This window comes from Ovis canadensis, chromosome 13 (genome assembly GCF_042477335.2).
Source record: "Ovis canadensis isolate MfBH-ARS-UI-01 breed Bighorn chromosome 13, ARS-UI_OviCan_v2, whole genome shotgun sequence".
NCBI lineage: Eukaryota > Metazoa > Chordata > Mammalia > Artiodactyla > Bovidae > Ovis > Ovis canadensis.
In genome coordinates this window covers 84,631,043-84,775,221 of record NC_091257.1, presented here as the reverse complement: position 1 = coordinate 84,775,221, position 144,179 = coordinate 84,631,043, and the positions used below count along the sequence as shown (strand labels likewise).

General features: G+C 47.7%; 1 protein-coding gene across 1 annotated transcript; it reads left to right on the top strand.

Moving 5' to 3' along the window:
* The first annotated feature begins 23,977 nt into the window (after nt 1–23,977).
* On the top strand, nt 23,978–27,389 carry MAFB (MAF bZIP transcription factor B). The gene has a single exon (XM_069546976.1). It carries the CDS (start codon nt 24,415–24,417, stop codon nt 25,384–25,386), a length of 972 nt encoding a protein of 323 aa, XP_069403077.1. The 5' UTR covers nt 23,978–24,414; the 3' UTR covers nt 25,387–27,389.
* The last annotated feature ends 116,790 nt before the right edge of the window (nt 27,390–144,179 follow it).

Here is a 144,179-nt window from a genome sequence, read left to right as displayed (position 1 = left end):
TTACTTTTATTATCTTTTTAATCCCTCAAAATTATTAGGAACTGACTAATATTTGGCATCACCCTGTTAATGTTTAAACAGAAATTGATACTTTAATTCTTCTAATAAACGATGGGGCACTCTGAGTGGAAACAAAAGCCTGATGGGGTTTATCTCGATCAGACCCAGAGACTTTTAAGTGGGACTCAGGGGTTTGAGAGCAATTATTTCCAGGCAGGGTATCTTCATCAAGTACTCAGGAAGGATAGAAGAGCAGAGATGGAGACAGCGACAGAGAAACCCAGACGGAGGGCGACGGAAACCAGGCGGAAAAGTGAGAGGGAGAAAAATTCCACTCACATGTCCAGGTTCTAATTGTGATTCATAAAAAGCTCCGATTTGGGCTGATAACCACGCTAGCGGACACTTTGTCTTTTCCTTCTTTCCTTCGCCCTCCCCTCCTTCTCAGATTAAAAAGATTTTTCTTTCCAACCATTCCTGTGTTAGTAATCAGCTTTATGGCTAAGAATTCTCAAGTGCTCTAGAGTCCGCGCGTTGCCGAGACAAATGATTGGGTCGCATTCTCCTAGCAAGGAGAAAAGGAGACCCTGCTTGCTCCTTGGAAAGGAAGACGGGCTGCTCCATTTGCAAATGACCAAATCTCACGGTGAGATGGGAGGGGTGGGATGGGGGAGCAACTGATATATCTCTTCCAGAAGTGGCTGGGTGATGTGCATACCGTCTGGAACTCCCCAAACCATTTTCTGCCAGGAAGGGTGACAGATGGGATTTAGGAGGAATTGATCTTTTGCACTTTCTAGTTTTTACAAGGTACAATCACATAAATTAAAAAAAAAAAATCTGTTAGTTTCAACAGGGCCGAGAGGCCCTAAGTACTTCCCTTTCTGGTTTGGTAATAAAAGATGAAGGGAGATAACGTCTGGGAGAAGAAAAGCTGGCATTTTGCGTCACTCCAGAGCAAGGGTGTGTTTTCTAACAAAGAAAGCTTCCCGTTAGCAAAGTCACTAATTAGCGCAGAGAAGCTCATTAGAATTTAAAGCTGCTTTGCTGTGTAACATGGCATTGCTGTCTCTAAATGCCCCGAGTTTCCAGAGCAAGCAAAGTATTGATGAAATTGACTCAGCATGAAACGTGTCTGGTTTTTGCCAACTGGTGAGGCGGTGGCTTCCCAGCTCTCCTGGCAGCCGAGGTTACCAGGTGGCCCATGAGCTGGGCCCACACAGGTGGGCTGGAGACAGCATCTTGCCTGCTTGCCCACTGTAGCTGAGTCCAAGGGACTGGCTGCTCATCATTGGGCTAAAATCAGTTTTAATCAGCAGAGGGGAAACTGGCCTTTAACTAAGTTTGCTCCTGATGCCTTATAAATCGTGTTGGCTGCTTTTGTCAACGCTGAGTTGACAAGGGCTACACATCGTTTGGGGCTTGATAAAGAGACGAGGAGACAGCTTCTCAGCATGTTTATTTTTAATAGACATAAAAAATGAAAACAGAGGCTTCTTGCTCTTCTGAATCCTCATTGACAGAAAAATTCTGGAGTAGGAGGGGTATCTTTTTTAATTTGTTTTGTTTAACCAAAATATTCTTGTGGACTTGAGGACAGCTTCAGAACTAAGAATGGCTGAGCTCCAGAAAGCTCCATGGTTTCCTTCCTCGACATAAAGTGCCAAGTGCCGTGTTTAGGTATCAACACGTCACAGCTGTAGCAACATTCTCTGGGCACTTGGCTCTGGCTCTGTCTTGTGGGTACCATAAACCCCCTCTATTCCTACCTCATCTATTAAAAATGCAGCATTGATAATTGGAGCTATGTATTTTGAGATACATTGCTGGAAATCAATCTCCATTCTTATTTCTAAATCTTTTAATAGAAATAACTTCTCCCTGCTGTTTTACTAGATATGGGTGGTGCTAAGATCATTTCAGAGAACATCAGCAAGGATATACCTTTAAGAGCCAATTAAAAAACAGCCACAATAAATATGACAATTTTACATGTCTTTCATATAAAAAGAGCTCTTTCAAATTAAAAGATGTTGGGAGAAAAATGAAAGTGTATGAGAAAGAGTTTACAAAAGAAAAACTCAAGTAGCTTTTATTTAATGAACATCTACCAGGTGTAATTTACACGGGATCTCTCATTCATTGTCTATAAAGACTCCATGAAATAGGTGTTATTGTGCTCATCCCAACTGAAAAATGGAGAACAGGGACTTCTCTGGGGGTCCAGTGGTTAAGACTTCACCTTCTGTTGCAGAGGGTGTGGGTTCGATCCCGGGTCAGGAAACTAAGATCCCACATGCCTGGTGGCCCAAAGAACAAAAAGTGTAGACAGAAACAATGCTGTAATAAATTCAAAAAAGACTTTAAAAAAAATGAACAATAAAGGTTTGAAAAGTTAGTCAGCCCCAGATCATGCAGATTATGGGTAGGCATCCAGAATTCAAGAGCAGGCAGCTTGATCTAGCCTGGGCTCTTAACTGCTCTTCTATAATCCCATAAATTCACAGATATAATCATGTAAAAAAGTTGGGAAAAAAAGTTCACATTTACCAGTCAACACAATATGTTAATTTAAAACAATAAAAATTTTATTTATGAGATTAACAGAGAATTTAAAAAATGTTAATAGTCAATGCTGGCAAGGATGGGTTGAAACAGTCATTTTAAAATATGAACTGCAATTTGACAATCTCTATTAAAAAACTCAAAAAATTATAAGTCATCTGACCTTGCAAAGACATTGTAAGTAAAATATTCCAAGGAAATTAAAATGTAAGCAAAGTTTTAGACACAAGTCTCCACTGAGGCTGCTGCTGCTAAGTCGCTTCACAAGTTCGACTCTGTGCGACCCCAGAGACGGCAGCCCTCCAGGCTCCCCCGTCCCTGGGTTTCTCCAGGCAAGAACACTGGAGTGGGTTGCCATTTCCTTCTCCAATGCATGAAAGTGAAGTCGCCCAGTCATGTCCGACTCAAGCGACCCCATGGACTGCACCCTACCAGGCTCCTCCATCCGTGGGATTTTCCAGGCAAAAGTACTGGAGTGGGGTGCCATTACCTTCTAGAGCGTTGAAAACTGGCTAACTCTCCCACATGAGGGATAAGTAGATAATGGTTCATCCATTCAATAAAATATTGAAAGCAACAAAGGTGATGTTGTGAAAGAATTTCTAAGAATATGGGGAAATGCTTATGCAGAGTGAAAAAAAAGCAGGGCATAAAATTGCAGGTATAATATCAGTCATGTAAAAATACATGATTCAGGGAGTGTTCTCTTTGTAATGGGATTTTGTACGGTCATATCTTTTTGTTATAAAGTATTTTCCAAGTTTTCTAAATTGAACATGTTTTACTTGTCTTCAGTCACGGGGACACCAGTGATTGCTTAAAAAAAAATCAACTTCTTCACTTAAATTGCAGACCTAATGAACGCTGAGTCCCGGCATGCGGTTAACCTAAGACACTGGGTGTGTGGCTCCCTGCATAGACCTGGGACAACTGAAAGCAACCCTGTGTGTGTCCTTCAGCTCTCTGAATCTCCCCATCACTGATAACATACCCACTCATGGGGTTACTGTGAAGATAAAAATATGTTTAAAGTGTTAGAACAGTGCCGGCACTGTTCTCAATAAATGGAAACAGTGATAATGGTAGTAGCACATTACGATGGTTCTTCCAGGGATCATGTATGGATGTGAGAGTTGGACTGTGAAGAAGGCTGAGCGCCGAAGAATTGATGCTTTTGAACTGTGGTGTTGGAGAAGACTCTTGAGAGTCCCTTGGACTGCAAGGAGATCCAACCAGTCCATTCTGAAGATCAACCCTGGGATTTCTTTGGAAGGAATGATGCTAAAGCTGAAACTCCAGTACTTTGGCCACCTCATGCAAAGAGTTGACTCATTGGAAAAGACTCTGATGCTGGGAGGGATCGGGGGCAGGAGGAGAAGGGGACGACAGAGGATAAGATGGCTGGATGGTATCACTGACTCAATGGATGTGAGTGTGAGTGAACTCCAGGAGTTGGTGATGGACAGGGAGGCCTGGCATGCTGTGATTCGTGGGGTCGCAAAGAGTCGGACACAACTGAGCAACTGAACTGAACTGAACTGACTGAATACATTACTGATGTGGTTCTTGGTTTGTAAGCAGGAAGGACAAACTGAGCATCTACCAGGTCTTAGAGGTGTACATAGACTGACGTCTCGGGATACAGCAAAAAGCATCTTTTATTGGTGCCCACTGTCCCAGTCCTAGATCTGGCTTCTGGTGCAGCCCATGCCTTTGGCAGCTGCTGCAGAATTGAAGGAGATGCCTCTGGATTTCTCATGGACTTGTATGGCGAACCTCATTTAATCCCCGATTCTTGGGGTCAAGTACTGTGCTTTTCATCTAAAGAAAATTTTCCCCTACAAATAGGAGAAGCAGGTTTCATCATCATCTCTGCATGAAATTGTTCTTCTGGGTCATGAAGCCAGTCAGTGACAGAGCTGGAATTTGAACCTGTGTTGGTCTGGCTCTGGAGATGGCTGAGATGTGTAGCAATTGTGGCTGACAACACAGGCTCTGGAATCAGGACAATCTGGGGTTTTGACTCTCTATGTGGCTTTGAGCAAGTCATAAAGGGGCCTGCACCTCAGTTTGCTCATCTGTAAGATGGGACGATACTGTATGTCTCTTAGTCCAAGTAGTCAGTGATTGTATGTTGCACTATTGCTTTATGTCACACCTGGAAAAACAGAATTGTTGCTAATTAAACTATGATATAATAACTCTCTTATCCCTTAGAACTATAATTTTATACTTAGGGAAAAAGCTCTTGGGTTTATTTAGACATAGATTTTTGTAAGGCCATTGTACATACATAAAAAGGAAAATACAAATGAAAAAGTTTGTTTAAGGTATTCCTAAAGCTTCTTCATATTCTAAAAATTGACTCAGAATCATTGCGGTCCATGTTTTTCTACACACTAGCATCTTCTGTAACATCACAGACATCGCTGGTAGCATTTCTTTAGAAACCACTCGTCTATTTTCTGCGGGATTTTAAACCATAGAAACCTATACTGGAAGTTTTGATGTGTGTTCCCAGATATGACAGTGACATCAAGATTGCTGCCAGGCTCACAGTGATTGTAAGAAGCATCTCAATCTCATAGATGCTAAAACAGGGGAAAGAAAGTGTCCATCTTAGAGCAGATGGTATGTAGAAGCTACCTTATAGAGTCGTTAGGAGAATTAAATGAGGCTGTGTTTGTAAAGAACATAAACCAAAGGCAGGACACAGGGAATGCTCAACAGCATCACCAGCACCAGCATCATCAGCATCAGCATCATCAGCATGGTTATGGTGTTCTATTCTAGTCTCTGAGAAGTACCGGATATGCACACGGCTCAGCTGAATACTCCTGCAGACTCTGAGCCAAGGTGCGGTGCTGATGAACTACAATGTGCTTGCGTAAAGCCCCATATCCTTCTCTATCTCTTTCTCTCCCTACGTGCTTTCTGAACCTTTTCTCTCTCCCCCTTACCTCACCCTATCCCATCTCTCCTTTTATCTCTCTTCCTTCTTCTCCTCTCTGCCTCTCCTTTCCACCCCTATCCAGCTCTTCTACAAATAAATGGCTCTGTAACTCCATCTCTCATGTAGGTTTAGAGTGAATGGAAATGTCTTTTTGAAAAGCTTGTTTTAATATCCTTGACTGGCCCAGCAGCAGGGTCTTGTGCTCCCCTCCCTTCTGTTAGAAGATCAGCTCCTGTGGTTAATGATTTCCAGGACCGCCCTGGGCCTTGAGTGCTCCACTCACAGCAGAGGCTCCTGGGCTGTGCTGTGCCCTGCCCTTCAGAGGAGGCTGCTGGCTGTCTTGGAGGCTGCGTTGGTCCTGACTCTGGTGGCCGTAGGCAGACAGGCGCAGGGTCTGCCTAAAAAGAAACCATTTATTCTCCTTTATGATTCTTTAAAACAGAAGTTCACGGCTTTTATGATGAGCCTTATACATGCATTTAGTGACATTACAGTATTTGATTATGTGCATTAAGAAGAGGTCTGAGAGCTCTCTGGTGTCCTTAGTTTTAAGTGTATTTTAACTGCCTACAATGAAAGGAACAAGACAAAAAACGAGCTGTGGCAGCATCTTCATAAATTCTGAGCTGTAACTGACACACGTTTCCTGGCACCAGGAGCAGTCCAGGCAGGTGGGAACAAGGAAGAGAATCAGTGGGATCTCTATTTTCTCATGGATCTGGGGCCAAAGGAAAGCAAGATCAGCCATCCCTATGAAGCTTTCTCTCTGGCCAACATCCAGCTCAGGAATGTGCCTGGGCTGAGACTAACATCACCCTGGACCCAGCACTCTGCTAGGTTCTTGACACATATCGCTGTGTTTGGTCTCGGCAGACAAGTGCTATTTGCCCCATTTTCCAGACAAAGAAACTGAGCCTTAGCCAAGTGAGATGACTTGCTCCAAATTTGCACACGTCTGAGCCATTATCTGAAACCAAATCTTTCCAAGCCTTTGCATGGCCGCTGAGGGCAGAGCTCAGGGTGGCTCTCATCTGGAGAAGTTACTGGAGAAAGAGGAAGGAGTAGGTGTCGAGGCTACAGTAGCAAAGGCCTTCAGAGAGAAGCTTCTTTCTCCCGCCCATGGAGGCATGCACGCATCGAGATGGAAACAGAATCAGTACAGAAAAACTCACTTGAAATGAACTGCTCCCAGACAGGCCGCCATGGTGGCGTGATTGATACTGGAGCATGTAGGTGTAATGAAAGTGATGCCGGCTCCTCTGCACCTGTGATTTATTGAGGACAAATTTAAGATGAGAAAGGGCCCCATACCAGGAGCTGCATCTTCCCCTCGAAGGGAGGGTGGTCATCCATCACCAGCCATTACAAGGGCCCATTGCTAGCGGCTCATCAGATGAGCCAATAGTCTCTTTGTTGGGGTTCCTAACAAGTGTTGGATCAGCAAAAGTCTATTTATGCTGGTGGACCTTTCAGGACCAATTTGTAGTGGGTCACTGATTCTGCTGGGGTATTATCTTCTTTACTACTCGGGCCAGTTGGGGAACGCGGCAAAGATTAATGGTTTTGGCTGCCGAGTTGCCGCCGCAATCTACTGCTTCTGGACCAAAGATTAAGTTTTTTTGTGTTTTACCAGAAAGGGCCCACCTTGCGTGCTTTGATTTACTGACTTGCTTGTGGGGAAAGGAGTCGTGGAAATGTACTTGGTTGTGGTGAGGTTTGGCAGATGGCTGTGAGACCTGGCATCTACAACCTCCATCTCTAGGCCCTGGGGAGGGAACCCTGAGCTTCTGATCCCATGGCTTGGGTCCTGCCAGTACAAGGGGGAACTCTTTCTTGAGCTCCCAAGATATTAAAGCCTTGTCCGGCACTCAGCTGCTGACTCTGGGTCCAGAGAGGCAGCCAGTGTCCTAAACTTTATGATTTAAAACTACAGTACTAAAAAAAAAGAAAATAGTTATGGCTTTTTCTTATTATTTGGAGAATTGCCTGTGTTCCTTTAATACATGTAGGAAAAAAAAAAAGTTAAAAGCAAATAGAACTAAGCCTGAACCAGATGCGCAGTGATGTGACTATTAATATTTTGGTTTGCATTTTCATCCAGGGTTTTTGCTAGGTGCAAAAATAACATGTGTGTTATTTTACACAAGTAGAATCATACTGGATTTATGTGGGCTTTTTAAAAAATTTATATGGCTTTGCATTCTGCTTTTTATAATGAACATTTTACCGTAAGCATTTTCCCCATCTCTTCGTCATTTTCATAAACCCCATTTTTTTTTCTTTCTCAGGTTTTGGGTTTGTTGCAATGTCTCCAGGGCCAAAGGTCCATTCTTTGATGAAGTGAACGTTTGTTGTGGGCTTTCTCTGGGTCAGATCGTGTTGTGCCGGGATTGTATTGTGGATCAGATACAGCGCTCCTGAAGCAGAGGTGCCGAGGTCAGCTCACAGGGCTGTGCTTGTGCCCTGCAGGGGGCTGACTGCAGCACTCAGATCTCCCGCAATGGACCGGAGCACTACAGATGGTTTGGAGGCTGGAGACTGTTACTCCCAGGTCCTTGTAGAGTCAGCGCGCCAAAGGAACACTGCTTCTGCAGGAGAGAAGGCTGCTGTTGGCTTTGGATAGCTCAGCTTGGCGTTTTTTTTTTAAGGTGAATTGGGAGCTGGGAGCCAAAACCTCCTGCCTGAGTAATAGCAGCCCAATCTCGGAAAAATGGAAAAAAAGCCCTGTAGGCCCCAAGGGAGCGGCCACCCTAGGCAGCTGCAGAAACTACCCGGGGAGGCAGTAAGGTATGACAAAAAGAAGTGTGGCCTTCAATGGGACTCCAGGGGTCTGAATTTGGGTCTCCTAGCTGGTGGCCTTGAGCAAGTCATCTTTCCCAGCATCATTTTCCTCATCTGAAAAGTGGGACTTTTATCTCTCAGCTCCTAGACTTTTGTGCTGGTTCACTACGTTGGAAGTTCTGGGTGAAGAGCTGGCACTCCGCCAATGCCAACCCTGCCCCAGACCCGTTTTCTGATACTGTGCTGACTCAATAGATAGATGGGCTCTAATTGTTCCAACAACATGTCTGAGGTTCACAGAACCTTTCCTTGGGAGCCTTTGTCTCAGGACCATAAATCACCAGACATCTGTCCCCACAGTTGCCTTGGCTGGGACTTCCTTCCCCTGGTGGGGTGGCTGAGGAGGGGCTGTTGGGGCTGTTGGGAGGCGTGGCCACCTCTCCATCGCTGGCTTTTAAATCTCTAATTGGGAGTCTTACTTACTCAGCGATTCCAACATTCCCTTTGTGGAGGCCTCTTCTCCGCCCCAGGGCAGGCTCCCTCCCTTCCTTACCACCCTGCTTCTAGACTAGCATTCTTGAAGTAAGCAGAGCATTTTTCGCTGGATGATGCTTACACAAACTTTCCCAAAGCTTGTCTCAATAACTTGCAGGAAGCTTTGTCTGACAGCTCAAGGCCTATGCCTCTACAGGACTTGTTCTGTTTCTGGGGAGAAACTTCTCTTGGTTCAAGAGCAGCAGTGAATACCCCAGACATTCCCAGCCTCCAGGCTCTCCTCTGGTCTAAGCTCCTTGTTCCAGCCTTCAGTTCCAGCCACCCTCACATTCCCGATCATCCCTCCTACCCCTGAACACTTGCTCTTGCTGTTCCCTTGGCCTGAACATCCTTCCCCCGCCCAGACTCTTCACACAGCCATTCCCTCTCAGTCTTCAAGTCTCAGCTGAAAGGTTACAGAAGCTCCTTCCCTGACTCTCCCTCACCCCAGACCACGTCATGTCCCCCCAAGTTAAACGCCCTGAAAACACACTTTGTTCCTCAGACTTTCCATGGTTTATATGGATATATTTGTGTGATGGCAGATTTAACAAGTTGAATCCCTTCCTCGCTTCCCACTGTCAAATGACCACCTTTGTTTCAATGTTGATTTCAGTGTCTGACACGTTATGGACTCTTGACAAATAGGGGTGTTGACTCAAGAAATGAATGAATAAATAGATAGATGGATGGATAGATGGAGGCATGAATTAGACAGTGGATGAATGAATGACCTGTTGAATGAATGAATGAGTGAATTTCAGGGCCGCATACAGAGGCTCATTTTAAGAGACATGTCACGTCCTTGAAGTCCAAGGGGCTGAGGAGTCTCTCCTGTCCCTCTCGTACTTAAGCCTCACTTAAAGCCAATGTTTCCGACATCTGTGTGTGCATTTCTTCCTGTATGGTGATCTGTCTTCCTCCTCTGCTCTTCTTTTCCTTTTAAATATTTCATTATGAAAATTCCCGAACAGACACAAAAGTAGAGAGAATTATAATAAACCTTCCTGTGCTCCTTATCCCACCCGTCACTGGAATACTTAAAATAAATCCAGTTATCTCATTTTATGCATAAATATTTCAGGGCGCATTGCTAATAGACATGACTTAAAGAATTAGCCATAATCCTATGATCACATCTAATGAAAAGATTTTCTAAAACACCCATCTCTTTTAATATCTAGTATTTGTATGATGTTCAGATATTCCCAGCTGTCTCAAAGATCTCTATTTTACATTTAGGTTGTTCAGATTTGGCCTACAAATGTTGCTTTTGGTGGATACATCTCTTAAGTTGCTTTTGGTCAATAACATTTTCCCTCTTCTCCCCACATTAAAAAATGTCACTTATTTCTTTTCTTTTCTTTTTTTAAATGCCATTTGTTTTTTGATGAGCCTGGGTCATTCATCCTGCAGAATGGTCCACATTCTAGCTGATTGCCTCTTGGTGGTGTGATCTAACGTGTTCCTCTGTCCCCTGTGTTTCCTGGAAACTCAGATTCAGAGGCTGGATCACAGTCACATTTGATTTTTGGCCAGAAGTCTTCATGGATGGTGGTGCAACCTCTGTTGTATCAGATCCTAATGTCTACACGTTTCTCCTTTAAAGATGTTACAATTGATCAGTGGCTTGCCCCGCCGTTCTTAATGAACTCCCTGCTCCCATCTCTATTTCCGTGGCATGAGAACTTATTTTGCAAAACAAGTCAGTAGAGAACATTGATCCTATCAAGCAGGTGTGGGAGCAGCAAGGTCTGATGACAAACATACTGATTTATAGCAGCCAGCCCAGAGAAGAGGTTTTATTTCTCTGCGTCTCGATTTTCTTGACTGTAAAGTGGGGCTAAGAATATCTTTGAGAACTAACAGATGGGGGAATGTCTGATAGATAATGTCAACACACAGTATTAAGTGCTAACTGTGGATTAACCTGCTTAATCTTCCCAACAATTCTATTCTATGAGTTCTGTTCTGCGTATGGGGGAGAGGAGACGCAGAGTGTTTAGGTAACTTGCTTGCCCAAGGACAACACAGCTCAGTAGAGCTGGGATTTGAACCCAGGCAGTCGGGCTTCAGAGCTTGGGTTTCCACGCAGGATGCTTGTTGAGCCATTGCAGGGAACGGGCAGCTGTTAGTTTCTACCCTGTGAGGTATGCAGGGGCGGAGTAAGGCAGCCTTCCATGGCCAAAGGTGGGTTGCTCTTTCAGTTACACAAATTTATTATTTCTGTCCCTCACTGCTTTAAAGTGGGTCAGAACCAGCTTGACAAAGCCACCCCCTAGGGAGGGGACCAGAGGTATAAGGCCCCACTGACATTCGAATGAGATTTGACTTCCCCAGAAAAATTCTTTGGAAGCCCAGAGAGGTTAAGTGGCTTGCCCAAGATCACATAGCAAGTTTGCCTCTGAGCTAGGATTAGAACCTCAGACTCTCTCCAGCCTGGGGCCACTGTGTCTGGACCGTCCATGCCTGTGTAGAGGGGCTCTCTCTCTCTTTACTGCCCACCTCCATACCCACGAGTCATGTTCATGTGGGACAGAACTGCTCTGGGAAAATGGACAAACACCCCTGTCAAAGTCACTGTAGCCATTTAACACCTTCCTGGCACATCACAGACCTTCCTTTCTCGGTCACTATTGTAGAAGTCTAGGCCTGCTAACCTTGTCCTCCCAAAAGCATTCTGAGAACCAACCTTTCTTCTCCCTTGACCTCCATCGTGAAGCAAAAGCAAATTAAAGTACTGAGACAGAGATTGAACCTGGTCCTCCTGGCTCAAAGTTCACGGAGGGCTGGAAGTGATGCCAGCACATCCGCCATGACTGTAACCCTATCTTCCAGATGAAGGAAGAGAGGCTCAGAGAGGGGTGGTAACCCAAGGAGCTCACACAGCCTTGCCTACAGCTTGGGCTGCAGTACAGGCTGGGTCTGTTCCTCCTGCAACCTAAGAGGAGGTCCCCAGGGTGGTCTCCTGTTGGGCTGATAACGAAGGCCAAGACAATGATGAAATGTGCTTCTGGCGCCAGTGTTGGTCGCTCCCCTGCTGCCTCGAGCCCTGGGCACTCGCTCAGTAATGGACTATGGCTGATCCCAGGACTGACTGGCAGCCAGCCTGGAGATCCTCAGAGGAAACCTGGAAATTGTGGCCTCCAGCCTGGAGACAATGTCCCTTTTGGGCACCTGTGGGTGGGGAGGGGGCTTCTGGTTGTCCCAAGGTGGGAGTGCCTCTGAGCCCATGGGATGAGGGGAGATGAACCCCAACCACTGGGATGGAACACTAGATGAGCCTTCCAGACTGCAAAATACAGAAAACTGTCAAAATGCCAGCTCCTCATTTCCTTTCCCTGCTGTCTCCCTGTCCTGCGCTCCTGGCTGGCCAGCATGATAATCTGCACCCTTGCCAGGGTGGTATTGAAACCACTAAGAGGGTTAAAAGGTACCCTCAAATACCAGGCTGTGATCCCAAAGTGAGCCAGGCCACCATCACTCCCAAGACAGAAGAGACGTCCCTGAAAGCAGCCTGCACACAGCACAGGCAAGGGCACAGAGGCACGAGCCAGCTGAGAGCTGCACAGGGGAGAGGAAGAGAGAGCTTCAGGGCAGTGCTGCTGGGAGGGCAGACCTCGAAAGCGAGGCAAAAAGCTCAGACTTTACCTGGTTGGCCACAGAGATCCACTGAGGGCCTCCAAGGGGAGGCAGAAGAGAGAAACCTGGGGACCACCCAGAGTCCTGGATCTTTCTTAAATATGCCGAGCCAGGTGACAGGCAAATAGAAAACGGGAGCATCTGACCTTTTTCTAGGACACCCAATATTTATGCGCTTTGCTCATCACCCAAATTTTATTCATTTACCCAAAGAGTGCAAAAAAGGCGCTTGAGGAAACTGCTATAAATCTAGTGCAAGTCACCATGGTAACCTGATTAGCAGCTAAATTAAGTTCATGATTAAGAAGAAATAAATAAAAATAACTCTCCTCCTTGGCTGGGGCTACCCACTGGGCTACTGACGGCTGAGCAGATGCTGAGGTCTTGGAGGGCCAGAGCCTGGGCCCTCAGAGATGATTGGGCCTCAGTGGGAGGGATAGATTTACTGCAGAGAAGAAGCTGGGAGCTCACATGAGGGTTGATGAGGCCCCTGGTGGCCAGGCTGGGGAGTGCAGACTGTACCCCTCAAGGCTAAAGCTATGGGTCTCAGGAAAAGGGGCCCATATCCTCCAAGACAGTCTTCTTGATGCCCTGGACCAGCCTTCATGTATCAGAGCATCCTTTCTACGTGTTGTCATCTCTCCAGTTCTCGGTCCCCATGTTCTGGTTGTTAGGGACCCCAGTATGCCTTAGACCTGGTTTGGGTCCTGGGCAAGCCCGGTTTAGATGGTAGAAACATATAAAATAGGAACTTTGGACACAGTGTGATAAACGCAAGGGTGGAGGTCAATAAAAGGTACTATAGAATAATGGACCAGTTGGGGGACTTCCTGGAGGAAGAGAGTGGTGGAAAAAAACACATATGTAGCTGCTGGAGAGTGCCTACTTCAGGTGAGCATTCTGGGTTTTCTGTTTGGAGCTGATTGGCAGGATGTTGGTACCCCAGCACCAACATGGAATGGGCTGGTATTGCCCCTGATGAGACGTGAGGGGTTTTCTTGGGGGCTGGTGTGGTTAACACAGCTCAAGGATCAGCAGAAAGAGAGAGATGGGCTTCCCATTTACCCTTTCCAAGTCTCCTTCTGGCCAAAGCAGCCTAGCGTAGTGGTTAGTCAAATAGACTTTGAATCTTCTTCCTGTCTCTTGCTAGCTATAGCCTCTGGCGAGTGATTTTGTTTACTTGAGCTTCAGTCTCCTGGTCTATAAAATGGATGGAAAGTGAAAGTCACTCAGTTGTGTCCAACTCTTTGTGACCCCATGGGCTACACAGTCCATGGAATTTTCTCCAGGTCAGAATGCTGGAGTGGGTAAGTTGTTCCCTTCTCCAGGGGATCTTCCCAGCCCAGGGATGAACCTAGGTCTCCTGCATTGCAGGCTGATTCTTTACCAGCTGAGCCACCAGGGAAGCCCAGGAACACTGGGGTAGGGGTGATGAAAGTTTCTATCTCACAAGGTTACCTTGAATCACTGAGACGATGCAAGCTAGATGTGGTCCGGGCCTTCACAGGTGGAAAACAGTAGGGTGCTTGCTGCTGTGAGCTTCCTGCCCTGGGGAGGCCTTGCCCTGATTGGGGTTGGGGGAGAAATGCTCCCTTCGCCTCCTTCAGGAGAGACTGCTGCAGGGAGCAGGGGTGACTGACAGCCCCAGCCTCCGCCCCTCTGGCTCCCCCAGTGTGTTCAAGCTGAGGTTACATTTCCTCTCCATTGCTCTCAGCCAGTGACGGAGCACAGGGGTGATGCCGAGGTGATCCCTTTCCTACATGATGTGAGGCACTGTCCCAGGAATGCCTCACCAGCCTGGTCGAACCTTTTCTAGAATAGGGCTGTGGTCTGCACGCCTCTCCCCTCCTGCCCTCCTTCCTTGCCCCTCCCCTCTCCTCTGTGTCAGGTCTGCCTCCGTCGGAAGCTCCTCCTGCTCCCTCATCCCTCATCCTTCACAGCTGTGTCTCCAGTAAACCTCTCGTGTGTCTAATCTGACAGCTGTCCATCAGGAGAGCCCCAAAGGACACAGAGGGTCAGGGGACATGTCCCTCCCAGAAGTGGATGTGATGGAGATAAATAGGAGACCCAACAACAGGTCACAGGGGTGCCTATAGGTGGGGGGGTCAGGGCCTTCAGGGACGCCATGTCTTGTCTCTCCATGTCTTGCTTTCAAGCCTGTGTGTGTGCGTGTGTATGTGTGTGTGTGTGTATGTATGTGTGAATGTGTGTATGTGTATACGTGTGTGCACAGTCCATGCTTCCATCACTGCATCGACCATAGCGTAGTGACAAAAAATGTTTTCACCAGAAGAAGATGAGTTCCCGTCTGTCCCCCGACTTAGTCCTGCAGAAGACTTTGTGCACGGTAGATGCTCAGTTAAAATAATCCGAGTTTCTACGGGAGCTCTATCTAGCCTACATTTTTCTTTGAACCAATGTTATTTTCATTTTCAGGTATTTTGAATCCCATCGCGTTAGCTTATTTAAGCTCTCTTATCCTTTGTTTTTGTGACAAAGTATGTATGCATTTGTTGTTTAGTTGCTAAGTCATGTCCGACTCGTGATCCCATGGACTGGAGCCCACAAGGCTCCTCTATGGGATTTCCCAGGCAAGAATACTGCAGCGGGTTGCCATTTTCCTTTCCAGGGCATCTTCCAGACCCAGGGATTGAACCCATGTCTCCCCCATTGGCAGGTGGATTCTTTACCACGGAGCTACCGGAGAAGTCCATCTCTCTGTGTGTGTGTGTGTGTGTGTGTGTGTGTGTGTGTGTGTTAGTCCCTCCGTCGTGTCTGACTCTTTGTGACCCCATGGACTGTAGCCAGCCAGGCTCCTCTGTTCATGGGATTCTCCAGGCAAGAATACTGGAGTGGGTTGCCATTCCATTTTCCAGGGTATCTTCCCAACCCAGGGGTCGACCCTGGGTCTCCTGAATTGAAGGCAGATTCTCTACCTCTGAGCCACAGGGAAGCCCAGGACAGCCACACAGAAGGGTGACAGCAGTCTTGCCAGCAGAGCCTTTAAGCCGCCCCTCAGTCTCTGCTGAGCCCTCGGCCATTCCCCTTTCCAGAAAGGAGCCAAAGGAGCTTGGTGTCTCTCAGCTCAGCTGGACAGGATGAATCTTCTTTGGGTCCCCTCCTCTCCTCCCAGGCTCAGCCACCATCTCTCCCTCCCTGCTCAGCAAGATCAGGGAAGCTGCAAACCCAACCCTTACATCAAAAGGGAACTTGAAAAATACTTGGAGCAAAAACTGCTAACTGTGCATCCTTGCTCCATGCTGCCTCTGATATTAAATCAGGAAATGGCACTGAACAGTCGCTCCAAACACAGAAACAGGGTTGTCAACACAGAAACCAAAAGCAATCTCTAATGGGCAGAGGTGAAAGGGACCTGGCGTGGGGCTGGGATGAGGGGCTGAGACCGAGGAAGGGATCCCTGAGCCGGGCTTGTCCGTGCCGTTTCTCCAGCGTCTAGAATAGAGCCAGACTCCCAGTCCTGGGCACGGAGAGCACCTTGTCTCCATGAGAGAGAAATAAGAAATCGAGCATGTTATTTAAACCTTTGGGATACTCCTTTTAATTTCTACAGATATTTACTGAGTGCCTATGATGTGTCCAACAATGAAACAAACGAAAAAAAAAAAAAAGCCTCCCCATTTGGATGATTTAGCTATGACTGGGGTCTGACTCTGGCATGGCAATGTTGGCTCCTGAAATAGCCTTTCTGAAATAGCCCACCAAATGCCTGAGATGGTACCTCTGTTCTGTGTCTTTGTTTGGGCTAAGCCTAACCCTGGATCTCCCTGTACATCTATGATACATTTCTGCTCAGCCTTCAAAGCCTTAGTTAAGTGCAGCCTTACCAGCCAACCCTTCCCCTAATCCCCTCCAACAGAACCAAGAGCTCATTTGTTGAGGATCTGGCTGCATTATAGATGCATCGTCACCACACTTCTCCATCTGCAATGGCAGGGTTTGCAGCTCCCTGGAGGGGAAGAAAGAAGCCATGCCCATTCCTTTGCCTCATCTCCCAGTACTAGTCACAGAATGGACTGTGACTAAAGCAGAACTGAGCAGAACTGAGACAAAAAAATGAGAAACTGTGATAAAACCCGTTGGTGGTGTGGCTGTGGGGAAACAGGTTACTTTCATATATTTTTGGTGGAAAATTCCAAAGGGCCAATCTTCTTAGAGGCTAATTTGCATGTTAACATTACAAATGTGGTCATCTTTCTTTCCATCCAGCAATTTCATTCCTTACTATCTATTGCAGAGACACACTTGCACACATGCAGAGAGGAGCATGTAAAAGCAATTTGTTGCAACATTGTTTGCAACTGTGAAAGATGGAACAGAGCTTAAATGTCCATAAATATAAGACTGGATAAAAAACTACAGAGCATCCATTGGACAAATTGTTGTGCATTAGTTAAAAAGAAAGAAGTAGATCTCGCTGTATTGACACAGAAGTTGCTGAGTAAAAATAAAAAGTGAGTGGTAGCTCTAGACATAGATGTTAAAACTACATTGTTGCATTTTTTACAATGAGAAAGTAGGCTTGTATATCTTGTATAATTCATTTTTGAAAGAAGAAAGGGAAGAAAGAGATGGAGCAACCACTGTCACTCCTGGCTGAAATAAGCACGGGCTCAGGATGCAGTCGAACAATATTATTCCTTTCATCAGCCCTCGACAGCAGTTTCAAGCCACGAGAAGGTCCCACACAACTTCCCCTGTGCCCAGAAGCTTACTCTCTGAGCTGTGATGAGAATGTGGTGGGAAGCTGGAGTCCTGGACCCCTGAAGAACATCCAGGTAGAGGAGATGGGAAGAGGGGAGCTCGGTGGGATGGAATCACTCACATCAACCAGATTTCTCCCGACTTGGTCCTTGCTCTAAAGAGGAAGGGTAAGGATTGGTTTAGGAATGATTGTTAACCATGGGAGAGGAGGGCATTCAGGAAAAGCCCGAGGGTTCTGAGACATCATATTGCAAGGAAGCATCTGTGTTTGTCTACTTGTTAATCCCCTCCTTCTTCCTTCCCTCCCTACCCCCTTTCCTCATTCTGCCTTCCTTCCTTTTTCTCTCTCTTTCTTTCGGTCTCTATCTCTTCCTTCTTTCTTTCTTTTTTCCCTTTCTTCCACAACTGTAATCCTGTCCCTCCTGGTACGAGACACAGAGATAACTCCATCACAGCATTTTTCTCTAGGATCTCATGGTCCAGTTCTACACAATTTCTCAAAGCGTGTTTCTTGGACCCCAAACATCAGAACCACCTAGGGAACTTATGAAAATGCAAATGCCTGGGCTTCACGTAGACCCATAAAGCTGGACTGTAGTCAGGAATCTGGGTTTGCAACATGTTTTCTCAAGCGAAAGACATTGGGTTGAGTTGACCGAAGCCTCTCCTTGACCTTCCTGGTATTATCTCTTAAGGCTTAGCTCAAACTTGACAACCACATTGTGAGGTCAACCCTGATTCAGCTAGGAGAGGGAAGGAATCGAGGGGGGCCCTGCCACGTGACTCTAGTGTGTCTATTTCCGCCAGAGTGACCACAATCTTGCTTTGGCTGCTGGACTCGTCTTTCCACCTCCATTCCCAGCTGCATCACAAGTCCCTCTAAGGTTGAGAAGAGCCACAACAGACTACCTCGTCTAAGGCCTTCAGAACCAAGGGACTGGCTCGTTTTGGGCAAGGGAATGGCAGGTGCACACGCCTGGTGGAAGACAGAGCTTGGGTTATGGCAGGGCTTACAGAAGTGTACTTGGAGCATTTGTGGGGCAGTGGGGGGGGGGGACAGGTCCAGAGAGGGATGAGGTGGGAGAAGTTGGCAAGAGCAGATAAATCATTCATGGCTTGAAGCCCATGCTAAGGAGTTTAGCTCTTTGTCCAAATGTCGAAGGAATCTGTAATTAAACCCGGGGGAGGGGTGAAGTTAGAATAATCAGATTCACATGAAAACTGGTTCTACTATACTGTGGAGAAAATGAAAGTCTGAGCCAAGACCTCTGTAGTTATCTAAGCAAAAGATGAGGAAGGCTTGGATGAGGGTGAAGGCATTGGACAGAGAAACTGAGGTCTTAAGTGATGGCTGGGAAGTAAGGGAGGAAAGACCCAGCCCTGGAGAGCAATGATGAGGCTCTAGAATCTCTAATGCTGTCCTTCCAGGTCTTGGGGAGGGAGTGGTCAGGGAGGAGCCCTCCTGGTCCTCCTCACTGGCCTTGAGTGACAGTGAACTTCTCATCAGCTTCAAGCCATCTCCGCCCATTTCACCACCACCATAGGGATGGATGGATGGGGGCTGAAGGTCAAACAGGCTGATGGTACAATGTAGGACAGAGGTAGGATGAAGGATCAAGGCCATGATTAGAGGTCAGGCTGTCCTTTACCAAAGGATGGGACCTTGGAGAAGACTCTGCAAACTCTCTCCCCTTTGGCTTGTATCCTGCCCCAGTTTCTAACTTCCATTCTCCAGCCCCATCCCTCAGGGAAGAGGAAAGAGAGCAAGAGTGAGCTCAAGGATGTTTGAGTGCCATTGGCCAGAGGACCGACATGTTCATCACTGCCTGGATAATTGAGCTCTCGGCAGAGACTTGGCAAGCTCTAGAGACTCAGCCGTGACCTGAAAGGAACCACCAGGTCTCTGGAAAGCTGGAAAACCTGACCCAGAGAGCAGCTGAAGTACTGTGTTGACACTGGGTCCCGGGGTTGCCACCCAGTTGAGGTCAAGACCACAGGCTTCATAGTGTTCAGGGTACTGGACTCAGGGCCTGAAGCTCCAGCTGGTCACTGCTGTGTTGCTAAAGAAAGCACTTACCTCTCTGAGCCTCCTTTGTGTAGGGTGGTGATAATCCTCCCCATCTCCAAGGGCAGTTGTGGGGACTGAACAAGTTGATAAAACTCTTTGGACACTACTATACATCTGTATTTACTTACCTGCCTACCTATTTCTGTAAAACAAGGATAATCATAGTCCCTACCTTATAGAGTTGTGAGGACTGAAGGAAAAAGTGAAGGATAAAGGCTTTCAGAATCTCTGTACAGATGGGTGTGGATATTATGATTAAATATCCCATCTATATTGGAAGCTAGCGGGGCTTCCCTGATGTCTCAGTGGGTAAAAAATCTGCCTGCAATGCAGGTGACACAGGAGACGTGGGTTTGATCCCGGGGTTGGGAAGATCCCCTGGAGGAGAAAATGGCAACCCACTCCAATATTCTTGCCTGAAAAATCCCATGGACAGAGGAGCCTGGTGGGCTACAGTCCAAGGAGCTGCAAAGAGTCAGACATCACTGAGCAACTAAGCCGACACTGGAAACCATACTGCCCAGTGGTCTTCTAACACAGTGCTGTCCAACAAGAAGAGAATATAAGCCACAGATGCAATTAAAATCTTCTAGAATTCACATTAAAACGAAGTAAAAAGAAGCAGGTAAAACAGTTTAAGTGATAAATTTCCATTCCCAGCATGAGTCTGGGTCGTGGGGGAGTGGGGGAGTCCCTGCCCCTAGGGAAGGAAGCTAGGGGTATCGGAATCCACTAAGTCCTTTGGATGCATAAGGCCACCAAGACCCAGAAACCCAAGAATGGCTTTTAGGAAGCATTGGGTTGGAATTCGATGGCCACTGTATGCAGCCAGGAACAGTGGAAATGACAGCTGCCTTTGGGAAAGAGGAGGAGGAAGGGAGAATTATCTGCTACCTCTTCTTGGAAGCCAAAAACCTGGGGAAACTCAGAGGGAGTGCGAGTGAAGGAATCTCCTCTTCCCAATGGGCTTCGCAAAACGTAGGGGAGATTTCAGGGCTCCTTGGAGGAGACAGGTGATCCGATATCTGGGAGATGCAAACGCATACGGCAGAAGCCTGGGGGGGGGTCCCCTGACTCAGGTGCGCCTGCCGGGCACAGCGCACCCTGGGGCCCTTGGAAACACTGGCTTCCGATTGGCGACCGGGGATAGTACAATCTTGCAACCTACTTGGCACCGAGGTGGGGAGTTGCCGTTTCCGTGATTCGAAGCATTCCCTGTGGCGGGCTTCCCTACCCAATACGCGCGCGCGCACGCACACACACACACACACAACTCCCGCACCGCCTCCCACGGCACCCAGTCATGCACAGAGACGCCCACTCCCACACCAAACACCTGCAGCCCTCTGGAAACGAGTGTACGGTGCACGCTGGGGCTGAACGCGGCTGCGGGGAGTGCCGCGCTGGGTTGGAGGCGCATCGGAGAGCGCGCGGGCCACTCTCGGGTTAGCGGGTGGGTTGGGGAGGGGCGGAGGGAGCCGCGCCAAGATCCTGGGACCCGGCAGAAGGCGGTGGACATGCAGTTCCCTTCAGGAATAACTTTTTCGCCCATCCCCACTCCGGTGTCCGGAGGCTCCTCTGTGGCTCGGACGCGCACAGCCTCCTTGATCACCATCTGTAAGCTGAAGAATTCAAGGTGGTGCGCTCAGAAGGCATCGCTCCTGACCCCACCCGGGGTGGGTAGGGAGAAGGGGTGAAAACTTCAATTTAGAGTTTGCGGGGTTAGAGACAGCAAACTGTTCAGAAGACACAGCTAATATATTTGACCCTGGCCGCCACCAGTCCCGCTTGGCTTTCCTTCAAAAGAGGCTTCCTGGCCTCCTTCCCTTCACGTCTCCTCTAGTCCCACTAGCCCTTCTCTTTTATTCCTTTCTTCCCCTCACACCCTATCCCACTCATCTTTCAGGGATGGGGTGTAGCCTCCGGGTACGCCTTGATGGGGATCCCCGCACGCTGATCCCTACAACCCCCACCCCTTCTTGCGCGCCGGGTTCGGAGAACAGGCGCCCTCGTTGGCTAGCAGGGGAAAGACGCCACTGGGATTTGGGGCGCCGCGACCCCGTGGCAGAGTGCAGCAGGAGCCAGGGCGGGGAGGCCGGGCCGCCCCGCGAGGTCGGCTTTTCTGCATTGGCTTTCACTCCGGAGTAACACGCCGGTCTGCTTCACTTTTATCCAGTTTCCAAGTTTTGGGTGGAGGTGGTTGGGTGCAGGGTGGATAGAGGAGGGCTGGCTATTGGGAAAGGTGGATCTTAAACTGTACAGAGACAGCTAAGCCAGAGCCCAGGGGAAGGGAGGGACCGAAACGGGAGACAGAGGCTCAGGGACAAAGAGGAACGCGACCCCCCGGACAAAGCCCGAGTTCTAGACGCTTGGAGAGCGCGGGGGGATGCCCGCAAGCGAGCAGGAGGCTAGAACCCAGAGGGCTGGGGCGGAAGGAATCTTCAGGCCTCCATGTGGCACACTCCTGATACTCAGGTTGGGTCCTCGACAGTAAGGGTCAGACAGACCCGAGGGTCCACCAGGAGGGGCCCAGACCGGCCGGGCAGCCTCAGTGCTCTCTCAGAAGGCCAGAGTGCGCGCGCGAAGGAGGGAGCTGACGGATGGGATTCAGTGGCACCGGGAGAGCCCAGTGCGTGTGTCCGGCTCTGGCCGCCAGGAGCCTGAGCCATAGCCTGCACAGATCCGAGAAGGCCGACCCAGTGTAGCCTCGAACCCCTCATGCCCCTGCGGAGCCGCGGTCCGAGTGCGCTCTGGCTGCGGGAGAACGAGGCAGGGACCCGCAGGGTGCTTGTCCGGAGCGCCCACCTTCGAGCAGGGGCGGGGCGGCGGCATGGCCCGGACTCTCCTGGGAAACAGCCTAATCGTTTCTGCGGAGAGCACCCTTCGCGTAGAGGATTGAAGACCGGCTCTTCCAGCATTACAGCTGCTGATCCAAACCTTTCAGTCCCACTCTTAGTTCAAATATATTAATTTTATTAAAAATAGAAGGCCCAGGGTCACACCTCACTCCAGTCTTACCGGGGGCGCAAGAGAACAGAGTTTTCAAAATTGACAGTATTTTACCTTCTCACACTTAAAACACCACATCTGGCCGTCGCCGCATGAGCGTGCCCACCTGATTCTGGCGTCGGTCTTGCGGGGGGGTGGGGATCCTGCATAGGCGGCGGCCGGGACACACTCACCCAGCGCGCGCTTCTTCTGTCTTTTGCTGCGCTCGTGCAAAGTGGAAGAGCAGAAGGCAACGCCGGAGGCGGGTCGTGTCTCCGGTTACAGCGAATTCGCGATTTTTCCGGCTTCTGCGCCCTGGCCGGGGTCTCCAGAGCTCATATTTCGGGCCACCCTGTACCCAATAGAGAAAGTGCGCAGCGCCCAGGCACTGTATGGATGCTTCGGTGCGGTGCGCTCAGGGGTCTCCGTCTGCGCTCGGGGTTGGTTTCTCATCGGACAATCCTGGGGCCCCTCGCTGTGGCGTTTCCACTTTCGGCCATCCGTCTAATTCGGCCTAGGACCTTCCGGTGCGAGGAGCCGCCTCCAAGCATCCCTCCCTGCTCCTCCGACCCCTGACCCCCCCGGAGCCAGAGCGCGGAGTTTCATGGAGGGAGATCAGCGCGGAACTCGGGGCTGAGGCGGAGGACCGAACTGAGAACCTGTGCGTGGCTCTAGAAGAAACTGTCTTGGGCTCCGGTGCACACACAGACTGCGTTCCGGGCCGCCTTGGGCTGGGCCGGTTGGGAAGACCCACCTGGGTCCGAGTGGTCAGTGGAGCCTTCCCGCTGCGGGCCCCGCGATTCGGCGCGTCTTTGCGCACAGTGGCCACTTGGAGTCGCACTTTATGCCTGTTTGAGCCTCTCCTTCTCCGGCTGACGCCGGGATCTGCTTAATCGTTACAAAACGTTCAAACAAAAACAGGGCCGGTTTCCCAGCAGCCGGGAGCCACCCAGAGCACCATCCTGCACTGGCCTCAGTGCCCAGCCATGGAGAACTCAGTGGATTCTCCGCGTTTGGCTGGGGAGAGGGCTTCGGAACCTTTGGACCAGCTCTTCTCCCGCTCCCTTCATCTCATGCATTTGTGGGTGGGGTGTGCGGGGAACCGAGGCCGATCTCAGGACTCGGCCACCGCACCCGCCAGGAGGAGGACAGCTCCCGCTTGGCCTCGAGGAGGGTCCCCTGAGACTGAGTTGGATTTGAACACAAATCTTGGAGTCCCAACCCCGCCACCCCAACACACAAATATGCGCAGACTTGCAGAAACACAGCTAGGCACTGCACACACGAGGCCGCTCGGCACACGGTGCATCTCCCACCGAGCAGGGGACGCTTGGGAACAATGGACTCGAGAGGTGTCGTCCCGGCGCTCATTCTGAGCCTCTGGGGCTTGGGGGACACGGGTTGGGGGAACCAAGGGTAAAGAGGGAGGAGAGCGCGCGAAGGAAGTGGTGGAGGCGGCGGCCAGGCCTGGGGCAGGGAGGGGGCGCGCACCGAAGGCGAGCGGGCGGGGGCCGGGACACCGAGGGGGGGGTGTGGGGGCTGGGCCCGGGCCGGCGGTCCCTCTCGGCTTCAGCCCTCCGCCAGGCCTCGGCGGCTCTCCGGCTGCTAGCGCCGCCAGTCAGCTGACTCGGGGGGCGGAGGAGCTGTCAGGCGCGCCCCGCCCTGCGCCGCCCGGCAGCGGGGCCCGTGCAGCCATTGGCCAGCGCGCTGGGCTGCCCTGGCCCCCGCGCCCCGGTGACATCAGGGAGGCGATAAAAGGCAGCAGCGGCGCCGGATCCCGCACAGCTGCACCGCCGGGCTGCGAGCGGCTGCGATCCAGAGAGCCCAAGAGCAAGAGAGCTAGAGAGCGAGCGGCTGGCGCTTGCCCGGCGCCTCCCCTCCGCCCAGCCGCGCGCCCCGCTCGCTTCTCCACCCACTCCCGGCCCTGCCCGGCCCCGGCGCGGCCACAGCCCCGAGCTCTAGGGCGGCGCAGGCAGGCTCGGGATTCTCCGGCGCGCCGCCGCGTCCCCAGACAAAGGCTTGGCCGGCGGCCCCGGCCCGCTGCGCCCTCGGCTCCTCGCCTCCCGGGCTCGCCGCTCTTTGCCCCGGCTCCCGGCTCGGCGCGTCCCGGCCGGCCGCAAAGTTTCCCGGGCGGCGGCGGCGGCTGCGCCTCGCGTTAGCGATGGCCGCGGAGCTGAGCATGGGGCCGGAGCTGCCCACCAGCCCGCTGGCCATGGAGTACGTCAACGACTTCGACCTGCTCAAGTTCGACGTAAAGAAGGAGCCGCTGGGGCGCGCGGAGCGCCCGGGCCGGCCCTGCACGCGCCTGCAGCCAGCCGGCTCGGTGTCGTCCACACCGCTCAGCACGCCGTGCAGCTCGGTGCCCTCGTCGCCCAGCTTCAGCCCCACCGAACAGAAGACTCACCTTGAGGACCTGTACTGGATGGCGAGCAACTACCAGCAGATGAACCCCGAGGCGCTCAACCTGACGCCCGAGGACGCGGTGGAGGCGCTCATAGGCTCGCACCCAGTGCCCCAGCCGTTGCAGAGCTTCGACGGCTTCCGCGGCGCGCACCACCACCATCACCACCACCACCCACATCCACACCACGCGTACCCCGGCCCCGGAGTGGCTCACGAAGAGCTGGGCCCGCACGCGCACCCGCACCATCACCACCACCACCAAGCGTCGCCGCCGCCGTCCAGCGCGGCCAGTCCCGCGCAGCAGCTGCCCACTAGCCACGCCGGGCCTGGCCCGCACGCGGCGGCCGCGGCGACGGCGGCTGGTGGTAGCGGTAGCGTGGAGGACCGCTTCTCCGACGACCAGCTCGTGTCCATGTCCGTGCGCGAGCTGAACCGCCACCTGCGGGGCTTCACCAAGGACGAGGTGATCCGCCTGAAGCAGAAGCGGCGGACCCTGAAGAACCGGGGCTACGCCCAGTCGTGCAGGTATAAACGCGTCCAGCAGAAACACCACCTGGAGAATGAGAAGACGCAGCTCATTCAGCAGGTGGAGCAGCTTAAGCAGGAGGTGTCCCGGCTGGCCCGCGAAAGAGACGCCTACAAGGTCAAGTGCGAGAAACTCGCCAACTCCGGCTTCAGGGAGGCGGGCTCCACCAGCGACAGCCCCTCCTCTCCCGAGTTCTTTCTGTGAGTCGTGGCCGCTCCCGGCCCCCACCCTTGCCCCGGCCCGGACTCCCCCGTCCCGTATCCCCAGCCCCGGACTCCCCCGGACCCTGTCCCTGCCACGGCCCCAGCCTTGACCTGTTCGACTAGAGGGAGGAAGGGCGCGCGGGACGCGGGCGACGGGAGGGCGCGCGGGCAGGCAGGGGACCTTGGCCAAATCGAGCGCGGCGCGCGCCAGCGCCGCCTCCTAGACTCGAGCAGAGCCAGAGAGAGGCAAGGGGGTGGGAAGTCCCAGAGCAACTTTTCTCCAGGCTGGAGGGCGGCAAGGCATAGTCGCGAGGAGTCGCCAAGGCCGTCTGGAGACTCCTGGCTTCCTGAACTTTTGCGCGTTAAGCCGGGGCAGCTGCCTCGCAGTCCGGAGCGTAATCCAGCCCAGCAACAGAGCAGCGAGGAGAGGAAAGGAGAAGGGACCCTGGCGGCCCGTTCCGGCAGGCGCGAGGCGAGGCTGAGCGAAGGAAAGACAGAGGCGAACCTCTCTGTCCAGGGTCCGGAGAACACTGGCTTTCAGCCCCGAGACGCGGGCCTCAGTTAGGACGTTCTGCGCGCAAATCTCATCAATTTTATTGCCTGCTCGATTATATAGAAAAAAATACGAAAATCTGCATTAAAAATATTAATCCTGCATGCTGGACATGTATGGTAATAATTTCTATTTTGTACCATTTTTCTTGTTTAACTTTAGCATGTTGTTGATCATGGATCATAACCCCCTTGTTTTCTTTGGGTGAGAAGGATCGCAGTTCGGAAACTCCGGCGGGCGGCCGCTTGTCCGGTTGCAGTCTATCGGCTGTCGGCTTGTAAATACCCGCCCCGCCAAACCGCTTAGAGAACGTGGCAGCAAGTGGAGTGTCTTTGTTTGGGTTTATTATTACGGCATTTTTTTTTCTTTTGTAAGTAAAAAACACAAAAGTTCTGGGTATTTGCATCAGAAAACAACTTTGTCTTGGGGCACCCTTGGAAGTTGCATGTTTCCCCCCCTCCCCCACCCTCTTTGGTCCTCCCTTCCTCCCCGACTGTTTGACTTTTCAATTTTGTTTTTGATGGGAGAAAGAGGACTGGGGTCCCAGTTCCTGAGTGCCAGGGCAGGGCAATTGCTGAGTACCAGTGTGTGCAGAGTTTCACACTCGGGATGTGCAGGAGTGCCCTCCTGTCAGCTGGTCTTAGGGCTCAATTGACACCCCTAACAAGAAAAGGAAGGAAAGCAGGTCTTGCTTGCCTTTTATTGCAACCGGAACCACTCCCAGGGTCCCCACGACACCCTCCAGGCCGGCACTCATTGCTGGGGCCAAAGAGCTCCTAGGGCTACCGGCTTCACCAGCCCGGACAGCCCAACTTATGTTGAACCAACCGCCACACTCAGAAAGTACTAGAAACCCCAACATTGGCAAGACATTTTGCAACTTTCAAGTGCGTTCTTTAGATCTGTATGTGTTTTCTTTCCCTGCTTTGGAGATGGCGGGCGAGTTATTGGTGGTATAACCCCTCCCCTACCCCTTCAGCTGTATAGTAGTTATAGGGAAGATCTGGGTGTTTTTCTTTATTATTACTTTTTTTCTCCCCTGCAGGTCAGTAAGAGGATTTAAGTTGCACTGACAAAAATACCAAAATGAAAGCGTATTTTTTAGTTCTCATTTGAAATTGCTGGCGCTGCTGGCCGGATGCGTTTTTGAGTTTGTATTAGTTGATAAATTAACAGTAATAACAAGATTGTATGAACCGCATGGTGCTTGCAGTTTTAAATATTGTGGATATTTGTCCTGCATTGGAAACGAGCTTCGGTTTTTACAGATTCAACTGTGTTGAAATCAAATTTGCCACAACAGAAATTGTTTTTATTTCATGTACAATAAGGGATCAATTTCAAACCCTGCTTATGATATGAAAATATTAAAACCTAGTCTATTGTAGTTTTATTCAGACTGGTTTCTGTTTTTTGGTTATTAAAATGGTTTCCTATTTTGCTTATTAAAACCATGGAAATGGTGTTTATTTAGAGGATTCTGCGTTCGCCTGACTTTTCTTCTCTTGCCTTTTCAAGAGTTGACCCAGTTTGAGGGGCACTCTCACCCCTCCCTTGGCCAGTGGAGAAATAGCCCAAGTCTGGGTAGACCTCTCTGTTGAGTGTGTGAGTGTGTGTGTACCTGAGCCTTAAATGTGTTTCTGCTTCTCACCCTAGGTACCGACACCGGTCAGGAGCCGGTGTTCGTGAGCAGAGAGGGGGCACATGCCACTTTGGTGGAGCTTTCAGGCTTGGGCACCAGGATTGGTCTACTAGTCTGCTGGTTCTGAGGTTGGCAAAACCAGGAAGCTGGGAGTTGTCACCCTGATGGGGAAACAGGGTATTTCTGGCGATCAGGCTTGCCGGCCCTGCCGTGTCCAGCCTGGTGCATTGGCTGGGGGCAACCAGAATTGCCCTAGAATGCCTGCTCTGAGTGGAGGCCCAGCCCCTTCTCCCTGCAGGGCCTGTGGAAGCAAGTGGTATCTAGTATGAGGTCTTGAGGTAGAAGACCCTTCAGCCAGGAAGCCTGTCCCTGCAAACCTGTTTGCTGCCACTTGGGCCTGGAGTGGTCAGCCCCCAGAAGGATTGAACCAGGATTTCAATGACTCCCTAAATCAGGGGTTGGAGGGGGTTGGGGCATCATTCTAGGCCAGCAGCTCTGACCCTAAGTCCTCGACTGGGAGGTGGTCCCAGAACCTGTCCTTACCCAGACTCTTGGAGAAGGCAAGGTCACCTGCCTATGTTGTCCTGAGCCCCTCTCAGCCGTCTTAGAACCCCATCTATTATTCTGGGTAGGAACCACTGCCCTCCCACCACCTCCAGAAGAATTCTCTGCTGCTTTGGCAACAGCAGGTTCCAGGGGATTTCTGATCTCCTTAAACACAGCATCTGCAATTCGGGAGACTCAGCCTTCCAGTCTTGGGTCCGAAGGTGGAGCTTCAGTACTTGAATGGGGAGAGGCAGGAATCCCAGAAGGTAGAACCCCAGCCAGGGACTAGAGCTGGAAAGAGCCAAGGAGAGGAAAAGGGAGGGTGAAACTACCAGGGAATAGTTTTTGGGCTAGTCCCTGGAGACCTGGAATTGGTGGCCAGGGTATAAGAAAGGGGAAAGTCCCTACAGTAAGGATGCAAATACCAGCAGTGATTTACATTTAGCAGTAGGAGAGAAGTCAAAGATCCTAGCTCGAGTTAAATTCCAAGGCCCAGTTTACTTCACCAACCTAAAGAGGTACATGGCAGGGAAGGCTTTGGCTGAGGGGAGAATGGAAGTCTGGCAGTGGGGTGACTGCCTGTGTGCGCTCAGCAGAAGGAGCAAGGGGCTGTGATTAGTTGGGTAACTGTGTGCACAAGTGCACACACACAGAGTAAGAGTGTGCCCCACTTGGACAAGCATACCCACTTGCCCCTTTAGGGCAAAAAAAGGTCTGGCAGGTGGAGTTCTGGAAGAAACCAGGAAGGGCGTCCCTGTGGGTCCAGGGGGATCCTCAGGACTCCGTGGGGTGGAGACTTGACTTGACTCTCTTTGGAATGGTCCCAAGCAGACTGGCACCCTCCACCTCTAGAGTCACCTGGACTCTGCCAGAAAAGCCTCGGGGGCTGGGGAGGGTCGCAAACTCCAAAGCACCGTTTTCTTTCCTCAGAGCACAGACACAGACACAACCCAGCGACCGATGTCATCACAGTGGCTCCAAAACAACGCAGTGGCTCAGGCCGGTGTAGAGTGGCCAAGTGCGTCTCTGAGAAGCTGACAGTCCCACGACACAGTCCTAGTGACACACTGACACACAGATACACAGACATTCCCATCTCGCATCCACACTGATGCCATCGCAGACATTGTAACTCCCTACGCCACCGAGCACTGGAGCACCTACCGGCCCGGGCGCACGCAGGCGAAAGCCGGGCAGAGCGGGCAGCGCGCCGGAGGAGCCCGGGACCTCGGGAGCCTCCAGGGCGGGCTCGTCCAGCAGGCAAGTCCCGGCCCGCCGCCTCGACGCAGACCCGGCGCCCAGATGCTCGGGAAAGCACTCGGTTCCCGACGTCCCTCGCCTCGTCCCTCCCCGGCGGCGCCTTGCGGACCGGAGGCTCCTTGCGGTTCCCACCACTCCCCGCCGCCCGCGGGCTCCTCGCGACCCTCCGAGGCCCGGGAAGGAAAAAAAAAAAAAATCCTCCCCACGCCGGGAGTCCTCCATGCCAGCACGGGTCCCACGCAGACAGCTGGTGCCTGCCCTTGGGGACACACGCCTAGACAGACATGCGGGCCTCGCGACGGTGGCTCCGCTGCAGCCCGCGCCCGGAGCTGGGGGAGGCCCCGGGCGGGTCCGGCGCGTCGGGCACGCAGGTCCCCTCTTGCGACCCCCGAATCTCGCGTGTTCGAGGGAAGCTGTGCTGGTTGGACCTGCCGCCGCTGCCACCTTCCGAGAGGCCGATCCGGGAAGGCGCCCAGCGGCTTCCGGGGGTCCTCCCCGCACCGGCTCTCCCCGACAGCCTCCTGCGTCCTTGCTTTCTTTACCATGTTCCTTTCCTCAGCCCTTCCTGCGGAAATCATCATCTCAGAAAACTTTCTCTCTCCGTTTCCCCTCCCCCCTCCTTTTCTTTCCTCCCCCCCATCCCCCCCCCGCCTTTTTCCCGGCGCAGCCTGGCAGAGAAGAGCGTTAGGAGCGGGCCCCCGTAAGTTCGGGGAGGCGTGGAGGCCAGAGCCTGGCGTCCCCGAAGCCTCCGCGCAGCGCCTGGAGCGCTGGCCAGCTGCTCTGACTCCCGCCTGCCTGAACCCGCTACCCGGCCCTTCCCCTCCCCATCCTTCCCAGCGGCTGGGCTGGCGGCTGGGGATGGATCTAGAGCGAGGTGCCCGGTGGTGGTGGTGAAAGGGGGCCCCTGGGAAGCTGGGGCTGGACTCTAAGTCCAGACCGCTCTTTGCGGCACAGCCAGGCTTCCTCCAGTCAGTCCAGGGTCTCTGGGCATTTCTGTGGCAGGACAACCCCCTTCCCTGTCAGAGGTGCCCAGCTGTCCCCTACCCACCCGCTCTGGCTGTGCCCTATCCAGGGGGGCCTCCCAGTGGGAGCTGCCAAGAACCACACCAAGTCCCCCAGCAGGGTCATTTTGCCTTTTTTTTTTTTCCCTGTGTCCTAGAGAGGCGGCTTCTGCCACACCATGCAAAATCCTCAGCCACTCAAGCCCACTCCTCAAGTTCTTTCTCTCCGGGCTCCAGAGAAAACAGCTGGATTGAGAGATTTGACTAGTTCCCTTGCAGGCTTTCAGATGCAAAACCCGCTTCTGAGCCCTTCTGTTTTCGGAAAGGAAAACCCAGAACTGGCATCTTGCGTAACCCTTCCCTCTACAGCCCGCTGTCCGCTGGCCTGGCCTCTCAGCCCTGAGATAGCAGTGTTTGGATTTGTTATGTAAGGAAGGGAGGATTAGAGGTTTGTGCTGCTCCTCCTCCCCCCACCAAAATAAAAGTCCTCACATGGCGCATCGTGTTAAAAAAAAAAATCACAGTTTTTTTGCAGCAGGCGGCAGCTCTCCTGGAAGAATTCAGTCTGGGTAGTAAAGCTGTTCCCGAGTTTGTGCCCAGCACAATACTTGGGGGGAGATGTGCCAGCTTACAGTGAAGGGAGAGTCCTGCGTTCAGGGTGTACCCCGTTCTCAAAAGCAGCTGGTACTTACAGACTCACAGGACTAGCCTCCTGTTGGGGAAGGCAGATGCTACTGCTGCTGGGATTTCATCCTTTCTCCACTTCCTGCCCCTGGGAGCAAGGTGCCCAGACCCTGGAGAGCCCCCATTCTCTCTGCCCTGCACGCCTTCACCATGTGCTATGTGCATTTCTGTGCCTTACATGTGTTCTTAATATCTTGTACCCTTTTCCCTTGTCTTCCATGTATTATCTTAAAAGATGCACTTAGATAAGAAAATCAGAGCTAACTGTTCTCACTTGGAGGGAATTAAATACACGAGAAAAGTTGCTACTCCAATTTGGAAAAGCAGCTACATTATTAATAAGGATTTGTTCTGAAGCAGGCTCAGTTTTAGCTGCCTCTCTGCATTCTTTGTGAAGTTACTTTCATGTGAAATAGCAGCCACTCATTACACATTCCTTTTTGTTGGTATCAAAAAAAAAAAAAAAAAAGGATGATATCCTTTAGACTGGAGGGGCCACCACAGGGGCAGGGGGAGGAGGTCTGCAACTTTCTGGAAGAAGCCAGTTGCCTCGAGAAGAGAGAACTGAAGTCCACAAACTCAGTATTTATATTGTTGTATTTTCGTTTTTTGGAGCTCGGGGCCCTTTATCGGGGCTTGCATTTCCTACAGTAATTAGACAAGGGTGGGAAGCTAGACGGTGTCCATTTTGGAGCTGGTGAGGGTAGGTGGACATGAGCCTGGCCTGTGACTCCACCAGGAATCAGGAACTGAGGTTGTCCTGAGGTTACTCACAAGTCCTCTAGTTTCTTCTGACCTGTCACTTCCACTGCTCTGACCCTGCCGGGCTTACATGCATCTCTGTTCTTCTGAGAGGGCATGGACCTGGTCTGGTCCAAGGACAGCAAAGGGCTTCCTGATGCAGGACTTGGCATCTGCCTTCCTTTGTGTCCTGGGAATCTGAGCCTGGCACACTAGTCCTTTTCCAGGGACCAGGGGCAAGCCGATTGTAGCACATGTAAGGCCTGACCAGTTCACGAGGTACATCCCATCACGGCATTTCACTTGACTCTCTGAATGTGGACTGCTAATATCCACACCAGTCAGGGATGGATAAACAGGCTCAGAGCAGTTATCTCTTGCCCAGGGTCACCCAGTGCAGGATCTAGGACTTGAATTCCCACCTATCTGATGCCAAAATTCGTCTTTTTGCCACCAAACTCCTTAAGTCCACTATGCCTTATCTGAAACACTGGGGAGCGGGGTAGAGCTTAGGGAAAAGTATGGACTGGTGGGAAATGGCCTTTGTGGGGGACAGTTTCCTTTCTAATTTTCTTTTTAGAGGGCAGTCACTTTCTTGGGGGTATACGTAATGCTCTCCAGCCACAGGGCTCCCCGGCCAGGCACGGGGGATGGGGAATGAGGCCTGGGAAATGCAGCAGGACTAAAGCCATAAGAGGGTGGGAGGGACACTGCAGGTCTGATGACCATTTCCGTCTTTCATGGAGGAGCCAGCAAGTTATGGTGCTTGTGTGTTTGGTGTGTGTGTGTGTTGCGGGGGGGCCCACCTGGGCATTGTTAGGCTTGGGACACTGGTGCTTTTGTCATTAGTCAGAGTCCTCTCACCTTTTATCCATTCTCAATGGAACTTTCCAAAAATTGTTTCCTAACGATCAGGGCAAGTGTTTCTAGAGGAAGCAGCCTCTAGGTGAGGCAATTTTGATGGAATTACTCATAGATGAACCAAAGCTGTTTCCAGTATGATACGGGAGCTTTGGACCCTCACCGAGGTGTGTGTCATCTCACGCAGGCACCTACAGAAACGTGTGTGTAATTCACACTTACATACACAGAGGCAGGCACATAGGTGCACACACATTTAAATGCATTATTTGCTACACATTCACTTGCATGTATGCACACGCAGATACATTGCACACAGACCCACAGGTATGTATCCATGCCCATGTGTATGCCTGTCCAAATGCCCATACACAGCCACTTATGCAGTGTGCATGGAATGTGCACCATTATGCACACGCCTGTATGGATTTACACTTGCACTGAAACACAGCTGATTGCACATGTATATACACTCCCAAAATATGCATGGGTCACATCCACAAACGCACACGTTGGGGACTGAGTAGTGGCCTTCACATGCATTCACACACGAGCACCACGTCACAAGTGAAATGTGGCTCTGGTGGGGTTAATGGAGGCCCAGACTCCCATAAATATTTATACGAAGCACTCAAGCTCTCAAAGCAGGAGACGAAACCTCTCCCTCCAAGCCGCTGTAAATCAAGCAGCTGCTGCGTGGTACCTGTCAGATCCAGGGCTGTGTGCTCCTGGACCTGCTCCATGAGGGCGGTCATATACGTGCTGGAGCACACGGGCCTCTCCCCGCCTCCCCAGGCATCCCAGCCGATGTGCCAAGGTCGGTCCCAACACTCCGAGGATTCTTCTGTGAGCAGCGAAAAGAAGCATTTGAGCACTGCTGCTTCTGCAAGTGCAGGGAAGCTGTTTGAACATCTGAGCCTAAGATTCTCTATTGAAGAGAGAAGTGATCCTGGAGGGCCTTGGAGAGCTGATGGGTGCTAAAGAGGGCTGGAGGTCCTGGGCTGACCCAGGTTCACTCCAGCAGGGACTTCAGCTTCTGGGATTGGCTAAATTTGGGGCCCTAGGAGCCTGCTGAATGGCACTGAGCTATACTGCCTTAACCCTGTGTTCAGTGAATATTCTGCCTTCAGTCCTGCCACCTGAACTGAATCCTGCCACCTCAAAGCTTTCATTCAACTATTGAGCAAATATTTGTTCTGTGTCTTCTCTATGCCAGGCACTGTACTAAGCACTGTGTCTTCCCTCTGCCAGACCATACAACAATGGGCAAGGCCAGAAATAATCCCTGCAAACAAGTCTTTAGGGGGTTTACTGTCTAGTAGGAGAGAGAGAGGGCTTCCCAGGTGCCTCAGTGGTAAAGAATCTGCTTGCCAATACAGGAGATCCCTGGGTGGGGAAGATCCACAGGAGGAAGAAATGGCAACCCTCTCCGGTATTCTTGCCTAGGAAATTCCATGGACAGAGTCATCTGGTGTGCTACAGTTCATGGAGTCACAAAAGAGTCAGACATGACTTAGCAACTAAAGGACAATAAGGAGAGAGACAGATGCAGTTAGATGCTTAACTATCCAGGGTATAATTTTAAAAAGAGATAACTGCTATGGAGGAACAAAACCAAGCCCTCTGAAAGCCTGTGTATAACAAAGAAGCTGACACAGACTGGCAAAGCGTGGTCAGGAAGGGCTTCCTGGAGGAAGTGATATTTGAGTGAAGATCTGAAGCATGAATAGGAGTTATCCAAGTCAAATGGATATGGGAAGAACATTCCAGATCTAAATCTCTTTTAGTCTTAATTTTAAAATAAGTGATCAGGATCTCTGTCTCCCTGCTGATTTTCTCTTCTATTTTCTCACCTTGCTCACTGTCCTGCCACACCGACTGTCTGATGTTTCTGAAACCTGCTAGTTACCCTACTAGCTTAGGGCTTTGGCTTGAGCTGTTTCCTCTGCCTGAAACACTCTTTCCCCCCAGACAAAACTGTGGCAAACTCCCTCTTCTTCAAGTCCTTGCTCCAATTTCACCTCCTTGATCAGGCCTATCCTAACCTCTCTACTTGACCTAATAACTTGCTTTCTACTGCCTCCCTGAAAATTCCTGACCTGCCTTATTCTGCTTTACCATTTCTTTTCTTTTTTTTTTTTTTCTTTCTCTCTATAGCACGAATCATCTTAGGGCTCTGGATTACCTCTTTATTTGTTGCTTATTTTCTGCATCTTCCTGCCAGCAAATAAGCTCCTTGAGGTTACTGCCTGATGGCTGTTTTGTTCACTGATGTTCCTTAGCACCATGAGTGTGCCTGGCACTGTAGCACCTCAATTACCCAACAATGGGTTGAATGGATGTGTGTTGAGTAAAATGTGTTTAAAGAGGAAAGGGGGTACCAGCTGGGAAAAAGTTTGAGGTCCCATGTATATTTATCTCTTTCTATATATCATCTTTGGACTTCCCTGGTGGCTCAGACAGTTAAGTGTCTGTCTACAATGCAGGAGACCCGGGTTCGATCCCTGGGTCAGGAAGATCCCCTGGAGAAGGAGATGGCAATCTACTCCAGTACTATTGCCTGGAAAATCCCATGGACAGAGGAGCTTGGTAAGCTACAGTCCATGGGGTAGCAAAGAATCAGACACTGAGCGACTTCACTAGTGACTATATATTATCTCTATCTATCTACTTACCTACCTATCTATTATCTATCTTTCCATTTAATCAATTTATGTATCCTTTCATCTATCAGTCATCTATCTACACCTATCTGTCAATTATTTATCTATATCTGGGGCATCCCAGGTGACACTAGTGGTAAAGAACCCACCCGCCAATCCAGGAGATGTTAGAGACACGGGTTCGATCCCTGGGTTGGAGCGATCCTTCCTCTGGAGGAGGGCATGGCAACCCACTCTAGTATTCTTGCCTGAAAAAGCCCGTTGACAGGGGAGCCTGATGGGCTATAGTCCATATCAGACGCAACTGAAGTAACTTGGCATGCATCTGATAGTTGGATGGCATCACCAGGTCAATGGACATGAGTTTGAGCAAACTCTGGGAGATGGTGAAGGACAAGGAAGCCTGATATGCTGTAGTCCATGGGGTCTCAAGGCGTCAGACATGACTTAGCAACTGAACAACAACAAATCTGTCTATTTATTCATCCATCCAATCTATATATCTATTCATTTATCAGTATCTATAAATCCATCCAGTCTGTGTATCTATTAATCTGCCAATCATCTATCAATTATCTATCTTTCCATTTATTCTGTTTATTATTTGTCATTCATCAATTATCTATTCACCTACCTAATCTATCTATCTATCCATCTAATCTATTTATCCATTCATTCATTAAGCATCTATCTATTCATCCAATATATGTATCTATCCATCTATCAATTCTGTCTATCAAATATCTATCTTATATTTAGTTTTTTGATACTCCTTAAAACACACACTACTGAAAATGTTTTTTAAAGGTTGTTTGTATATCATGCTCCAAATTCTTGTGTGTGTCATTGGTGCCCTTTGGGACACGTTTTGGTGTTTGTCAGGAGAAAGTCTGACCTCTGATGGGAGAGGCAGATGGGGGAGCCCCAGGGTGGGATAGCAGAGGAGAAGGAGGAGTTTGGGAGGGAGCCAGAGCAGAGCTTAATCTCCTTGCTTCCCCCTAGGTGCTTGGTGGGTCTTTGAAGAGAAAAAGGTGGGGTGGGGGATCAGAGAAGGCTCTTGTTCAGTGGTGAGGGCAGCGAGGTAGCTAGTCTCCCACCGCTTTCTGATTGCCCTTCCTCCCCCAGTTTATCCTGTCCCTCACTCTAATCTCATGCAGAAACAAAACAAAACAAAACAAAACAAAAAAAACAGGCTCTTCCCCCTCATTGCTTTCTGAGCTGAGAAGAAAGCCTCCTAAATACTTTGTCTCCTTGACAAGTTATTTTTAAAAAGAAATAATGTCTCTAAATCCAACATTTGTGATGACTTAAAAAAAAAAAGGAAAGAAAAGAAAACACGCCACAAATCAACAGCTCTCTTGTTTTAAGCGATTGCTAGGTTTTGGAGAGCAGGCTGCTTGGTAAACATACTTGGTAAACATCCAGAAAGGATTGCATGCAGTGTCCTCCAGTCAAAACCAACCTTCCCCAAGCCCCTGCTTTCTGTTTCATTGATGCAGGAAGAAGCTCTCTAAAAGCAGCCAGAGATGAGGCTGCTGCGGTTACTGGAGGACATTTCTTCTGGGCTGGGAAATCTACAAGCATCTGTGAGCAGCCTCTCCACCCTCCCTCCCCTGCTCCCTACCACTTTGCATTCTTCACAGGATGTTTGGCTCTCTGCCTCACACTGGAAGGGAACAGCCATTCAGCCCATCTCACAGCTGGGTAAACAGAGTCAGGGGCCTCTTGTTTCCAAGCAGAGCTGGGACAGAAAGTGTCTCAGGGTGCCCATTAATACCATGCAGCCAACGGAACTCCATCAAGTCCTTGTTGGTTCAGTTCTTGAGAAATAAGCTGATTCCTTGGGGGGCAAATCTGCATTTATATGTCCTCTCAGAGGCATCCTTCTGGCTTCTTCCATACCACACTGTAGCCTGGAATGTCCTTGCTTCTTTTCTGGTCAATTCCTAGAGTCTTCAAATAAATTCCCCTTTCAGCTCCCACCCTACTCCTCCAAGACTACTAGAGCCCTTTTTCAAAAACTCACCTCTGATCATGTCACTGTCTTATTCGCAACATCAACAAGTCATTGGTTTGTCCTTGTTCCAGAAGAGAGTAAGTTTCTGGATTTCAGTTCCATCTTGACTGTGGCTTTGGCAGTACAAGATGCTGAGCCCAGATTCTGAGGCAATTTGGGGAAGGTCAGAGGTCAGAAGTGAAGTGGAAAGTCCCCTGGGAAGGGTCTGTCCTGGCGTTCAGATGACCTCTAAAAGGAACCCATATTTACCTGCCTGTTGGCCCATCCAGCTTTTGTCTCCTTCAAGGTCAACAGACAGTAACCTTTCTCTGGGTTTTATATTTTTACATAGTAGGAAAAGTTATCCATCGACTGGATTATAGGCATGATGTATCTTGAAGACCTTTCTTTTGCTTGAGATCTCTAAAAAGAATGACTCTCTTGTGTTCTCTGGGGTGGCCCACCTTCCTCTCTCTGTTTACATGACAGAGAAGAGGGACCAGAAGACCAGGAGTCCTGCTTTCAAAAAACAGAAGCATGAGGTTGAAACTTGTGAAATTGTTCATAGGTGATAGATTCATTCCTTTGAAGCTGTGGGTCTAGAGTTGGTTCTTGGGACTCTTCCAGGGCATATGAAGGATGGCTTGCAGGTAGTGAAGGGACTGGTGATTATTAGGACCCAGAATGGGATCAACCAAGAACACATCCGGTCAGAGTCACCCTGCTTTGATCTTTGATGGATCAGGGGCTGTGGCCTTGAAGATCCTTATTTGACAGACACTATCCATGCTCCTGGCACTGTTAAGTATTTTACAACCATTCACTCATGCAAACTTCACAGCAACCTTATGAAACAGGGGAAGAGTATGTCTCCATTTTCTGGGTGAGGAAATGGAATCACAGAGAAGTTAATCAACTTGCTCAGGGATGCACAGTGAAGAAGCAGCCATGCTGGGATTCAAAGCCTGGCAGTCTAAATCCAGAGCCTTTGTTCTCAGCTCTTCTCCTCTTCTGAGATTGGGGTTTGGATGATAAGTGAGGTAGAACTGGGGACTGATGGAGAAGTGCTTTTGGGATTTTATCCAGTGGAGGCTTGACTCTTGAGAGTGTCCCTGACCCCAGACCACCTGCCTCCTCTCTTGAGCCCTTTGTTGCTCCACTGGGGACATTGCTTTAAAAAACTTTTTTTTGAGATATAATTGACATCTAACTTTGTATTAGTTTCAGGTGTACAGCATGATGATTTGGCATTTGTGTATATTGTGAAACCATCAATGTTAAGTCTAGTTAACATTCGTCAGCCATCCCCAGTCACAAAAATATTTTTCCCCATGAGTGATGAGGAAAATTGCATTTATTTATTTAAAAATTGAATCATTTATTTATTTGACCATGCAAGGTCTTTGTTGCTGCTTGTGGGTTTTCTCTAGTTGTGGTGAGTGAGTGGTGGTGATGGTTTAGTTGCTAAGTTGTGTCTGACCCCATGGACTGTAGCCCACCAGGCTCCTCTGTCCATGGGATTCTCTGAGTAAGAATACAGGAGTGGGCTGCTATTTCCTTCACCAGGGGATCTTCTTGACCCAGGGATCGAACCCAGGTCTCTAGCATTGTGGGTGGTTTCTTTTTTACCATCTGAGCCGCTGGGGAAGCTCAAGAAGACTGGAGTGGGTAGCCTACCCCTTCTCCAGGGGAACTTCCTGACCCAGGAATCGAATGGGAGTCTCCTGCATTGCAGGCAGATTCTTTACCAGCTAAGCTACCAGGGAAGTCCTGTTATACATATACGTATACCTGTTGTTTTTTCGATTCTATTCCCATATAGGTCATTACGGAGTTTTGAGTTCCCTGTGCTATACAGTAGGTCCTTATTAGTTATCTATTTTATATACAGTGGTGTGTATATGTCACTGCTTTTAAATGAATTTTTTTGAGATATTGGCAAGTAGACCCACTCAGAAACCATCGATGGCTCCCTTTTGCCATGGGTGGGCAAATTCGAAATTCTTTAGCTTGGCCTTCAGGGCCCAGCACTGGGAGCGCTTGCTACTCCACCCTTTGCTTAGTATCCTGTGCTAGGCCAGACCGACCCCAGAACCCACCCTGGGTTCTCCAGCCTCCACACCTTGGAGGTGTGTGATTCCCTATGAAGTTCTCACCCACAGCCCGCCCCTCTGTAGATCACCTCCTTTTTCAATTGCTCCTGAGCCATACAGAGGTTAAGCAACTTGTTCGAAGATGCACAGTTAGTCAGAGACAGTGCTGGGATTTTTTCTGACATTTTACTGAAGCTGGAGTGGGGACCTAGAAGGAATTCAGCTTGTAGAGTCAGGTAGACCTCCTCTTGCTGGCTGTGGGGACTTAGGTAAGTCATTCCACCCCTCTGAGCCTCAGTGGCCTCCTGGCAAAATGGGGAGCATCTTGCCCACTTCTTTCCACTCAGGAGGATCTATCAGTGATGTCTGGTGGGTGGTGGGGGCAGTGAATGGTGCCTACTGTGGTTTCTGGGGAGTGTGGTTGGGCCGGTGGGAGGGGAAGGGATCTCTCTGCACAATATAAGTCCTGGAGAGAGGGCTGGATCTGAGTCATCTCTCCCCAGCAGTGTCTTTCTGAAAGGGCCCGGCCTGAGACAGGAGCTCAGGAAATGCTCCTAGAAGTCACCTAGAAGGGTTAGGTTCAGCAACAAGTCCAGACTCCCACATTGCAACTGGGAGACTGTCAAGCAGGTCTAACCGGTCCCATCCCCTGGCTAGGATCAGGCTCAATTTGCAAGGAAATTGATTGGCAGAGAAGGCCCTAGAAGGGAGTACACAAACCCCAGCAGGAGCTCCAGAGAAGTGGGATTTACAGCTGTGAACTTATTGTGGGAAAGAAGCTGGAGTTTCAGGCCTAAGTGCCAACAGTCTCACCCCCACCAGCTTCTTCCAGATGCTCCAAACCCAGGGAGCTGGGACTCATAGGACTCGCCAGCATTTTTCTGGCATGATGGCAATGCGCGCTTGCCTCCTGCCTTGGGAACAGCTTTTTGAAGCGAACATCTTGAGCCTTTGGGCTGAGGGTTTGGGTCCCTCACCGGGTGACAAGGCAGCCAGCTTTCGATGGCCAGGCTTTATGCAAATCTGTGTCGGGTGAGCGTGTCCCAGTACACATGCCTGTGTGGGCACGCCCTGGAAGGGTGTATGTGCACGTGTGTACAAAACCACAGACAAACAGTGTGCCTTTGCGATGAGAGGGGGGACTCAGAGTCAGGCTGCCTGCGTTTGATGGTCACCTCTGCCCTTGCTGGCCCTCTGATATCAGAGAGGTTACTTCCCCTGCTAGCTTTCAGATTTTGTATCATCTGAAGGGAACTACAATAACGCTGAGGAGTTAAAGGTCTCATGAGAATTTAGTCGGGTGTGCATGTAGAGTGCTTAACATAATCCTTCATGCATCGTAGCTGCTCAGTAAAGAGTGATCGCTATTTTCATTGTATTATATTTACATACAATGTGGGTAATACTGAAGGCCGGAGTGTAGACTCCGAAACCGAAACGCCAGTTCTAACACGTCCTCCCTGTGTGGTTTTGGACAGGTTACTTAACTGCTCCCTGTCTTAGTTCCCTCCTCTGTAAAAGGAGGGTGATAATATTGTGCCTGTCTCACAGGCTTGCTGTGTCATAAGGCGCTTAGAATAGTCAGAGCCTGGTGGATCCATGGTGCTTGGTGTGTTAGCTGCTACTGGTGTCGGTCTCGTGATCACGGAGGTGACCATCACCGTCTTTATCTCCATCTTCACTGAGGCCATCATTACCTTGTCCGCCATTGTTGGTACCCACTTAGTCTTCTAGAGGAAAGTCTGTTGGTGAGGGGAGCCCTTAAGGCAATTGGCCCACTCTCACATTATAGAAAAGGCCTGATGGAATCTCCAGGCATCATCCACATGGGCCGGAGCTCGAGCCTTACTCCCTGGCCCCCTTCCTTGGTCCCTCTATCCACAGCATGTTGTCAGCTCCAGCCTGTGCCTCGCCAGGCACTCTGGGTGGTGGAGGAGGAGCTCCCTCTCCACACCCTAGTCGGCCTCCTAATAATGACGCCTTGCTTCTCCCCAGCCAGGAGGGGTGCAAGAGCCTGGCTAGCCCAGCCTCCTGGGGCCCCGAACAGCTGACTTTGTCCACACTTGCCTCCTTGGAAAGCTCTCCAGGGAGCAGGGGCTAGCCTTCTTCCTTCAACCCAGCCAGGGGCTTCTTTCTTCTTTGGAATGGGGCTGGGATCCTCAGCCTGCCACGCTGGCAAGACCCTACGCTTTCTGCAAACTGCCAGTTCTGGCCTGAAAACTCTGGCTTCCCCACCTGGGTGGCCCCAGGGAGGCCAGGTAATCTTTCTGAGCCTCACGCCCCTCATTTGCAACATGGCTATAATCATATTAATCTGGCGGGGCAGGAGAGGAGAGATGAGGAGTGAATGAGAAAATGCACACGAAGCGTAAGTGGAGCGACCTGCCCCGGGCAGGTTCTCACCAGCACACGTGGGCCCTCTCTCGAGCCTTTCCCTCCAGCCCCTCCCAGTCTTGGGGAGGGGGGTGTTTCAGGGAACAGGAGAGGGCCAGAAACTTGAAGAGGACAAAGGAGCTCAGACCTACCCCAACAGGGATTTCTGGAAGCAGGGCCAGTGTGGGTCCCCCTGGGGGTAGAGGACAAGAATGGGTGGGGTCCGAGCCAAGGATCTGTTGAGGCCCATCCCCTCTGCAGGGTCTGCACATGTGCTGTCTGTGTGTGTGTGTGTGTGTACACGCGCATGTGAGCTCACCATCTCTACTGAGTGGACACAGGTTGCAGAGCCAGAGGTCAGAGGCTGCTTGCTGTGCCCTTCCTGGTGTCCCTGGGAACTGAGGATCAAGAGCAGGTAGAGGGGCCACCATCCAGCTCTTGGGAGCGACGCGTGGATAAATGAATGAATGCCTGCTGATTTTCAGCCATGAATCCCTTCATTCACTCAGTACTCAGCACTTCTGCACCCCAACCTCTCTGATTCCCAGGTCATCCTACAGTCACTCTGAGTGGTTTTGAGTCTGTGCTCCCGTGGCGGCTCCTGAAGAGACCGGGGAACCTGCCCAAGTCCTCCTGCCAAGTGGCTGAGCTAGGGTTTGAACTGAGGTCTGCACACAGGCCCTAAGGAGCTAGAATCCCAAGATGAAGAGTTAGGGGATCACCCTGCAGTGATGGAATCCTGCTGCTGTATCACTGCTGTGCCAGGGAGCCCGGGTACACAGCAGCTGGAACTAAGAGTGGACACTCGAACCTGAGCTGGGCCAGGAAGCATCAGGTTCCCAGGAAATTAGAGTTTGGATTCTGGGGTGCTAGTTAGAGTGTGGTGGGAGCTGGAAAGGGGAGGATGGAGAGTTGGGGGAGCTTCAGCTTGTCCTTGTGCCTAAGAAACCAGAGAAAGGCTCTCTGCAGAGAGGGAAGGATGGAGCAGGCCTATAGAGAAAGCCTTAGATGTTTAGGATGGCGTCATAAAGCTGAATCTAATAGAGTGAACCCAGCTACTACAAATCAGTGAGATATAGGAAGTAGGACACAAACGCTGGATGAACCAGGATAGATTTTTGATCAGGGAGAGATGAGTAGAGGTAACAGAATTTGCTCTGGGAGTCTATATCTTGGCCCTAACTTCATGTGTGAACTTGGGTGGTGACTTAGCCTGTCTGAGACTTAGTTCCTACTGTAGCGTGGGGCACTTGCCTTCAAGGGCTCTGAACGTGGACTGACATGTGTGATGGAAGTACCAGGCCCACAGTTGCTAGTCAGTAAGGCTAGGTTTCCTCCCTCGCTGCCTCCCTCTCTCTGAAGGCTGTTTCCCTTTAATTAAGCTTTTTATTTCTCTCCTGACCTCTTCCTGCTATGGGCTAACTCCTCCCAAGGTCCACCCACTACCCTTGGGACCTCGGGATGGATGAAATACTTGCCTGTGTAATAAGTTGTTTTACCATCCATCTCCTAGTGAGGACACATGGGTCATAGGAATATATTGGTCCATACAGTGTTTACTACAGAGTAGGTTTTTGAAATATACTGACTAAATGAATGGATAAATTCATTGTAACAGTCGTTCCTGCAGTCAGGATCACTATCTCCAGTTAAGCTGCATTTTCATCTTGCTTTTCCACCTTTTCACCAGGTCAGTTTCTACTCATTCTTCAGTCTCAGCATTAGTCCCTTAGGAAGGCAGCACTAAAACTCTCGACTGGATCAGGCACTCCTACCATTATCACTGGCCTCTGCCTCTCCAAGGTTTGCCCAGATTCCCTTCTCCAGACATCCATCTACTGGGAACTGTTTTTTTTGGGTTCATCAGTTCAGTTCAGTTCAGTTCAGTGGCTCAGTCGTGTCTGACTCTTTGCGACCCCATGAATCGCAGCATGCCAGGCCTCCCTGTCCATCACCAGCTCCATGTTCATGACCCTCTTAATTCCATCAGTTTTATAATTTTCAGTGTCCAGTGAAAAATGAAGATAAAGTGCCTCTTGTTTAAAAATTTTGAGAAGTTTAAGATGGCAATAGAGCATTAAAGCAACCATGGCCTTTTTTAGCTGTGGGGTCCTGCCAGTGCAGGAGACTTAAAAGACGCAGGTTCAATTTCTGGGTTGGGAAGATTCCCTGGAAGAGGGTATAGCAACCCACTCCAGTATTCTTGCCTGGAGAATCTCATGGACAGAGGAGCCTGGTGGGCTACAGTCCACAGGAGTCGAACGTGAATGAGTGGCAGGCAAGCACAGCACTTGTGTGGTTACACAGGTCACTCGCCCGTGTAGCTGAGCCTGATTCCGTGGCAACACGGACAGTCTCGTTTACTGCTGCCTCCTCCTGCCCTGAGACTCGTGCAGTGCCTGGTTCTCACGAGCATCTCATTTAAACATCAAATGAAAGAACAGAAAGCAGATATGGTGTAGATACAAGTTACATAGCCGCTCTGAGCCTTATTTTCCCCATCTGCAAAATGGGAACATCTTGCTTCTCTCCAGCCTCCACAAGGCAGGCAGGCAGGACCTCCTGAGCCTTGGGGCCATGGGGTCATGTAGCACGTGTCCTGGAACTAGTCAGTTACAGGCGGTCAGAGGACAGAGGCCGCTCTGTGTGGGGCAGAGTGAGGCCGGCCTTATCAGGTCAGTGGACTCTGCTCTCTCCAGGCGGCGAGCCCACCTCTGATGACGTACTCCTACCTGGCGGGAGCCCAGGGATGAGGGACAGACTGTAAGCCTCTCTTCCTTAGAAACCCGGTTTATTAAACACCTACCACGTTTCAGGCACTCTGCACGTATCATCTTTTATTCTGTTTGGCAGGTGGAGACATCAAAGGTCAAAGAGTAAAAATGGCACTTCCAAGGCCACTCAGCGGGCAAGGGGCAGAGTCCGCCGTGGAAGTCAGACCTGTCATCTCTCAGACCGGTGCCCACGGAGAACGAAAAGTGCACCCCATGAGAGATTGGTCTGCAGAACTCTGCATGAATGTGTGTGTGTGAGAGTTCCACACACTCACAGGACAGTCTGTGTCTCGGCTGAGGCCCTGCTGACCGTCTCGGAAGCCCATCCAAGCAGGTCTGCTCACTCACCCCTGGGGCTGGGGCAGCGTGGATTCCAGGCTGACCTTGATCAGTGTCGTGATCACACGTACCCAGCAGCACTAGAATCTATGTATCAGACATTGCTGATTTTGCTGGGGTGCCATTTTTTAAGACTGGTTTTTGATGTGGGCCATTTTTTAAAGCCTTTGCGGAATCTGTCACAATACTGCTTTCCTCTCTTGCTTTATGTGTTGCTTTTTTGGCTTCTAGGCACGTGACATCTTAGCTCCCCAACCAGGGATCAAACCCCCCCCCCCTCTGCTTTGGAAGGTGATGTCTTAACCACTGGACCACCAGGGAAGTCCCCCTGGGGGTGCCTTTTTTACACACATATTTGATTACATATTGACTTTTTGGGCTCTGTGTTTTACAATTAGGGAAATCTTAATTTTTAAGCTTAAAACTATATTAAGACTTTTGGGATACATATTAAAAACTTGCTTTTTTAAAATTGAAAGAAGGCACAATGTAAACAGGAAAAAAAGAAAAAAAAAGGAAAGAAAATTTTCTGTCTCACTACAAAACCATCGTGAATTTGTGTACCCTACCCCCCATCACGTCACTTCCCAAGTGGTGCAGTGATAAAAATCTGCCTGTCAAGGCAGGAGATGCAAGAAACATGGGTTCGATCCCTGGGTTGGGATGATCCTCTGGAGAAGGAAATGGCAGCCTCTTCTAGTATTTTTGCCTGGAAAACCTCATGGATAGAGGAGCCTGGTGGACTACAGTGCATGGGGTCACAAAGAGTCGGCCATGACTGAACTGAGCACACCCTCCCCGCCCCCCCTCTTCCACTCAAAGGCCCCAGAGGCCAAAGTCTGACTGCCCACTTCGCAAGCTGGAATTTGAATCTTTTTATGAGGAGGATGACATAAGCCTGACTTCTCCCTAGAGTCTTCCCTCCCCCACTTCCCATCTTGTGCCTTGAAAGCAATTGTGTTTCTGAAACTTGGCAAGAGGGACACTTGGTTTTCAAACAAAAAATGGGTCCAACCTATGCCCAGTGTTATGAAACTTTTTTCTCGTGCTTAACAACATGTTTTGGACATCTTGTCTGTGCAGAGTCTGACCCCACACTTTTAAACAGTTGCACGGTGTTCCAAAGATTTGCAGCCTGAAACACTGCTCTGTATAATAAAGCAGCCGACGACAGTCTTTGGAACAGAATGTGTCAAAAAGGAGACTTCAAAGAAATGTCTTGCTTGGGAAAGCTCATTGTGGTCAGGCTCCCAGAACTGTGGGGTCTGTGGATGCAATGGCTTTGGCCTTCAGAGGAACTTGGGTGAGAGGTGTCTGGCCTGTGGGAAAGAGCCCAGGGCTTAGACTTTTGTGCAGGGAGGCACTCTCTTACCCACTGATTCCCACCTTCATGCCCATATATTCACACACTTGCTCTCGTACACACACACATCCACACCCTGCCACACACTCTAAACACTATTGTAAATGTGAACCTGATCTTCCTGTCTCAAGGATGTGGAATGGGTGTACTGAAACACCAGTTGAGCCCTTAGTGGATATCCAACAGTGTCATAAGAACTTCAGGGTCTTCGAGTGCGGTCCTCAGAATGAGTGTCATCCATAAATTTAGGAAACTTCGAGGCTCAACAAGGAAGTGATGTCTCCACAGACACACAGCAGGTCAGTGGAAGTGTCTGATCTGCACCTCTCTGTCCCTTTCAGATCTGGGAGGAGTTACCCAAATCTGGCCAGAAATGTAAGCTGGAGTGCTCTTGAACTTGGAGACTTGCTTGTCAACTGCCAGTCGGCTACTTCCAGCCTCTTCCAGTGTCCCGAGCTCCAGGACAGATGCTGAAGAGAGACACTTATTGATGGATTCTACTCCCACATACTCAGAACCAGGAGGGTCTTTTTCATTTGCGGAGGCAGAATGATGGCCTCCCAAGGATGTCCCTGTCCTAATTCTGGGAACCTGTGAACATGCTATCTTACTGTGACAAAAAGGACTTTGCCTTTATGATTAGAGTTAGTGACCTTGGGATGCAGAGGTTACCCTGGATTCTTTGGATGGGGCAACAGTTATGTCGTGGTGGTGGTGCTCAGCTGTGTCTGACTCTTTGCGACCCCATGGACTGTAGCCTGCCAGGCTCCTCTGTCCATGGGATTTCCCAGGCAAGAATACTGGAGTGGGTTGCCATTGCCTCCTCCAGGGGATCTTCTCAACCCAGGGATCTCAACCTGTATTGGCAGGTTTATTCTTTACCACTGTACCACCTGGGAAGCCAAAAGGCGGAGAGATTTTCCCTTCCACGTGCAGGGGGAGATGTGGTGGGAAGAACGGCTAAGGAGGCACAATATTGCAGGCTTAGAAGGAGGAGGCAGGGGCTGTGAACCAAAGAGTGTAGGCAGCCTCCCAGTTGTCTCCCAGAGCCTTCTGCAGACACCTTGATTTTAGCCCAGTGCAACTGGGTCAAACGTCCAACCTATAGAGTTATAACTAAAACTACTACCAAACCACCATCTCCCTGGGAAAATCCACTTATTCAAACACAGGGCCTTTCTTTGGTTGTTTCACACGCACAGTCAATGACACACAGTTAGTACTGCTCTGAATGAGTATGGCTTATGACTCCAGGTATGGTGCTTTGTAATCAGAATAGTAATAGTAATGCTATGAATACTGATACTGATGGTAGCAGACACTAGAATCAACCAGCCATGGCTAAGTGCTTATATTTATGAATTCCTTCAATTCTCACAACTCCCCACAGGAGGCAGGTAACTTAGTCCATTTTACAGAGAGGGAATCAAGATTTAGAGAGTTAAAATAATTCTCCCAAGGATCACTCAGCTAAGAGGTGAAGCTGGGATTTGAACCCTGCCTGTAATGTAGGAGACCTGAGTTCAGTCACTGAGTTGGGAAGATACCTTGGATAAGGGACTGGCCACCCACTCCAATACTCTTGCCTGGAGAATCCTCTGGACAGAAGAGCCGAATGAGCTACAGTCTATGGGACTGCAAAGAGTCGGACACGACTGAGCAACTAACATACACACACACACACCCCTGACTCATGTTTATCTGCTCACACACATGAAGACACCTATGTTTCCTCACACCCTCACATAAAATGACACAAGAACTTCACACAGCTCTCCAGCCTCACTGGCCCAAGGGGTGGGCCTGAGAGGACCAGGTGGAGAAAGCTGAGTTCAGAAACCCTGGCTCCCAAAGAGATTCTCGTGGACAGTTCCTATCAAAGCTTTGAACAATATGTTCATAAAAAAAAAAAAGTTGCTAATTCTGCGCCCCCCCCTCCGCCGCCCCGAAGTTCATGTCTCCTTTTGTGAAACTTCACTTGTTTCAACCAGATGATGGGTTCCTTGTATAATTAAACATGAGTCAGTGTGTCTGGCTTGGCAGAATTCTTCAGACCTGTCAGCTCTCAGAGGAGGCTGTATCCGTGGTGGGAGTGGTTCTGGACTTCAGGGGTCTGGAATTACAGCCTCCCGGAGACCAGGGCATCCTCCCCTGCCCCCTGCCTCCTCACAACCCCCACAAGGGGCTGTCAAGGGACTGCAGAGATAATTGGTGTTTTCAGGCAGCCAGCAGCTGGGTTTCTCAGCTCCACCTCCTTACCTGTCTCCTGGGCAGGGCTGGGTCCCCGGGAACCTGTCGGGCTGGTTCGGAGGCTGTTATTACTGTGGCTTTCTGGGATGGGATTGGAGACCGGGAGGAGGGTGGGAATGGGGGGAGGGGGTTTGGGGGGATGGGAAAGAGTGGGAGTGATGAGGTGGGATTGGGGCTGGGATGACCAGGACAAGGAGGGTGTGAGTGACAGGACCCTGAATGGTGGGGCTGGGAATGGGGTAGGGGGGCGAGAGGAGAAGGGTGGGGCTCCGACTTTGCTCACTTCTGCCTTAGCCAGCAGACACCCTCTTCCTGTTCGCAGCCACTTTGGACCTAGTTATTTGTTAAATATATATGTTTATTTTATTTATTATTTATTCATTTGCAGCACAGTGGTCTTAGCTGCAGCACATGGAATCTTTGATCTTCGTCGCAGCATGAGGAATTTTTAATTGTGGCATGTGGGACCTAGTTCCCTGGCCACGGATCGAACTTGGGTCTCTTGCATTGGGGGTCTTAGCCACTGGACCACCAGAGAAGTCCGCCTGGATCTAATTACTAAGACAACTAAGACCTAACTTATTTCCCACTATTAACCTCCCACTTTTAACCTTCAATCTCGTGATCAATCTCCAGTCACTTGCCTCTTGCTCATTTCATTTTCCAACTTCCCTCCTGCTCTCCTTCCAACAACACAGTCAGCCTTGTTTTTTGGGCTAGGGTCCAGAGGAGACCCCAACCCTCCCAGAACTTGCAGCCCGGGGGACAGCACTCTGTCTGCTTGCCTGAGAAACTCCTGGAGGCCATCTCAGAGGAGGAGACATTTGCGTTGAGATTTGAAGGAGGAACAGATGGGGATCGGTAGTGATGGTGGGAGCAGGTAGTGATGGTGGGGGCCAGCAGAGAGAATACATACTGAATTCCCACCCTGTGCCTGTCTCTCCTCCTGTCCTTTCTCTGAATTCTCATGAAAAAAGTACGAGGCAGGCGTTGTGGCCCCAGCTTTATGACTGAGGAAATCAGTGTTCAGACAGATGCAACGGCTGGTCCAAGTTCACACAGTTGGACCCAGGGGCATGGAGACAGGATTCAGACCCAGGTCAGAGTGTCAAAACCCCATATTCAATCCACTAGAGAAATTCCTCTATCAGGAATGTTCCAGGCTGAGGGCATGGGAAGATGAAGCAATGTGGAATTTTGAAGAATCATCAGTAGTTCTGGATGGCTGGAGGGTGCCTGATGCCTTGTGGGAGTGGTGGTAGGGGGTGGGTGTCACAAGACTTTGGTAAAGGCTAGGTTAGGACAGGCTTCAGAGTCAGGCTTGGGAACTGAGAACTGGGAAGCCAGTGAAGAATTCTTTTTGAGAAGCTGCAGGGGCCTGGTGGGCTTTCCAGGTGGTTCAGTGGGTAAAGAATTCGTCTGCAATGCAGGCAATGTTGGTTCGATCCCTGGGTTGGGAAGCGCCCCTGGAAGAGGAAATGGCAATCCACTCCAGTATTCTTGCATGGAGAATCCCCCAGAGGAGCCTGGGGGGCTACTGTCCATAGGGTTGCAAAGAGTCAGCCACGATTGAGTGGACTGAGCACAGGGGCCTGACGCTTGGAGAAAGCAGAGGGTGGAGCCAGCCAGGCAGATTTGAATCTTGATTTGGCCACTGACTGCTGTGTGACCCTGAGCAAGTCTCTTAGCATTTATTGTTCCCTACCGAGGCCACAATGCTATCTACTTTGTGGAGTTGTTATAGGCATTGAGTAGTGTTCAGCGCAGAGTCTGGCACTTGCAAAAGTTGCAAATTATTCCTGGGGCTGGCTGGTACTGGAGATTTCAGGAAGCCGGGAAAGGGTGATTTTGATTTCTACATCAGACATACTGAGGCTGCAGGAGGCTGAGATGGGTGATCCCAGATCCCAGAAGGAGTTTTGGGGGCAGACAGGGTTCTGGGAGGCTGGACTGGGGGCAGGCCCCCTATCCTCCCCACCCTCCCACCTGCCAGTGCCCTCTGCCCTTTTCCAGCAGTTCCCCGGTGATGGGGGCGGAGGAGGTGGGGAGGAGGGAAGACAGAGATCAGAGATGCTAAAGGTCACCCCTGGGGCCCCAGCTCCTCCCAGGGAGGGAGCTCCAGGAAGCCCAGCGTGGGGGCAGAGGGCAGAGGGCAGCACAAGTATCTCTGCTCCTTGGGAGTTGGGGAAAGGGCAGGGCTGGGGCTGGACCTGGGGCAGGCCGGATTTTCCTACTGTTTCTCTCTGTGCACAAAATTGGCCTGGTCTGACCCAGGGGGGCAATTGGGCCTTTCTCCTCTCTGACTGCGTAGCTGAAGAGTTGAAAATGTTTCCAGGAAGAGAGTCATTCTTTGGGTGATGACTTCCTGGGGGGGGTCTGGCTTATGCCATGGGATACCCGCCATCCGTCCCCCTCCCCCTCCCCCTACCAGGTGGCTTCCAAAGGCCACATCTCAAAGAGCCACTTGGATTAGTCTGAAAGGGGGCCCACAGACACCACACCCAGGGTCTACTTCTCTGACTTTTCCGGCAGGCACAATGGGCCTAACTACTGCCCAGGACACTTTTAGGGGCCCAAGAAAATGTTTTTAAAGTCAGAGGGAAAAAAAGTGAATATCTTCCAATCTGGATTATATTTTTCTTTATATCAACACAGTCATGCATTACAACTTTAAATATGTTTTTATGGAGGTCAGAGCCCATGAAAGCAATGGTTCCTAGGTCCCTCGGAAGCCGTGATCCAGCCTGGGCTTTGAACTTCTTTCTCTGCAGGACAAAGTCCCAAGAAACAGAGGACCTAGGTGCTGGACTCACAAGGAAATGGGTTCAAGCCCTGATTCTTGCACTTGTTTGCTCTGTGACCCTGCTTTAGCCACTGGCCTCCCTCAGCCTTAGTTTCCTCGTCTGTAAAATGAGATAATGAACAAAGGAAGGAAGGGGAGGCCTTTAGCAAGTTTATCTCTAAGCACATAAAAAATATCTAACATATCAAATTTATAAAGAAAAAAAAAATCAAGGCCATCTGCCTGGTATCCAAGACTATGCACTCAATAGATATTTGTCGAGTGCCAGCTATGGCTCAGGCTCTGTCCTGGGCACCTTGACTGTTCATCTCCTGCCTGTTCCTCAGACTCTGCAGATTGTCATCCCTGCCTCGCCCATGTCTGTATCCCCACCATCTGACTCCTCATTCCTGGCTTACAGAGACTCTGAACCCTGCTGAGTCACTTAGCATTATGTCCAACTCTGTGTAATCCTATGGACTGCAGCCCGCCAGGCTCCTCAGTCCATAGGATTCTCCAGGCAAGCATGCTGGAGTGGGTTGTCGTGCCCTCCTCCAGAGGATCTTCCCATCCCATGGATCGAACCTGAGTCTCTTGTGTCTCGGCAGGCAGGTTCTTTACCACTAGCGCCACCTGGGAAGCAAAGGAGACTTATGGTTCCTTGCAGAGCTTTCCTTCACTTCTGTTTCCTTATTCGCTGCTGGATGCTTGAGATTTCCCTCCTAATTTGGCTGGGCAACGCCACCTGCACCCAGTAGAAGTCAGTTGTCATTGCCTCACTTTTTGTTCATTGCAGAAGGAACTGCCCCCCACCCCCACTTTGTTCCACCCACAGCCCCATGCCCTAGTGGGTCCTACTTGGACGGGAGATCCCCTTCGCTTCTCCTCTCCTCCACAGAGCCACACCCAAATCCAACCCTGGAGTTATCTACTCTAACTTTTCCCCCAACAATCTATAGAAACATGGGTTGGGCAACCTCTCTCGCTTGAAATGTTGACAACCTCAGCTTCCTAATAAAATAAAAGCCTGCTTTCTGTCTTATCCCCGTCAGAGACATCACACATGATTGATTGATTGATTAAAAAAAATTAAAACATGTCACATATTTTATAAGCAAGTTAACCACCCGTGCTAAAGCCTGTGTACCTGACATAAAGATTTCAGCTTTAAATGTGGAAATAAATATGTTTCAATAACAAAATCAATAAAAAGAATGAAAAGATGAATAATGAACAAACATAATTTCCTTTCTCTTAAATGACACTAAAAACCTCTGGAATCCCAAATTTTCCATGATGGTAATCATGGCTTAAATAAGGGGAAAAACACAGTAAGTATATATGTACCCGATGAACTCCTTATTCTGAGTCCCCAGGATACATCTTGGAGAAGGAAAAGGCAACTCACTCCAGTATTCTTGCCCGGAGAATCCTATGGACACAGGAGCCCAGTGGGCTACAGTCCGTGGGTTCGCATAGAGTTAGACATGACTGTGCGAATGAGCAAATTATATCTCTTTTCTTCTATCTGTGCTGTTCTCTCTGTCTGAGATTCTTTCTCCCTGTGATTCTTTTGAACATTAAGTCCCACAGGATAGAAATCTTATATCCTTCATCGATGGATCCCAAGCTCCTAAAAGGCTTCCCAGGTGGTGCTAGTGGTCAAGAACTTTCCTGCCAGTGTAGGAGATGTGAGGGACAGGGGTTTGATCCCTGGGTTGGGAAGATCCCTTGGAGGAGGGCATGGCACCCCACTCTGTTATTCTTGCCTGGAGAATCCCATGGAGAGAGGAACCTGGTGGGCTACAGTCTAGAGGTTGCAAAGAGTTGGACACGACTGAAGCGAATTAGCCTGTAGGCATGTAAGCTCCTAAAAGAGTGCCAGCCAATAATAAATGCTTATTAAAAGTCTGGGAGAATGAATGGTGAGCCTAGAAAACTCCTTTCTATACTTCCACACTTCAGTCAAATGTCCCTGCTCTTTGTGCTGCGGTCCCTTCCCCCATCTCCTCTTGCAGTGTCTGACACTGTAGTTCCCACACTGCTCTGCACTGACACGTGTATCTCTGCAATTTAAGGAGCATCCAGAGCTCTGGTGGTGGTGGACCTGGATTCTGATCTTGCCTCGGACACTTTTCTCACTCACTCCTCACCAAAGATTCACTGGGCATCTCTCTCATATGGGCCAGTCTCTTAAATGGCAAGCAAAAACAGATCGGTGCTGGCTGCCCATGGAACCCCGAAGTCATGTCCATTAGTCTCCCCGAGCCTCGATGTCTTCAGCTACAGTGTGGGTAATGTCCCCTTCTTTGGTGTGGGTGGATTAAACTGAAAGACATAGCAGGCACTGGGGCCAGGCAGAGGTGTGTAGGTTTTCCCAGGTTCCTGCTTCCTTGCTGGACTCTGAGCTCCTTTTCAGAGTTGAGGATGGTTCCCACTTACTTTCTCTTCCCTCAGGCACAGAGGACGTGCCAATAAATGTTGGCTGGCACTGCAGATGTCTGAGCTGATCTTTGTGCCTGTCTCTGTGACTCCCGTGAGCACACGCACACCCACACAGTCAGATCTGGCCTGGCCTGACCTCACAGGCTCTTCCAAGGTCCAGAACCTCCCTCCACCTCTGAGTGGGCCGGTGCTAGGGACAAGCAAGCGTGCCTGCAACTCAGGATTCCTAGCTCTGGGAGGGAGTGGTTTGCCTTGGGGCAAGACATACCCAACCTCTGACTGGAAGTGACCAAGGCCCAAGACATGGTACGCTTTTATCCAATTTCTCAGACTCTCTGAGGTCAGTGATGCAAGGCAGATGATAGAATCACCCCATCCCACCTCCCACTCCTGTGCCTCTGTCTGGCCATTCACACTCCAGTGACGGACATGACCAGATGACCATTGCTTGCCCCCTTGAGCAAACAGCAGGGCATGCAAGCAGTGTTTGGCCTCAGGTCTGGACAAGGCCAGCCAGTCACTCAGGACTCTCACCCCCATCTGCAGGGGAGGAGGAACACACAGAGATGTGGAAACCTGGTTCTCGCCCCAACCCCAGCCTTAAGGCACCATCTGGGACCCATTCTTTCTTGTTTCCAGGTCTCAATTTCCCTGTCTATGCCAGGGTTTGGCTGGCTTGCAGGAAAAGCAAGGCTTGCAACCTTTTAAGTCCCTTATTTTGCTACCCAACTCTAGGCTCTAGGGCCAGAGAAGAACCTGTGGACTTTCCAGATTCAGATTCTGCACACTTTTCTTATGCACCCACCGTGTTGGCTTTCTCTTTATGAGAGTGAAAGTCGCTCAATCGTGTCCGACTCTTTGCGACTCCATGGACTGTACGGTCCATGGAATTTTCCAGGCCAGAATACTGGAGGGGGTAGCCTTTCCCTTCTCCAGGGGATCTTCCCAACTCAGGGATCGAACCCAGGTCTCCCACATTGCAGGCAGATTCTTTACCAGCTGAGCCACCAGGGAAGCCCAAGAATACTGGAGTGGGTAGCCTATCCATTCTCTAGCGGATCTTTCTGACCCAGGAATCGAACTAGGGTCTCCTGCATTGCAGGCGGATTCTTTACCAACTGAGCTATCAGGGAAGCCCATTTCATATGACGTATCTTAAAATTTGGGAGTTGGGATTTCCCTGTGGTCCAATGCTGGAGACTTCGTTTTCCAGGGCAGGGGGGTGTGGTTCCACCCCTGATCGGGGAGATAAAAATCCCACGTCCCTTGTGGTCGAAAAACTGAAACATAAAACAGGAAAAAAAAATCACAACAAATTCAATAAAGACTTTAAAAAATGGTCCAAATGTATTAAAAAAAATAAAATGTGGGGGTTATCGGAAGAGTATGTGGGCAGCTGAGTGCTACTGGTGTTTTGAGGGGAGAGAAGGCTCACATTATGGTGATGAGGGGAGAATAAGGCAGTAGATACAGAGATGGAGATGGGACAGTCAGAGGGCCCGACACTGAAGGAGCTCCAGGAAGGAGGGTGGCCCATGGCCTGGCAGCTCGATGATCCTGCCATCCAGCCCCTGCTGCCCTGCCCAGCCTCTCCTTCACCATCTGCCCCAGGGTCTTTGCTCCTGCCACCGGCCCTCTGTTGTGCCCTAGGATGTCTCACGTGCTCTGAACCCTGGCCTCCATATGGGCTGTTTTCTCTGCCTGTCTTTCTCTCTCTTTCTTCCCTTCAGATGCTCAAGAAACTGTTGAGCAGATCTTAGAGGATTACCTTTTTAGGTCTTCCCCACTGCCTTTGACAGACACGGTTAGATGCCCCTAGTGTTATACATCTCCGTTTCTAGCTGAAAATCACTTCTGACGTCAGTCTCCCCACCTGGACAGGGAGTTCCTGAGGGCAGAGCCTACATCCATTTTTTTGGTCATGATATCCCCGTCCCCAGCACAGGCAGGCAGAATCAGCCCTCCATGAATGGATGTACCCCCAAAGACTCAGGATGCTGACGTCCAGGTCTCCAGCAAGTTCCACTTTATAGATAGATCCTGAGACTTGGAGAAGCCAGGCGGTTTGGCCAGGGCCACAAGGGATGTGAACTCCCCAAACACTAATTCAGCCCCTGCCTCTGGAATGGAAGTGAAGTGCCCTGAGCATTGGCAGAGACAAGCTGCATTCTGTTCAGTTCCATCACCTGAGGGATGGTTCTCATTGAATTCCGAGACACTGGAATCCATCCCAGAGAGGGCAGGAGAGAGGCCTTAAGGGCTTAGGACCTTAAAGTCATGTTTTGGGGTGGAGATGGGGGGATGCTTTCCTTGTTAGGGGAGAGAGAAAGCTGATGGGGAGAAGGCCCAGTATTAGCCTTTCAGAGCTGTCTGAAAATCCATCTGATGCCCCTGTTAAGTACTGAGTTTCCTTTTGTCAGGGGTATTCAAACCGTGCAGGGCTGTTGAAGGCAAGTCTGTAGTCAGTGGACTGTTGGGTGAATATATCATCTCCAGTATGTTGCTAGGCGTTGAGTCAGTGTTTGCACCAGGGGATCCTCAAGGTTTCGGATTAGGGCTGCTTGGTAAGAATCATTTTTTTGGAGCCAGGAAACTCTTTGCTTGCTAAAGAGTTAATCATTTTAATGATGACAAAGCATCTTAAGTGCATTAGTTCCTTTGAAACGTGTAATAAAGCTAATAATTTTGAGGGCATTCTGGACTTAACTACAGTTGAGACTGAAGCACAGAGAGGTTAAGCAACTTGCTCAAGGCCACAGAGCAATGGACAGAGCTGGGATTTGAACAGAGGCCTCTGGCTCTGCTCATTGCTGTCCTCGCTTAAGGATCTCACAGGGGTAAGATTGACCGTTGGAGTTTTTGTCCAATGCTGATAATAATGAAAAGTGTTCCAGCCTTCTTCTTGTGGCTTTGCTTCTTGGATTTTCAGGTTTTTCAGCTGGACAACAGGACCCTGTGGATAAGACCCTTGAATCACTGGTGGGCTTGGGCACCTAACCCAGACAAGACATGATTTTGATTCACCAGATAGACTTTCTATTATCAAGTACTGTGCTGGGCCCTGGGAATACAGCCACAAGCAAAACAGGTACAGGAGTGGCTTACATGAAGCTCCTGGGCTTGTCCAGGAGACGGTGGGCAGAGGCAACCGTGGTGCAGGGTGGTGGGGCTGTGGTGGGGTAAGTGGACACGGGTGTGGGCTTACAGACCCTCGATCTCAGTATTGTAGAGCTCACCACCTGACTTCCAGGGAACTTCCTCTGGCTTTTGAGCGCACTGTGCTGGCGGCAGGGCAGATAATGGATCTCCGTCAGTGATCAATAGAACTGGTGGTAATTACTATCCCGGTTACTTTCTTTTCTTTCCTTTTTTGAAAAATATGTATTTCTTTGATTGTATCAAGGCTTAGATGCGGTACACGGGATGTTTCACTGTAGCAGACAAACTCTGAGTTGCAGCATGTGGGATCGTACTTTGTGACTAGGAATCGAACCCTGGGCCCCCTGCATTGGGAGCAGAGAATCTTAGCCACTGGGCCACCAGGGAAGCCCCTATCCCTGGCCAGGCCAAGGCTGAGATAACTCATCAGTGTGTTCTGCACTGCAGCCCAGGGCTTCCAGCAGGATTACCCTCCAGTTGCCCTCTGGGGTAACTTGCTTGATATTGGCTGTCTTCCTTTCCCTCTCTCACCTCCCCCTTTTTTGCCAGCAGATGTTGGCTTCAGCTCCCAGATAAACTACCTGCACTTGAATCTTTGTTGTAGCATCTGTTTCTGGGGGGACCCCCTGACTAAGTCATGGAACAAGCCTGGAGGATGCTGTGAGCCCAGAAGAAGGACCCCTGGCCCAGCTGGGACAGAGGTCCAGAAAACATCCCCAAGGAAAGAAAAATCTAAGAGACCTCAAGGGTGAGTGGGAATTAGCCAGCTAAAAGGAAGTGAGGGATAAGTGTTCCAGACAGAGGGACTAGCATCTACAGTGGCTCAGAGGCAAGTGAGAGAATGCAGTAGGTGTGGGAATGGGGGCAGGGGGTGGGTTGTTGCTGCTGGCTTGTGGAGTGCAGAGGGGAGTAGTGAGGGGGAAGCAGACTGTGGTTATACTTGGAGGCTGCAGGGAGCAATTTGTTCTAAGAGGCTTGGGGAGCAGTTATAGGATTGTTGGCAGGGGGCAGTGCCTGTTGTGGGGCCAAATGGAGGACCTGAGAGTTAGAAGGGTGTCTGTAGAGGTCTGGGCACCATAGGCCTCCAAGGGGTCTGCTCTCGAAGACCCTCAGAGGGGAGGGAGGAAGAGGCCCTGGTGGGAGGATTCTTGGGTCCTTTTAAAGGGACTTCTTCTTGCTGCATGGTCCCCCATTTCCGGGAGCCCATAAAGCCAGGACTGTGGGTAATTATAGGCTGTGAGAGGCCCAGGGCAGGGAGACTGGGGACATGGTGAGGCGGGGGGGAGGGGGGGGAGTGTCGACAGGAGCTGTCATGCCTGCCTGGCAGCCAGGAAGGGAAGGTGCAGACACCAAGGCCCCCATAAAGTTGTCCAAAGCAGACCGCTTTTACAGGCATTCTGGGTGGGGGCATGACATCATCTGGAGCCAATCTGGGGCTCCCCCAGCCCTTTTTTCTTCCTTGGGACTTGTCTCTGTGGTTGTCGAGGTACATTCCTGGTAAAGTGGATGGCTTCTTTTGGAATGCTTGGACCAGAGGCTTTTGTAGCCACTGGCCTTGCCAGCACTCTTTCAAGCTAAGCCAGCCACCCCCTGAGACTGTATTCCCTTTCAAGGCCTCCTGGGCAGACTGAAGTGGCTGCCTTGAGTTCCCTTCAAGCCACAACTTCCAACTTCTTTGAATGAATCAATTTCTTTTAAAATATATCCATTTGAGAAAAATCATTAACATGGTTTGAGAAATATGACAACAACCAAGGAACCTGGATTTGAGTCCTGGCTCAGTTCCTTAGTTCTGGGTCAAGTCTTCAGAACATCCAAGCCTCAGTTGTCCCATCTGTAAAATGGGGATGGCACTATCCATTTTGCAGAGGTGCTGTGAATGGGTGTTAAGTGCTCCACACCACTAGGCAGTATTTTGGGCAAACCCATTCTTCCTTGTAGTCCTTGATTCAAAGACTTTAAAAAGCCTTCCCAGGTCTGTCTTCCTCCCATAGGACATTTACAAGGCAGATGATCTTAAGGAAGACGGAAGTGAGGAGCAGACAGGCTGAGGGTCTTGTGAAAGCTGTGCCATCTAATTAAGCTGTTTGTGGTTCTTTTGTGAGGCATGATCATTTGTTAGCTCCAGTTAAAAGAAACTGTAAAACCAATATACAATCCAACTGAAAAATTTAGAAAACAAGGGGAAAAAAACTTCCTGAAAGGCCACCAGCCTAGCATCGTGAGTACAGTGATGTTTATGTTAATCCAGTTTGCACACACTGGCTTTGATCATAAACTTGAAATGTGAATACTGCTTTCCCACTTAACTGTTACCGTCTAAAAGTGCCTTTGTCTGCTGCCCTGGCCCTACAGATTATCATATTAATGGTTACCTATCATCAAGTTGATGCTGGGTGTTGTTGAATGTTACTTTCAATTTTTCTCCTATCCCAAACAATGCTTTAGTGAACACTTTTCTTTTTTCCACTGGAGTGTTTCTCTTTATTTGTCTCATTTCCTTAGGATAAATTCCCAGAAGTGGAATCACTGAGTCTCAGGATAGAAACATTTTTGTGGTTTGTGAAACATAATTTCCAATTTACTTTCCATAAAGGCTGTTCTAATTTACTTTGCCTCCAGCCAAGTTGGCCCATTTAGCAATTTCAGGGCAACCTCACCAGCTTTAGGTATTATTGCTTATAATTTTGTTGGCTATGAGATAAACTGTTATCCCCTTTTCTTTTATTTTCATTCACTTTCTTTGGTCACTTGTGGATTCAAAGACGTATATATACATTTGAAAGAATTTGTATTCTCTTTCTAACAGTGTCTGATATTTTGGGCCATATTGCCTAAGATGAGTCCTTTTTGACAAAATGCAAGGATGCCATTCCTTTGTGCTTGGGAAAGGCAAGTCTCTTCTATCCCATGCCAGACACTAATAATTGTAATACACTGGGGCTGCCTCCGAAGTTGAAATAAACAAACGATTACGGCAGACAATAGAAGTGCAAACCTGACCCTGATTAATGAAGTTGCTAATGTGGCTTCCTGGGGTGGCTGCCAGCCAAGGGCTTCCCCTGTGACTTTGCATTAGGTCCTAGTGACAGGGTAAGTGGTTTGGGGACTTGGGGGAGGTGACAGGATGCTTGGGGGGGCTGGGGAAGAGGGTGCGGTTTGGAGGAGGTGGGTGGAGTTTGGTTTCTACAGACAGCAGGGAAGGACTGATGCGGAAGGGAGAGGAGTTTGCAGGAGGGTACAGGAATGTACCAGTTGGGAATATCTGAGGCAGTGCCAAGCGGTGAGGTTAGCCATCCCCTGTCGGAGGCTCATAACCCAGCCCAGAACTGAGCTCCCCAGGTGGCTCTGAAAAATAGTCAGGATCAGCCGGATCCATGTTCCATTCTTGGCTCCATCAACCAAAGCTGGTGGAAGATGCCACTGTGGACTGGGAGACATCAAGGAACCCAGGAACATGCCTTGCCCCCTTTGACTCCCTCCTGGCCAGGCTGGTGTCTTCACTGCTTCCTAGCAAGCACGGTTCCACCTTCTTGGTCACGGGCCCGAGGGTTCTCTTGGCCAGCCTTTCCTCCTCCTGGTCTGAAGGCTGACCTCCAGTCCAGCTATCTCCAGGCTTCTTGGGGTTCTGCCCTCAGAGTTCCTGCACCCTTGATGGGTATCAGGCAAAACCTGTCTGAGTCACCCCTCTTGTAACAGCCAAGGCATGCTGATTCTCTCTCTGGAGAACAAGGCTGTCACTCAGACTTGAGGAGTCGTGGTGCCTATTCGTCCTTGCTAGCACCACTGTGGTTCCCCCTCCTCCAGGAAGCCTGCTCTGACCCCTCCCATCTGCTAATGACTCGCTCCTCTGCCCTCCTCCGCAGAAACTTTTATTGCTGTTCTTATCACACCAGGTCTGTGATTGGTCTGTTCACAGGTTGATCCTCCTTCTCAGATGTTGCTGGCATCTGTGGCCACACCCGTGCCTCCCTCACACCTCCCCAGCTCCTGCCTGGGCACATCGCTCAAGAAACATTGGCTGCAAGAGTGAGCGATAAAATCAACGCTTGGCCGCTTACTAGACATGTTCCCCATGTTATCTGGTTTGCTGTGACTGCATTGTAAAGGCAGACAGGCTGAGCATGATAGTACCCATCTCACAGAAGCTTATCGTGAATGATACCGACTAATAACCTGAGCATCTCAGTGGGCCGGCCACAGGGCTGGCATTTGACAAGCATTTTCCCAGGTGATCGCCCCCAGTAACAAGAAGAGACACCATCTGTCCCCATTCTACTGGGAGGAGATTGAGGCTTGATGAGGACAATAAGTTGCTAAGGTGCCCTTGCTGGTAAAGGACAGGGCTGGAGTCTGAACCCAGTTCTATAGGTCGCCAAAGTTCCTACTGTACTAGGCAGCACCTCCTAATGGTGTCACGTTCCTGGTCCCCACCTCTGGACCTCGAGGTCTGAAGGTGAAGGAACACTGTCTTATTGTCCCTGAACTTCCAGTGCCCAGAACAGGGTTGGGTGGCAGTAAATGCTGACGACATAGATGGATAGGTGGATGGACGGCTGGATGTCTGCCCCAGCTCTGTTGCAAGTATGGAGTTTCTGCTTTCATGCAATGCAGTTGGGAGATGGATGGGGTTGGGTTTAACTTGGGGCTGATCCTGTGCTTGAGTTGTTCTGGCCATAAAACACAAGGGCGTGTCCTTGTGGGGACACCGTGAGTGATGTGCCAGCCTGCCAGTGCATCAGAGCAATCTTGCCCAACACTGAAGGCAAAATGAGACAGCCTAGGAGAGTCAACAGCAGCTCCCTCCTGGACCAGGTGAACGGCATCGTTTTGCCCTATCTAACCACGTGCTCCTCTCTCTGCAGATGGCCTTGGAAAATCACGTGTCCTGTGTGTCCCAGAGCTTCAGGGGCCCATGTGTTTGGGTGGGATGGTCTCAACCCTTTTCCAGGCAGCAACCTCTCTTTTCTCAGCATCTGCCTCTTGGTCCAGTTCTGGGCAGAACCTGAGGGTCCGGCCAGCAAACTCTGGCCTACTGATAATGAAGCTGGAATTTGTCCTTCTGAGCTCTGTGTGCAGGGCCCACCAGACTGGACCTGGTGCTTGGTTCTCTATCTGTAGCCTGACTCCAACTTTCACATGCATCCTGCCTGGCGACCCCATCAGGACACTCAGCTTTACCAACATGACCCTCTTTGGGCTTCTAGGTGGACCCTGGAGAAATGAGAAGAGCCGGCATTGATTGTGCATTTGCTCTGTGCATATCCATCGGGCAGTTGACGCCTCAAAGATGCCAACAGCAAGTATCTTACAGGTAGCAAGACTCGGTTTGACATTCCAACCCTTCTGCTAGTGAGTGACTCTGTGATTGTGTGCAAGGCTCTTCACCGTCCGAACTGTCTCCTCACCAGTCAAATGTTCTGCGGGGAGACAGTCTTCACCTCACCGGAAGTGATCAGGGGTTGGGGGAGGTGCTCTAGGGGAGGCACTGTGGTTCCTGCAGCCCTGTGGCTGCCCCCCTGTTCCTCATCCCGTGAGGTCCCCGAGATCTTAGCCGTGGTCCTGGCTCCTTGCTGCCCAGGGCTCTGTGCCTCTTCTCGCTGCTCCTGCCAGTGTCTGCTCCCACCCCTTCTGGTCTGACCCTGGGACTCCGCTGGCCGTTTCTGAATTGGCTTCTTGTACTCTGGCTTCCATCCGGGGCGCTGACTGGGACTCTGTTCTCAGCGGATGTTCCTCTGGCTGTGGAGTAGGGCAGTTAGTGTTACTTCTTTCTCTTCAGGACCTTTACCAGGCCTGAGCTGAAGCTCCAGTACTTTGGCCACCTGATACGAACAGCCGACTCACTGGAAAAGACCCCGACACAGGCAAAGGAGAAGGGGGGGGTGACAGAGGATGAGATGGTTGGATGGCATCATCGATGCAATGGACATGAACTTGGGCAAATTCTGGGCGATGGTGAGCGACAGAGGAGCTTGGTGTGCTGCAGTCCATGGGGTCACAAAGAGTTGGAAGCGACTTAGCAACTGAACAACAAGGCCTGAGGGTTTTTCTTTTTGTGTCTTCTCTGTGAGTATGTGTGTGCTTGTGTGAGATATCTCTATCTATCTGTCTATCTGTAGAGGGAAGTGCTAGGTAGGGCTGTAGGGCTGTGGGAATGGGGATTAGCTGGTGGGACCCCCACTCTGTGCTGTTGGGGGTTCCTATCTGGGCTGTGCTCAGGACTGCAGGACAAGGGCAGGACCCCTCCCTGGCAGGACAGGGGCCAAGCCCTCCTGCTCTCTGGCCTACCTAGTTTGTACTGAGGTCAATTCCACACTCTCTGAGTAAGAGCTAGGGCCAGGGTCTGGGAGATGGGGGTGTAGGCAGAGGAGTCTGAGGCTGGGGCAATCAGAGGAGAAAAGAGACACCAACACTCCAGAGGGCGGCCCAGTACCTACTTTCCACACTAGGTCAGCTCTCTTGCGTTCCCCAGGCAGGCTTTCTCCAGTCCCCATCCATGACTGTCTTCCCCAGCTGTATTCAGAAGGCTGTGGATGTCTCCCCGGCAACCCCCAACCCTGCATCTTTCTCATCAGATGTCCCGGCGAATATTCTCTTCGAGAAGATGTTTCTTGAATGAATGAACAAAGTGCTAGAATGCTCACGGTTGCCTGGGGAAGGAGAGATTATTTGAAACAGGTTTAGCATACAACACATGGGGCAGGGCGTGGAGCAACTCTGGGTAGTGTGTGTGTGTGTTTACACGTGGGTGTGAAAGGTGGAGGGAAAAAATTAGGCAGCAACTCCCCTGTACCTAGTGTGTCCTGAGCCTGAGCTTTCCCAGGGGAGATCTCAGTCTCCCCGTTTATCCTCCTGGCGAGGGGGTGAGGTGGGGAGGGGGGGCTGGGGGCTGAGCCTTGGTCTGGGGCTCTTGTTTTCCTGGGAGGGGCACCAGTCCTCACTGGGGGATTTGTACCAGCAGCTAAGCAGATAATTGCTTGTCAGATTGATTGAAGCCTTTTCAAAATGTCTTTTCCTTGAAACATCTTCCCATCCCCCCAGTGAGCCGATTATTTGAGTTGGAAGTGTTTTCCCCTCAGCTTTTTTTCGCCTCCTTTCTCCAAGTAGTAATTACTGCCCAGTAGCCCTCCATGGCGTTTCCTGTCATTTGGAGGCTGCAGCCAGCGGCTGTTTCCTTTGCTGGGGAAGGACAAGAGGGCCAATTAGGGAAACACCCCACCCCCCAGCCTGGCCTTGAGCCCCAGGGCTCCTGGTGGCCTGCATGGGGCCATGGGGGTCTGGCCATCTCTTGCGGGGATGGCAGGTAGGAAGGAGCGGCTGAATGGACACTTGAGGTGGCCCCTGGCCCTTTTTCCCAAACCCAGGGGCTGCCCTCATCCTCTGTGTCCCGTTCCTTTCTCTGCGTGTGTGTGTGTGTGTGTGTGTCCATGCACTCTTGTGGCCGGGAATTACACTCCTACATACGTGCACACCTGTGTGTGTCCACATGGACCGCACATGGGCTTTTGGGCTCAGTTAAAAACCCAGTAACTGGGTCGCCTACAGTCGCTTTCCCAAGGGAACTCAGTGTTGCTCACCTCTTCGGATGTGAACGGTCAGCCAAGGTCTGCCACTTTAAGTGGGCTGATGGCTGGCGAGAGGAGGCAAGGACAGGGAAACGCTCATTGCCAAGTTTAGGTGGTGTGTTAATGGATGTTCATGGCACACCGTTCTTTCAACTTTTCCATATTTCCAAATATTTCCAAACTATTCAGAAGAAAATGCGGGCAGAAAGCTTGCAGGTCTCACTGCCCGCCACCCGCCCACACGCAGGATGCTTTGCAAGTTGCTTTCCTGCTGCTTCTCTCCTCTTCCTCCTGCTCCCTCCCACCTTTTCCTCCCCATTCCGCCCCCTGCCCCCCACCCCCTCAGACTTCCAGTTACAGAAGCCAAAACTGAGCAGGACGCAGTCCAAGATGAGATTAACAACAGCAGAGGCTTGGGAGTCAAAATAGTTTGAGTCTTTTACAAACTCTCTGGTGGACAGGTGATCGAAACACTCTGTGCCTCAGTTTCCCCATCTGAGAAATGGGGCTAATAATAAAACCTTCATAAGGTTGCAATGAGGACTGACTAAAATAAATGTACGTAAAATACACAGCCTAAGGCCCGGGCCATAGTCTGTGCTTTGTAGATGTTTGGCAAACAAATAAAAACAGATCTCATAAGGCAGTGCACACCATGGAGAAAGATGGGTGGAAATGTGCCTAAGAGATGAGCAAGGCAGGGAATTGGCGGTTTGAGGGCCCCGAAGGGTTTCAGTGTGGCTGGACTACAATGTGGATGGGTGCAGTGTGGAAGGACTGGGGAGGGAGGCAGGTTGGGCCCCCTGTGCTTTGGTGATTACAAGCCTGGACCCTGGTATCAAATGACTTGGTTCAGATTCCAGCCCTGCCACTTACTAACTAGGTAACTGGACAAATGACTCCCCTTGCCATGTCTTAGTTTCTTTATCTGTAAAAATGGAGATTGTAACAGTTTCCATCTTAGGGGGCTGAGTTAACTGAGTTGATAAACACAGACAGGGTGAAACGGTGCCTGGCCCATGGGGAAGTGTAATGAGTGTTTGCTACGCTTCTTTCTCATACGTGTGGCTGCACACCTGTGCTTGTCTTACGTGTGCACGGGTGCATCTGCAGTCTGTCCCAGTGATTCACCTGGGTCTCTGTGTAGGTGTGTGGAAGGATACAGAAAGTCCACAGGACCAGTGAACTCCTGGGAGATGAGGCCAAGTATTTTTGTCCATCCTGGGCAAAAAAGCCTTTCAGGGAGAGATGGAGTCCTGGTGGTCCCTAGCAAGACTGGGAATATTCCTCATCAATGAGTCACTATAATGGCCCTCCTTAAAAGCCCCCCGCGGCTCCTCATTCTTTCATCCCTTCATTCATTCACTGATTCATTCAGCCAATCAACATTTCTTAGAGCACCCATTATGCAACAGATCCAGCCTTTGAGGACCTTTGCACTTGAGCTTGGCTTTGTCTAGCTTGTTTTTTCACAAACTCTCCTCTTTGACCTTCTGGACTTGAGTCCAAAGTTACTTCCTCTGTGAAGCCTTCCTGAGTGCAGCAGGCTGTGTGAGTGGGTCCGCTCGACACCCTGGTTTTTATCCCCACAATGAAACCAGTGACCTGCATCTGTTCACCCCTGAGTCCCCAGCATCAGGCACGGCCTTGGCACATGTGCTTTTGATGAATGAATGAATCGTTCAGTGTGAGAACATCCCTGGGGGTCCAAAACCTGCTGCCCAGTTCACCAGAGGGGCTGGGAGCTTTTTTGCCAGCTTCTGAATCCCTGCCTCTGTCCCTGCCATCGGTGCCACTGGCCCCCGCCAGGAAGGCCACAGAGTCTGGAGAGAGATTTCACAGGAAGAGTCCAAGAGGCAGGGGGCATTGACTGCTGGGGTGGTGGGTTCCTCAAGGCTGCTGGCCGCACTGGGAAGTGGAGCAGGAAAGTTGCCAACGTCCTTCAGGAGATGGGGACAGCTGACCTTGGGCTCAGCCCAAGGTTCCCTCCCTGGAAGCCCCAGCGTGCCAGGCCCTGACCTCCAGGGGAGGCCAAGGAAGCCGCCTTGAGGGCAGTGGTGTGGACACCAGGCCCCGCTTTATCTGCTCGCTGCATGTGCTGGCTGCAGCGGTGGGGACATGGGGCTCAGGCGGCTGGAGAGGCGAGGGGAACTTCTATCTCTCCAGGCATCAGAAGTGACTGGAATCTGGCAGCCAGGGAAATGGCAACTTCCTGTGGCATCTAAAGAGCTGAGACTGGCAGCCGGAATCCAGCTGGAGCTGGCAGCCTAGAGATGCCGAAGCGGAGATTTTTATGGCCAGTTCCTCCTGCAAGACACATGGTGGGGCTGGATTTCACCATATAGAGGAGTAGTGTGTGTGTGCGCGCACACACGTGCTGTAGCGTATGCATGCACACACGTGTATGATAACTGTATATAGTTCATGAGCACACGTGGATAGCGTGAATGCACACACGTGTATAGTGCGCATAGGTGTGTGCAGGTGTCGGTGTGGGCAAAAACTCAGGGACTGTGTCTCTAGTGTGTCTGTCTGTGCCCGAGTTTGTTTGCCTGCGCAGGTGTGCTCTTGGTATAGGTGTGAAGCAGGCGGTTGTCTATGTCTACGAATGTTCCTGGGCTTCCCAGGGCAGGCTCAGTGGTAAAGACTCTGCCTGCCAATGCAGGCAGTGCCGAGACAAGGGCTCCGTTCCCGAGTTGGGAAGATCCCCCAGAGAAGGAAATGGCAACCCACTCCAGTATTCTTGCCTGCGAGACCCCATAGACAGAGAAACCTGGCAGGCTGCAGATCGTGGGTTGCAAAGAATCAGACACAGCTGGGTGACCGAGCACACACACACGCACTGCATGCTCTTACGCACGCATGTGCCTACAGGGGGCGGGAGCCTGTGTGTCGGGTGCGTGTGTGAGATGCACAGAGGACAAACCTCAGCGCTTCTGTGTGTGCGTGTCCTGAGAAACATGCTGCAGCTCAGCGGGGTGAAGTAACTTTGGGAGGGGATAAAAAGGTCTGATGCTGGCAACATCTGGCCCTCCTTGTGGCCCTGGGGTCTCTGGAGAGGGTTTGTGTTTCCTCTTGGCCAATGAACAGAATCCTTCTCAAGCAAATATACGGGCATGGGTGCTTTCTGTTAAATAACGTCCCCAGGTCTTCTCAGCCCGGGTTGTTAACCAGAGGTGGGCAATTGGAAGGAGTGCCAATAGGAGTACCTTTCTGGGTGAGAGGGGAGCCAAATTTCGCCTCTGCTGGGGTAGGGGCCCTAGGTAGCCCCGCTGTGTCTAGTGCCAGAGAGGGGAACTTCAGCCAGAATCATATGAAACATCAATGGTGGATACACAGCCTGTGTTGGAAAGGGGGATTGTCTCTGTCGAGAATGACCAGCGATGTTTGGCCTGCACTCAGCCGCTGGGAGAGCAGAGAGCAAGGGCCACTGACATACAGATCTCACGGGGAAGAGTTGGAGCAGAATTTTTGCCTTCATAGCACTGACGGAAGTTTGCTAATTACAGTCATTGGGTATTTGTGATATATTTCTTCAATGTCTGTTTCTAACATTAGACCGGGAGTTGACAGATTATGGCCTGTGGACCATATGTGGCCCACTGCCTGTTTTTGTAAATAAAGTTTTAATGGAACAGAGCCACATCCATTCAGCTGTGTATTTTCTGTGGCTACTGTCATGCTATAGCGGGAGAGTTAAGGGATTGTGACATAGGCTCTGTCAGCCACAAAGGCTAAACTATTAACTATCTGAACCTTTACAGAAAAAGTTTGCTGACCTCTATACCAGACCATCCGTTTCCTGAGGATGGGGATTATAAATTCAACACATAGTAATACCTGTGTGCATACTTAGTCATGTCTGACTCTTTGAGACCCTGATGGACTGTAGCCTGCCACACTCCTCTGTCCATGGGATTTTCCAGGCAAGAATACCGAGCAGGTTGCCATTTCCTCCTTCAGGGGATCTTCCCAACCCAGGAATTGAACCCATGTCTCTGGCGCTTCCTGCGTTGGCAGGTGGATTCTTTACTACTGAGCCACCTGGGAAGCCCATAGTAGTACTTAATAAATTTCAATTCAACAAATCAATGACGATCAGTTTTGGAGAGTATGTTTATTGGAATTTCAACGTCTGCCAAGAAATCGCAAAGGATGTCCTGGTAATGGGGTGGGTGGTGTGGATGGAGTACAGAGAACACAGACACAGACTTATACACACACACATACACACATACACACATATACTAGGGACTGTGGGGGCCGAGAGATTAACACAGAAGAGGGACGGACTCTTTGGGGAAGGAAGCCTTCTCTGAGGAGGTGGCTCTGGAGTCCTGCAGGCAATGTAGACATTTTCTAGAAGATGGATAAACAGCATGGTAGGTGGAGGAAGCAACAGATGTAGAGGCTGGAAACCAAAGAGACCAGGTAGGATGCTGGCTGGAGGGCTGAGCTAAGTACACCCAGCCAATCTTGTGCACAAGATGGGGGCCACTGGTGCCCACACAAAGCTTCAGAAGTTTGAGGGCTGGATTTGCAGGGCCTGAAAAGCATTCCATCAGGGGTTTTGTTTTCTAGGCGTAAGGGAATCGCTGGAGCTGTCAGCGAAGGCGCCAAGGAATAGCCGTGCCTGCCTCCCAAGGCTCTGCTAAGGATTACATGAGACCAGTGATGTGAGCACAGCCAGCCTGTGCCTGGCACAGAATGGCTAGTGAACAGGGTTGCCAGATAAAATCCACAATGCCCAGTTAAATTCACATTTCAGGTAAATAACCAACATGTTTTAGTATAAGCCTGGGACATGCTTATCCTCACACATGGTTTGTTGTTTTTCTGAAATTCAGATCTAGCTGGGTGTCTTGTAGTTTTTATTTGCTAAATCTGGCAACCCAGCTGCTTAGCAACGTTGGCTGAACCTGGGTCTTTGTTGGTGGCTTCAAGACCCAGAGAACTTTGCCAGTGAAGCCAGAAACCAGATGACAAGCCTGGAGCTGGACACTGAGGCTATGAGGCAATATGGAGCCCCATCCTCTTGACTTATGGACAATGAAATAAAGGTTCAGAGAGGGAAAAGGGCTGGCTCAAGGTCGCCCAGCCAGAGGTGGTCCTGGTATTCTACTCTTTTCTGTGATTGCTCAAGAGGGCTTTGGTTCATGGGCGAGTTGCCCAAGACACCCAAAGGCAGGCAGAAGGATCCTACCAGGGACCCTGGGGAGGGCTCATTGGAGCTTCTGGAATCTTTGGAGCCATCCCTGTCTTGGCAGTAGATGCAGGGCGTGATTCCTGCCACATCCTTTACCCCATCCAAGCCTCAATTCATCCAGCCATCAAATGGGCTAATTACACCCACCTCACAGGTAAGTTGTGAAGATTAATTAATGTTTGTAAAGGCTTTGTGATCCTTGGATGAAAGACGCTCCTGACATATAAAGGGTCATTATTTTTATTATTATTATACAAGTGCCAAGTATTATTACCTTAATTAGCTTTTCTAGATATCAAAAGCAATTAGACTGATCACTCGCTAAACTGCACTTTAGACACCCAAGTCACAGAAACTCACACGCTGACCTGTCGGCTCGAATTTCGGCGAGGGGCCAGCACACACCAAAAGGGGGGGGTCAGCACACGCCAAAAGTGGGGCCAGCACACGCTGAAAGGGGGGGCCAGCACACGCTGAAAGAGGGGGCCAGGATTTGCAAAGGAAATTTGTTTCTGTCTCTGGCCAACTTTCACCTCACAGAAAAATTTTCCAGGCATGTAAAATTCCCTGAGAACGGAGGTTTTTCAGTGGAGATGCTGATCCCAGGGGCTCTAGGGGGAAGGCTTTAGCTCTGTGACCCAGGCAGCTGGGGGTAGGAGTAGAAGCATGTCCTGTTTTCCCTTCTGTATCCAGAAGCCCAGGCCTCATCACCCCAACCCCATCACCCCACCATAGCCAGCTCAAGTGAAGGCAAGGCAACCTGACCTCTGATGGGGGGCTACTGTGTGTCAGGTCCCATCCTGGTGTGACATACGTTTAATCAAGTGCAGTGCAGTAGGTGGGGATGTTTTGACCCTCATTTTACAAATGAAGACACTGTGGCTCAGAGACGTTAAGTGACCTTGGAAGGTCACACAGCCAGGAAATGTAATGGGAAGGAGACAAACACAGGTCTTACTGATTCCATAGCCTGTATTTAGGTTTATATAGTTTCTTCATCTCTGTGTTTCCTGGGGTCTATATGGCCTGGGTCTAACCTTGGTCTACCTTGGGCTTCCCAAGTGGTGCTGGTGGTAAAGAATCTGCCTGTTTGATCCCTGGGTTGAGAAGATCCTCTGGAGGAGGGCATGGCAACCCACTCCAGTATTCTTGCCTGGAGAATCCCATAGACAGAGGAGCCTGGCGGGCTACAGTCCATAGGGTTGCAAAGAGTCAGACATGACTGAAGTGACTTAGCACACACACACAACCTGGTCCATAAGTCATCAAGAGATCTGTTTGTACTTAAGAGAGATGGTTGGATGGCATCCCCGACTCAAAGGACATGAGTCTGAGCAAGCTCCGGGAGTTGGTGATGGATAAGGAAGCCTGGTGTGCTGCAGCCCTTAGGGTCGCAAAGAGTTGGACATGACTGAACGACTGAACTGAACTGAAGACAGTGGTTGGAACTTGGTAGGACTGAGTGGGTCACTGTGGTGCTGGGGCCATCTGCAACCCCAGGCCTTGGTCCAACATGGATTTGCCTATTCAGACTCTTTGGAGTTAGTTCAGAACCCCAGGGCCCAGGCGGAGGAGGGAACTGTGGTCTGGATGCACCCCATGGGGGCGGGCAGGACAGGCCAGGGCAGAAATCAGCGGGGTGAGGCTTCCTTAGGGCTGTCCAGTTAGCTGGGAGGGTGCGGAGCTGGCTGTAATTAACTTTACCAGCGTCCTTCACAAAGGCCAGAAGACCTTTCCCCTACTCTCCTTTCTACTCTGGCCAGCTTCCTTAATGGCCTTGAGGACCCTCCCAAGGCTCTGACGAGGTGGCAGGAGCACTGGTCTGAGCTACGTTGCCAGTGTGTGCCAAACCGAGATTATATCCCAGGTCTGCATGGCCTACCGATCCGGTTTCTTTTCCCTGAACCACCCTGAGGTCTGGATTGGGGCCTTTGCGAAGTCAGTGGGTACTCTGAGAGGTAGCTGAAGTTTTGAGGATTTGGTGGGTGAAAGGGTAAGCATTGTAGGAAGACGTTGACACACTAATGGAAGGGTGGCTGGCTGGCTGTGGTAGGTATGGGCCATTTGGACAGGGAATTATATTTCTAGATGGAAGGAGGGTGGCTAATGAATGGGGATCTATGGGGGGGGTCAGAGATTCTAATAGGTGGGTGGAGGATTTGGAAATGGATAGATGAGCCAGTAGGCAGGGAGTTGGAGGAAGCGAGAAAGGTTGGCAAATGTATGGACAAGTTGGCAGATGACTGGAGCGGCTATTGGATGAATGGACAGTTGGGGAAAAAACATGGAGAATGGTGCATAGATGGAGGAAATAAAAGATGGGGTTGGTAGATACATGGGCTGAATCATGGGTGAAGGGTTGGCTAATGGGTAGAGGAAAAGGTGGTGGCAGGAGGTTTTGCGGAGGGTAAAGGAATTGGTAGAGAGGTGAATCCAGTGGTTGATAAGGGAGTCTGGGTGGATGCATGAGGGGTTGGTAGCTGCGTGGAATAGTGGAAAGGTGGATGAGGAGAATGGGCTGAATCATGGGACTTTTGACGGATGGATGGTTCAACAGATTGGTGAAGGTGGAGTATAGTGGGTAAGTAAAAGTACCTGAATATTTGGTGGAAGGACAGATGCTGAAGCTGAAGCTCCAGTATTTTGGTCATCTGATGCAAACAGCGGATTCGTTGGAAAAGTCCCTGATGCTGGGAAAGATTGAGGGCAGAAGGAGAAGAGGGCATCAGAGGATGAGATGGTTGGATGGCATCAACAATGTAATGGACATGAACTCGGGCAAACTTCGGGACATGTTAAGGCCCAGGTAGGGCTGGTGTGCTGGAATCCATGGGGTTGCAAAGAGTTGGATGCGGCTGAAGCAACCGAGCATGCATGCAGAAGAGATGTCAGATATTAGCAAATGCGGAGAAGGACTCAAAGAGATGGAAAGATGGCAGATGGGTGAAACATTCAGTGGAAAGATGGAGGGATTGATAGATGGAGGGCCTGATAGAAGGGGAAAAGTTTGTCAGAGATGGAGCAGTTGGCTTTGGGACCCAAGTTTGGACAGACCTCCCTTTATCTCTTCTGGCCTTACCATTTGTCTCTGGGTGCCTTGAGAGTCCATTTCAGGGCAGAAATTTTTGGTGTCCAGTTCAGTGGGTGGCTGTGACCAATCTCCCCCATGGGTCTGCCCTTCCCCTCCAGCAGCCAGGCTGTTTCTAGGCTCATAAACCCCCAGATGGGCAGGCTTTCTGTAATTATCTCTGGAATATTAGCCCAAGAGGTGGGGCAGGCGAGGCTTGAAGAAAGGAGCTGATTCAGAGGCGGATGTCTGTCTTTCGGTGGTGTGCCAAATTGGCCAGCGTCCGGTGCGCCAGGCCTGGTGCCCCAAAGCACCTCCCTTCCTCACTGGCTGTGTTGCGTCCCACTCTAGCCTCTCCCAGAGAACCTGGGCCCCGGAGGTAGGTTCGTTTGGGAGGGACTTGACGGGCATCTGTCTCCCTTTCCCCTTTGTCTCTGTGTCTTTCCCTCTTTTCCTTCTCTTCTCAGTTCTTCCTTTTCCCCATCCTTTACTCTTCCCTCTATTCCAGTTTCTCCCATACTATTCGTTTAATTTTCCATTTTTCTGTCTCTGATGCTTTTTCATTTTTTTTAATGCCTCTTTCCCTTGTTCCCAGTGACAAAAACCCATATGGTCAAAGCTATGGTTTTTCCAGTAGTCATGTATGGATGTGAGAGTTGGACCATAAGGAAGGCTGAGTGCCGAAGAATTGCGGTGCTGAAGAGAGTCCCTTGGATAGCAAGGAGATCAAACCGGTCAGTCCTCAAGGAAATCAACCTTGAATATTCACTGGAAGGACTGATGCTGAAGCTGAAGCTCCAATACTTTTGACCACCTGATGCGAAGAGCTGACTCATTGGAAATGACCCTGATGCTGGGAAAGATTGAGGGCAAGAAGAGGAGGGGACGACAGAGGACGAAATGGCTGGATGGCATCACCAACTCAGTGGATATGAGATTGAGCAAGTTTGGGGAGATGGTGAAGGACAGGGATGCCTGGTGTGCTGCAGTCCATGGGCAGCAGCACATGCCTGAGTGACTGAACCACAGCAGCAGCCCTGTTCCCTGCTTCTGCCTCTTCCCTGCTTCTCTTTGCTGCTTTGGTTGGTTTCTCCTCTCATTTTCTCTAGTTTGCTCTGTTTCCATTTCTGCCTCCTTTCCTGCCTGCCTGTCTGATTCTGTCTGGTGGGCAGGTCTCCGCACTCACGACCAGGAGCTGTTCCCACAGCAGCAACATCTCTTTTATCGACACTTGTCTTCTTTGACATGAAAGAAGAACCATTTCAAGGGAGGCTCTCTCCTGGGTCTTGAGTTTTATTTGGAATCTCCCAAGAAAGTGTTTTACCTCCTCCTGTTGATTCATGATAAAACAGTGTAATTAATCCATGGGGAACTCTGGTAGAACTGGGGAGGGGGGAGCAGAAAAAAGGAAGGGAATACAGCTGCCATTCTCCTTCCAGACCGTGGGCCTGGACCAAGGATGCCCCTTCCCCTGAGCAGTGGGGAGACGGAGCAGGACCTTGGCACAGACACAGGTGAAAACTCAAGTGTTGCCAAGCTTATGGGACCAGTTTTTTTCTCAAGGAGAAATAATGGAGAAGAGCACTTTGGAGTTTGAGTGGCCAGGGTTCAAGTTCTAGCTCCCCTCCTCTGTCCCTGGCTGCAGGATCTTGGGCAAATGTCTTAGCCTCTCTGATTCCCCCTTTTATCATGTCTAAAATAGGACCTTCCCAGTGGAGTCCTGTGAAAGTTAAATGAGGATGCTGAAAGAAGACACTCAGTCAAGGTTTCAGAAGAGAAGCAAAATGATTAAGAGTGAAATAAAACAAGGGCTTGTTTTTTTAAAAAACTGAAGTATAGTTGATTCACAATGCTGTATTAGTTCCTAGGCCAGCAAAGAGATTCTGTTTTAGGGGTAGAGGTAAGGGGTGTGTCAACATTCCATGTGATCTTGAAAGTTACCTGTGGATCAGAGCCTCCAACGTGTGACAGCGTGGAGCAGAGTGCCCCCTACTCTCAGAAACCAGGAGCACCTGGGTGGAGTGAAAAGTTCCACATGGGAAATGAACTTGCATTGGGATCAGTCATTGTCATTTTGGCGTTTGCTACAGCACTTGGCCAGCTTCCCCGGTGGCTCAAGTGGTAAAGAATCTGCTTGCAATGAGGGAGACCTGAGTTTGATCCTTGGGTTAGGAAGATCCCCTGGAGGAGGTCATGGCAACTCACTCCAGTATTCTTGCCTGGAGAATCCCCATGGACAGAGGAGTCTGGCGGGCTAGAGTCCATGGGGTTACAAAGAGTCGAAATCTTTAGTGACTAAGAACAACACTTGGCATGACTATAACACAATGATTATGGTACCAGTGGTTCTCAAAGTGTGGGCCCTGGACTAGCAGTGCCAATGTCTCCTGGGAACCCACTAGAAATGTAAACTCTTAGGTGCTACCTTAGATCTACTCAATTCGAAAGCTCTCACGTGGGGTCCAGCCATCCGAGTCTTAGCAAGCCCCCAGGGGATTGTGATACATGCTTATTTATGTCCTGAATGGAGAACCAGACTCAAGACCTCTCAGTGGCTTCATGCCCTCCCCCAGTGCCATCCGCATCGGCCCCACCCCAGCCCGTTTCCCCAGAGCCTCTTGCAGAGCCAAGCAGTGACACCTGCTGAAATTCTTGAAGGCAGCACAGCAAGACGGCGTTCCCAGGAGATAACATTAATTTCTCCCTCGTTTTTTCATTCTCTCGACTGTCACTACTGCTACTGTCACTAGTGTTGGATAGCAGACCGAATGGCAAGCTTTCTTTTGGGAGCTATAAATCACCGATTGGACCATCGGCCCCATGGTAGGTTTCATTACCCCCCGCCTAGTGTAAGAGATGCACAGACTGGGGTTCCAAGGGTGCTTGCTGATGAGTGGTGGGACCAGGATCCAAACCTGGCTCTCCCTGCCTCCGTGTTCCACATACTTTTGGGCACTGTTATTACTCCTATGTCTGCAGGCTCCGGGGGCTGGCCTTTCACAGACAGAACTCACCAGATGCCGATTGCTTTGCTTTTTTATTTAAAAAAAATTTTAAATTGGAGGATAATTGCTTTGCAATGTTGTGTTAGTTTCTGTTGTACAACAACGTGAAATCAGTTGTATATATACATATAGCCCCTCGTTCTTGAGCCTCCCTTCCACCCCTCTAGGTCATCACAGAGCACCGAGCTGAGCTCCCGGTGTTATATAGCAGGTTTCCACTAGCTATCCGCTTTGCACATGGCAGTATGTGTGCATGCATGCTAAGTTGCTTCAGTTATGTCTCACTCTTTGAGACCCGGGGACTGTAGCCCTCCAGGCACCTCTGTCCATGGGATTCTCCAGGAAAGAATACTGAAGTGGGTTACCTTTTCTTCCTCCAGGGGATCTTCCCACCCCAGAGATTGAACCTGAGTCCCTCGTGTCTCCTGCATTGCAGGTGGGTTCTTTACCACTAACGCCATCTGGGAAGCCCACACGGCAGTATATACATGTCAATGCTGTCTCTCACTTTTCCCACTCTCTCCATCCCCCTCTGTGACTACAAGTCCACCAACAGCAATCTCTTTAAACTTAAGGAAGAATCACGTTAGGCACCCAGACCATTCAGGGAACATTTGCTCGTTATATTTTTCTGAATATGTTTGACAGGAGTGTACGTTTGCTTATGGCTGTGACTGTAAATTCTGTACATCCTCAAAGACTGAATAGGTGAGTTAATTTATTAATGGACAGCTGGGCAGCTGGCTAGAACATTTCATCAAACATTGCATATCTAGAAACTTCTTGGATTCTATACATTGAGAAAAACACCTTCTGCAGAGAAGCTGGTACCCAGTTGCAATTGTTTGTGGAGGGCAAACAAATGGACGTCAATCCTTGTGGGCGCTGAATGACACGGGGTAAATGGTGCAAGTTAGAGTCGTGGGTCTCAAACTTGAATGTGTGTCAGAATCACTGGTAGAGCTTGCTAAGACACAGATTACTGGGCCATCTTCTCCCCCTACCTCCTTGCCAGACTTTCTGATATAAATAGGTCTGGGACTGGGCCAAAATTGTGCATTTTAAACTATTTCCTAGGTACTGCTGCTGGTTGTTCTGGTAACCACACCCAGAGAGTTATTGGGTTGCAGTGATGCTAACTGCCAGTGCAAACTCAGACGTCAGTGACTTAATCCTGGAAAAGTATACTTTCCTTTAACTAATAGGGGAATGGTTGAATACATTGTGGTATTGTATTCTTGTCATTGTTCAGTTGCTCAGTTGTGTCTGATTCTTTGCGATCCTATGGACTGTAGCCTGCCAGGCTCCTCCGTCCATGGGATTCTCCAAGCAAGAGTACTGGAGGGGGTTGCTGTTTCCTTCTCCAGTGATATTGTATATAATACAGCAATTGGAAAGAATCAGATATACATGGAATAATCTGGAGTGTAATCTAGAGTCTTTTGCCTGAGAAAAGTGATTTGCCAAGTAACTGATAAAATACATCTGTAGAACAAAACAAAAAACAGAAAACCCGTTCCCCCAGACCTCAAGGCCCATACATGCTTTATAAATATAGTAAAAAAGTCCATGGGGGGACACAAGGCTACTAGGGAAGCTTCTGAAAGTTAAGGGAGATTATCAGCTTTCTAATAGTGCTCCTGTATTACTTAAGAGGATGAGATTTTTAGAATAACGAAATGCCATGAAATGATGAAACCTAGCCAGCTCATAGAAGGATGGACTTGTTCCTGTTTCACTTTTCTGCATGTGGAGCCCCTGTGGGGGATGGGGCTCTGTGTCTCCTGGCTACAGGGCACACAGCATTGGAGCTTATGGTGTTGTGGGGAATGAATGATCACGTGGATGACCATAAGCAAGACTGAATCTCTAGCTTCTTGGGATCTGCACCCATGGAGACAACCGTCCGGGAGGCTCCGGATGGGGATGTGTTGAGGGGCAGCTACTGCAGGGTGGTCTTCTAGAATGTCCTGGAAGATGAGTGAGTATTGTACGAACATAACCTCCCTTCTTGGATCCAAGCCTCCGGGGGAATCCTGGAGGTTCAATCCTGAAACCAGTGGTGGAGGTTAGGGGATTTAGCCTGGTGAGTTGGGGAAGCATTTTTCCAGAGGAGGGACGTGAAGGTCAGACTCATTAGGTGCATCAGGTGGGGCACATTCTGTGTGGCCATCCTGGCTAGCTACTGGCTACCACGCTTATTCTGCTGCCAGGAAATGGAGGTTGAAGACTCTGTTTAGTTCCTTGGCTTCTGAGCTTTCTTAGGGCACAAGAAAACTGCTTAAAAGAGACATAGAAGGAAGGCAGTCAGTCCATAGCCAGAAGGGAACTTGTCCATAGACCTGACCTGCTGGCGTCTTCCCAAACTCTGCTCCAATCATACAAGCTGCTGCCTTTGAGTGAGTGGTCAGGGCATGGCTGGAGGTTCCGGCTGCCCTGTCTCCTTTCAGTTGAGGATGGGACCCTGGCTGACAAAAGTGGAGGAGAAGTCACAGAGGGCATGGGATCTGGGTCTAACGCTCAGATATTCTCCAAATTCCTTTGCGACTTTCAGGCTTGGGACTTGGGGTATGTGCTACTTTCCTCTGCTTACATTGATAGATCCTAACATTCATCCTGATGGCAGAACTGCCTTTGGTAACTTTTAATCAAAACGATCAGGGTCACTCTATGACCTCCATTAGAGGTCCATCCTCCACTCTTTTTCTTTCTCCTTTCCTTTCCTTTCTCTCTTCTTTCTTGTTTCCCAGTAATCTTGGATCATTTACCATATGCCAGGTATTCTGCTATATAAACAGTGGAAATGCAGTGCTGAGTAAGGTGGCTTAAAAAAATGTATATGTATTTTTGAAATGAAAAAGCTCATTTCTAAATATTTCATGGCTCAAATGAGAAACCATAAAATATGTAATAGAATTAAGATGTCAGTGAATAGTAATAAACAGTCTACATATCAAAACTTGTAGAATGTATCTAAAGCAATCATAGCCTTGAATGCTTAGCATGGACTTAAGAAGAGAGGAAAAGGAAAGTAGATCAAACCCCAAAAGAGGTTTAGTAACAGAGGAAGGGAGTAATCAAATGTGGACAAAGGTTAATAATATTGGAAATATTAGGGGGATAAAAGCTGACTCTCTGAAAATGCAAGAATTAAAAAAAAAGAGCCTGACTACCTGGACAGCAGATAGACAGTAACAAGAGAATATGTGAATCTTTTATTTTACTTTTTGGCTGCGCTGGGTCTTCATTGCGGCCTGCAGGCTCCTCTTGTTGTGGAGTGAGGCTCTAGAGCATATGGGCTTAGTAGTTGCAGTGCACAGGCTTAGCTGCCCCCCGGCATATGGGATCTTAGTTCCCAGACCAGGGATTGAACTTACATCCCCCGCATTGGAAGGCAGATTCTTAACCACTGGACCACCAGAAAAGTCCCCTGTGAATCATTTATACTGAGATATTAGAAATTATTTTGAAAGATTTTGGTAAAATTAGTTTACCAAACCTGACTTCAGAAAAGAAAAGCCCCATGAGACCTATCTTCAGGAACTTTTAATTGCAGATAAAATTGATGATTTCTATTTTAGGAATAAGGAAATTGAGGCTCAGAGTGGTCAAGACAGCTGCCTGAGTGTCCAGGCTGGAAGCAGTGGAGGCAGACCGTGGAGTGCCTTGAGTGCTTTCCGTCTGGTAGATCCAGGGCAGCCTCTGCTGGAAAACTCCCCCAGGAATGCCTGCAATGGGGCTGGTCAATCCCCAGACGCTTTAAATGCACCTCTAGGAGAGGCATTTGGCTCCTGAATTCTCCCTGCATGTTTTTTCATCATCTCCAATTAGTGAATGCACACAGCTGCCCTGCCTGCCTCCGGATCCTCCTCTGCTGCCCGCGTGAAAGAAGCAGGGCTGATCCGCCCGAGCCTCAGCCTGGGGCCCTTTGACTCAGCAACCTCCCCGGCCCACGAACGCCCTGTGCCTGGCTTGGTGCCCACAGATGCAGCCAGGTAGCCTCTTGTAGGGAGCAGGTGGCAGCCTGCCTCGGAGTGTAGGTGGGTGACAAGAGTCCCACGATCCAAGATCTGCAGGAAGCCCACATTGCGTGAATGGCAAGGGAGCCTTGGCATGGAAATCGTGGTGTTGGAATCGGTTGGTTGGCCTTCACCTTGATAATCCTTGTGAGGTGGTGTCTATTATCTCTGTTTGGCCTCCTTTCACCTCTTGTATTGAGACTCATCTGCCTCTTCCCTCCTTGGGGTTGTGGTGGAGTTCCCAGGGACAGAATCCAGCCATCCCTGGCCACATGCCCTAAGCCAACCTGAGCTCCTCCCTCAGTCTTGATGTACAAAGTTTTTCTCTTTCCTCTGGGTCTGCTAAGTAGGAATAATGTATGCCTGGAGTTTTGGGGGTCCTTGCGATTTGTTCGCAGGACCGCATGTTTCTATAAAATTTGCAAAAGTGAGATACTTTAACTGCGATAAGTCAAGGTTTCTGTCTTTTCTCTCTGACTTCTGTACTACACCCCCATCTGTTACTGTCAGAGCGGCCCCAGGGGATCCGGCTAAGAATGAGCTGGGCATACATTTAGTTTGGGTTTATAGTTATGTGACTTGCAGTTTCTCCAATGTATAGTTAAGTAATAGCCAGTTATTCAGGTGTAGAAATCTCCTCCAGGGAAACTTGTATGATCTACTGTGCCGACTCACAGGTGACATGTGACGTGTTGCGACATGAAGGTTTGGGATCAGAGGCTGTGTCATGACACGAACATGTCCTGTGACGTCCACTGTATGGAGGAGAAACCAAGTTTGAAATACACAGAGCCAGAAGCTAATCCGTGGAACATTCTCACAAGTCGCCCAACCCAAATGTGAAAAAACTTGATACTTTGCCAAGTTTTGGAGCAACCCTGAAAACAGAGAGGACATTAATGTTTATGAAGCAGAGAGACATTTTCTAAATTATCAATAATTAAAATTTTTTATCAGCCACTGATATTAAGAAATTGTTGTGATATGATTGACATGTGCAAAGACAGAACAAAGCCAAAATACCTAGGGAAAAAGATTATAGATGTATTTACATCAGGAGGTTAATTAAAGCAAAAAGGGCTTGTTTTTCTGGAGGCGGCAATGTTGGTGATATTTGTCAGCTTTAAAAAAATTATAATTTGTTGTGATTTCTTTTCTAAATGAATTTTTTTAGGTAAATTTTAATTAATTAATTAATTTTAAATCTTCACTGAGGTATAATTTACACACAATGAAATGCACACACGTAAAGGCAGAGTTTGTCAGTTTCAACAAATGTACACACGTGTGTAGCTACCCCTTTCCCAATCAAACTATAGAACATTTCTGACACTCCTTAACTTTTAAAGTTTTTTTTTTTTTTTTTAAATTGGGGGATGTTGCTTTACAATGTATTTCCGACACTCCTTAACTTTTAAAGTTTGTTTTAAAAATTGGAGGATAGTTGCTTTACAGTGTTGTGTTGGTTTTTGCCGTGCAGCAATGTGAGTCAGCCCTAGGTATGCACATGTCCCCTCCCTTGAACCTCCCTCCCACCCCTCTAGGTTGTCACAGAGCACTGGGTCGAGCTTTCTGTGCGGTACAGCAGCTCCCGTTCCAGTGGCTACTGTCTCAACTCGTACCCCCGTCTCCTTCCCCGCGGTGTCCATAGGTCTGCTTTCTATGTCTGCCCCTCTAATTCTTGCCCTGCAAATAGATTCATCAGTAGCATTTTTTTAGATTCCATATATACTCACGCACGCACACACACACACAATATTTGTTTTTCTCTTTCTAACTTATTTCACTTTGTATAACAGGCTCTAGGTTCATCCACCTCACTACAACTGACTCAAATTCATTTCTTTTTTCCTCTTGCTCCTTATGTCAACCTCCTTGCATGTTACTGCCCAGGCAGTGATTAATCTTTTTTTGTGTGTGTGTGCTCTCTTTATTTAATTTTTAAAATTAATTTATTTTAATTGGAGGCTAATTACAATACTGTAGTGGTTTTTGCCATACGTTGACATGAATCAGCCATGGGTGTACATGTGCTCCCCATCCTGAACCCCCTCCCACCTCCCTCCCTATCCCATCCCTCAGGGTCATCCCTGTGCACCGGCCCTGAGTGCCCTGCCTCATGCGTTGAACCTGGGCTGGTGATCTGTTTCACATATGGTAATACACAGGTTTCAGTACTATTCTCTCAAATCATCCCACCCTCACCTTCTCCCACAGAGTCCAAAAGTCTGTTCTTTACATCTGTGTCTCTTTTGCTGCCTCGCATGTAGAGTCATTGTTACCATCTTTTAAAATTCCATATATATGTGTTAATATACTGTACTGGTGTCTTTCTGTCTGACTTACTTCACTCTGTATAATAGGCTCCAGTTTCATCCACATCTTTTTTTAACCACTCGAGATTTTGATTGATCTAGAACGTTCTACAAATGGAATTATGCAGTAAGTACCCTTAGCTATCTGCCCCTTATTGAGGGGAAGGGCTCAGCATTGCCTATTATTTTGTGTTAGCCCTATTTTGTATTTTTTTCCCTTAAATAAGATCTTGCCATTTGAATACACCAGATCCAGCCCTGAGGCTGCCCCCACATTCTGGATATGGGAGAAGGCCCCTCCCGGACAATAAGAATCCTGCATGCATGCCTGAGTCCGTGCCCTGAACACTGCTCCTTCTTTCTGGAATTGCCCCTCCCACTTGGAGCACTTGGTGGCTTCTGGCTGATCTGTCATTGTCTGGGTCAAATGTCTCCTCCCTTCTGGAGTCTTCCAGAACTTTCTCTGCCGTAGGTGGTGTCTGGCTTACATTTCTCATGAATGCTTGTGGTATTGTCTTATATTGGAATTGGTTTATTTCTGTCCATCGCTCCCTCTAGAGTCTGAGGGTTTAGATAGAGTTGCTCGATGTGGGAGTTGTTATTGACCAACATGTGACATCTACTCCTCTCTGGCCTGGGTTCGCCCTAAATCACCAAGTTGCTTTAATCAGAACAACAAATGTGGAATGAAAATGAAAAAACAAAAAAACAAAAGTGAAGCTCATTTTCAACTCTTCAAAACAAACAATTCCCTCCTTCTTATAGCCATTTCTTATTGATTTCTCATCAAGTTTATCAGGAACGGGGCACTCACTGTCCACCCAATGGGACTGGAGAGAACCCATCATGTGTGGAACCTCAAAGGAGGTTCTGAGCTAGAGCCCTGCTCTGAAATGCTGTCCACCCAAATAGATATGTTCAGGTCCCAATCCCCAAAACCTGTGACCATGAGGTTATTTGAAAATAGCGTCTTTTCAGATGTAATTTGGAGAAGGAAATGGTAACACACTCCAGTATTCTTGCCTGGAGAATCCTATGGACAGAGGAGCCTGGCATGCCCCGGTCCATGGGATTGCAAAGAGAAGGACATGACTGAGTGACTAACAGCAGATGTAACTGGGGCTTCCCTGGTGGCTCAGCGGTAAAGAATCTGCCTGCAATAGGAGATGCAGGAGACATAGGAGATGGTTTTGATCCCTGGGTCAGGAAGATATTCTGGGGGAGGAAATGGCTACCCATTCCAGTATTCTTGCCTGGAGAATCCCATAGGCAGAAGAGACTGGTGTGCCTCAGTCCATGGAGTGGCAAAGAGTCCAACACAATTTAGTGCCTGAGCCTGCAAAGGATTACATATAAGAAAGTGACATAAGCCAGTTGAGATGTCATAGGAAAACTCTATGGAGCTGTAGTCTCAGGTTTGTAATGAAGAGTCAAAACTCCAAAGGGATTTGCAAGCATTTCAAACTGTCCAGACAGCAGGTGGCAAGGACCTTATTCTTTTAGAAATAAATTTTGGGGGTAATAATTTAAATCCTGAAGTTGTTCAAACACCCTGAATTAAATAAGAATAGCTTTCACCTATCAAACTGACAAACATTAAAAAAATATAAGACCCAGTTCTTACAGGATGTGGGGAAAAAAGTGAAATTTTATACTCATGGTAGGATTTTAAACCTCCTGAATTTGTCGACAGATAGGAAACATTTTAAAATGTATGTATTCTTTGACTAATTAATTCTGAGTCTCAGAATTTATGCTAAGGAAATATCAGATGTAGATAATATAAAGACATTTATGGTTATTCATTATGGCATTGTATGAATAGTGGGAGATTAGAAATAACATCTTAAAAGTGGATTGGTTAATATATCATTAAATAGAAATACAAAAATGGAAAAATGCAGCCCTCAAAATTGAGATTATAGAGAGACTCTTAATAACTTGAGGAAATGCTCATAAATATTAAGCAGAAAAGTACAGTAGAAACCATTATTCAGTATGATCCAATTTACTTAACACTATGCATAGAAAAAAGATTGGAAGTGAAGCATCAGTAATTATTTCTGAGTGCTGAGATTAAAGCTGTTTTGATCCATATCTATTTTTGAGAAAACTCAAAAAAACCCAACCAGTAGTTTTTAGTAATCATGAGATGGAGTGAATAGAACTTTATGATATATCACCTTACACCTGTTAAGAACGGCTGTTATCAAAAAGATTAGCAGTGACAAGTGTTTGTGTAGATGTGGAGAAAAGAGAACCCTCCTATACTGTTGGTGGGGATGTAAATTGGTGCAGTCACTATGGATATCAGGATGGAGGTTCCTCAGAAAACTAAAAAAAAAACTTGACTACCATATTATCCAGAAATCCTACCTCTGGGTGCTTATCCGAAGAAATGAAAAACAGGAACTTGTAAAGCTATCTGCACCCAATGTTGCTCACAATAACCAAAACATGGAAACAACCTATGTGTCCATCAATAAATGGCTGAAAAAGTTACGGTATATGTATACAATGGAATACTATTCAGCCATGAAAAAGAATAAAATCCTGTCATTTGCAACAACAAGGATGAATCTCTAGAGCATTATGCTGAGTGAAATAAGCCATATAGAGAAAGACAAATACCATGTGTAGCACTTATGTGATGCTCACTTACGTGTAGCATCACATAAATAAACAAATAAACAAATAAACAATAAGCTATTAGATACAGAGAATGTGTTGATGGTTGCCAGAGGCAGGGGTGGGCGTGGGGTGGAAGAAACGGGTGAGCTGCTTTTGCTTTTAGTATGAATAAACTGAATAATTAAAATGAAAAAAACAGTTCTGAAGTATTTCATTTTTTAAAAAATTTTGATTTTGTTACTAAGGTTATAGTTTAATCTCTCTTTAGATGAAAGCGCATGTGCTAGGATTCCAAAAGGACACAATAAAAAAATACATATTTGTCTATCTGTCTACCTATCTATGTGCATATGGATTTTGCGGGTAGGGAACTGAATCCTAGTTTAATCGGTACACCTGTCATTTGACCCAACAGGAAAGACCAAAGTCTCATGTGAAACGCAGTAAACATGCTTGTGGGTCTCTTTGGTCCCTGACTGAGCCGTGCAGACCCTGCAAGAATAGAGTAGCCCTTCTGTCTTCCTTGCAATGGAGTTGGTGATGCCCAGGCTCAGGGTGTAGCCTGGCCCCTGCAGTCCTACCTTCATAGCACGTCTGGATCCGAGTCTTCTCTGTGCTAATCATTCAAAAGAAACTCTACTTCCACATGGCTACTGTAGGAGAGGTAAGGCCACCAGGTGGAACTGGAAGACAAGGAAGAACTGGTCCTTCTTCCTTCCCTGGAGCCTGGCCTGAGCCCCCCAGAGCCCCTATAGTTCCTCTGCAGGTTTAGGGGATGACCTTTCCCTAGGAGAACCTGGGTTATGCTTGGAGAGTCCATCCTTTCTGATTCTTAATGGGAAGGCCTCATTTCTGATGTAGTGGGGAGGCATGATCATTTGGTTTCCATTTGAATTGTGGACATGTTGACTATTTTCCCCTAAAGAACAATCAGGACTGGTGAATGGATATACTTCAGCAATTACTGGGGTAGAATGTAAACAGAAAGAAGGAAAAAATAAACTATTGTGTGTTGGATGCCACTCTCTTCCTCAGTGCCAGCAGGACTGAGTCTGCAGAGCAGAGTAACATAGGCTCTCAAAGAAATCAGCTGGACACCTTCCAGTTTAGAATGGCTTCTGGCAAGCTATAGCTGCCCCAGGCCTGGCTTCTCTTGCTTTCCAATTAACCTCTCTAATATCAATAACCTCAGATATGTAGATGACACTGCTCTTAAGGCAGGAAGCAAAGAAGAACTAAAGAGTCTCTTGATGAAAGTGAAAGAGGAGGGTGAAAAAGTTGGCTTACAACTTAACGTTCAGAAAACTAAGATCATGGCATCTAGTCCCATCACTTCATGGTCAATAGATGGGGAAACAATGGAAACAGTGACAGACTTTATTTTTTTGGGCTCCAAAATCACTGCAGATGGTGACTGCAGCCGTGAAATTAAAAGACGCTTGCTTCTTGGAAGAAAACCTATGACCAACCTAGACAGCATATTGAAAAGCAGAGACATCACTTTGCCAACAAATATCCATCTAGTCAAAGCTATGGTTTTTCCAGTAGTCATGTATGCATGTGAGAGTTGGACTATAAAGAAAGCTGAGCACCGAAGAATTGATTCTTTGAACTGTGGTGTTGGAGAAGACTTTTGAGAGTCCCTTGGATTGTAAGGAGATCCAAGCAGTCCATTCTAAAGGAAATAAGTCCTGAAAACTCATTGGAAGGACTGATGCTGAAGCTGAAACTCCAATACTTTGGCCACCTGATGTGAAGAGCTGACTCATTGGAAAAAACCCTGACGCTGGGAAAGATTGAGGGCAGGAGGAGAAGGGGATGACAGAGGATGAGATGGTTGGATGGCATCACCAACTCGATGGACATGAGTTTTTGCAAACTTTGGGAGTTGATGATGGACAGGGAAGCCTGGTATGCTGCAGTCCATGGGGTTGCAAAGAGTTGGACATGACTGAGTGACTGAACTGAACTGAAGGAAGGCATAGAAATAGCAAAGACCCACCATCATAAAAGTAGGGACACTCTTTCCCAATCCCCCACTTTTCACTAATTCAGAAATACAGCACCAGTAGCAATTTAAAAATTGCATGTAAAAGGACGAAATTGGGTCATTTGTAGAGATGTTGATTGACTTAGAGTTTGTCATATGGAGTGAAATAAGTCAGAAAGAGAAAAACAAATATTGTGTATTAACACGTATATATGGATCTAGAAAAATGGTGCAGATGAACCTATTTGCAGGGCAGGAACAGAGACACAGACATAGAGAAATGACATGCGGACGCAGAGAGGAAGGGGAGGGTGGGGTGAATTGAGAGATTAGGATTGACATCTATACGTTATCATGTATAAAATAGATAACTAGTGGGGACCCTCCTGTGTAACACCAGGAGCTCAGCTTGGTATTCTGTGGTGACCTAGAGGAGTGGGATGGTTGTTGAGGGGAGGGAGGTACAAGAGGGAGGGAGTATACACATACATGTAACTGATTTACTTCCTTGTACAGAGGAAACTAACACAACATTGTAAAGCAATTATACAACAATTTAAAAAAGTGGGGAAGAAAACCTCATTAAAAATTGCTTGTATCAATTCAGTTCAGTTCAGTTGCTCAGTTTTGTCTGACTCTTTGTGACCCCATGGACTGCAGCACACCAGGCTTCCCAGTCCATCACCAGCTCCTGGAGCTTGCTCAAACTCATGTCCATCGAGTCGGTGATGCCATCCAACCACCTCATCCTCTTGTCGTCCCCTTCTCCTCCCACCCTCAATCTTTCCCAGCATCAGGGTCTTTTCCGATGAGTTATTTCTTTGCATCAGGTAGTCAAAGTATTGGAGCTTCAGCTTCAGCATCAGTCCTTCCAATGAGTTTTCAGGACTGATTTCCTTTAGAATGGACTGCTTGGATCTCCTCACAGTCCAAGGGACTCTCAAAAGTCTTCTCCAGCACCATAGTTCAAAAGCATCAATTCTTCAGTGCTCAGTTTTCTTTATAGTCCAACTCTCACATGCATACATGACTACTGGAAAAACCATAGCTTTGACTAGATGGACATTTGTTGGCAAAGTGATGTCTCTGCTTTTTAATATGCTGTCTAGTTTGGTCATAGGTTTTCTTCCAAGAAGCAAGCGTCTTTTAATTTCATGGCTGCAGTCACCATCTGTAGTGATTTTGGAGTCCCCCCAAAAATAAAGTCTGACACTGTTTCTGCTGTTTCTCCATCTATTCGCCATAATACTCAAGTCTGTGAGTATTGCTTTTTAAGGCAGTTAAGACTTGGCATCCTCTGGATATTTTTGGGAGATTATGTTTTTTAATGAAATGACAGGGTAAAGGTTGACACACTAATAAGACATTCATCCTGGAAGGAACAGACAATACGTGGAAACTTAGGTAGATGAGGATTGAAGCAGAGAGAGATAGAGTAGCAGGGCCTGTTGGAGACTATAGGCTTTGATGTGTTCTGTACTCCATTAGTTCGGAATGTCAGAGAATAAGGTAGGGGAAGTCTGAGACCATTCCACCTCAGTAGCTGCTAAGTCATGTTAGTCGTGTCCGACTCTGTGCAACCCCAAAGATGGCAGCCCACCAGGCTCCTGTTGCTGGGATTCTCCAGGCAAGAACACTGGAGTGGGTTGCCATTTCCTTCTCCAATGCATAAAAGTGAAATGTGAAAGTGAAGTCGCTCAGTCGTGTCTGACTCTTCACGACCCCATGAACTGCAGCCTACCAGGCTCCTCTGTCCACAGGATTTTCCAGGCAAGAGTACCGGAGTGGATCGCTAGTGCCTTCTCCAGAGCAGAGTTTTATTAGATAAAAGACTGAAAAAAAATGAATAACCAATTGAAAAATAAAAACCCTCCTTCAAACACACAAACAAATAAATATAATATTCTCTATTGATGTAGGGCTAAAGAATTTTTAAAAACTTCCCTCAAAGAAAATTCCAGGTTTACATAGTATCACTGGTGAATTCTTCAAATACTTAAGGAAGATATAACACTAATCTTGACATAAATTTTTTTAGAAACCAGAGGAGGAGGAAATGCTTCTAAATTTCTTTTATGATAGTCATTTATAAAATCATAATACTAAAATCTGACAGGCATTCTAAAAAGAGAGAGAAAGAAATAGAATTACTAAAATCCATATAACACAGGTCCCAAAATTCTTAACAAAATATTAACAAAATCAATTCTAGCAATATGCAAAACAAGACAACATATCATGACCAAGTAGGGTTTATTCCAGAAATGCAAAGTTGGTTTAACATTTGAAATTCCAATAGTGTAATTCACCGCATTTACCAGATTGAGAAGAAAAATAAACCATGAAGAAAAGACATTTCACAAAGATGAACATTTACCCATGATAAAAATTCAGCAGTCTAGTAAGAAAAGGCAAAGCTATTTATTAAAAGCTATAGCAAAAATCATATTTATGGGTGAAATATTGAGCACTTTCCTACTAAGATTAAAAATAAAGGAAAGACATTCTCTCTTACCATTCCTATTGCATGTTGATATGAAAAGAAAAGGTAAAATTCCATCTATCCTCAGGTGCCATGACTATGTGGAAAATTCTAGGAAATTTACCAAACACCTGCTAGAACTTATGAGTGAGTTAAGCAAGCTCAGAGAATTCAAGGTTAATATACAAAAGTCAATTTTATCATTGACATATCAGTAACAAATATTTGGGGAAATTTAAAAATCTCTTTGCAGAGAATCAAAAACAAATAATTACTGAGGGTTAAATTGAGCAAAACGTGTGCAAGACTTCCATGTACTCTGAAAGCTCTACAACACTGCCAAGATCAATTAAAAAAGAATAAACTTAGTGGGTGTTTATGGATAAGAAGAGTGGCTCAGAGGGTAAAGCGTCTGCCTACAATGTGGCAGACCTGGGTTTGATCCCTGGGTCGGGAAGATCCCCTGGAGAAGGAAATGGCAACCCACTCTGGTACTCTTGCTTGGAAAATCCCATGGATGGAGGAGCCTGGTTGGCTACAGTCCACAGGGTCGCAAAGAGTCAGACACGACTGAGTGACTTCACTATGGATAGGAAGGCTGAATGCTGTTAAGATGTTAATTCTTCCAAAACTGACCAACAGATTCAACACAATCACAATAGAAATTCCAGAAGGTCTTCTGCAGAAGTGAATATTTATATAGAAATGCAAAACACCCAGAATATAAAAAGGACTCTTGATAAAGAAAAACAAAGCTGGAAAACTTAGACTATCTGACTTCAAGATTTAGTTTTTAAAATTATGGTAACCGAGTGTGTTATTAGCAAATGACAGACAAACTGATCAATGGAACAGAACATAAAGCTCAGAAGCAGACTCAAGTGGTCAATTACTATTTGCAGAAGCACCAAAGCAATTCAGGGCAAAAAGGAAAGCCTTTCAACTAACGATGCTAGAATAGCTTCATATTCATATGGGGAAACAATAGCTAAATTTCTTCATTCCATATACAAAATTAGAAAGCTTTCAGTAGAAAACATAGATGCCTATCTTCATGACTTAGAGATAGGTAAAGTTTCTTAGATTCATAAAAGAAAACTTGGTAAGTTAGATTTCATCAGTTTGAAAATTTCTGCTTAAAACAGACACTGTTAAGAAAGCAAGTAAGCAATTCACAAGCTGAGAGAAAATACTAGTAAACTAGACTGAAAGAAAAGAAATGAACTGGTATCCAGGATTTACAAAGAATTCCTATAATTCAATAATAAAAGAATAAAATCTAATAAAATGGACAAAGTAATTGGGTAGGTGCTTCACAAAGAGGAACACACATGACAATGAAAATAGGCAAAGTGCTCGATACCATAACATTAGGGAAATTCAAATTAAAACCCAATATGATGCCCCTTTGGGGCTTCGCAGGAGGCGCTAGTGGTAAAGAACCTGCCTGCCAATGTAGGAGATGAGAACCCCAATGACCCAGGGTTTGATCCCTGGGTCAGGAAGATTCCCTGGAGGAGGACATGGCAACCCACTCCAGTATCCTTTTCTGGAGAACAGAAGAGCCTGGTGGGCTGCAGTCCGCAAGGTAGCACAGAGTCCAACACGACTGAAGCAACTTAGCATGCACACACACATGATACCCTTATACATCTTTCAGAAGGTCTTAATTTAAAATGCTGACAATCCCAAATGTGTCAAGAATGTGAAGCAAATGGAACACTCGTACATGTTGGAGAGAGTTTGGGAAAATCTGAAATTTATGAAAAATTTTCATACATCTAAATTCATATATACCCTGTGACCCAGTAATTCTGTTCCTAGGTGATTATCCAAGAAAACAGAATATGTGTCCACAAAAAGGTTTGTATGAGAATGTTGCTAGCAGCATCATTAAAAATAGTAAAAAATTGGGAAACAGCCCAGTTTCCATTATAAGAGAATGTATAAACAGCCTATGATATATTCAGTTAATGGAATACTAATCAGCAATAAAAAGGGATAAATTATACATCAAGGTGGATGAGTCTCAAAATATTTTTTCCTATGAAAGAAACCATACACACAGATAAATACTGTATGATTTCATTTGTGTGTAGTTCTAAAAAGACAAAACTGATTTATGGTGAAAAAAGTCTTAATAGTGATTGTGCAGAGAGATGGATATTGACAGGGAAGGAGCATGAGAGAATTTTCTGGGATGATGCAATGTTAATATCTTGATAGAGGTTTGAGTACATAGATGTATGCGTTTGTAAAAATTCAGCAAATGTATAGTTAAGATTTGTGCCTTTCATTGTATGTAAATTTTACTCCATAAAAAATCCTGTAAACAAATATTGGACTCTGGCTAATGATATGCATTCTGAAATACCTCATGGGATATGTACTGATGTAATTTGAAGGATATCAAAACAATCAAGATGGATTGATGGATGGATAGAGGGACAGGGATATGATAAGGAAAGAAAAGTGTTAATGATAGAGTCTATACAAGTGCTTGCTATAAAGTTCAATTTTTTTTTTGTATTTGAAATGTTTTTTCATAAAATTTAAGATTCAAATCTGCAAGCTTTGAGAAATATGAAATATAAGAATGCATGGAAGAGAAATGTGCACCTAGTTGGAAAGATTATTTTGCAAAGATGTTAGTCTTCTAGTTAATTCATACATTTAACATCATTTGGAATTTTGATTTTCAAGGCGATTCTGAATTACATTAGGCAAAATAAACACCTCTCCCCTGGCAAGAAAACTGAAGTGACAATGTCATTAATTATTAAAGTATTATGTATATAATAGTTGAAACAATATGGCACTAAAATGTAATTCCATGAACCAGAAGTGATAGTTTTGAATTACATAATAGGATACCTACGAACTTAATAGAAGATAAAAGAAATGTTAATTATTTGGAAGAGGATGGATTTTTAAATAAATGGTGGAATGAAATAAAGTTAGAACTTCAGCTTACATCATCTCTTACATTTGATTGTATATAGATTAAAGAGTTAATTTTTAAAAATGGAGGCAATTCTTGCTTTGGACTTTAGAGTTAATTTGCCAGTTTCTGTAAAAAAGCCAACTGTAATTCTATAGGAATTGCTTTGAGTTTGTGGATCAAATTGAGGAATATTGCCCTCTTAACAATATTAAATCTTCCAAATCATGAACATGGGATGTTTTCCCAATTCATAGGTCTTCTTTCATTTTTTCAACAATGTTTTATTGTTTTCAGAGTATCAGTTTGCATGTCTTTTGTTAAATTTATTCTTAAGTATATTACTCTTTTTGATGCTATTGCAAATTGAATTTTCTTAAGTTTATTTTTGCAAGTGTATAGAAATACAATTGATTTTGTATATTGATCTTGTGTTCTGCAAGCTTGCTGATTAATCTATTAGTTACAGTAGTTTTTAAAGTGGATTCCTTAGAGTCATGTCATCAAAGAAGAGAGTTGCTTTACTTTTTCCTTTCTTTTTTTAAAAAAATTAACTAATTTATTTTAATTGGAGGCTAATTACTTTGCAATATTGTAGTGGTTTTTTGCCACACATTGACATGAATCAGCCACGGGTGTACATGTGTTCCCCATCCTGAACCCCCCTCCCACCTCCCTTTCCATCCCATCCCTCAGGGTCATCCCAGTGCACCAGCCCTGAGCACCCTATCTCAGGCATTGAACCTGGACTGGTGATCAGTTTCAGATATGATAATATACATGATTCAATGCTATTCTCTCAAATCATCCCACCCTCACCTTCTCCCACAGAGTTCAAAGGTCTGCTTTTTACATCTGTATCTCTTTTGCTATCTCCCATATAGGGTTGTCGTTACCATCTTCCTAAATTCCATGTATAAGCATTAATATACTGTATTGGAGTTTTTCTTTGTGACTTACTTCACTCTGTATAACAGGCTCCAGTTTCACCCACCTCATTAGAATCGATTCAAATGCATCTTTTTAATAGCTGAGTAATATTCCACTGTGTATATGTACCACAGCTTTATTATCCATTCTTTATTTATTTTTCTTTCCTAATTGCTCTGGCTGGAACTTCCAGTACAGTGTTGAGTAGAGTGATGGGAGTGGGCATACTTGTATTGCTCCTGATCTTACTGGAGATGCATCCAGTTTTTCATCCTGAAGTATGTGGTTGGCTGTGGGCTTTCATAGATGTCCCTTATCAGGTTGAGGAAGTGCCCTTCTATTCCTAGTTTGTTGAGTGTTTTGGTTTTTTTTAATCAGGAAAAGCTGATGAATTTTGTCAAATATTTTTTTCTGTATCTATTGAGATGATTGTATGGGTTTTTAAAAATTGTATTGATATGGTGTATTCCCCTATTTGATTTTCAAGTGCTGTTAACGTGCTTTTGTTGAATGTGTTCTGTGCTAATATGTCCCTTTAGAAATGAAATGAAATTGAGCCCACATTGCGGGTGAGAGGGTACAGGCCACCATGTGGCTGTTTTTGGAGGTGAACTGCACTGTCCTAGTCTATGCCAGCTCTTCCCCGGTTCTCTTTTCAAAGTCGATGCAATGCTTTGGACCATTCAAGTCCAAACTTACATCTCCAGCCAGGTAGACATGTTTCAGGTTAATTAGGGGCCTCTGTCAATTTAGCTCACAGGCTGTAATTACAAGCACCTAAGACCTGCAATTTCTGTTTTAATTAAAATAAACAATGCGGAGGGGCTGACATCACACTAGGGTAACTGGTGTGCAGGGCACAGGTAATTACATCAATGCTGAGACTCTTGCTGTGAAGAAGTCTGTTGGGATACATGGTGGAGCACTGGGCCTGGCCATTCTGCTGGATGGTAATTACTTGCTGCCAACCACAGCTGAAACTAGACAGATAGTTGGTTGTAGTAATGACAGCAGAACATCCTTCTTTCAAGTTGGAACTGAGCTGTGACCTTTGGGGCAGGTGTGTGTCTATTGCCATATATGATGTCCCTCTAAATAAATTTACCTATAACATGCTTTCAAGCATACAAGCAGTGGGATGAAAAATTCTTATTTTAATTGCTGATTTCAAAGATCTTGGAGGCAGAGTTACCCTTGCATAGGAAAATAATAGTTCCCTGGGAGTGAACTAACTGCTACTAACTGCTCAACCTTAGATGTTATAGAAATTTAGAGATGGAGTGTTTCAGGGAAAAGAGGAGTGATAGAAGAGAATGGAGAGATGCCGGGCTGGGCATGTGGCAGGAGGTTAAAGGGAAGAGGTTCTGAGAAAAACGCGGCTGATAAAAGAGCTGTGGTGGCCAGAGTGGCTTGAGGACATATAAGAACAAGGTATTTAACACTTAATTTAAAATTGTTTGTACTGTGTAATACAAACTCCCTCTGACAGTGCAAATCTTCCATAAAGTCATCAGCACACACCAAAGTTTTGTATGAGTGTGTGTGTGTGTGTGTGTGTGTGTGTGTGTGAAGATCAAGGAAGAAAGATTTAATTCCATATTTGAGTAGGAATGTAAAGGATCTTACAGTTGAGACAGTGAATCCAGGGGACTAGAGAGACAGAAGTGACCAAAGATTGTAAGTGAGACTTTTCAGAAATCTTGTGTAGAGAGTTGGACTTCCCACAGGATACAGCAGAGAAATCCAAGATAAATCACATTTATTTTGGCAAAGAAATCTCATCAAAGCACTCTGGCACTTGAAAGCTTCCAATAGGCCTACTGCCACCATGATAAAGTACGAATGAACTTCTTTAAATAGTTCCTAAAGATACTCAGTCCTAATCCCTGAAACCTATAAATGCTCCTGCCCACTAACTCTTTTTTTTTGTTGTTTGTGTTTTTTTTTGAAAAAGAGTCTTTGTAGATGTGAATAAGTTAAGGATCTTGAGATGGAGAGGTTATCCTGGATTATCTAAATGCATGCATGCATGCAAAAGTGCTCAGTTGCTAAGTCAGGGTCCGACTTTTTGCAACCCCATGGACTGTAGTCTGCCAGGCTCCTCTGCTCATGGGATTCTCCAGGCAAGAATATTGGAGTGGGTTGCCATTTTCTCCTCCAGAGGATATTCTCAACCCAGAGATTGAATCTGTGACTCCTGTGTCTCCTGCATTGGCAGGCAGATTCTTTACCACTGAGCCACCTGAGAAGCCCATATACCATCATATGTGTTTTTACAAAAGGGAGATGGGGGTTTTATGAGACGCAGAAGAGAAGGACACAGATGAAAGAGCAGAAGCATCATGACCACGGAGGCAGGCACTGGAGTGATGCAGTCTAAATCAAGGAAGGCTAGTAGCCATGAGAAGCTGGACAAGGCAAGGAGCAGGTTTTCCTCTGGAACCTATGGAGGGAAGGCAGCCCTCCTGAAACCTTGATATCAGTCCAGTAAGACTGATTTTGAATTTATGGCCTCTAGAGCTGGGAGAGAATACATTTCTGTGGTTTTAAGCAACTCAGTTTGGGAAACAAAACGGAAGGTTTCCCCAGATCCTACAGGATCTGGTCCTACCTTCTTGTCCAGTTTGGCCACCTTCCATTTAGCAGAACTTCATCTCTGACTCTACCCCCTCAAACATACACCCCACACTCTGGCCACATGAAGTGTTCAACCTGGCACACACTTTCAGTCTCTGCCAGCTTTGGGAGATGTGGTGTGCTAACCCAGTTTACAGATGAAGAAACTGAGGATGCAGGACCATATGCTTCAGAGCATGGATAAACTGGTCTCCAGGTAGGCACCCTCCCTGGCCATGGACTCAGGCTGAGACAGTACCCTGTTGCCCTGACTAAGGCTACATGTCAGGTGGGCTGGGAAACCCCAGCTGTTTCTCCTTTGATTTGACCAGGTGCCCTAAAACTGATACCTTCTTGGGCACAGTGGAGCAAGCACATGTTTTGGTGTGGGATAGACTGAGTTAGAAAGCTGTCTTGGCTCCTTACATATTGTATGACCTTGTGTAAGTTACTTTTCCGAGTCTCAGTTCTCTCAACTGTAAAATGGGGCTTACTTACAAAAGTGAACTTTTTTTGCTGATCACTCAAACTTTATTAAGATGGAATCACTGATCATTACATAGTAATTACTCCTTGCCTGAGCCCAAATCCTTGAGGTTGGACATCTAGGACTTGTGGACATAGGTTGACATGAACCTAGTTGAGGTCTTTAGGATATATTTATGGAGCATTGGCTTTATACGGACAAGCCCAGGTCCCCATCTTCACGGAGGGTGTTCAGGATACTGAAAGAGCAGGTTCTGAGACCTGGAGCAGGTCCCTCCTTCCCCATCCCCTCCGCATTGTCCAAGGTTACCTTTTCTGCGAGTCTAAGGGAAATCTCCCAGGGAATAGCCTTGACCTCATGCGAAGAGTTGACTCATTGGAAAAGACTCTGATGCTGGGAGGGATTGGGGGCAGAAGGAGAAGGGGACGACAGAGGATGAGATGGCTGGATGGCATCACTGACTCGATGGACGTGAGTGTGAGTGAACTCCGGGAGTTGGTGATGGACAGGGAGGCCTGGTGTGCTGCGATTCATGGGGTTGCAAAGAGTCGGACATGACTGAGTGACTGAACTGAACTGAACTGAAGAGGAGAAAGTGGCAGGCAGGTCCTGGGGCTGAGCACTTAGGTAGAAGGTGGCTTTGGTTTAGAAGCAGCCTTTTGCTCCCATTCATGTCATAGCCCAGACTTCAGCATTTAGGAGGCAGCCACCATCTTCTTGGAAAGAAAGGTTTATAAGGATGGCAGGCAGATAGGTATAATGAGTGAGCTCTGGATACCTTTCTTGTACCTCTAGTGTATAACCAGAGTCAGGGAGGGAGCACACAGGAATTCTGAATCATGTGTACACACATTCACAACCCTGCTTAGGAAACTGCTACGTTCACAGACATACACACACATGGAAGAAATCAATCCTGAATATTCACTGGAGGGACAGATGCTGAAGCTGAAGCTCCAATACTTTGGTTACCTGATGTGAAGACCTGACTCATTAGAAAAGACACTGATGCTGGGAAAGATTGAGGGCAGAAGGAAAAGGGGACGACAGAGGATGAGATGGTTGGATGGCATCACTGACTCAATGGACATGAGCTTGAGCAAGCTCCTAGAGATGGTGAAGGACAGGGAAGCCTAGCAAATTGCAGTCCATGGGGCTGCAAAGAGTTGGACATGACTGAGCGACTGAACAGCAATGTGTCACTAGTATGCTCAATCAAGCTGCATTTTCACTGCATTCATATCTGTTATTTTAGAGTACCTTTTTGTGTTCCTCTTCCAGTAACTGGATATTTGGGGAAAATGATGAGGGAACTGAGGCTCAGAGATGTGAAGTACTTCACGAGGTCACACAGCCTTCATACAGCAGAGATAAGCTGAGACCCAAAGATTCTCAAATGTCTGCACCAAATTAGGTCACCTTTATGAGTGACTGCATTGGAATGCATGTACTCTCTCTCACACACACACAAGAATGCACATATACATTTATTCATTTGACCAACATTTTACCATAGTGGCACAGTTATGAGCGTGAACTCCAGTCAGAACCTAGTTCTGCCATTTTTTAATTATGTGACCTTGAACAGATCACCTCATCTGTTGGTGTCCGTTTCCTCATCTGTAAAATGGAGATAATAATAGAGCTGGTTTCATAGGGTTGTCGTGAACATTAAAGAAGATAATGAATGTCAAGTTCATGGCACCTTGCTTATCACATAGTAAAGAATCAATATTTATTTTTACTTACTATTTTTACTATGAAAAATAAATAAATCAATATTTATTTTACTTACTAGGCACTGAGGATCCTCACCAAGTTCAGTACCTTTACTAGGAATACTACTGAAATATTGTTTCAGACGTGAGTTTTTTTAAGAGAGGCAATAAACTGCCAGGGAGGTCCTAGTTCTGGAAAAAACACTGTAAAAAGCCTAAGGACAGAGCCCCATAGTGGTGTTGAAATCCCTTCCAGGGTTCTATTTCTGGAATAGGGATCTTTTCTGCCCAATGCCCCAACCTGTAGACTCACGCATAGGTCATTTCAAAGTCTTGGGTCTAGGCAGGTCTGGGGGAGTAATTCCCATGGTGCACAGGACAGTGTCCTCACCAGCACTTGGGACAGGAGGGCCTGGCCTTGCTCATCTCATCCTCGAGGTCTGCACAAGCTGCTACAAGCTCAGGAGGCAGGAGACGGCAGCGACCCAGACACTTCTGTGGTTTGTCTGGGCAGACTGTCTCCCATACCCGGGCTGCTTTCTGGTCCCTGGGGCTGCTTCTGGGTCTGAGGAACCAGCGTCTGTTGTGCTGGGCAGCTTGTCCCCTGCCCGTCTTGTCCTGCATGTTCCCCTCTGGCCATAAGCCCTAGTGGAAGGATTATTACCACATCTGGGGGCAATTTGAGCCCCTTTACACCCGCAGTCAAAGGTGGGGGGTTCATGATAACCCCTACCTCATCGGGTTGTCATGAAGATGAAGTGAGATAATGCATGAAACACTGGTCTGGGGACATAATAGGAGCCTTGTAAAGGTAGCAGCAATTATCATTGTTGTTATTATTATTAATGTCATCATCATCACCAACATCATCATCACCACCATTATCACCATTGGATCCTGAAGGCAGCTACCCAGAGATTAGATCCAGCCCCTAGCCATGTGACCTCAGGCAAGTAACAGCTCTGTGTCTCAGTTTCTTATAAAGCAAACTGGCTGCCTTTTTTTTTTTTTTTTTAAAATACAGAACTTCCTGCTAGTTAGCTATTTTACACATGGTAGTACTTTTGCCTGGAAAATCCCATGGACGGAAAAGCCTGGTGGGCTACAGTCCATGGGGTCGCGAAGAGTCGGACACAACTGAACGACTTCACTTTCACTTTTCACTTTCATGCATTGGAGAAGGAAATGGCAACTCACTCCAGTGTTCTTGCCTGGAGAATCCCAGGGACAGGAGCCTGGTGGGCTGTCGTCTATGGGGTCTCACAGAGTCAGACACGACTGAAGCGACTTAGCAGCAGCAGCAGCAGCAGCAGCAGCAGCAGCAGCGTATATATGGGCTTCCCTGGTGGCTCAGTTGATAAAGAATCCCCCTGCAATGTGGGAGACCTGGGTTCAATCCCTGGGTTGGGAAGATTCCTCTGGAGGAGCATGACAACCCACTCCAGTATTCTTTCCTGGAGAATCCTCATGGACAGAGGAGGCTGGCAGGCTGCAGTCCAAGGGGTCGCAAAGAGTCAGAGGGGACTGAGTGACTAAGGACAGCACAGCACAGCGGACATATGTCAATGCTGCTTTCTCAGTTCACTCCCCTCTTTCCTTCTCCCTCTGTGTCCACAAGTCCTAAACGTCCATCGACAGATGAATGGATAAAGAGGATGCGGCACAAATATGCATGGAATATCACTCAGCCCTGAAAAGGAATGGAATTGTGTCAGCTGATGTGATGCGGATGAACCTAGAGCCTGTCATACAGATGAAGTAGGTCAGAAAGAGAAAAAGCAAATAATGTATGCTGCTGCTGAATCACTTCAGTTGTGTCCGATACTTTGTGACCCCATGGACTGCAGCCCGCCAGGTTCCTCTATCCATGGGGATTCTCCAGGCAAGAACAGTGGGGTGGGTTGCCATGCTCTCCTCCAGGGGATCTTCCCCACCCAGAAAATGAACCTGCATCTCTTATGTCTCCTACATTGGCTGGCGGGTTCTTTACCACTAGGGCACCTAGCTCAGTTCAGTTCAGTTGCTCAGTCGTGTCCGACTCTTTGCAACCCCATGAATCACAGCACACTAGGCCTCCCTGTCTGTCACCAACTCCCGGAGTTCACTCAGACTCATGTCCATCGAGTTGGTGATGCCACCCAGCCAATTCATCCTCTGTTGTCCCCTTCTCCTCCTACCCCCAATCCCTCCCAGCATCAAAGTCTTTTCCAATGAGTCAACTCTTCGCATGAGGTGGCCAAAGTACTGGGATTTCAGCTTTAGCATCAGTCCTTCCAAGGAATACCCCAAATAACATATATTAACACATATATATATGGAATCTAGAAAAATGGTACTGATGAGCCTATTTGCATTCCAGTCCCCTATAATGAAAAGGACATCTTTTTTGGGTGTTAGTTCTAGAAGGTCCTGTAGGTCCTCATAGAACCATTCAACTTCAGCTTCTTCAGCGTTACTGGTCGGGGCATAGACTTGGATTACTGTGATATTGAATGGTTTGCCTTGGAAATGAACAGAGATCATTCTGTCATTTTTGAGATGGCATCCAAGTACTATATTTTGGACTCCTTTGTTGACCATGATGGCTACTCCATTTCTTCTAAGGGATTCCTGCCCACAGTAGTAGATATAATGGTCATCTGAGTTAAACTCACCCATTCCAGTCCATCTTAGTTCACTGATTCCTAGAATGTTGGTGTTCACTCTTGCCATCTCCTGTTTGACCACTTCCAGTTTGCCTGATTCATGGACCTAACATTCCAGGTTCCTATGCAATATTGCTCTTCACAGCATTGAACCTTGCTTCTAAGACTAGTCCCATCCAAAACTGGGTGTTGTTTTTGCTTTGGCTCCATCCCTTCATTCTTTCTGGAGTTATTTCTCCAATCATCTCCAGTAGCATATTGGGCACCTATCGACCTGGGGAGTTGCCTTTTCATACTGTTTATGGGATTCTTGAGGCAAGAATACTGAAGTGGTTTGCTATTCCCTTCTCCAGTGGACCACATTCTGTCAGACCTCTCCACCATGACCCATCTGTCTTGGGTGGCCCCACATGGCATGGCTTAGTTTCATTGAGTTAGACAAGGCTGTGGTCCTAGTGTGATCAGACTGGCCTGTTGTCTGTGATTGTGGTTTCAGTCTGTCTGCCCTCTGATGCCCTCTCAGTGCCCACTGTCTTACTTGGGTTTCTCTTACCTTGGACGAGGGGTATCTCTTCATGACTGCTCCAGCAAAGCACAGCCACCGCTCCTTACCTTGGACGTGGGGTAGCTCCTCTTCGCTGTGCTTCTGTGCTGCCATCTTATATGCAGAGTACATCGTGAGAAACACTGGGCTGGAGGAAACACAAGCCGGAATCAAGATTGCTGGGAGAAACAGCAATAACCTCAGATATGCAGATGACACCACCCTTATGGCAGAAAGTGAAGAAGAACTAAAGAGCCACTTGATGAAAGTGAAAGAAGAGAGTGAAAAAGTTGACTTAAAGCTCAACATTCAGAAAACTAAGATCATGGCATCTGGTCCTATCACTTCATGGGAAATAGATAGGAAACCTGTGGAAACAGTGGCTGACTTTATTTTTCTGGGCTCCAAAATCACTGTAGATGGTGATTGCAGCCATGAAATTAAAAGACGCTTACTCCTTGGAAGGAAAGTTATGACCAAACTAGACAGCATATTGAAAAGCAGAGATATTATTTGGTTTAGACCTTTGATGGACAAAGGTCCATCTAGTCAAGGCTATGGTTTTTCCAGTGGTCATGTATGGATGTGAGAGTTGGACTATAAAGAAAGCTGAGCATCAAAGAATTGATGCTTTTGAACTGTGGTGTTGGAGAAGACTCTTGAGAGTCCCTTGGACTGCAAGGAGATCCAACCAGTCCATCCTAAAGGAAATCAGTCCTGAATATTCTTTGGAAGGACTGATGTTGAAGCTGAAACTCCAATACTTTGGCCACCTGATGCGAAGAGCTGACTCATTTGAAAAGACCCTGATGCTGGGAAAGATTGAAGGCAGGAAGAGAAGGGGACGACAGAGGATGAGATGGTTGGATGGCATTACCGACTCTATGGACATGGGTTTGGGTGGACTCTGGGAGTTGGTGATGGACAGGGAGACCTGGTGTGCTATGGTTCATGGGGTCCCAAAGAGTCGGACACAACTGAGTGACTGAACTGAACTGAACTGAACCTATTTGTAGGGTAGGGATAGGGGCACAAACATAGAGACTGGCTGATTTTTTTCGATGCTTCCTCTCTTCACTCTTGTTCAGAGTCTGAGAATTTCTTGTTGAACAAATTCTTATAATCAGCCCTGTGGGAACTTGGGTACATGACCTTCCTTCTTTGAATCTCAGTTTCCTCATTATATGAATAAAGTAAATATAACAGTTCACTCACAGTATGACAGAGAGGTTTAAAAAGACAACAAATGCAGATGACCCTGCACATTGTTTAGCCCATGGTGAGTGCATGCTAAGTCTCTTCAATCATGTCCAACTCTTTGCGACCCCATGGACTGTAACCTACCAGACTCCTCTGTCCATGGGATTCTCCAGGAAAGAATACTGGAGTGGATTACCATGCCTTCCTCCGGGGTATCTTCCTGATCCAGGGATAGAACCCGATTCTCTTACATCTCTTGCATTTATAGGCAGAGTCTTTACCACCGAGCCACCTGGGAAATCCTTAGTCCAGCTGCTGCTGCTGCTGCTAAGTTGCTTCAGTCGTGTCCGACTCTGTGCAACCCCATAGACAGCAGCCCACCAGGCTCCGCCTTCCCTGGGACTCTCCAGGCAAGAACACTGGAGTGGGTTGCCATTTCCTTCTCCAATGCATGCAAGTAAAAAGTAAATCAGTGAGTGGGGCCACTGGTCTACCGCCTCTGACTGTTGCCATCAAGGAGGCTGGGAAGATGAGTTTTGGCACAAATAACATGGAGACAGAAGCAGACAGATTTCTTGTTTTTGCCTGGATTCTTCCAGAGCTCTCTGGTCTTTGGCTGTATCTCGGTCTACAAGGCTCAGCTCTGAAAAGCAGGTTCCATTTTGTCTTTGAACTTCTGGTAGTTTTCCTCAGTCTTATTCGTGCGCCACCCTTGCTCTAGTCATCTATAGATGCTAGCAGCCTCCAGGAGTCCATCTTCTGCTCTTTTCTCTTTTCACTAGGCTGTTTCTTCCACCTGCAATACTCACCACTGTGTCCTGATCATCCCCAAGTCATCTTCCACTGCCCTGAGCTTCTTCTTGAACACTAGATCCAAATACCCAACTACCTGCTGAAAATATCTGTTCTTGGATTGTACCAGAGGAAACTCAATCCAGCACTCTCAAACTGGGCTCACCATATTCTCCTTAAAACCTGACCATCTTCTTTCTTCCATGTCTCAGCGATGGCATTACCATCTATAAATCTGTCCAAGTCAGAAATCTGTGTATCATCCCACACTCTTTCCTGTCTCACACTATGTGCACACTGTTTATCCTTCTTTTGTCCCTCCATCCCTCCCCCTCTTCCTTCTTTCCTTCCTGTCTCCTTCCCTCCCTCCCTCTATTCACACAATAAGAATTTCAAGATTGACTGTGTGTCTACTGAGTGTCAGTCACTGTACAAGTAGTGCTATTTGGTCACTGAATCCTCTTAATTATTGCTTCTAAATGTCTAAGAATCGTCCCTGCTTCTCAGTTGCAAATGACAGAATCCATAACTAGGAAGAAAATATATTAAGAAGCTCCTAGAATTGGTGGGCAAGATGGAGAAGCTGGCTTGCACTGGACAATTTAAGTGAGAGTTTTCAAATCTCTCCTCCACTGGGCCAGATCTAAAGTCCATACTTCTGGATTTAGCAACTCTGAGTACTGTCCTGATAAGTGGCAATCCGCTGAGAAGAGGTACTCATGAAGGTCCTACGGCTTTGAAGCAAAGAGTCATTTTGTGTCTTCTTCCTCTCATCCATTTCTTAATTCCTGGGCTGGAACTCATCACTCAGAACCTTTCCCATGTCTCCTCTCCACCCCACCCCCTACCCCTGCTGCCTGATGCAATTGCCTCCAACAAAAGCTACAAGGCACCGAACCGTGAGAAACGGTGCGGGGAGGGATTAGGAGGAGAGCTCGTGACCAGTGAGCATGGGCCACCAACCCCAAGTGGAAGAGGATGAACAATTGTCTCAGGACCAACGTTGTGATTGCAGGGTGTGATCTTACCCTCTGCCATGGCAGAGTCAGAGAAGTAGGGAAATCTCTGAAGATAAACTTTCCTGCTGTTAACAAGGGGAGGATCTGAGGTCAGAGGGAGCCATGTGCAGTCAAAATTTCCACTCTGTCAGGAGTGACCTGTTTCAGATTGACCGGGGTTGGGACAACCACACCAGGCATCCGAGTCTCTCCAAGCTATCTCATCTTGCCCTGCCCAGCCCTGCCGAATTCTCAATCCTTGCTGACCAGTACAGGAAGTGTGTTTGGAACCTGAGCCCCACATTGTGTAGGGCTTGTTTAGACTTTTTCTTGTTCCTCGGGGTCCCAGGCTTGGTGTGGGCATTCCCAGAATGCTCAGGACCACCATGCTTTAATCTTGAGTGTGCCTTTTCTTCAACTCAGCTTCTAAGTTCTCTGCTGACTGAGGTCTGTGATGTGACCTGTTCCATTGGACTGGGGTCCCAACACTCTCAAGCTGTCCTTCAAGTTAGAGGCACTCCACATGCTCACATGCCTGTGACCTTGACATTCCCAGGGGTGGACTTTAATTATCACCTCTGCAAATGGCAACACTGGAACAATATCTGTTACAACCATTTACTGAGTGAGAATTACTTACATGTATAGAGCAGGCTTCCTCTGTGCTCTGGAGGTAGCAGATTCACTGACTGAAACTGGTCAAGGTCTAATCCTGGATTACTTATTAGCAGTGAAACATTGGCCATGTTGCTCCACATCCTTCCAGGAGCCTCTGTTTTCTCCTCTATGAAATGGAGTAACATTAGTGTATACACATCAGATAACTGTTGAGAGGATTAAATAAGATAATACACATAAAGCGCTTGGCACAGTTTTTAGGACATGGTGAGGTGAGTAATAATAATAAAGCCAACAGCTTCCATCCTTTGGTTATTTATAAAAGTCACATTATTAATAATTAGCATATAATTATCATATTATAAGGGACTTTCCTGGTGGCTCAGTGGTAAATAACCCACCTGCCAATGCAAGAGGCACATGTTTGATCCTTGGATCCAGAAGATCCCCCGGAGAAGGAAATGGCAATCCACTCCAGTATTCTCGCCTGGGAAATCCCACGGAGAAGAGCTTGGTGGGCTACAGTCCATGCAGTTGCAAAGAGTTGGACATGACTCACGACTGAGCACACACACGTGTGTGTGTGGGTGTGTGTGTTTGTGTTAGTCACTCAGTCGTGTCTGACACTTTCTGACCCAGTAGACTATAGCTTGCCAGGCTCCTCTGTCCATAGAATTCTCTAGGCAAGAATATTGGAGTGGGTTGCCATTTCCATCTTCAGGGGGTCTTCCTGACCCAGGGTTTGAAGCTGGGTCTCCCACACTGCCAGCAGATTCTTTACCGTCTGAGCCACCAGGGAAGCCCATATATATATATTATATATATGGATTTATTTCTGAACACTCCTTTGTTTTTCATCAGTCTATTTCTATCCTTATTCTGATACTGCCCTGCCTGGATACCAGTAGCGTTATAGTAAGTCTTTTTTTTAAAAAAAGCATTTATTTTTGGCTGTATCTGGTCTCAGTTGCGGCACGTGGACTCTTCGTTGTAGAGCTGGGGCTTCTCTCTAGTTGAGGCCCAAAGGCTCACAAGCTGCAACACACAGGCTTAGTTGCCCCTCGGCATGTGGGATGTTAGCGCCTCCATCAGGGATCTAACCTCTCGTCTCCCCCTGCACTGGAAGATGGATTCCCAGCCACTGGAGCACCAGAGAAGTCCTTATAGTAAGTCTTAGGATAAGATCACGTAAATCTTTCAAAAAGTTACCTGCAAAATCATTTTAGCTCTTTCAGGCCCTTTGAGTTTTCACATAAATTTTAGAATCAGTTTGTCAATAAAAAAATGTCTGCTGAGATTTTGATTGGGATTGCATTAGATTATAGATCAGCTAGGGATAAATTTACATTTTAACAACATAGTCTTCTAATCCAAGAAGACAGCATATCTTCTCACGTATTCATCTTCTTAATTTTCTTAGCAGCGCTTTGTAATGTTGACTGTACAGTTTTTGTACAAATTTTATTAGATGCATCCCTAAGCTTTTCAAGGTTTTAAAATCTAACTCTGTTTTGTAAATGGTATTTTCAATTTCAGTTCCCAGATGTTTGTTGCTAGTATATAGAAATGCAATTGATTTTTGTATTTTAACCTTGTACATTGTGATTTTGCTAAACTCTGTCCCACCAGCATCTTCGCAGAGTCCTTAGGATCTTCTCCATTTCTTAGTGCAGGACAAGGGGAAGGACTGTGGTGAAGCCTAAGTGAAATGTCACACCTAAAAGACTTAGTCCGGATTCTGGCACATACCGAATAAGAGGAACAAATCTGAGTCAGGCTGCTAGAAGCAAGGTTAAGATTACTTGCGGTGGGCAATAATGACTGGAAGGGATGAGGGTGGAGTGTTCTGAAATGGTGAACGTTTTCTGTTTTCTTGATTTGGGTGCTGGCTTCAGGAGGTGTTCATTTTGTGAAAACCAGTGAGTTACGCTCTTAATGATAGATGCATTCTATTAGTTCATCACACTTCAATAAGAAGTGAAAACAAAATCGAACAACCGATGTCTTCTGAGTTCTCATCACAAGGCCCTGGTACCCTCTCCTTTCATGGATTGTCTCATCTAACCCTGGGAGCTGGGTGCTACCATTTTCCCATTTTACAGAAGACAACATCAAGGTTCTGAGAGATGGAGCCCCTTGTCCAAGCTCACAGAGGGAATGTGTTTTTGAAGGTCAGTGTCTCCCCAGCTCCTGAGCCCTTAACCACTGCGCTATATGGCTTTGTGTTAGGGTTTGTTTGGGAAGCGTGTCACATTCTTAGTGCTGGAGCCAAGGGGCTCACTGGTGGATTTTGCTTTTCCCGGGAGACAGAAGGCAATTTGTTCCAGGCAGGCTGAGCAGACTTTGGAGTGGAAAGGGAGTGGGAGAGAGGTCTGAGGGGGCCTGGGAAGACCCCGCTGGGCCAGCTGGGTTTCCTCACAGCCATTATTCCTCACTGCTGACCAGGTCTCTCAGAACCAAGCCTCCCACACAAACACTGCATAATTGCCTGATCTGGCCTAGTGAATAGGGCAGAGGTGGGGGGACGTTTATTTTTCATTAAAATGTCAGAAATAGGTTATGGGAGGTAGCCTGCAGTGGAGGTGGGGGTGGGGAACTGCCTCAGAAAATGTGCTGACTGTTCTAACCTTATCTGTCTGAAACACATGTTTCTGGAACCTTCTGCCACCCATCTGAACCTCACTTTCTTCTACTGAACCTATTAATTTTGCCAGCCTTACCAGGGCTCCAGACATGATTACATGAACAAATGTGTGGATGAGAGTGAAAGGAAGCACAGAGATAGGGTTTAAATTTTCTTTCTGGCACTTAGAAAGGAGATTTTGAGCAAGCTTCTTACATCTCCTTGGGCCTCAGTGTCTTCATCTGATAAATGGGGCTATACTGCCTACCCTGTGGGGCTGTTATGAGAAACCAACCTCATGATAAATATTGTACAACCTGGAGAAAACAGCCAATATTTTATAAAATGCACATTGAAACTGTCAAAAAATAAATAAAATACCTGCCCCCCCCCAAAAGTACTTGGCATAAACTTGGATCATAAATGCTTGGTGAACATCAAAATGTTTGTGAACTATAAAATATCATTAAGCAGTTCTTCCCTTCTTCCAATCCTTGGTCTGTGGGTCACATATCCCTGAGGACATGACTCTTGGCTGTTGGGAGGTGTGATCCCTCTTAGATCTCTTGGGCACCTGCACAGACCTATACCGTGTCTACACAGTCCACAATTTGTGACTGAAATGCAGCCAGTTGTCTCTTCTTTGGGCCGTCTGGTGACAGACAGTTTCCCCATGGAACTGGGGGACTTCTCAGATAGCTCAGTGGTGAAAAATCCGCCTGACAATGCAAGAGACGTGGGTTTGATCCCTGAGTGGGGAAAATCCTGTGGAGGAGGAAATGGCAACCCACTCCAGTATTCTTGCTTGGGAAATTGCGTGGACAGAGGAGCCTGGCAGGCTATAGTCCATGGGGTCATAAAAAGTCGGACATGACTGAACACATGGCGCCGCCACGGGACTGGGCTGGCATTTGGGTCTTCTTCCCCTCCCCTCACCCCACCCCCATCCCAGGATCCTGTCCTGTCCAAGACGGCAGCCCTCTTGCTGGTGATCACTCTGGTAGGAGTAAGGAGGGCAAAGGAGAGGGACAGGGAAGGTCTCTACTCAGGGCTGGACTTTCTTCCTTGGGTGATGAAGCTGGGAGAGCTCTTCTCTGCTAGGGTCAGGGCTTCAGGGATCACCCTGGCCCTGCAGCCTTGGTGAAGCTGACTCTCCAAGCCTGCAACTGAAGTGAGAATGGCGTGTCCCGTGGAGGTAAACCTGAGGCTCTCTCTCTAACTTGCTGGTCTCTTTTGTGATAACAGGCGTAGATAGGCTGAACCAGACTGGGTTCATTCTTGGATCTGTCTTGCTCTTCTCACGTTCCCCTCACAAGAGATCATGCTCCTCTCCAGTCTGGATCTTTGCGTGTGTCGTCTCCCAGCTCATTCTGCCAGGAAGATGCCTCCGTTGTCCACTTCCTCCCTCATTGTCTGATGAGACATCTCAGCACAGACAACACTCCTCCTGGAAGACTTCCCTTACCCCATTGGTCAGATCTGACGCCCTCTTCTCTGTGTCTCTGTGGCCTCCTTTGCTACTCCAGGACAGAGTGCCCTGTATTTTAAGTTCTGTTCTTGTTCAGTTCGCTAAGTCATGTCTGTCTCTTTGTGACCCCAGGGACTGCAGCATGCTAGGCCTCCCTGTCTGTCACTACCTCCTGGAGTTTGCCCAAGTTCATGTCCATTGAGTTGCTGATTCCACCAACCATCTCATCCTCTACTGCCCTCTTCTCCTTTGGCCTTCAATCTTGCCCAGCATCGGGTCTTTCCGAATGAATCAACTGCTTGCATCAGGTGGCCAAAGTGTTGGAGCTTCAGTTTCAGGATCAGGCCTTCCAATAAATAGTCAAGGTTGATATCCTTTAGGATTGACTGGTTTTTATCTCCTTTCTATCCAAAGGATTATCAAGAGTCTTTTCCTCCAGCACCACAATTTGAAAGCATCAATTCTTTGGCACTCAGCTTTCTTTATGGTCCAACTCTCACATCTGTACATGACTACTGGAAAGACCATAGCTTTGACTGTATGGATCTTTGTTGGCAAAGTGATGTCTTTGTTTTTTAACATGCTGTCTAGGTTTGTCATAACTTTCCTTCCAAGGAGCAAGCATCTTTTAATTTCATGGCTACAGTCACCAACTGCAATGATTTTTCTAAGTCCTGGTTGCTTGTCAATAACCCCTTTCCCAACCACAAGATCATAATTTGTCTAGTTTATTATTTAACCCAGATATTGGGCACAATATAGGTGATCAATAAGTATTTGTTAAGTTAATGCATGCCTTATGTGGGCTTTCAAATCATTTTTTCATTTCTGGTAGGAGGCACCTGACTCAGGTAATTTTAAGTAGTAATGAAACACTTCAATTTAGGACCTTAAAGACAACCAAAATTCTATCTGAGAATATTGAACCCACATTCTAGAATGAGAAGTCTGTAAGTGTAACTTGAGGGCACTAGTACAGGAAAACCTGTTCGTGATGCACAATGGAGTTCTGTGTAAGCTCCCACTTCACTCTCACTAGGCACCCGGTGAAAACTGAGGCGCAGCCAAGAGAACAGGTTATGTCTGGTTCTTCCTGGAGACATTTCTCCTGAGTTCCTTCTGAAGGTATGTTGTTCTTCCTGCTCACACACGTCTGACCTCATGTTACCATTTGTTGGCAGAACATTCTTAGCCTCTGTTTATATTCTTGCCCAAAGTTTACTCCATGGACCATCAGTGATATTCCTAATTATTCCTAAGGAGCTTGCTTATGAGAGCTTTGCTCTTGTACCCTCTGGAAAATGCCTGCCCTGGCTTTTTATTCAGTGGATCAGAGTTACACCTATGATTTACCACTAGGGCATCTAAACTCCCTGTGGTCCAGCCATGATTAGAGTTGTTTTGAGGAAGTAATGAAGGGGATGGTTCTAGTGTGCTGCCCTTCTGGTAGGAAGAGTAACTTCCATTTTGAGTTGAAAATGGATTCCCTCACTGGATGGAAACTTTGCCTCCATGGCTCTTCAAGGCCAATTTCTTAGCTGTTCCCCTCTCCCGCACTCATGGGGAAGCTGATCCTGGATCATTTATTCTCAGCCTTCTTCTTTTTTCTGATTCTGTTGTAGTCTGATTGGCCCATAGACACTCATTCCACCATGTTGACAGATTCTGAATTATGTGTTGAGAATGGTGAGGTGAGAGACCAGCCACTGTTTTAGAAGGATTTAAAATGTAGGTACAAGATACTTATTTTTTTTATTTTATTTATTTTATTTTTTTTTTCAAAATATACAATAAAATTTATTTAAAGAAATCTTATCTCTTCCTTTATGTTTCATGAATGTACTTAAGTCTGTGATTTTTGCCAAATATTCTCTATCTTCTCTATGTGGTCCTGCAAATACTTCTCTTATAATTGTTTTAAAGCTATCATCCTAGTTCAGTTCAGTTCAGTCACACAGTCGTGTCCGACTCTTTGCGACCAGAACATGCCAGGCCTCTGCGTTCATCACCAACTCCCAGAGTCCAACCAAATCCACGTCCATCAAGTCGCTGATGCCATCCAACCATTTCATCCTCTGTCTTCCCCTTCTCCTCCTGCCTTCAGTCTTTCCCAACATCAGGAGCTTTTCAAATGAGTCAGCTCTTCACATCAGATGGCCAAAATATTGGAGTTTCACCTTTAACATTAGTCCTTCCAATGAACACCCAGGACTGGTCTCCTTGAGGATGGACTGGTTGGATCTCCTTGCAGTCCAAGGGACTCTCAAGAGTCTTCTCCAACACCACAGTTCAAAAGCATCTATTCTTTGGTGCTCAGCTTTCTTTATAGTCCAACTCTCACATCCATATATGACTGCTGCTGCTGCTGCTAAGTCACTTCAGTCGTGTCCGACTCTGTGCGACCCCATAGATGGCAGCCCATCAGGCTCCACCGTTCCTGGGACTCTCCAGGCAAGAAAACTGGAGCAGGTTGCCATTTCCTTCTCCAATGCATGAAAGTGAAAAGTGAAAGTGAAGTCGCTCAGTCGTGTCCGACTCTTAGGGACCGCATGGACTGCAGCCCACCAAGCTCCTTCGTCCATGGGATTTTACAGGCAAGAGTACTGGAGTGTGGTGCCACTGCCTTCTCCGATACATGACTACTGGGCCAAGGTGAGCGTTGCTTGTTGGCAGGTGCTACACCGCACCCTGAGCTTTCCCGGCTGCACTCCTTGACACGGGCCTTTGCAGTAGACATAAAAGCTGTTGTAGGTCAGTTTACCTGGCTTGCGGGTGGACGAGGCGCCGTCCTCCTCGCTGTCCTGCAGTATCACAGCCAGGCCCACTGAGTCGGCGGGGAGCACCGAGCTGCTGAGGTCCACGCGAGTCAGGCTCTCGGGCTCCCTGTCAGAGCGCCCCCAAGCGGGCCGCGGGCTGTCCCCCCGAGGTGGGTGCCCTTCTGGGTCTTTTCTCCGCGGTCTCAGCACAATGTGAATGATGCTCTGCTGATCCAGGTCACAGCTCTGCACTGTCAAGCCATTCCGAAGCTCCTTCCCTGCGAAAATCACACACAGCTGGTCAGCTGGAACCCCCTGTCGCTTAGCAACCACCTCCTTGAGATGGAAGATGCTGGTGTCAGAATGGACCTCCACTGGGAACCCGTGGTTAGAGTTGAACCTGACAAACACTTTCATCGTTGTTAGTGAGTCCACGCTCCCTCTGAAAGGAGTCGTTCAGGCAGCAATGAGACTGTATTCAGACCCAAGAGGACGACTGAGGAAAGTCTCAAACAACTTTGTTGAGGTCAGGATGTCAGGTTCCAGTGTAAAACAGAGAAGGGTAGGAGTTGAGCAAGATACTTAAATTAATAAGAATAAATAGGAATTTAAAAAATGATTAACAAGAAAAATAGGATTCCAGGAAGCATACGCAAAGGCACTGGGGCATAAAAGTATCTGATGTATTTAAGAAATTCTAAGACTTCCAAAGGGGAAGAACTCTGGAGCCTGGGAGAAATAATAGCTGGACAGGGTGAAGGTTACCCTGGGACCAGAGTTTTGAATACTTTCTCAGGGTGCTCGTAGGTGGAAGAGAGCCTTGGGAGTTCTCAGGCAGGGAGTGACATTATCAAAAGGGTACTCCAGAAAGATCCCTCTGGCAGCTGTGTGGAGTAAGGTCTGAAATAGGGTAAGACCAGAGGCAGGGGTGTCGGAGAGGAAGCTATGAAAATGCCCATCCAGGGACAGTTGTTTCCAGAAAGGAGTACCCCATAAAACCTAACTTCAGGAAATTTTTGCAAAACACTTTTGCAAAACAAATTTGAATTTCCTTCTCAAGATCATTAAATGAACCGAAAGCCCTTGCCCAGGACAAATGCAGATCCCAGCATCCTCAAAGAGGGAGGGATATGTGACAACCACAGTCTATGGAGCCTGATGGAGGGTGATCACTTTCACCTTTTCTCCACCCATTGTCGAAAGAGTGCTTCAGAAATATCCTGGATTGTGTCTCATCCCAGGAGCTTGTGAATGAGCTGGAGGAACTGCAGACTCATTCAGTTCCGAATGAAGCTGGTGGCACCTGGTTGCATTGGCAGAAAAATTTTGGAAATATTCTGCTTATTAAGACATTTTAATCAATTGGGAAGATTTAGTCACACTAATCAGTAGGATCAGGGTCACAACTGACCTTGAGTAAAAATTTTCCCATCTGTTGGCGTCAGTTTCTCCATTTGGTAATGGGGAAGACAAACGTAAATCTAAAGGGTCTTCCTTCCTTATTTGTCTGGGGGGTGAGTCTAAGGTCGAGGCTCCTGGACTTAACCTCTGCAGGATTTGTAACTGTAATTGATCAACCGTCACGACCAACCCATCGCATTATCCTACCTTCAGCACCCTCCCGGCTGTGTTCAGATTTGTTGACTCAAGAGGACGTGCAGGTGAGGCTCTAAAGAAATTTTGCATAGGAGTTTTGTAAATGTGATGAGGGTGCAGTTGTGTTTTTACTCATCATTGGGAAGGAAAGAGGGACTAGGGGTGGATATCTGTGAACAGTCGATGATGAAAACAGCCAAGGAACTGGGTGTGGTTTCTAATACTTGGAGGATGGGCTTTGATCCCTGGGTGTTCTGAATTTTAACTCTTGATTTCACTCCATTAAAATTGCTTAAATTTTAGTGTTTCCCTGCTTCTCTTCTGGGTGCTCATTCTAAGAATCCCTTCAATGGGCTCCAACTCAACCACAACCCTCTCCAGGCCAGACTTCACTGCTGACTTTTGAAGGCGTTCCCTGTCTTTTGGGAACTTCTAGTTCTCCACTCCTTTAACTTGACAAGTCCCAGCCTGAATTGATTCTTTTTCCTGCCCAACTTGCTCCTCCTCCACTATTCCCTGTTTCAGGAATGACATTGTTCTCCACCCAGTCATTGTGGCTAGAACCCGGGAGTCATCCAGGGCTCCTCCCCAGCCCTCACTCCTATGCCTGTCAATCATCACATCTGCCTGCTTGGCTCCTGAACCCTGTCTAGAGTCCACCCTTTCTCTCCTTCTCAGTGACTCTTAACCAAGTTCAATTCTGACTCTCTTTGTCTCCTGCTGGATAATTAAAATAACCTCCTCCTATCTGGTTTCTCACTCATCTACCTCCTCCTCTTCCAGGCTGACTTTCCCTCTGATGCTACAGTGATTTTCCTAAAATCTCAGTGTGACCATGTCTCTCTCCTGCTTGAGATGCTGCACTAAGTCTTCACGATGTACAGAATAAAGTTCACATCGCCTGGCCTGACATATGAATTCAGTCACAAGAGACCATTGGATGTTTCCCCAGATGAGCCTTCTTTTTTCAAAGGTCTTTGCTTTTCCATGTGTTGATCCTGCTCCTTGGTTTGCCCATCCTCCCAGTACTTTTCTACTTGACCCCGCTGACCTTTGACCTCTCAAGCCTCATATCTTATCACTCACCCCTTACCTTTGAGCAGTTCTCACTGCTGGCACCTAGGGTGGTTCCCTTATTCTGTGAACTGTCTCCAGAGGTGGTCATGTCTAGCCGAGGGCTTGGAGATGGTCCATGAGCCCTTCTCACTACTGCCCTTATCTTGATGGATGTTTCATGCTCTCCTCCAAACTGACCTTAGGCCATGTGAACACGGGACGGAGGAGTGGGACCATTCTTCTTGCTTTTCCCCTGGATGCCTCATCCGTGCTCCCCACTGGCACCTGTGAGTGGAAGGCAGTCATGTCATCAGCAATGGAAGAGGTCACCTCTTAGGATTGCAGTGATTGTGGCTGAAAGAGCCCCAGATAAGCTTGGAAGATGGGCTTTGCCATGTGTGCCCTCTAGCATTCCACGTGGTAAATTTGACCTAACTGGAAAACGGATTATCATCCCACCGTTTCCTGCATGCGCATTTGCGGTCTTCACTGATGCAATTCAGGACAACCTTCGAGTCACTGGAAGCCAGTCTTCATAGGTGGCGTGATGGATGTGGCAGCGTTGTGAGCAATGATGTCACTGGTATTGAAAATGCTATTAGGGCACTGCATAGACACAGGGACCCGATATATTGGTTCCAAATAACCAGGTTCTGAAATGCCATGTTATTGGAAATAAATGCAGTATTTCATCTTCTTTTTTTCACTCATGGTGAAAGGTATAAAACTAGTCAGAAATGATGCATTTGACAATAAAGACAAGAAAGAGGTGGTTCCTGGACATGAACAGGGAGAGGCAGTGCCTGGACCTATCAAAAATCTTCACGCGCAATTCTGGACAGTAAACGGTATGTAGTTACCACTCCTTTATCCATTATTCTAAGTCATCATTGACAAGTCACTGTATTGCATGGACCCATGCATTTTATAATGTTTTTAAATTAACTTGATTATTCGACAAGACTCCACAAAAACAATTTGCTCAGGCCCCCATACACCCTAAGGACAGACCTGTCCTGGAGGATGACTTTATATATGTTTTTGAAATGTTCCTGGCTGCCCACAAGGAGCATATTGGATGCCATATAGCCTATAGTTTATGTTGGACTCTCTTGAAGAACTCTCCAAATTTTGTGAGGATCTGCCCATCTTCTTTTTCTAACCGAAGTGCAGTTGATTTACAATGTGTTAGTTTCTGGTGTTTTTAAGGGATGTGATAGCAGGCGTTCAGACAGACGAATCTCCATGCCCGCCAAAGGGAAAACGCCCAAGAAAAATTTACTGAAAGCATGTCCACAAGGGACCGCCACACAAACACCCAGTTGTGTGGCTCTATGAGAGTGAATACTCTGATTTTAGAGCTGAAGCTCACATTGCTGGTGAGAGAGGCAGATGGAGCTCACGTCTCCGTGAATCAGTCCAGCATCCATGTTCCTCCCATTGTATAATCCCGACGTGGGTGAAATGGAAGCAATGTGATTTCATAGTGTCATCTCTGCAGGCTTGGGTTTTAAAAACACAAATATTTAGAAAGGACACACAGCCAAACGCCTGGGGAAGTGACCCACGTTTGAAAGAACTGTGGCTAAACTCAAGAGGAACTAAGACCTTTGAAACACCACTGAAAATAAAAATGAGGGTTTCTGTTGTGTTGTTCAGAGAAAGATGGCAGGGAAAGAAGGAGAGTCCAGAGCCTGGTGATGATGGCACCATGTCAACAGTTATCAGAGAGAGCTGAGAGCTGCTCAATTCACCAAGGCAAAAGCCTTTCATCTGAAAAGATGGGAACTCAAGGTAGGAGAGAGGCAAAAATCACACTTCTTTGCTCCTAATGATTTCAAATTTTAATTCCATATGATTTATAGCCCAGGGTCCTGAAAGGACTTGCAGAAATCTTTGTGAAATCTCTGTCGGTCTTATTTGAAGAACTGTGGAGAGGGAGAGATGCCAGGAGACTGGGGACGGGCATGTCTTGTCTTGATTTTCAAAACGTGGGTTCTAGAGAATTTTTCAAAACCTGGGTTATGGCTTGTGACTAGTCTCTGGCAGTGAACTAGAAAGGGTTCTTTAAATGGCGGAAGGGTTGTGTATACTTAGAAAAGAAAGTAGAAATCAGTTTGTAGCCATCACAAGTTCACTGAGAACTTTTAATACTTCTAAAATATCTTTATTTCTCTTTAGAAAAACCAGCTACCTAGATTGGTGCAGTGGATGTTTATTATTGTTTTTTTAATCTTTCCACCTTTTGGACTAATTTGGGGGAATTCTTCCCTTTATGTGGAGAAGGAAATGGCAAACCACTCCAGTGTTCTTGCCTGGAGAATCCCAGGAACGGGGGAGCCTGGTGGGCTGCCGTCTATGGGGTCACACAGAGTCAGACATGACTGAAGCGACTTAGGAACAACAGCAGCAGCTTCCCTTTATGGATCTTGGTGAGATGTGGGATCTTTCTTTCACCATAAAATTAAAAATGGTACATGCTCAACTTCTCAGCTTCCCTTACAGTGAAGGCTTTGGCACAGTAATTCATCCAGGTTGGTCTCCCAGGGCACTAGTTATGGGAGGTGAAATAATGGTTTTCCAAAGATGTCCACATCCTATTCTCTGGGAGCTGTAAACACGTTAGGTTACACGGCAAAAGGGAGTTAAGGGTGTAGGTGGAATTAAGGCTGCTAATCAACTGTCCGTAAAATAGAGCATTTATCCTGACTTATGTGAGTGGTACCAGTATACTCGCACATGGACATGCTAAGTTGCGTCCAATTCTTTGCAACCCTATGGACCATAGTCCACCAGGCTTCTCTGTCCATGGGATTCTCCAGGCAAGAATACTGGAGTGGGTTGCCATGCCTTCCTCCAGGGGATCTTCTCAACCCAGGGATTGAACCTGCCTCTGTTATGTCTCCTGAATTGGCAGGCGCGTCCTTTACCACTAGTGCCACCTGGGAAACCCTATCACATAGGTCCTTAAAAGTGGAAGGGGAGCCAGAAGAGGGTGCAATGGTGGGAGCAGGACCAATGAGATGTTCCACTGCTGGTTTTGATGATGGAGGAAGAGGGTCATGGAACAAGGAATGGTGATGGCCTTTGGAAGCTGTGACAAAGCAAGGAAACGAATTTTCTCTTACAGCCTCCAGAAGGAAAGTAGCTCTGTCCACCTTGATTTTCGCCTAATAAGATCAATTTCAAAAGCACGAACTACTGAATTGTAAGATGATAAAGTTGTGCTGCTTAAGTCACTAAGTTTGTTACAGCAGCAATAAGAAACCAATACACATTCCATGCCTCTCTGCAATCCACCTTTTCTAGTGGAGCATTTATTAATGATATTAGGTAAATCGTCTTCAAAGTAGACTTGGCTGAGTCTTAAGGTCTCAATGTGGTATCTAAGGAATTACAGAGGAGAGGAATGGGAAAGAGAAAGGCAGAGACACTGGGATCTTGGGACACATATCCACACTGCTTTTGTCTGCCTAAATACTGCTTTTGTTTTTTTAAATACTGAAATTCTAGGGGAAATGTTTGAAAGCCACCAGATATCATAGATAAAGGTATTAATTATAATAATAAAAGATAACACATTCACATTTAAATAGACCCAACACCATGTGTAGCAGTTTTTATATACTATCTTATTTAATTTTCATAACAAATAATCCTTACAAGGCAGTTATCATCTCCACAGATGGGGAAACTAAAGATCAGAGAAATTAAATCACTCAACCAATGCCAAGAGCCTGTAAGTGGCAAAGGTGGTATTTTAACATGGCAGTCTGAGTCTAGAGCCTGCATTTTTAGGCAAATGGATCAAACATTTGATTGGAAAAAACTAGCAGAAGTGTCGTGTTGATGGCTTAATTCAAAATCCAAATGAATTGTGCGTGTTAAAAGTTGTTTAGAGGCAAAATTCTACATTTGGGTTTCAATACTTGTTGATTTGCTGCAGAGAGGTGTTTGCAATGGGAAGAAAGTCTTCACCTTCTGGGTGTATAACACGTATAAGTTTCTAGGACTCTGATTTAAAAAGTCCTTTACACAGTAGTTTCGGCTGCCTTGCAACACTGCAAACTTCCTGTCATTGGTGGTGGTCAAGAAAAGGTTGAATCTGTGATAGTGGGAAGTTAATTTAAAGTCCCTTTAAAGACAGCATCCCTGACTCAACGGACATGGATCTGAGCAAACTCTGGAAGACAGTGGAGGAAAGAGGAGCCTGGAGTGCTGCAGTCCTTGGGGTAGCAAATAGTCAGACATAACTTAGCAACTGAACAACAACAACTACAAAATGGAAGATTCTATGATCTAAGTGCTATTGTGTGTGGAACCAGATTTTGGGAAGTTTTAGTTGCTTAGCTTAAGCAACGCTATCTTCTTTAGACTCACCTGGAAGAAAAAATTATAGACTGGTAGATTCAGCTTCAGGGTAGGACACCCAACCTACAGGGCTTGGTTTTATCCTAGGGAAAAAGTGAATTCACAGTAGATGTTTAAGTGGCAATCTGATATGAACAAATTGGTGTTTTTGAGGGATGAGTATTTCTGAGAGGGAGTAATTGCATCCAGGAGAACAGCTGTTAAAAAGGCCTAGGAGAGAGAGACATATTTTTGGGCCAGAGAAAGGAAAGGAGAGGGTGGAGTCCAGGACAACACCCAGGTGAGGACTGGGCTGGGTGGAGCTGTCCAGAACGGGCGGTACTGGTGCCTGCAGGCTGCAGGAACTCCAGAGCACAGAGAAGGTCCATGGGGAGGCTTGTCTGGGGAGGAGCCCTGTGGGAAGTGGGTCATAGACTTGGACGATTCTTTAGATGAGTTAGTCAGAAATGGGTCAGGACCTGGAGGTCCAATGTCAAGACAAGTGGAGACCTGTAATCCCTACCCCACCTGTGATTTGGTGACCTGGTGAGGACAAACAGGAGCCTGGCCATGGCACAGACCTATTCTCAGAAGGGGGCACGGACTTTGGGAGAGCTGGAGAGAGCAAAGAGCTGCTGCCTGGCTATGAGTCCCACCAACAAGGAACCCCAGCACCTGTAATTTACCAGACATGAAGGATAAAGGATAATTCTAAATCAGCTCTCAGAAAGCATTCACAAGTCACCACCTCCCTATGACCTTCAGACTAAACTAGTTCACTTTCTCCAGGAATTCAGCCATCTTCGTGCTTTGCTCTAGGATTAGTCTTCTAGTTCTGTCTTATTAACACACTAGTTCTCCTTTCCCTGGTTGCTCTGGTGGCTTGTCCCCGGTGGCTCAGACAGTAAAGAGTCTGCCTGTAATGCCGGAGACCTGGGTTCAATCCCTGGGTCAGGAAGATCCCCTGGAGAAGGAAATGGCAACCCACTCCAGTATTCTTGTCTGGAAAATCCCATGGATGAAGGAGCCTGGTGGGCTACAGTCCATGGGGTCACAAAGCACTGGACACGACTGAGTGACTTCACTTTCTGACTTCACTTTCTCCTTTCCTACACATGAAACTGTCCCAACCTTAGTTTGCTTTATTTGTAAAATGGACATAGTAGTAATGAACCTTATGGTACAGACAAGCATTGAATAAGATTATATGCATAAGGTTCTTGGCACATAGCAAATGCTCAGTACCAGTTAGCTGTTGTCAGGGAGAAGACACTAGTCAAATAATGAGAAGTCAGATTATCTTTATGTACTCTTATGGGATTAAATGGTACTGATAAAACGTGACCAGAATTTTTAGGGAGAAGAGAGACATAAAAATGGAGGCAAGGCCAGGAGCACAAGGGTACAGAGTCAAGGTGAGGTAAGATGATAGTTTGGGGATGCTAAAGCCAAAGGGTAGGGGCTGGCCTAAGGCTACATATCCAAATGCACGGGATCACTTTTCTTCCAGCAGCTGAGTCTGACACCACGTAACCTAAGTGTTAGGCTCAGGACGAGTCCGTAGATGTGCATGTCTATATGCATTGCACTCACCCGTGGAGTCTGGGAAACCTAGTTCCATTTCCAGTTCTTGCCATTACACTTTGTACAATCTCCTTCCCCTCTCCCTATGTAAATGTTTTTAGTTACAAGATTAAGGAGCTGGGTCAGGTTATCTCAGTGATTCCTCTCAATTCTGACATTCTAAGATGCTGAGCCATTTCTGTCTAACCCATCAGCCTCCCTGACCAAAAAATAAATCAAGCTGAATGACTGCTTTAGACAGCCTTTATCAAGGGTCTACAAGGTACCAGGTAATGGGCTAGGCATGTTTATACCCATAAACACATTTTGTTTCAGAATAGATCTGCAATCATGGGATTGTGTGCCCCGTGTTGATAGGACTAATAGTACATCACCATCCCTATTTCTTTTCATGTCTCATTGCAACAGGTTGAATGGCACCATTGGCCTAGTGCTCTGGAGCTCTCTCAGCATTGATCTCCATTCTCTTTCTGGCCTCAAACTGCCTCAGGTAACACTCTTCTCTCAATTCTATCCTTACCTAACACTCCTTACTCAATTCTATTTATTCTCTTTTGTTTGTGGTATTTTCAGAGGAATATACTCAGTATGGAATAGCAGACATGTTCCTAGGCATTGTCAGGCAGTTAACAGTACATAATTCCAGATATCTTGAATCAGGGTCTGTTAGTACACAGAAAACTGGAATTAGGAATAACTCTCATGTGGTGGTGCTGACAAGATCTGGACAAGGGCCAGAGGCCATCCAATGATGGGGTTCCAATGATGGGGTTCCAATGGCCAGTAATAATAATGGCAAACATTAATTAGATGTATTTTCCAGGCACTGGGTTAAACCAGTGGTTCTCAAGAGGGATGATGTCAAGGGACTTTTGTCAATGTCTACAGATACTTTCAATTGTATCCGCCAAAGGGGAGTTGTGTTGTGGGCATCTAGTAGGTGGAGGATAGGAATTTTGCTAAATATCCTACAATGCACAAGATATCCCACGTGATAATATCTAATAATATTAGATAATTAGATAGTATAATAATATATTTGTGACATTTCAGGCACAAATAGTATCTAGCCTGAAATGTCACTAGTGCTGATGTTGAGAAACTTTGGATTGAACACTCTACATGCATTATCTCATTTTGTCATCAAAACAACCCTATGACAAGGTACTATGATTATTACCACCCCCTTTTTTATAGATAGGGAAACTATGGATTAGGTGCATAAAGCAATTCACCAAGATGAAAAGTGACGGAGCTTAGGTTTGATCCCAAGTTTGGCTGATTTCAAAGCCTATGAACTTAATTACTTTGTTGGAAACTGAAAGGTTGGACCAACTGAACATACAGGTCAGGACAAGGAGTACGGCTTGGGGACTGATTCTCAGAGATATGTGAGGAACTCTCTAAGGCCCAACAACCACCGAGTTTTGTTGCCATTGCAAGGGAACAAGTTCAGGTCCTACCTGCTGGGGGCAGGATCTCCCAGGGGTCGTTGGATTGACTCAGGGAGCTGACCTTGATTGTTCTTAGCTGAGCTGACTAGGGAGGCTGGGCCACCATCCCAGCAACTTCAACATCTCAGTCCCACCATACTGACCTCTGCAGCTCTGGGATCAAGTGCAGGGAGGAGGCCGGCTGACAGCTGGACGCACTTGCTTGCAGCCAAGTGGGAAACATGGCAGCTGGCCAGAAACCAGGTTTTCTCCTGATTTTATTTATAAAATTACTCAGAATATCAGTACAACGGGGAGTTGACCAGTGCGTGAACACAGGCCTGGCACATAGTAGGCTCCTAATAATGAGTGAATGAATAAGTCAGATGGGTGAAGAAATACATTTTTTAGGAGCTCAAACCTTGTAGTACAGGACATAGGTCATAGAGGAGGACAACCAGGCAATGAGGGTGATGCATCAGTGAATGGGGGAGTGCCAAGGCCTCCAAAGGGACCAGCAGATCAGCAGCTGAAGCTACATCTTCTAGAATGCAAGCCACAGGAGGCCACGGTGAAGTCTGGCTCCAAGCACCTTGGGGGCTTGACTAATTTTTCGACCGCATCATTGGAATGCTTTGGCAACCAGGAACTCCGTAACCTCCCACCCTAAGAGCAGCAAAGCCTGGAGCTCTCCTCCCCAGGATCTCCCCTGGGTGAGGGTTGAGGCCACAGATGGACTCAGGAATTTAGTTTATTGTTCTTGAGGTAGGAATAACTCTCAATATTCTGGTTTCCCCTTTCCAGGCCTGTTCAAAGACTATATTTATAAACTGGCTTTGTGGAATCCAGAGAAACCAGCTAAAGGCACATAACTCTGGGATCGTTGTTGTTTTTTCCTCTGTGAAGGAAAGGGGAGGAGGGGACAAGGAGAGGAAGGGAACCAAAACTCGTTGACAATTTATTTTGGGAAGGGCGCTTCTCAAGGTCACATGGGGGAGGCGCCAGAAAGCCCTGCCTCAAAGCATGGCGCTAAGTAGACTTGGTTCACCAGAGTCCAGCTGGCTGTCCTAACCTTCCCAAACCTCAGTTTACCCATTGCTTTTGTTGTTCAGTGGCTAAGCTGTGTCTGACTCTTTGCAACCCCATGGACTGCAGCACTCCAGGCCTCCCTGTCCTCCACTATCTCCCAGAATTTGCTCAAATTTATGTCCACTGAGTCAGTGACACTGTCTAGCCATCTCATCCTCTGTCATCCCCTTCTCTTTTTGCCTTCAATCTTTCCCAGCATCAGGGTCTTAAAATTGGGATAATACATGTACCCACTTTCTGGACTTGTGATGAAGATTTAATGAGCTAATGCCTAAGATGTGTTTAGCCTAGTGATTGGCCCAGAATAAGTGCTCACTAATGGTGATGGATATGCAGATAACACCACCCTTATGGCAGAAAGTGAAGAGGAACTAAAAAGCCTCTTGATGAAAGTGAAAGAGGAGAGCGAAAAAGTTGGCTTAAAGCTCAACATTCAGAAAACGAAGATCATGGCATCCGGTCCCATCACTTCATGGGAAATAGATGGGGAAACAGTAGAAACAGTGTCAGACTTTATTTTTTTTGGGCTCCAAAATCACTGCAGATGGTGACTGCAGCCATGAAATTAAAAGACGCTTACTCCTTGGAAGAAAAGTTATGACCAACCTAGATAGTATATTCAAAAGCAGAGACATTACTTTGCCGACTAAGGTCCGTCTAGTCAAGGCTATGGTTTTTCCTGTGGTCATGTATGGATGTGAGAGTTGGACTGTGAAGAAGGCTGAGCGCCGAAGAACTGATGCTTTTGAACTGTGGTGTTGGAGAAGACTCTTGCGAGTCCCTTGGACTGCAAGGAGATCCAACCAGTCCATTCTGAAGGAGATCAGCCCTGGGATTTCTTTGGAAGGAATGATGCTAAAGCTGAAACTCCAATACTTTGGCCACCTCATGCGAAGAGTTGACTCATTGGAAAAGACTCTGATGCTGGGAGTGATTGGGGGCAGGAGGAGAAGGGGACGACCGAGGATGAGATGACTGGATGGTATCACGGACTTGATGGACATGAGTCTGAGTGAACTCCAGGAGATGGTGATGGACCGGGAGGCCTGGCGTGCTGTGCGATTCATGGGGTCGCAAAGAGTCGGACACTACTGAGTGACTGAACTGAACTGAACTGAAATGTTAGCCAATATTATTGTTATTTTAAATGTAACAATCTCAACCACCCTGAGAGATGGGGCTGATTGTCTCCATTTTATGGGCTCAGAGGGGTCAGCGTGGTGCAGCTTTGCTCTCAGTTTCTCTGGCAAATCTCGGCCTATTTCCAAGGCCAGGTCAGGTGTCCTTTCTGTGCCACCCAGGCCCCTGTACCTTCCTCTCAGTTGTGATTGCTGCCTGGTGTGAATGCCTGTTCGAAGTCACAGCCCCCATCACACCGTGAGAGCATGAGGACAGCCTCTGGGTCCATGGGATCGTTCTTTGCTGTGATCCAAGCATCTAGCAGAATACGTGGTAAAAGTCGACTGGATATCTGCTGACCAACAGGTAATTTGAGACCATTAGACCCAGTGGCCTCCAGTTGGTTCCGTTGCTTTCCCGTAGCGGGAGTGCGTGTGTGCACGTGTGTGCTGTGTGTTCTCTATATGATGAGTAAAGTGGTGGCTGGGGACATGTTTTAGATGTTAGTAGGTCTCTTTTCTTTGGCTTAGTGACCATGGCAAACTCAGCCTTATTTCCCTCTCCATGTTGCCCACTCTTTCCAGTAATTTGTAAGGAATCCAAGATACAACCTAAGATTTCCAAAGAGAGAAACTAAATTCACTGAGAAGAGATTGGGAGTCAGTTATGCACTTCCTTGGTATAGTGCGATGCATCCTTGCAAGTCACAATGGGAAACAATGGTTAATTTCAGCAATGGGCTCTGAATCTTTCAATGGCTCAGTTTTCTTTCCTCTGCTTTTAGTAATGAAGGTCATCTAATTCTCCCATCTCCCATGAGGACTATTAAACAAGGGAACTTGGCCAGCTCATGGAAGGTGAGCCCCAATCCATAAGATAACTATTATTCATTCATTCAATGGTTTGAGCTTCCACTCTGTGCCAGGCACTCTACCAAGCATCAGGGTAGAATGCAGACCAAAAAGAGACAAGTCCCTGCCCTCTCGAGTTTACAGTTTGATGGGAGGTAGCGATGATAGCCCAACGGTCACAACTATGAATCCATAATTATACAAGCACTCAGGAGGAAAAAAAAATAGTTCTATGAGGACTTGACTCAAATTGGATGATCAAGGAAGATTTCCCTGAGGACGCAAAACTGAGTGTAGATCTGAAGAATGGATAGGAGGTGGTTGGCAGTGGTTACTCCAGACAAAGGGAACACCATGCACAAAGTCTTTGTGTAGAGTTGGAAATAAACAAAGTTTATAGGATGAGAACTTGGAAACAAGGGCCATGGGGTATGAGTCAGGCTGGAGAGGCAAGTAGTGGATGACTACCTGAAACCTTGCAGGCTGAGTTAAAGATTTGGCTTCTGTTCTAAGAAAAGTGGGAAGCCATAGAAGGGGCTTAAGAAGCTGTGGGATACAACTTGCTTCATGTTTTGAGCTGATTGTTCTGGCCACCAAGGGAATAATGAAGGATGCCTGAATGTATGTGGGGAGACCTGTGAGGAGAAAATAAGGTTGTCCAGGGGGAGATAATGGTTGGTTGGACTCAGTGTGGTAGTGGAGATAGGGAGCAGAGTCCTTAGGAGGTAGCATAAGTAGTATGTGGGGACTGAGGGTAGGGGAGTTATCAGTGGAGACTCCCAGGTTTCTGGTTTGGCAGCTAGAAGGATGGTGGCTCCTCTGGGACACTAAGGATGCTGATAGAAGGCAAGATTGAGTGGGTTGGAGGGAGGCAGATAATGAACCTGGCCTTGAACCCAGTGAGCTTCAGAGTTTGTGAACCTCTGAGTGTGGAGGCTAGTGGGCAATTAGATGTGTATTTGTACCCCTCACGCTCTGGAGTTCTCTAGAGATTCAATTCTGGAACTAATTACAGCTCAGCTTCATTTCTCTGTTGCTGCTAAGTTTTGACCAGGCTGGTTAAGGATTTTGAGATTCTTGTCTTTCAAATTAAGGTTTTTGAATGAGAAAATGTGGCCCTCCTAAGAAGAGGTGAATCTGGGTCTATTTACTACTACTGTGATAAATAGGGAGATAAAATGAAATGACAGCTTGAAAAGGCTCCTGGGTGAGTCCTGAGGCTATATGACCTTGAGAGAGGTCTCTGAACCTTGGACTGGAAGAGGTTTGTCTCACCTACAAGGAGTTCTATTGTGTTGGAGGTGACATATACTTTTACTCTTACTCCAACAAATACCCATCCTTCTTTTATAATTTTTTAATAATGTCATTTATCTATTCCCTGATTTACTTAGCCAACATTTATGGGATCTTCTGTTTTAGGTATGGAGAATAAGACAGAGGAAGTCTCTTGGGGGCTGTTATCCTGCTGCAGAGACAGGCAACAATCAAGGAAACAAACGGGCAAAGAAGGTGATTTTCAGTGATATCAGGGAAAGCATCCCTGAAGAGTGATATTTGAGGGGAGACGAATGCATGAGCCAGCCAGCCACACAAAGGGCTGAGCAGTGATATGGGAGCAGCTGTGAAAGCATCCACAGGTAGGTCCTGAGGATGTATGTTTGAGGAATAGAAAGGAGGCCAGGGTACCAGCTCAATGAGCAAAGGGGAGAGTATTGGAAATGAGACCGTGGAGGCCACAGGGGCAGGATCGTGAGGCTTATGAGAGATTTTGTTCTAAGGGCATTGGGAAGGCACTGAAGGATATGAAGCAGGGGAAAGATCTGCTTTGATTTGTCACCTGAAAAGAACACTCTGCTTGCTGTGTAGGACAGGGGTTGTGGAAAGTCAAGCCTAGAAGGGAGGGATCCAGTGAGGAAGATGTTGCAGTCTTCCATGGGAAGAGGTACTGAGGCCTGGGCTAAGATGGCAGTGGTGGTCACTGGCTCTCAAACCTTTCTTCTGGGTGCTCATATGGATGACGAATGTCCTGTGCCCAGAGGGACTCTAATTAATCTGTCATGCATTGCTCACCATAGCTACCAGCATGGGTATTTTCCCAAACTAAGAAGGGTAAATGGAGTATTTCTTTCCATTAAGCAATCTGTAAATCTTATTTCTCTTAGTTCCCATCTGCTGATGAGGGGGTTAAACTAGAATAAGAGAGCCTCTTGATTAACCCTATTAAAAAGCTCTTAGAATCTTTTGTTTAAGGAGTCAGTCAGTAATCAGTGCACTCTTTTCCAGAAAATTCATTTCATCCCCTGGCTGACTTTAATCCTTATTCCTATCACATTGGGGTTGTGCTATGTTTGAAGACACACAGTGACCAAATGACCCATGGTCCCAGTTTGCCCAGTTCTTTCTTGGGTTGAGCACTGGAAATCCCACATTCAGGAACTCTTTCAGTCCCGGAAAAACTGGGGCAGTGGGCCACCCTTCACCTACATGTCCCTTTGCTGTTGGCAAGTCAGCTGTGCACACTCACACTGCCTTCTGACAGCAGGTTGGTTTTACCACTGCCCACTTTATAGACAGTGAACCTAAGATCCAGCAAGTCAAGCATCCCCTCAGGATCACCCAGCCTGAAGGCATCAAAGAGAGGAGCTGAACCAAAGACAGCAGAGTTTATTTCTCCACACCTGCCACTTTGGGGACAGTGACATGAAAACCTTCTGACTGGGAAGGTGAGGGCCACGTCTTAGACACGCTCCAGCACTGCAAACACTTCTCTAGTCTGATTATCTATAAGTACAGCATGTGAAGTCAGGCACCAGGAGAGAAGGGCCCTGGTCCTTATTCTGTTGCTCACTCTCTGTAGAGAGGTGGCTCAGCCTGCTACCAGCCCTGACCCTCACCCGACACGCCAAGGCCAGGAAAGCTACCACCTCAGATCTGAAGATGGCAGTGAAGATGAGCCTCAGGTCCAGAGCAGGACACGGGAGAATCCAGGGAAAGATGAGGCAGGGAAGGGGAAGGGACAGGAATAGAGAATCGGCTGCGTCTCTTTCAGAAACCTTTTTGATTCTTTCTCATGAACTCCTTGTTTAAAAAAAAGTAACCCATTTTTCATAATTCAGAAATCCAAGCTGTCGAAAATTTCCTCCTGTGATGAGACGCATTCAGAACAAAAACGTGCGGCCTGATTTGTCTTTCCTTGAAATCAAAGACACTGTTCTAAAGGGGCTGCGTTTGCCACACAAAGGTAGCAGATGTTTCCCGAGATTATAGCTGCACAAGCACTTGCACGTTCAATCTTTGGATGTTTCGGCTTTTGAAAAGAGAAATGGTTTTGTCATTCCGTGATGCGCGGAAGCTTCTAGTATTGGTACCCCAGAGTCAGGCTCAGGTGGGGCATGCCAGTAGATCGGCTTGTGAACCTGGCCTTCCATGCTCTGGATGGCTCTGCAGAGTTGCAGAGAAAGGTTGGACCCAAGAACAGTGTGGGTAGGACAGGTCAAGTTCCCGAGCACACGATGAGCACCTAGTATATACCCAGAATGGCTTTAGGTTTTCTATATCAAAGGTTCCTAACTTCCGGGATCTAATGTCTGATGATCTGAGGTGGAGCTGATGTGAAAATAATAGAAATAAAGTGCACAATAGATGCAATGCACTTGAATCATTCTGAAACCATCTCCTTCTCCCTGGTCAGTGCAAAAACTGTGCTCCACAAAACAGGCCCCTGGCTCCAGAAAAGGTTTGGGACCACTGCTCCGTGCAAAGATGTCAAGTCTTCAGGATGCTCAGTCTTAATTCTGGCTCTCACGGAGTTTCCAGTCCAAAGACTTCCTAGACTCACAAATTTAGGAAGCGGATTCTAAAGCCAAGTTTTTTTTTTTTTAAGCTTATTAAACATATTTCTCATCTCTGATTCCCTCCTCTTGATCTTCTTTGCTGGAGATCTGAAAATCTCTCAGATTTCTCCCTTTTTCTTGTCCCTGGACTATAATCAGTTACAGGATCTGGCATATTCTAGCTTCAAAAGTGGAGCTCAAAAGATCCCTACTCTTCTTTGCCTTTGTATTGCAGTTTTAATCCCTTCTCCTCACACGTACCCCCAGAAGCATCCATGTCACTCCCCCCATGCCGTGTGTTATGGTCTGCTCATGGCTCACACTGGGAGCTACTGGAGGCTGGATTAAGCTTTACTATCTCAGTAGCTTGCAAAGGATCTGGTGTTTACTGGGGGTTCATTAATTTCTCTGACCAAAGGAAGAGGTGAGAATGTAAAGAAATAATGGTGGGATCTTCCTTAACTGCATCCCGCCATGCCCCTTCGACCCCTCGGTCTCTGTTGGTGTGGGCCTCAATTTTTTTTTTTTTTTTTTTAGCATGGCAACTCCTATTCATCCTTCAAGATCCAGCATGCATGTTAACTCCTCTAGGAAGCCTTCCTGATGACTTTCAGCCCGTGCGGTTTATTCACATCTTCCTCTGTGCTTCCACAGCACACTGCACATGTATTCATCAGAAGGAAAATGTTTCAATGACTATCTGTATCCAGTTTCTTTTTGGACTGCCAGGGCTCACAAGTAGATTGAATTTTATGATTTTTTTCTGTCTGATGTTGCTACCTGAACACTGCCTGAAGTGGAGTCTAGATATATTGACTATATGTTATTATATATGCTATTTTGATATATAAATATAAATATATGTATGGATATATGCACGTGTGCTAAGTCACTTCAGTCATGTCCGACTCTTTGCAGCCCTACAGACTGTAGCCTGCCAGGCTCATCTGTTCATGGGATTTCCCAGGCAAGAATACTGGAGTGGGTTGCCATTGTTTACTCCAGGGATATATGTATATGTCCGTGTATATATATATCTGAATATAATGATGAAAAGGCACCCTCTGAATCCAGCTGGGAATCACTTCAGGCAGTGTTCAGATAGGAACATCAGACAGAAAAGTATTGTAAAATTCAATCTATTTGTGAGCCCTGGCAGTCCAAAAAGAAACCAGATACATATAGTCATTGAGGCATTTGTCTTCTGAGCACACACGCGCAGGATGCTGTGGAAGCGCAGAGGAAGACATGAATAAACCACACGGACTGAAAGTCATCAGGTAAGGCTTCCTGGAGGAATTAACATGTGCTCTGGGTCTTGAAGGACGTACACGGGGCTTCCCTGGTGGCTCAGACTGTAAAGAATCCTTCTGCAGTGCAGGAGACCTGGGTTCAATTCCTGGCTCGGGAAAATCCCCTGGAGAAGGAAATGGCAACCCACTGCAGTATTCTTGCCTGGAGAATCCCCATGGACAGAAGAGCCTGGTGGGCTACAGTCCATGGGGTCACAAAGACTCAGACATGACTGAGCAATTAACACTCTAAACACTTTCACACACACACACACACACACACACACACACACACACGTATATATTTTCTGTCTACCAAAAGGAGCAGAAGTAAATCTCAAGAACATGACATCAACGATAAAGGGTAATAGTGTAGACAGGCATGTGTGGGTCAACCTGTTGGCTAGTATGGCTTCTGGACCATTAGGTCTTATCAGTCACAGTGGCTAAGCCTACTAACCCCAAGCCTGGAGGAAGAAGATGCTTAAAGCCATCCTTTTGCATCTGTTCTATTTCCTCTGCCACGTGGTTGATGACAGGAAGTTCTCCTGATTCACAGTTTCCTCCATGGCAGGCAGATGCTGGGCACAAGACACTACACCCTGGTGGCTACAGGTGTAGACTTTGGGTTTACAAAGATAGTTGGAATCCCCACTCCATCACTTCTCACTGTGTGACTGGGGGCAAGTTATTCAGCTTGTGGGAGCCCCAGTTTCCTTTAAAGGAAAAGGAGATTCACACTAAAAGTCAGCCTTAGCAGAGCCCTTGCACGTGCCAGGTGCAGCACGAGTGTTTTGTGTCAGCTCATCTCATCTTCACAGCCACAGTGAAGTGAGTACCCCTACTGCCCCAAGTTACAGATGTGGAAACTGAGGCTCAGAGTGCTTGGGACCCATGTCCAGGGTTACTCGGCTGGAAAGGCTCTGACTCAGGATGGAGATTCAGACAGCCTGACTTCACATCCAATACTCTTAGCCATGACACTCATGAATCATTTTCTGATAAGAAGTTTTGTAAGGGTTACTTAAGTTAATTTTTTAAAATGCGGCTCTGAATGTTCAATAAGTGGTAGCTTAAAAAAATCTGTTCAGAAAACTTTGAATATTCAAAATGGAAGGAGTCACATTACAGGAAAAATACAAAGGATTCTTGCTATTCTGAGCCTAGAATATTTCAATTATAAGGATAATGTAATTTTAAAGTATGAACAACAAGGAAGAAAATAGTCTCCTTTCAAAGAACATGAAAATTGATTATCTTCAGACTTTTCCTTTCCCAGGTGGCACAGTGGTAAAGAATATGCCTGCCAATGCAGGAGATATGGGTTCCATCCCTGGGTGGGGAAGATCCCCTGGAGAAGGAAATGGCAACCCACTCCAGTATTCTTGCCTGGAAAATCCCATGGACAGAGGAGCTTGGTGGGCTACCGTCCATGGGGTCGCAAAGAGTCGAACATGACTCAGGACTGAGTGTGCATGAGCAGACGTTTTACCTTCCAAAATGGAAGAGACTTTAGAGGGTTTTGGAGAGGGAAGGTTGGAACTAAGGAATTTTGACAATTTCACCGTTAAAGGCAAGGGTAGACAAACACTCAAATAGACGCACACTAGTGATACAACGTGAAAAGACTGTTGGCATGGGGAATTGTGGTATAACAGGACATGCGATTCTTTCTTTTTGAAACTTACACCCCAGATTCTGAAATCTAGGAAGATTCTGTGTTACACTTGTGCTCTCAGTTCATCTGTCTTTCTGCTTCTGCAGCTTCACTGAGACCAAGAACTATATTCCCCTCCCCCCTTTTTAAAAATCTGTCCTTTTATACAGATCCTATCATTTAATTCAGGAAAATGCAGTGTAGTAGATCCAAATGGTGAGTGGACTTGCCTGGGTCCCACACGTGAGTGGCAATTTAAGATTCCAACTGAGTTCTCCCAGACACCATGTCTGCTTGGCACTGGAGTCTGCCATGCCGGAACAGAATTGGGCCTGGTAGAGACCCCTGGACCTGTCTCTGTTTCCCTGGGCCACCTGGGCTTTCTGCAGTTGGTCTGGGGACAAGGGATTCTCCTGAGAGTTCTCCCCAGGCTCCAGCCCTCTCTCCATGCTTTCTTCCTGATAACACCAGAGCAAGGCTGCCCGTCCTGGCCTGAGGATCTCTGGAAGGTTGCCCTACAGAGTAGGGGCTGAGCCTCCCCCCTCCACAGGCCACGCCAGGCCCAGACCCTTCCTGCCTGGCGCTTTTCTTTAGGGAAGTCCCTCAGATCCTTGGCCAGGAAACCAAGAGTGACCGAGCCTTCCTCTTTCAAGATAGCCCACTCCATTGGCCGAAAGACCAAGACAAAGGAAAAGGCTGTGGCAGAAAGGGCCCTGACATGTAACACTCAGAGTTCTGGCCTTGCTTTTTTTAGAAAAGGAGCGCTTTCCCATGGTCAGGGGAGAAGTCAGACTTCCCTGTTTCTCTTGGGCCGGGCATGAAGCAATCTTCGGTTCTGATGTTGACACCAGGTCAACTCTCCAGACCTTCTCTTGGGGCCTGGCCCCTTGGGTTTCTGAGCTCTGACCTTTCCAACAAGAAATTGACCAATGGACCAGGGGCCCACAGCAGCAAGAGCTGGGTGGTGGTCTTAGTGGTGAGGGAGAGGAGCAGGACACAGGTGGGCACCCTGGGACTCACAGCTTCACTTGGCCCCCAGCTCTCCCACATGGTGGCTGTGAGGCCTCGGATGAGTTACTTAACCTTTCTGAATCTCAGGTTCCCCACCAGGAAAATGCAGAAACGGTGCTCTATGCAAAAGCAGGCTGTCTATTAAAAAATGAGGAAATCTGTGCAGAGAGCTAGGGTAGGGTTTGTCTAAGCCCTCATTAGACATTAATTATGCTCAAGGTTATTTAAGGTTGCACCTGAACCTTCAGTTTGAACAATCACCTGCACACACAGTATATGTAAGGATTGTGCACCTAGAGATGGAAGGCTCTGGATCCAGTTAGAACTGGGTTCAAACTCCAGGTCCCCCACTTAGCAGAGAGCAGTGTGAACCTGGGAAAGTAAATTCTCTTCTTTGAACCTGATTTCTCATCTTCTGCTTTCTTTATAAGGCTCTTGGAGGCTGACGGTGGCAGCAGATTAACTGAAATAATGTCTGCACACAGGCACGTAGCGGATATGCAGTAATTGTTCCCATTATAACCAAGTGCATGCATGCTAAGTTGCTTCAGTTCTGTCTGACTCTTTGTGACTGTATGGACTGTAGCCTGCCAGGCTCCTTTGTCCATGGGATTCTCCAGGCAAGAATACTAGAGTGGGTTGTCATGCCCTCCTTCAGGGGATCTTCCCAAGCCAGGGATCAAACCTGCATCTCTTACATAATGTTGCATTGGCAGGTGGGTTCCTTACCGCTAGCACCAGCAAAGGATCAAGGCAAATCCATTCAACAGGTGGTCTGAATCTTTATGGGTCTCAGCATCATCAAATACGTGAAGATGGGAAAGTCTTCTGGCTTTGTATGAGTGTGGAGAAAATCTAATGGAAAAATTAAGGTCAAAGTAGGTTTCTTCATGAGATCACTCATTTTTTTGTATCCCAGAGCCTGGCACAGTGCCTGGTTTGTTTGAGGTTCTCAATACATAGTTGTCAAATTAAAGAAAGCTTTGCTAAGGCCGACAGAGTTTTGTAGAGACAGTGCTAGCTCCGTGGGCAGGGTCCCATGCTTGGTTCAATGCTCTGCTGTTGCCATCTTGAAACTCTCAGTGGTTTTTGAACAAGGGTCTTTTATTTGCATGTTGCACTGGGTCCCACAAATGAGGCAGCAGGGCCTGTGTAGAGGCAAACCTGCTTAGAAGAAAATCCAGCCTCCTTATGAGGACTTGCCAGGTATTACCTGATCTGCCCCTGCTGCCTTACTGAACTCTGTGGCCACGCTCCACTTGCTTCCTGAACTTCAGGCACCCAGGCCTGTTTCTTTACCTGGCCACTCCCACCTCCCCTCAGCTTATCCCATGATGGGCTCCCATCACCTTTCCTGTCTCAGCGCCTAAGTCACCTCTATAAAGAAGCCTGCCCTGACCATGCTCCCAGCCACCTTCCGTCTTATTCGCTCGTTTTATACTCTTCCTCGTCCCTGATGCTCCTTTTTCTTGTGTGTGCATGTGCTCTAAGGTGCTCAGCTGCCCAGTCTTTTCTGACTCTTTGTGACCCCAGGAACTGCAGCCCGCCAGGCTCCTCTGTCCATGGGATTTTCTAGGCAAGAATACTGGAGTGGGTGATCATCCCCTTCTCCAGGGGCTCTTCCCCACCCAGGAATCGAACCTGAATCTCGTATGTCTCCTGCATTGGCAGGCGGATTCTTTACCACTAGCAGCACCACCTAAAGAGAGCTGTTTATTTACTCTTTTTGGCTGAGCTGGGTCTTCCCTGCTGCACGTGGGCTTTCTCCAGTTTCAGTGAGTGGGGGCTACTCCCTAGTTGCGGTGCCTGGGCTTCTCATCGCAGTGGCTTCTCTTCTCGTGGAGCAGAGGCTCTAGGGCTCACACACAGGCTTAGTTGCCCCACAGCTTGTGGGATCTTCCCGGAACAGGGATCAAACCCTTCCTTGTCTCCTTGCATTGACAGGTAGACTCAACCACTGGACCATCAAGAAAGTCTCCCTGATGTTTTTTTCTGTGAAATTAAGCAGTTTCCATATAGGTTGACTTGTTTATTTTCTCCTTCCTCCAGTAGACTGAACTCAGTGAAGGCAGCCGTCTTCCCACCTCATTCTCTGCCTTGTTCCTGAAGCCATCGTACAGCCCTTGGTGCATGGGCAGGGTTCCACGAATCCTTACCTACTGAAGAATGAATGAAGTCAGTAGGGTTGGATTTTCATCTCCAAAGGCTATCTGCTGGGACTCACTCATGTGAGAAGGTGAGAGCTGAGTTGGCACCACCCACTGTGGGTGGTGTTGAGAGTGGCTGCCTGGCTCCACAGCCCCTGCAGCTGGACAAGGTGGCCACCATCCCCATATTTTCCTGGCCACAAAAGCTGGCCTCCTGGGTGAGATCCCTCCACTGGGAGTCCACTCTGCACCCAGGACTTAGAAAGGTCTGAATGGCTGGTGTGAGCCAAGAGATGGAAAAGCAGAAGTAGATAACAATGGGAACATTGGATTAGAGGCCACCTAATCCAATGTCCTGTTCAAACGGGCTTCCAAGGTGGCACTAGTGGTAAAGAACCCATCTGCTAATGCAGGAGATGTAAAAGAAGAGGGTTCAGTCCCTTGGTTGGGAAGATCCCTTGGAGGGGGGCATGGCAACCAGCTTCAGTATTCTTGTCTGGAGAATCCCATGGATGGAGGAGCCTGATAGGCTATGGGGTTGCATGGGGTCCCAAAGAGTTAGATACATCTGAAGTAACTTACACATGCCTGTTACAGATGTTTTGGCCCAGAGAGAGAAAGAAAATTACTCTGTAATGATAACAATGTCAAAACCCCAAACCAGACCAAGCCTACCAATCAAACAAAAGAAAAAGCACAGTGGGAGGCAGTATAACATGGGGTAAAGACTTTAATCCAAGTATGATATCAAATAACTTAATATTTACAAGGTGCTTAGGACAGTTCCTGGCACGAAGACAATGCTAGGTAAGTGTTTTACAAATTGCAGATCAATCCAAGTTGAGCTCTTTTGCTGATCCAGGAAATCTGCAAACTCCTTACTTGTATCATTTCATGTAATCCCCCAGCCATCTTAAGAGGTAGGTGCAATAATGATTTATGCCCATTTTACAGATGAGGAAATGAAAGGCCAAGCTAGAGAGTGGCAGAGCTGTGACCCCAGGTTGGCTGTCTCTAGAGCCAAGTTCTCAGCTCCTGTGCTGGATGGCGGTTATGGGTAGAGCTGGCCTGGCATCTCCGTGCTCCTTCCCAGTACCAGACCGGGCGCTGGCCTGAGTGGGAAATGCCTCTGATTCACATCTGCTCTGCTGGGAAGCTGCCTTACTCACTGGCTCATTCATGCCTCAAGCATCCTCTGCCATCTCCCTCTGCTGTGCCGGGGCCACGCCTGGTCCTACAGACAGGCTCGCAAGGTTGGGTGTCCTCTGTGTGGTAGAGCAGCAGGCTCCCAGGCTGGAGGGGCTGGCAGGATGGGGGATACACACTGGAGAGCTGATGAGCCTAGGCTTGCTGAGTTTGCTGTTCCTCCTGGGTTGCTTGCCCTTCCCTAGGTGGAGGGTGCTTCCTGCACAGGGGCCAAGAATGGCTAGGACCCCACAGACACTGGAACTAATGGGTATGCTCAGCTCCCCATGCAGAGTTCCGTGGGTGGGGCTCTGATGGCCCACAGGTGCATCTGAAAACCCTGCCCATCTTTGGGCCAGCTAAGCTGGGGAGAGGGTAAAGCCCCAGCAAAGGCCATCCATGCAAGACCCCAGTAGCTTTTGGCTCTGATTCTAGATTGGTCTCTGCTACCTGACTTCTCCTATCTGGAAACTCTGGATCTGTTCTGTTCTCCACACCCTCTCAGGAGCACCCCAACAAGCCCAGTGGGACTCGTCATGGGTCACTGGAGGTGACTGTTCACTCTTCAAGCCACAGCAGAGATGCCCAACCCTATGACATCCATTGACCTCATTTGCCCATTCATTCACACATGGATATGTTCATTTAACAAATATTCATTGAATTTCCATCATGGGCAAGGCATAGTGTCTGTCTCTAAGGAAACAACTGAACATAAATCCATCACTGCTTCCACTCTCATGGAACACACACTCCAGAAGGCTAGCATAAAGAGAGTCAAACAAGGAGAAAAAATAATTGCACATCTTGAAAGGTGTATGGAGGGAAAGAGCGTGGGTTATTTCGAGTGATTTTTGGAGCTGACTCATAACAGGCTGAAAGAGATGCCTGTTAAAGTTTTGGGGAGTTTTGTGAGCTGGTTGTTAAACACAGCCATCATGAAAAAGTAAGTTATGTAAATTTGCAGTGATACAAATTATATTAAAATAAAAATTAAAAACTGAGGCATCAAGTATATGGGGTGGTGTGAGCAGAGAATTGGCAGACTGGGGACTGGTTGGAGAAGCCACTGGTGTCTACTTGGCTTCTTCTCCTCATGCTTCGGTCCTGGGTTTTTCCTTCAGGAACCTCATCCCTGGTCCTGCAGTTAGTCCCAATTAGGACCAGGCTTTCCAGCTGGCACCGGTGGTAAAGAGTCCACCTGCCAATGCAGGAGACACAAGAGACCCAGGCTCCATCCCTGGGTAGGGAAGATCCCCTGGGGGCAGGAAACGGCAACCCACTCCCATATTCTTGCCTTGCAATCCTGTAGACAGAGGTGCCTGTTGGACTACAGTCCATGGGGTCGCAAAGAGTCAGACACAACTGAGTGCCACACAGGGCCAGGCTGATTCCAGGGCTGAGGCCTGAGGGTAACCAGGAGGTAAGTCAAACCCAATGTCACACTGTGGGGACAATTCAGAGGCCTCCGATGACTTGGATGTGGGCTCTTGATGCTGACCATTCCAGGCTGGCCCCTCCCCTGTGAGCTTGCCTCCTCCCCAGGGCATCCTACCCTCCCATCTGGTTCTAGAAAGTCTGTGTTTGGATCTGATGATTTGGTGAGTCCTCTGAGAGTTCCCACCTGGTGGCATGGCTGGTCCCTAGTACTGACCACGTGCCTGAATTAGGGTGAGCCGCGTGGACATACACTCTGCAGGGGTCGCACGTTCTGCCACCAGAGAGCTGGTCCTACCCTATCAGTCCAACCCGGGTCAAGTAGGAGAGACAGCTTCCTCAGTCCCCCCAGTTCAGTAAGTGTTATCAGCTCAGCAAGTCTCACTCACTTAGCAGGGCAGGGGTCAGGAAAAGTGCAGCTATTGTAGGGGTCGTATGTGTTCAGAGAAGCCTCCATACACACCGATCTGAATCCTTCCCTGCATCACCCCCCAAAAGACTGCTTCCTTCTAAAGCACATCCACTTTGCAAGCCCGGTGCAGGCCTTCCCTCAGGGCACAGATTGACCAAGGCAGTGGACCCACTCCTCCCAGGACGTTCTTCTCTGGTTCCATGCTGGGGAAACCAGCCCATGCTCCCTCTGCCTCGGGTGGCCTGATTCCCTTCCCCACCATCTACCCTCCTGATCTTCCCTTCTGAAGCTCTCCAGAACCTTCTGACTCATCCTGTGACTCAGGTGGAGTATTTCTGTTCCCACGTCCTTTTCCCTGAGAGGCTGGAGATCACAGCTCTCTCCCCTGGCTCAGTGTCGGGGAGGGAACAGCTGGATTCCTGTATGTGCTTGTGTGCACATGTGTGTGCATGTGTGTGTGCTGGGGTACACCCCTCCCCACCCCAGGGAGCTAGGGAGGGTGGTTTACCTATTCCTTTCCTGATGCTGGGAGAGATTGAGGGCAGGAGGAGATGGGGTCGACAGAGGATGAGATGGTTGGATGCCATCACTGACCCAAACGGACATGAGTTTGAGAAAACTCTGGGAGAAGGTGAAGGACAGGGAAGCCTGGTGTGCTGCAGTCCATGCACTTGCAAAGAATCGGACACAACTGAGCAATTGAGCAACAACCTCTCTGTATATCCCCTGACTCCTCGGGAGCCAACAAGCATCCTCTAAGACCCCAGGAGGGGTGAGCGGTGGGGGTATCTGCAAAGAGTGTCATCCTGATCTTGACAAGATGACTGTGTTGTTGGAGGTGCTTTTTAGCAAAGAAAGTCCAAGCTGATGACACCTTCTACCAAACCCCAAATCCCAGAAAATGCACATAATAAACTGGCAGGCACCTAGGGACCAATACTTTGAGCTTGAAAGTGACCAAGATTGATGAAGGATCACATTCAACATTACCCAGCAAGCAAGTAGCCAAGCTGGATTTGGATTGTAATAAATTCGTGCCTTCAGTTGACATCGGATATTCCCCGTCCTGTTTCCCTGCCCCCTACCCCCAGGCAGGACCTCTCCCCTCTCTGCTTCTGCTAAGCTGAGCTGTCTAGTACAGTGGCTAGCAGCTACCTGAGACTATTAAGCACTAGAAATGTGACTAGTTCAAATGAAGAGGTTCTGTAAGTGTAAAATGCACACTGGATTTCAAAGCTCTAGTATGAAAAATATTCTAGTATAAAAAAATCAGAAATAGCTCATTCATAATTTTTCATATAGGTTGCAGGTGGAATTGGTAATATTTTGACAGGTTGGATTAAATAAAACATTATTAAAATGAATTCTACCCATTTATTTTCACTTTTAAAAATGTGTAGAAAATTTTAAATTGTGCATGTAATTTAAGTATGTAATGATTATTTATGTAATTTCAATATATAATGGCTCATGTTTGTGACTGCAATTATGTTTCTATTGGAGTTGACCAGAAATCTGCCCCCGCCTTGTTTCTATAAATAAAGTTGTATTAAAACACAGCTAGGCTTATTCATTTACATAGCATTTTAGGGTGATTTTGCTCTATAACGGCAAATTGTGTATTTGTGACTGAGAACCTGTGACCCATAGAGCCTAAAGTATTTAGTTCCAGTCCTTTACAGAAAAAGTTTTAGTGACTCTTGCCACCAGTTTCGTGAGAGTGGGGACTATGGACTTGACACAGAATAAGTGCTTAGTAAGTATTAGTTGAGCGAATGTATAATTTTGGAGGGTATGTTTGTTGGAATTACAAGCAGAGGGAAGAGCATATGCCGAAGCGTGGGGCCAAGAAATAGCACTGATTGTGTTGGTGATGGGGTGTTTTGGGGGGCCCTTTATAAAAAATTTGCTCACTCTTATTCTAGATACCTCATTGTCTTCCCTGGTGGCTCAGAGGGTAAAGCACCTGCCTGCAATGCAGGAGACCTGGGTTCCCTCCCTGGGTCAGGAAGATCCCGTGGAGAAGGAAATGGCAACCCACTCCAGTACTCTTGCTTGCAAAATCCCATGGACGGAGGAGCCTGGTGGGCTACAGTCCATGGGGTTGCAAAGAGTCGGACACGACTGAGCGACTTCACTTTTCTTCATTCTAGATGCTTAAATGTATGTATCTATATATATGTATATTTTGGTAGACCATTTTTAGAGTCTTTATTGCATTTGTAACAATATTGCTTCTGTTTTATGTTTTGGCTTTTTGGTCTCAAGTCACATGGAATCTTGGCAGTCTGACCAGGGATTGAACCCACATGCCCTGCTGTGGAAAGCGAAGTCTTAACCACTGGGCCACCAGAGATATCCCCTCTAGACATTTGTATCAGCCTCCTCCCTGATTCCTTGCCTCATGTTTTTTCTTTCCCAGGCAGCCTCCAATCTGCCTACCTGCATGCGTGCTAAGCACTTCAATCGTGTCTGACTCTGCGACCTTATAGCCTGTAGCCCGCCAGGCTTCTCTGTCCATGGGGTTCTCCAGGCAAGAATACTGGAGTGGGTTGCCATGCCCTCCTCTAGGGGATCTTCCCGACCCAGGGATCGAACTTGCATCTCTTACATCTAATGCATTGGCCGGCAGATTCTTTATCACTAGCGCCACCTGGGAAGCCCCATTCTGCCTACACAAATCCCAACAAATCATTGATCGGCTCCCCAAATCTCCATTGTCCTAGCCATTGCCTGTAAGATGAAGGCAGAACTTCTTAGCGTGGCCTTGCGGGCCCTCCCATGCCACCCTGCCCAGTCCCCGAGCCTGGTACTCTGCCATCTCCTCTCCCCTCCAGTGCTCTGGGGCTGCCCCACCTATTCTGGTCTTAATGCCTTTCTTCATACTCCTTCTCTGCCTTGAAACCTCTCCTTGATCTCTGCAAGTCAGATACCCACCCTTCAAGGCTCGGCTCCAATATTTCTTCCTTGAGACACAATATGGCATTTTGCCAGTTTTGGAGTTTCTTTTAAGTCATTGTTAACATAAGATAAATGATAGGAGGTACTGGGTTCCCACAGCACTTTGTATCTTTTATTTATTTATTTTTTAACTGCAGCACTAATAATTTAAAGCTGAAAGTTTTGCTTTTCATCTAGTACTCACTGTATGTGCCAGCTACCATGCTCAGCTCTACAAATATATTGCCTTTCACAGTTATCACACAACTCTGTGAAATTGGTGCTATGCTACCCCCATTTAACAGATAAAGAAACAGACTCAAAGATGTAATATAAGAATAATGAGCGGTGGTCCTGACATTTGAATTCAGGTTGATTAGATTCTAGAGCCCAAAATGCAAATCTAAGGTCTGTGTTCTTCCCTGAGTTTACTTCCTAAGGCTACCTCCCCCATGCCTGGGTCCTGGGGGTCCTCCTATAGGGATTCCCATTCCCAGGTCCTAGATCAGTCCTCACTGGGTCCCCTATTAGGTCAGTCCTGACTAGAGAGAGCTTCGTCCCTGCTCTGAGGCCTGAGTGTGCTGAAAGAAGCAAATCAAACCCAGCACCTTGGCCTGGGGACCACTCGAGAGGCTGTGTCTGCTGAATCCCCATCCTTAAGGGTCCAAGACATAGAGTTAAGTGAAAGTAAACTTGTGCTCACTTTTGCATCTTGATGTAAAGGTCACTTCCTCAGGGAAGTCCTCCATGATTGCTCAGACGGAAAAATTCTGGATTTATGTTCTTATAGCATCTAAATCTACTTCTTCTCCTTCCAATAATTCATCCCTTTTTTTTCGGGGTTGGGGGGTAATGATTCTTTTATCATTTGTTTCCCTGACTGAATAATAAGCATCATGAGGACAGGGGCTTTGTTCCTCATATTTCCAGGACCTTTCTCAGTGCCTGATTCATTGTGGGTGCATGGTGAATATTTGAATGGATGAATGAAGCTCTGCTTGTTTGTCTTACCTGGATATCCACCTCGCTGGTCTCCAGATCCATAGGGAAGCAGACAACCATGTGAATTTCTGTCCCCTCCCTTTCCTGATGACTTAGTGTTGAAGACATTGCTGCTGCTGCTGCTAAGTCGCTTCAGTAGTGTCCAACTCTGTGCAACCCCATAGACAACAGCTCACCAGGCTCCCCCGTCCCTGGGATTCTCCAGGCAAGAACACTGGGAGTGGGTTGCCATTTCCTTCTCCAATGCGTGAAAGTGAAAAGTGAAAGTGAAGTCGCTCAGTCATGTCTGACTCTTAGTGACTCCATGGACTGCAGCCCACCAGGCTCCTCCGTCCATGTGATTTTCCAGGCAAAAGTACTGGAGTGGGGTGCCATTGCCTTCTCCAGTTGAAGACACTAGCATGTGTTGAAAAGAGACTGACAGATTGCTGATCACTAGGCCAGTAATATTTGATCGTGAGCAGAACTTCAGATAGAAAGCCCCTTCCTCGACCTCAACCAAGGAAACCTGTCCCACCGTGTGTCCTCTGGGGGCACAGCCTGTGGCCGCAACCCAGAAGAAGGAGAGGGAGTGGGCAGGTGCCCTGGCATAGGCAGTGAGCCAGGGCAACTCCACACCCTGACCTGTCCCCACTGCCCACCCCTGAAGGGCAGGGAAGCATGCAGATCCCCAAGCACAGCTAAAGGAGTTCAGCAACACTTTCCTGATGCCTTAGTGGCTGTGATTTGAGAACTTCTGTTTTCACCTAATGCAGAAGCGGCAGCTGCAGGTGAGTCCTACAGCCACGGGAATTCTTCTGTCTGTCCTGCACATCCTCAGACATGCTGGGGCTTGGTTGGCGGGTGGGAAGGTCAGCCTAAGAATCAAGTCTCACACGCCTATGTTGGCTTAGGGTGACCAACTGATTCTGCTTTGTCTGCAATGGTCTTGTCTTTAAAACTGAAAGACCCTCATTCCTGGGCAACTGGGGACAGGTGGTCACCCTGACTAGGCGACTCTTGCTCTAAAGTGGCTAGCTTCAGTGCTGGATGCTACATCACTGGATTCTGGCCAGTTTGTCATCATTTTGGGCAAAATGCACACAAAGCTGTCGTCTTCTTTGAGGTTCAGGGTGAGTCTGGGGCCAGGGACCAACAACAATCAGCTCAGGCCTGTGAATCTAGCCAGATCAGAGGGACTAGTGTTAGTCCTTTTAAATCCAGTGTTAAAGACCACGAGAGGTACTGCAGGATTCCTACAGTTGTGGGGACCTCAGAGAGTCTGAATTGCTAGGTTGTGATGGTGGCCACGTATAGCTGGCCTGCATCTGGGGTAGGGGGTATGTTTACACAGATCAGAATAAACTAGACTCGAGTATGCATGCTTGGGAGCATGAGTGCAAGTCACTTCAGTTGTGTCCGACTCTTTGCGACCCTATGGACTGTAGCCTGCCAGGCTCCTCTGTCTGTGGTATTTTCCAGGCAGGAACACTAGAGTGGGTTGCCATTCCCTTCTCCAGGGGATCTTCCCTACCCAGGGATCGAGCCAGGGAATCTTCCTGACCCACGGATCGAACCCAGGTCTCTCATGTCTCTTGCATTGGCAGGTGGGTTCTTTACTACTAGAGCCACTTGGGAAGCCCAGACTCGAGTATACAATAAAAATATAACAGAAGTCATATGAGCAATTTTCGATTTTCTAGTAGCTACGCTGAAAAATAAACTGGTGAAATTAAATTTAATAACATAGTCTACTTAACCCAGTCATCCAAAATATTATAATTTTGACATGTAATCTATTTAAAATTATTGAGATCTTTTATGGGTCTGTTTCATTCTAAGTGTTCAAAATCCAGTTTGTATTTCATGCACTCAGCATCTCTTGATTCGAACCAGCCACATTTCAAGTGCTGCGGTATCTATGGTTCGGTGAGTGTGTGTGTACACATGTATTATAAAGCCTCCTAATCAAACCTGGAAGATCTGTAACTGCCAGAATACCATCTGACAAGACTGCCATATATTTTGTAAAGGGCGCCATGAACTGTGGCTTCCCCAGTGGGTCAGTGGTAAGGAATCCGCCTGCAATGCAGGAGACTTGGGTTGGAAAGATTCCCTGAAGGAGGAAAAATGGCAGCCCACTCCAGCATACTTGCCTGGAAAATCCCTTGGACAGAGGAGCCTGGCAGGCTACAGTCCATGGGATCACAAGAGTTGGACACAACTTAAAAATTAAATCACAACCACCACCACCACCATCTTTTTCTTAAACAGGTGCTTCTTTTGCTTTTGAAAGTTGTGCTTTCTTCCCTCAGAAGACTGGACACCCTAAGATACACATATACTTTTAAATACATTTGTGGGGAGGTATAGAGTCTTCCTGAGGACTTCACAGGTGATAAATAATCCTCTTGCCAATGCAGGAGGCTTGAGTTCGATCCCTGGATTGGGAAGATCCCCTGGAGAAGGAAATGGCAATCCACTCCTGTATTCACACCTGGGAAATCCCATGGACAGAGGAGCCTGGCGGGCTACAGTTCATGGGGTTGCAAAAGAGTTGGGCATGACTGAGAGACAAAACAGTAACAACCAAAAGGAGCTCCCTGAAGCATCCTTTGCTCTTGAGAGCAAGCATTTCTCCTGAAGATAAAAAAATGGAGTCCTGAGCTGAGTTTCC

Coding starts and splice junctions, on each gene's coding strand:
- MAFB (XM_069546976.1), top strand. CDS start 24,415: ATGGCCGCGGAGCTGAGCATGGGGCCGGAGCTGCCCACCAGCCCGCTG.